The following is a 126,629-nucleotide window of genomic DNA, read 5'->3' as shown; positions in this document are numbered from 1 at the left end:
GATTGTAAAGTCAAGAAGGAGGGTGTCTTCAGATTTGTACCTGCTAAGTAGGAGGAGACAGGTGGAGCAGAGAGAAATGGAGGAGTTCATGGCTCAGCTGAAGTGTTTGCAGCTGCCTGCACCCGTTGTGATGGATCCTACCAAGGAGCTTTGTGCAGAACAGCCTGAGAACCAACCAACAGCAGCAGCTCAGACTGAGGAGGAAACAGTGGACCAGAGGGCATGAAAGACTTTGGCACATTTGTTCATGATGTAACTGGGTGCTTTGTGCAGATTAGATGTTTCCACACTCCTTATATTCCTCTAAACAGCTTGAGTAATGGCATAATACTGTACACAATGAAAGTTTTTCAGCATGGAGAGATGTCCCCCGTAAATCACCCCTTGGATGCTGCCAATAGAGCATGGCATGATGGGATTTATTTTGTTTGAATTTCTTTTGCTGTTATATATTTGTGTTGTCATTTAGCAGACACATCCCTCCAATATGTGGACACCTGCATAATTGTATTTGTTGCCCATTAACTCTCAGTGAATATGAAATTGTTATTTTTAGCAATCTTGTTAGGAGTTTCAGATTCAATTTTTGCATTTCGGAGTCAAAGGATAGCAGGTGTTGTATGTTGCACAGATTGTAAAGCCCTTTGAATCAAAGTTATGAATTGTGATTTTGGGTTACACCAATAAAATTGACATGGTTTGATTTGACTCCTTAGAAATGAATACAGTACTGTGTTTGTATCTGCACACTAAAAATCACTGGGTTCAAATTTTACCCAGTTTGGATCAATATAGCACTGACACAATACTGGTTTAATGCCTCCCATAAAGTCGCTGAAGACGAGGGGTTGTTTTCATACAGTTTTAGTGTTTCATTTGACTGTTGGGTTATTTACCCAAACTAAAACTTGTGAGAATCTACTTTACTCTTTTTAAACGTACTTGTCACTCTTTGTTATTGATTGTTAATAACTTGTGTGTCTTTTGAATGTCATATGCACATAATTTTGTACAAGAAACAATACAGCTAAAGCTTAAGCTTGTTGTGTGTACCACTGGATGAAAATAAAAGATTGCTACTCTCAATGTTTTATTGGTGCTATATTGACCTAAACTGGACAAATTTAAACTCAGTGAATTTTAGTGTGGTCAAAAAAATCATCAAGTACCTAGCGTACGTGATTCCTACCAATATGTAATTTAAAATAAAATGTAATGTAATCTCAGTGACAAACACACAGTTTTGACCCAGATATAAGTGGACAAAAAGCATGTGGTGATATAATCACCACCTCATCCCTCTGGTTCTTTCATTCACTCGCCTGGTGTGATAATTAACGTGTGTTGCTCACTAATTGGATTAGTACTATACGTTTTCTAATCCACAACAATGGGGTAAGCCTCTAGGACACGTGTGTGCATGTGCACATGCTCATTCTTGTGTATGTGTTTGTGAATGTTTGCTAGTGAGCTTAATATGCAAATGTGGGCGTGCACAGTCGTATGCTGAGGGTGTTAGTGGGCACAAGGGGGGGGAGATGCAGGCAGCGAGGCAATAGAGCTGTGAGCAAAGAGTTTCCTCTGTGTTGATTTATAATCAGTGACCTGAAACAAGAAAAGAGTGTATTCTCAGAAATGTGTTTCTGTTATTTGGAGGGCATCACAGCATTTTTTTAACAGGTAGGTGCAACTGTATATTCTTGTATTCTGTGAATTGCTCTGTGTTTGTTGAACTTATACAAATGTTGTGCACTCGTATAAATTAAATATCTAGTCCGGTAAATTCTTACTACAAGAGAAAACAACTGTGTTACAGAAATTATTCTAAACAGTCTTGCCTGTAGAGACTGCTTTTTCTGATACAACTTTTTTGCCACAGTGACTAAAGCATATCAAAGTAAGTGACTGTAAAATGTGCAAAGAACTATGTCAGCATCCATTATATAGCAGCAGAACTCATTCTAATTAGGGATGAAGTTGGCTGCATTTATTTAAATTCATTTGCATTTTTGTCAAATGCCCTCAGATCTCAAACTACCTTAGGACAGTGCCCACCCCAAAAAGGAGGGCAAATTTATTTGTAAGGCCCGTCGCAGATATATTTTTAATGATGATCATGATTTGGCTGTTCTTTTGATAAAGTGAGCCCCTTTGTAGATAATGAGCAAAACACGAGCGTGTTATGTAATGCAGTTTTAACCCGCAATCTCTTGCAACATTACTCACCCAACCAGAGAGTTGGAGAAACTTTGGTTAAATTCTGCCAGCTTTCTCTGAGCATGTTCGAAAATAAAAACATAATGGCCTGTCATATTAGATATATAATGCCATTAGTTTGTTGAGGCAAACTAATGGCATTAGGCCATGCCAGAGTTTACGATCAGAGTAGCCAGATTACATTACCACACTGCAATATAAATTAGGGTTTTGTTTCACTGTAGTGCTGTCGGATCATTGTACTAATTGATTTAAGCTTGTTTGTTTTCAGTAGGATTTCAACAGACTCAGCAGGTGTGGGTGAATAAAACTGTTTAAGCAGAGATTTGCAATAGATTTCTTGCCAGAGTTTAAACTGTTACAACAATCGCCTTCTCACTGTGACAAAATGCTGCTTTTCATGCCCTATTTCACACTGAAACTTCATGTTGAGAACTTGGTCAATGAGTGACATATTATTGCTATCATTATGAACTGCATGAGATCGACTGAGTCTGTCAAGATGTGGTCAGGTTTGACCTACTGTGCAGCAGGGCTGACGGCAGTTTAACCCTCTCCAGATGGTTTTTTTGCGTGTCTGGAATATATAAAGGTGCAGTATTAACAAACTCAAGTCAATGAGCCGAGCTTCATTTCAGTTTCATTCTGACACAGCGATGACATTCCCTCTCTCGCTCATTCTCTGTGAGAAAATGGCCAATCTGACAGCAGCCGCAGTACATTTCATAACAGGCACTGAATGGAGTCAGTGGCAATTTCTGAGTTCACTCTAAAAAGCTGTTTGCTGAACGGCTAAATGACAGAACATACAGTAAATACGTTCATCGTGTAGACATACAGCAGGACACAAGCTGTTTTATTTGAATATATATTTATGTTTTTAGAGAAGAAAACAACCTTGAAACACAGTAATGGGTATTTACTGCCACAGCAGCATGTGGAGTGCACAATTTTACCAATGACAGCCCAAATACAGTGATGGTATGCAGCCGATGAGTGGTTCCCCAAACCAGCTGTTGTTAATTGTAAACAGTGTCTGACATATCTCCCATGTTCCCTCACTGTTCTCATCCTCATTTACCCGCATTACACCACGTTGTTTTGCCATGGTGCCAACATGCTCCACCATTATTATTACCACAGTGTCCCCCCATTCTTCATGCCATGTCATACTGTCACTCCTCATTATATCTACATGACAACTATCTATTTATCTATTTATCTTTTTGACTGTCCATAATTCCATCCATCCCAATTCATCAGAGAACGGTCATCCCCGGTGCTGTGATCTACATCCCCCTTAATGATCAGTTACAGTGTTGGAGTCCAGCCTAGTCAGAGCAGCTTGGCAAGAATCACAGTGGATGGGAATGAGAGTTTGTCAGGGTGCAGGCTGAACACAAAGCTCAGAGAGGTTTGTGAGTATGTGTGTGTGTGTGTGTGTGTGTATCAGAGAGATGGAGAGGGCAACAATATTGATACCAGGCAAGTTTGAAATAGAGAAGTGTGTGTGTATTAAACAAAAAGAGATATTGATGGAGTTGGACTCTCCTTTTAGTCGGTATACCCTGCAGACAATCCTATTGTTATTTCAGATTATGTGTGCATGTGTGTGTGTGTGTGTGTGTTTGTAATACTGAGCTATTCCCCAGCCTGTAAGCTGATTAAAGAAAGGTGCGTTCAGCAGAAAACTTTATATGTTGCTCGGTGGAATAGAGTGGTGCCGGACAGTATGTGTGGCTACTAGCAAGCACAACCTTATAAACAACCTGCCTGTCATACAATAAGAAGGGAACTCACTATTTGGCTTTAAAAAGAGGACACAAATGCAGTGGTAATCATCACAGGCAACAACTGCATCTTTACTACTCCAATCCAGCTACTGTACACAGTTATTTGCATAAATACACAGGTGGGTGATAAATTAAAGTAAAACCCAACATTAAGTGTCTCTGTAAGGCCACCACAAGCCAGAACAGTTTCAATACCCCTTGGCACATATTCTCCATGTCTCCACTAGAGGGATGAACAGCATGTTTCCAAAAGATATTCTATCATTTGTTGTTTTGATGATAGTAGAGGAGATCAATATCCACCACGTTGCTGCAAAATCACCCTCAGGCGCTCAGTCTTGTTTGATATCTGGTGAAGGCGAGAGCATATGAGTCACATACATATCAATCCATAAATCGAGCCCTTTCTACACTCATTTGTTCAGATTTTTTCTTCAGTTTTTGGGCAATTCTAACAAGGCTTGTGTCCTTGCTGCAAAATATTTGCACATTAAAGGAAACTAAAGTTGACATTATAATTCTAAAAAGAAGTGCAATGCAGTTGAGGACTGTTGCACATGGCTGATGCCAGATGTCTGGACCAGACTGAATACAAATTATTTACTTTGTCTTTTTAAAGTGTGTTTTTTAAAACATGTTTTTTCTTTCTACTTGTAGTGGAATTGCAACACCAGCTGAAGGAGGTATGAAAACACAAACCAGAACATGTCAACAAAGCACACATTTCAAAACTATCGCACAGTAAATGTCATAATAAATACAGTATGTTGATTCACTCCCTTAGTGATGCTATAACTCATAATTTAATCTGTGCTGAAATAATGATGTTTGTTGTTGTACTCTGTTAATCACTCTGTTATTCCTCACTCCCCTCTGTGTCCCTCTGATTTCACTCAGACTGACTGACTGGCTGGAGGCCGAACATCCTGACTGCTCCGAACAGTTTTACATCAGCAGACTTGTCACCATGGCAACAAAGCCTGTGGCCTGGCAGGAACAGGGTCCTGCCAACTCTCTAAACGAGTGGGTCAGTGAGTCCAGGATGCAGGGTGAAGTGGGTGCAAGCCTTAATTCCCCTCTGCAAAATAAAAAGGCTCCCAGAGCAGAACCTGAAGAGGACATAGACATCCTGGAGCCTGGAGCTCAGGACAAAACTCAAGAAATGGTAACAGAATTAGTTCCCCAACTATCAGAAACAACACAGGCTCATGAGGAATCTGAAAAGTGCATGAATCTAATAGGTGAAGATGCTTCGCCATCTCCACCTCACCTTGGTGCCTTATCAACAGAGGAATGTTTTGAGAAAGAGAGCTTTTTCAGCCTAGAGGGGGAGGTTGCTGAGTGGATCAGTGATGTCGAGATAATATCAAACCCAGTAGAAGACTGTATGTTTCCACAGACATCTCAGCTCACTGAGCCGGTTGATAGAGAGGTAATTTCAACATCTGAGGAGATGACAGGAGATGAAATGACGACAGAGGAGAATCTTGCACAGCTAAAGTTATCACTAGATGTTTTCAACAATAGTGAACCTGAAAATCATACATCAGGTGCTGCTGCTGATGGAACAAATTCAACTGTTCACCATTTTCCCCCTGACAGGAACACGTCAGATGATGTATATACAGCTGGTTCTCCTCCTTTTGCTGATGAAAGTGAAGAGGAAGAGGAAATGAGCATGGATGTTACATCTTGCCAGCAGCAGCAGGGTGCAATAGATATCAGAAGCAAGCCTTTCCAATCTTCAAATTCTGCCAATGTCTCAATTGTCCCAACTTCAGCCCTGACTGCAGTAACCTCAACCGAACAGCAGGAGGAACTGTTGTCCCAAGGCCAATGTGAGCCTGCCCCCAAGGGAACAAACCAGGAAGCTGCACAACAGGTGTTCAGTCAGAGCTCTGCACCTTTGTCAACCGTTGCCATGGAGTCATCCAACCAGGGCGGGGCAGCTTCTCAAGGCTCTGGTTGTGTTGTCACTGTGAGAGAAAGGCACAGCGGGGCGGGGGAAAGGACAGAGGGAGATAGCGAAACAGGTGGAGAGGAAGGGCAGAAAGAGAGTGGACTTGAAGGGAACAAGACGGTTGAGCAACAACATGGTGGAGGACTGTTAAGATCTTCAAAAACAGACCAAATACAAGAGCAGAAGACAGAAAAATACAGCTGTGGTGTGTCTTCGAAACACATCAGTCACACCAGGATGGAGAGTGACTCGTGTGACGATAGCCAGAGTGACAGTGGAGTATCAGCGGACTTCTCCCCATGCAGCACTCTGGAGGGCAGCACCACCATCCCTACAGGCTCTCCTGCAACTGTGCCCAAAGAGACCCCCATTGAGAGGGAGATCAGACGGGCCATAGCACGTGAACAAAGCCTGAGAAGGTCGAGAGGGCTTCCAAATCCACCCACTTCCCCAGAGTATGTAGATGTGCCTTTAAGGAAAACCGTTCTCAGCCAGCCGCTACCTGCCAAGTCTGAGAAGTGTCAAGGCAAAGACAGAGAGTTTGCAGGCAAAAAGATGCAGCATGAGATCCACGAGGAGGCCCGGAGGGAGCAGGATCTGGTCAAGCTTGGGAAAGTTCCAGGTTTCTATGACAAAGGCACAGTTCGCCAACTAAAAGAGAGGCAACAGCTTTTTGAGGCCTTTCAGAAACCCAGTGACTCAACCTTGACTATCTCAAGCAGGAGTAAGCCCACATCCTGGTCCTCGGCCAGTGACATTTCAACCCTGGAGAACCAGGAAGATATCTCATCACAGGCATCCACAGTAGGAGGCTCAGATGTGGAGAGAAGACGAAGTTTAGATCTTCTGAGTCCCTCACAGAGCCCCAACTCTGCCAATAGCAGAGGTTCCACTTCTTCGACTCCCCGAGGACCAGGCTTCTCTGAGGGGACGAGCTGCCAGGTCGTCATCTTAGAGAATAACCTGAGTGTCCCAGCACAGAGGCTCTTCCATGCCAAACAAGAGGCAGAGGCGGTCACAGCTGTCGACTCTGGAGCTCCTTATGTCTCGCCTGGTGGGATTATAGAGAGAGAACAGGAGAAGGAGGAGGAGATGGCACCCAAAGAGAACCCCTTTTTCAAGCTGCGCTCCTCCACGAATTTAGTGGAATTGGATATCCGGGAGGCTCAAGAGAGAGAAAAGGAGCTTCGGAAGCAGAGGATCAGCCTGTATGGGGGCACAGAGGGTGCAAAAGAAGGGGTGGGAGAAGCAGGAGGTAGTGGGAGGTCATCAAGCATGGAGGGAAAGAGTCCCAAGTTGTCTTCTTCTTCATTGAATGGACTGGCTGTTCCTGACTTACCTGGCTCATCATCCAGGGGGGGCGGAGCTGGATCCCCAGCAGGTTAGTGTGGCGCTGGTGTTCGACCATGCTAAAAGTGTGTGTGTGTGTGGGTTGTAATTGATTCTGCTTGTGCCTATAAGCTCAAACAATGTGTTTGTGTGTATGGATGCTTGTGGGAGTGTTTGCAATTTTTATATCAGCAGTCAGATGATGAAAACCCCCTGAAACAGCAAGAGCATTATTTCATTTTTCTCATGGTCAGGAAAACCTCAAAACAGCTATCGAAACCAGTGTTAGCTGTTGGGGGCAATAATTTAGACCACAAGCTGGCCAATAAGAAAATACATTTCTGTAACTCCATAATAAATGTAGCATCTGGTCTGTGCTATTAATTGCAAAATCCAAGGTGAGGGAGAGTCCTATCTCGACGCTTTATTGTGTCAGCAAGAAAAGAGCACGATGGAGTCCAATTCTGAGATGAAATCCTAATCCGGCATTCAAAAACTGCATACAACTTGTTTTCAGTTTTATGATGATAAAGTGTTGGCCTGGAGACTCTTGACAACAAAAATTAAATGTGGCATACAGTGCTGCCTTTACAGCCTGCTGAGAGAAAGAGTTATTAAAGTGAATCTCTGTGTGATTTCAAGTATGCTTGAGTATAAGTTTGTGTTTTGTTGGCAGAGAGAGTTCTCCAGGTGTTTTTTCTGTGTGTACAAAGAAATTAAAGTGTCACCAGTCATTGTAGGCTTAACAGCTTGATAATAAACTGACCAGGGTGTGCCACTGCAGGACTCGAATGACTGTGAATGACTCATTGTCTTATAGACAATGAGTTGCATAATCTTTTTCATATGCCTTCTTTTTGCTTCTACTTCACCATGTTCATTTCCAATCAAACATATTTCTTGCCTTTAATTCCCTTTTCATTCCTCTCTGTCTCCTCTCATTTCACCCTGCTGCTTCACTACGTTCACTCTTAATTTGATTCAAGAGGTTTTATTGCTCGCAGTGTGGAGCACAAACAAAATCAGAGGAACAACTTCAATACGTCTTGCTCACTGCACTCATCCAATTTTATTCTCTCTCTCTCTCTCTCTCTCTCTCTCTCTCTATTCCAGCACGTCAGTCCATTGGCAAGTTCAGCGTGTGGCCCCCAGCCCAGGCTGAGGAAGAAAAGATTCACCGGCCAGAGGTCAGTCACTGTTGATATGTCAACATGACAGTTTGTTCTGCACGGCCACTTGCCACAAATTCTTGAATGTTTAACCATGAGGAGAAATACTAAACCTCACAATGACAATCTATTACGAATATTTCGCTCTATAAATGATCACACCAACCCTACCTATTACGTACACTTGATATAGGACATGGAAATGTAAGCAAATCATCTCCATGAGTCTCCCTCAATTGCACTTAAGAAGATATCAGGTTCCACCATCATCAAGAGTTTATATAAACTCCACTGTAGCTGGGAGGAGGGGGAGGAGGGGGGGGGTTCAATCAGTCTCACAGTGGCATGAATATGAATGCATGTTTAAAATTGCTCTGGATTGTAAAAGGTCCAATGAAGAAAGGCTCTTGGGAGGATGTTAGCATCTCTTTTGCTCCAAATATGGGCCACAAACATCTGATAACATACTGAACACACAGTAAGGAGCTTATCTTTATAGATAAGAGAAGGAGGCAAACAGCCCTGAGAGAGAGTGTGTGTGTGTGTGTGTACGTGTGTGTGCATATGTGTGTGTGTGAGAGAGAGAGAGAGAGAGAGAAAGAGAAAGAGAGAGAGAGAGAAAGTCAATTGACAGTCCCACTGATTTCCGTTACCTGCGTCGCATCTCTTTGAAACTGTGGTATCTCTGATTAGGGTTGAGTGCTGCACTCTGGCTTACGCTCTGTAATTCAGTTTGACATTGATATGCCGGGTTTTAGCTGAACAGCTCAGTTTGATGTTAGCATTAGCAACGTTTTAACCCCACCCCCCCCCTCTCTCTCTCAGCTGGTTGGTTATCTGCTTTCTGCACACGACCTGGTTCCTGATTACAGTTCAGGAATAAATGAAGGATTGCAGGAGAAACTGGCCTCAGTTGTTGACTTAGTCATACTTAACATGGCCTTGGATCACAGTCGCATTAACCTCTCTCTGACTTACAGAGCTAATGATGCTCATCTAAAGAGAAGTCCTCTGGAGGAAATAAATTCATCCTTCTCTTTTTATCTTTCGGCTTCTTCTTCCTGTGTTGGCTTATTGGTCCTGTCTCCTGCTCCCACACATCTGATGTTTCCACTCTTTTATTCTCTTTCTTTCCCTCTCTCCCTTGACATGCCTCCCTCCTCGTTCACTTTGCTACAATATCACCACTCACTCCTGCTGTCCCCTTATGCTTCCTCCAGAGTCCCCGGACCCCCAGACAGAAGACTCCTCTTGTGCAACGCTGGGAGTCAGGCCTAGTCAACAGACACAATGAGGAGGATGACGACTGACAGAGCTAAACTAAGGAAACTAAGGAAGGGAGGAAGGTTTACGAAGACCATAGTTGGAGGGCTGAAAGACTGTGACATAAAAAAGAGGGAGCACTGATGAAGAGGAGGAATGTGAAGTGAGAAAGAGGTCAGGGATTGAGGCTAGAAAAGGGGCCAGGTGGATTGGGAGGAAAAGGAAAAAGGATTGGTGGTGGACTGAAAACCCTGAAGAGTCCTTCAGTGAGGAAGAAAGAAAAAGGAGGAGGGGGGCCACCTATTAGTGGATAAGCACTTGGCCTGCTTCTGGTGCTGTTGGATAACACAGGAAAACTCTGAGCCTAATGAATGTAAAAAGGCAAATATAATAATAATAATACATTGCACTGGTGAAGAGAGAAATGCAAATTTAGTCGGATTGGGATTTTCAGACCCAAAAGAACTTCTCTACCATTGGATTTTTTTTTTTTTGAAATAATAATGAGTTATTATTTGTTGATGAGAATAGTTTCAGTTACACATATATATATTTATAATGTATCTCATAATGAAAAAAAAATAGTCACCACCCGTTTTATGTTTTTAAGGGCGTGTTAAACGGATATACTAGTTTATTACACCTTTACAATCTAATGCCATCCAATACAATAGCTATGCAATAAATCCTATCTTATTGTGGTCATACTATTCAGTTTTTATTGTGTCAGAGAGAATTTTAGAGGCTGCAGCTGGTGGTGGGGTTGTATTTGACTGCATCATAAACAACACATGACATTAACACTCACTATAGCCCTGAAAAGAGAATTTACTGCAGGCTTATTGTTTCGGATCACATTGTTGAGGTTTTCCTAATGAACTGGTAATTCAGTGTATGTAGGCCACTGAATTATAGCACCTGTCTTAATCCATGAATAGCTAGTTCCATTTGGTTTGTTCATTCATCACTACTAAAAGGTGGATTATAGTGCAATAAAGAACCTTCTTTAAATCTGGATTTCAGAACTGAATGACGGTTCATAATACACACCTAATACTTCGATAAAAGAAGACTTGTAATGTAAGACTTGTAATATTATTAATTGACGCAGCAGATGTCGTACTTTGGAATGAAACTTGATATGCATATTATCTCAATTATCCAACTGAATCAGACATAACATTAATATATTCAGTGTTGGGCTCATGTCCATATTGTCCTTATGATCTTAACCCACAGTGTTGTGTTGACATTGGCTTTATTTCATCAGTGTTTGGGGTCCCGCAGACCAAAAAACAAATAAATAAATACAAATTATTAGAGTAATAGAAAAATCAACAAAATTTTTACTTCTAATGTGTTTTCTTCTCTTTTTGTAATGAAGTTGTAATCATTTCCTTTGTCACAACTTGAGCATGTTCATATTTTCATTATAATATATATATACAAATACATATATATACATATATAAAATATTATAATTATGGGAAAGCATTGTTATTACTCAAATAATATATTCATATTTCATGTTCTATACATATATTGTATATGTGCTTAGATTGATTTGACTATTTTTGTCACAGGCTTCATATACTTTCTGTAATAAAACATCTAAAAGCAAAAATCTTATCAGATGGGAGTCTGTGGTCTAATCCGTGTCAGTTTAGGGGTCGTTGACGTGAAAAAGGTCGAGAACCACTGTTATATGCAAGTGCAACCCGAACAATAGTAATGCACAATTTTCTGTCATCAATGTAAAATCATGTTTATAAGCAATTCTATATAAGAGTCATGTGATGCAATGTTAAGTTTCTTTTTTTAAGCTGTTCAAGAGGGCCGAGGGGTCTCCAGGACCGTCTCCTTCACAGACTGACCTGTTAGCACTGAAACTATTTATGTTACATTATAAACTGTTTTATGTGCTGTCTCTCGCACTTTCAGTGGTCAAAGAGAAATGTGTCACCATGGATACAGCTTCAGAAGATGCTCTTTGCTAGAATTGAGCAGCATAAATGCTCTGATGGACCTTTGTGTGTGTGTGTGTGTGTGTGTGTGTGTGTGTATGTGTGTGTAGGTGAGATCAGCAGACCACGCTTTAGTGACCTCCCAATCTCCTGTGAATAATTTATCACCCCATTCTGACTGGACGCAGCCCAGTGACATCGCCAGTACAATATCATGGTGGAGCCCCGGCAATTTAGGTCCTCAAAATTATTAATAAGCTTTATTCTTCACCAGGCAACTTTCCTTGTATTGCCACGTTGCCATGTGTGATGGCACATCACCAAAAGGCCTCAATATAGAGCAAGTGATGCATCAGTTGTCACCATATTTGAAATGAACTACTGTACACTACATACTAACTACACTAAAGCTTGGCACTGATGAACTTTGTAGCCTTTGTTTTGTTAACCAGGAATAATGTCAGAGTCAAAGCTTATTTTTTCATGCTCACACTATCAAACATGGCAGCACGTCCCGGCTAACCAACCAAACTGTGCTTTATCTCTCACTCTGATATCTAATCTGGCTGCTTTTCAGATCTGGTGACCCAAACATACGCCTGTGCACCTGTCTATCACCTGCTCAGCTCCAGACTCATTTCCATGATATTTCATTATCACGGTCTTCTAAAGTCCAGCTGGCACGAAGTCATCGAAGCAGCATTGTGTGAGACAGTCAATGTGTTACCCGCTGCTCTTGTAATGCCTCTTTGTCAAGAGGACGGAAGTATAAGAGGATGTCTATGGGATGTAATTGTGTAGTTTTTAGATTTACTGTAATGTGTGTGTGTGATATGTGAGTGCGTGAAATATAATGTGTACTCAGAAGAGTGTGTTTGTGTGTGTATAAATGAACTCTTCCTGACTACAGCAGGTACATTCACTCTCAAGTACTGTATTTAAGCACAATATAATTTGAAGGTACTTCTGTATATTTGAGTTCTGCCATTTTATGCTACTTCAGCTTTTCATGGATAAATATCAGTTAAGCTTTATCTTACAGGCCTTTCATTTTTATATATTTAATAATATATTTTCCTGTAAAGAAATAATCAATTCTGTACTAATTAAGAGGAGGAAAATGAATTTCCTTCAAAGAAATCTCAAATTAGAATTATTATTATTCATTCATTCATTCATAATGCATTTATTATTGATAACTTTTCATGTATTTTGAATTGTATGCTTGTCCTGCATGTATTTACTAAAAGACTCTCTAAGTTTCACTTGGAATAATTGAAACTGATTAATTGTAAGTGTCTCAATTGAACACTGTCTCTGTTTTGCATACAATTAGTATCGAATTACACGGAAACTTTTCAGCAAATTACAGACCCTGTAAAATAAAACTGTACCAAAATATTTTACTTTTTATGTTGCAGAAATGTTTCCAAAAGCTTTTACAAAGAGAAAAGTTTTAAGAAGAGATTTAAAAGAAGCTAATGAGTGTGTCAGAGTTCAGCAGGCAGAGTTTGATAGAGTGGGAGCTCTAATAGCAAATGACTGATCACCCGTAGTAACCAACCATGACCCGAAAGTAACCAGCAGGGCTCCATCCGCGGATCTTAATGGCCGAGAGGGCACATACCAGGTCAATAAGTCAGGGATGTATTTAGGTGCCAGGCTGTTTAAAAGTGTTTACACGGGGGTAATGTGATCATGCCTCTTTGTTCCAGTAATAAGTTGAGCAGCAGCGTTTTGTACCAGTTGGAGACTGTGGACGGCGTCCTGGCTGATACTCCAGTAAAGTGTGTTGCAATGATCAAGCCAAGAATAGATAAAAGCACATGCAACTTTTTGTAAATCAGCAACTGAGTGTCTTGAACTGGCAGAAACATGACTTAACAACAGAGGTTAGCATCAAATATTACCCCTAGATTACCTGCAGTCTGCTTAATATTATTTGACAGAACGTAAGCAGCGAAAAGGCTGATGAAATTAGAATGACCTCAAACTTATCATCATTAAATTATTGAAGTTTTGCAACATCCAAGTTCTATGATTTGCTGCAAAGATCTGTGGGTTTTAACGGCAGATATAACAGTGTCATCAGCGTAAAAATGGTGAAGCTCATCATGCCCGTGAAGAACTTGGCCGAGAGGCAGCATGTATATAGAGAACAGAACGAGGCCGAGAACAGAAACTTGAGGGACACCACAACTCAAATGAGTCATCAAGGAAGTAGAGCAACAGAAAAAGCTCTGCTGGAGAGGTATGAATGTAACCGATGTAAGAGGATACCATGATTGACTGTACTTAAATCTAAAAGAACTCAAGTCATCTCTGTCAGCAGTAGGTCAATAACCTTAACGAGAACTGTCTCTGTACTATGACGTGTTCTAAAACCAGACTGGAAACAGTTAAAAACACTATTATTATTCTACCCCACCCAAAACTGTCTGGAGTTGAGATTGGCCCTGCCTCATAAAACTAACATTTTAAAACCAGGACTTCTGCTTGTACTGTCGTACTTTCTATCGTGGTATTGCTACACACCAGTAAAAGATTTGGATACTTATCCCACTGCACTCATGTTACTGAGGATGAGGTTGATAATAAGAATAAGGAAACAGCTGATTGTTTAAGTCCTTTTGTAGAAAGTCATGGAAAGTATACTCTTATAAGTATGTGCCAGTGGGCCAATTTCACATCTTGCTTCGCTGTAGTATATGTTTGATGCTATTCACACAGACCTCTATATGTGTCTGTAATGTCAGCAGACAATAAAAGATTTTTTCTTTTGATTTTCTCATATATGGGCCTTTTGCATATCATAATACTTGTGTGGGTGTGTGTTCTGTGGCTTTGATGTTCAAGAGAAGGGGGGAATAAAATGATGGCAGAGCTGAGTCACAGAGAATCAACATAAACCCATGACAGCAAATTTTATGCCATCTGTTATTTATTGTATGGAGAGGAAATATTTAACAGGTCTTGTACTGCAAGCACTCATCTCCATCTTAACATGAAATTGTGTCTGTTAATGAGTCATTCTGTCAATATGAGTCCTAAAATGGTATTTTGGAAAAGATGCGATGAAGACTGTACGGGGAGAATTTCTTTTTAATCTTTTCCAAATCAGCTCGCTTCAAGACTCCTGGAGATGAGTGTCAGTATATTTAAATACGACCATATTATACCTAAAATGAAAAGAAAAAATATGCTCAATTCCAAAAAAAATCATTGAATAAACCTATTTGTAAAGGAAAGTAGTGAAACCACTTGGCATTTTTTTGAATTGTCAAAATAATATTGTTGGACTCACTATCTGATGACATGACTATATCTACTATCTATAAAACAGAGCTTGTAGAATCCGTCATTGCTTCTGTTTAAAACATCAAGCAGTCAAACTGTCACTGGTTACAGTAGGAGATGATCTCCATACTGTTCTGTTTAAATTAATCTATGAGCCATCAGTTTATTAGACCATTTTAAAAAGTTGCTCTGAAAATACTTGATATACATGCAGCTGCTTCTCTGACGCTGACTACGAGCTGACCCCTGTACCTGTAACGTCGCCCTTGTTTTGTGTTGCTGTCAGACTGTTTTTCCATATACAGTACGTTAGTGCTGCTAGTGCTACTTAGTGCAGAGTGAAAAAAAACTTAGAAGTATTTTCAAAAAGTGTTCTCACATTTCATATCTTGATTATGTCACTGAAAATTATTACACTCAATAATTTACACTTGCTCTTGCCCTTGTAATATGAATTATTCTGCGAGGCTGTCTGATTTATATTACTGCGAGTTCCTGTGAAGCCACTGACAAAGAGGGCTGAACTGTCAGCAGACAAAGAGCCTTGAGCTATAATGTCTGAAGTGGTCAGGAAAATGGACACAGTGACAGGATTTTTCTTTGTCATAAACGACTGAAGAGAATCACCTGAGATGTATTGCTACCAGCCTAAATCCTCGCTTTAGTCATGCCACAGTGACTTTAATGAACTTACTAAATTCATAATGTGCATTGCATCAGATTAAATTAAATTGTGAACCCAAACCAGCTGCCAAAACTTCCAGTAGAGTGTAGATGAAATGCCAACACCTCCCACAGTCATAGATTCTAGCACACACCTTCATGTTCAGTCTCTGCGTACACTCCTTTAGCTAATACACAGGGCACACGGCATGAGGTGGCATTAAAAGAGCAATTATCACCAATATCAAGATTGCAAATGTCATTTAATATCAACCTGACTCATAATTCAGTGTGTCACAAATGTACGCAAAGATATACACAGGGTGAGGCTGCCACGATCCAGTGTGGCGTGGGTGCACGTCGGACTCACATTGCTCAGGCCTCTTATCATTATTCTCTTACTCAAACAGATCTGCCTAATGTCATTATCTACCGCTAAATATTATCAGTGTGTGCGTATGTATGCTTGCGTGTAACTACACACAAAGAGATGACTCAGACATGAATATGAGCAAAACAAATCAAGCACTTTAGCAACACTTATCTAAGTTTCCCTTCCCTCAAATATCTGTTTTTTTTCCTGTGTGTATGAAAGAGAAACGCATAAATACTGTGCATGTCTGCCACTGCACTGCTATGGAGGACTGTAAAATGTAATAAAAGTTCAGTAATTATATAGAGTTGGCTTTCTATTGCTTCCTGAAGTACAACGACGCCTATTATTGTCCACCATAAAAACCATATAAACACAAGAGAGGTGAATCTCCTTTTACTTTCTTACTTTCACACTTTCAGTACTGAAGTCTAAGCACACTCATCAGGGCTCACATGTAATTTCCTTATGGGTGACGCTCGTCTCATCATCACATGGTAAAAAATAAGCTACAGTACTTTTCAGTTGCTTTTGTATTACTGTGGACACACCAGGATCGCTTGGCTTCATGCGCGTCAGAGCGGCATTGTTAAACTGAACACAAAACCTGTTTTGTCATTATAAAGGAATTCAGCATAATAATGAAACTCTTTCTGTCGTCCTGTGCTGTGGGTGTTTTTGACATTCAAATAATATATAAACGGTGCCCTCTGCAGAATATTTAGCAAAACTGCAGCAGACCAATTTCAATATGTGTTGTGCCTTTTCTTTTTCTGTCACTATGCGCAGTATTATACGTGTGTACCAGCATAGAATGCTAAAATTTGTGAGACACGTCATTATGTCCTTGCCTGGCCCCAGATTATATCTGTGAATTACTCTTATCAGCCTGCACATTGTCCACAGTCCTCAGGTGAGAGCCTCATAGCTGGAGAGAGGACCAAGCTAATAAATTCAGATTTGTAAAATCACTACCTTCTTTTAATTCACCTCTGCAAATGTATTTTTTAGCAAAAGTTTTATAATTTTATTCAATCTGGGAAATTTGTGTGCATGTGCACATTCATGTACGTATGCAGGTTGTTATATTTACAGTATGTATGTAATAAATGCAGGTTTGGACACACCTACTCACTCAAGGGTTTTACTTTATTTTGACTATTTTCTACGTTGTAGAACAATAGTGTGTCAACAAAGGAAAAATATCTTTCATATTTTAGATTCCTTAAAGTAGTTACTGTTTTCCTTGATGCACACTAGTAGTCACCTGGAATGGTTTTCATTAACAGGTGTGCCTTATCAAAAGTTAATTGGTGGAATTTCTTGCCTTCTTTGAGACAGTCAGTTTTGTTGTGCTGAGGTAGTGTTGGTACACAGCAAACAGCCCTCTTTTACTGCTGTAGTAATCCATATTATGGCAAGAACTGCTCAACCAAGCAAAGAGAAACAACAGTCCGTCATTACTTTAAGGCATGAAGGTCAGTCAATCTGGAAAATTTCAAGAAGTTAAAGTGCAGTCGCAAAAGCCATCAAACACTATAATGAAACTGGCTCTCATGAGGACAGCCCCAGGAAAGGGAGGCTGAGATTTAATGATTAACGGCGCCTCAGATTAGAGCCCACGTCTTCGCTTCTCAGAGTTCAAATAGCAGACACATCTCGACATCAGCTGTTCAACTGAAACTGGATGAATCAGGCCTTCACAGTCGAACTGCTGCAAAGAAACCACTACTGAAGGAGACCAGTAAGAAAAAAATTTCTTGGGCCAAGAAACACGAGGAATGGACGTTAGACGAGTGGAAATCTGTACTCTGGTCTGATGACTGCAGTGACTTTGAGAGACGCAGAGAAGGTGACTGGATGGTATCTGCGTGTGTGGTGAAGCGTGGAGGGGGAAATGTGATGTTCAAGAGAAGAGAACGGAGAATCAACATAAACACAAAATGTTATGCCGTCTGTGTTTTATTGTCAATTTATTATTCCTAAAATGGTATTTTGGAAAACATGTGGTGAAGACTTTGTATGTGGAGAAGTTTTCTTTAAAATATTTTCCAAATCAGCTTGCTTTAAGACTTCTGGAAATGAGTGTCAGTATATTTAGCTTTGCTGGTGACACTGTAAGCAACTTAACCAGCATGGCTACCACAATATTCTGCAGAGAGACACCATCCCATCTAGTTTGTGCTTCATGGCATCATCATTAGTTTTTCAACAGGAAAATGACCCAAAACACACCTCTAGTCTATGTAAGGACTGTTTGACCAAGAAGGAGAGTGATGGAGTGCTGTATCAGATGACCTAAACCCTTTTTTTTTTTAAGATTTCTCTCTTTTTTTTAGCATTTTTCCCTTCGCTTGACAGTGGGCAGCAAAGAGGCAGGCAGAGTGAGAGAGAGAGAGAGATGGTGTGACATGCAACAAGTGTTCTTGGCTGGAATCAAACCGGGGACGTTGCAGTTATGTGGCTGTCGCTGATGCTCCAGAGCAGCTTCTCAAAGCATCCTGAGGTGAGATTGTTTTGTCAGCTGCTGTTTCTAAAGGTCAAGAATAAACTTAAAAGCTCAAGGTAAGTTATTCAAAAAATACATCTCCCACAACAAAAATTCATTAAAAAAACAATCTGTATTTAGATTTAGTGGCTCAGCAACATGTAAGATCAAACAAACATCATATCCTGCCATATTGTACAACCGCACTGCTACACATGAAATAGGAACTGAGGAAATAGCCTTTCCTGTCCTGCTGCGTAGCTCCGATCGATGCTACATCGCTACGCAAGAATAAAGTATGAACACACACTTACACACACTTAAACACACACGCACACAAACAGAGAGAGAGAGAGATAAACATTTCTAATGGACGGGATGGATCGGGGTTGTGAATGTGGAGAGAGAGTTCCATAAAGGGGATCTGGAGGTTGTCTCTGTAGTTGAGTCCCCACAGGCCCATTCCTACACACACAAACACACACAAACACAAGTACAAGCTGTTAAAGCTCTCAGCATGATATAATTTCCTGTGGCATGATTCATACTGTATCACCGCTTTCAAGTATAATGCTGCCGATTTTCTAGCCTCTATTTGTCTTACTGTTAACATACCTCGTATGCAGAGCCAAACCAACAATGAACTCATCCTACTTACAAGTATTGTGCGTGTATCTAAAGCCTGATATATCTTATTCCCCTGTGCACTGGAGCTCCATTGTTGTCCAAAAACGATTAAAAACACATCAGTGAAGCACACTGCAGCACTGGGTGACATGTTCCTTCAGCACGAAGATTAGAAACAGCTCCAAAGACTAATAACAGCGATCACCCACTGCAACAGCGTGGCTCATTGGCATGTTTTTAATCGTTTTTTGGACAACAATGGAAATCTACAGCACAGAGGGATTTGGATAAACATACACAATACTCGCAAGCGGGATCAATTCATTGTTGGTTTGGCTCTGCACATGAGATTAATTGAAAATAAAGAAAATCGCCAGCTTATCCTTAACCTGTTAGATAAGTTTGTCTGTGTCAGGGTACCTAAATCACATTTTCTGACATTCCCACACAACCTGCAGAATGCTTATTTGTAGATGAGAATATGCTTCCAGTCTCTGTAGCGATGAAGAATTATTTTGTTGGTAGATTATTTACAATCACCAAATTAAAAATGGAGAGAAAACAGCGTGTCTCTCATCGCCGTGCAGCTGAAGTACGGTGTGTACTTTGCAAAAACAAATTAAAAGTGTAAATGATTAAATTACTGCTCTTTAAGTAGAAGATGAGGACACTCCAGATCGCTGCTGAGACGGAGACACACATCTAATATTAAATGCACATCTGTTCTGAAGGCTCTCAGTTCCTGTCACGGCTGTGTTTCACGAGAGCTGGCTGGTCTTTGCATCAGCTGGTGACGGCAGCCTCTCCTGACTGTTGCCTGGAGAGAGCCTTCAGTCTAATGAGAGCCCTTCATGAAGGTAATTAATGAAAGTGATTACAGCTGATGAGAGGCGGGCCCTGTACGACGGCACTAATGAGGAATATGTGTGGGCTCGAGTTTGACAGCGTGTTTGTGATAGAGGCTGTTTGTTTGCTGATTGGCAGTTTGTACGTATGCGCGTGCGTGTGCGGTATGTATGTGTGTGTGTTTGTTTACAGCAAAGGGGATCAAGGAAGTTTACAAATATTTGTCATAGTGAGCCTACCGAAGAAACCCAAGAAGGCCGCAGAAATACCAGAAATACCAAAAGAAAGAGGGAAACTGACGTCAGACAGTTGCTCACTATTAGTCCTGTTTCTGTCAACTCACATTGAGGTTTGCTGTTGCTAAGGTGAAGATGCTAAAGTATAAGTCTGAGGATATTCTATGTTTTTCTTGTTGTCAACAAACACCTTGAAAAGAGCAAACTGATCTTATTATTCTTAAGTATTTTCGGTGTAGTCTGATCCCTCTGTGACATGGACCTTCATTGTTGTCCAAACACTATAAATAATAAAAGTGCATCAAGGAGAAGCCACACTGTTGCACTGGCTGACATTTTCCTTCATAATGATGAAGAAGGGCGCTGCTGCTGTAAATACTAAACCGGAATGATAGAGCTGTAACTAGTCCCCCGACATAATGAATTATTTACTCCTGTTTGAGTAATGTTGACAGCTTACTCGCTGTCCTCCAGCGTCCAGCTGTTTTAAAAAATTATTTAGGCTTTTTTTTTTTTAAATATAACTCTGTATTTGTGAAGATTTATGTGTTCAGTAGGAACCGATTGGCTTGGGGCTGACTGACGCAGACAATCTGGGGAAGTATTGAGAAAGGGATCAATTCATTGTTGGTTTTGATGTTTTTGTGGGAGGTGTCGACAATATCAAAACCAAAGATAAAAGTAAAAGGAAGCTTAATCTTAGTTGATAAATCACTTGAGAATTGAAATTATACATATTTATATTAGATTAAAATACAAAATGTGCAATAACATGTATACATATCATGCATTACTGTTAAATATATATTTAAGCAGGGTGTATATACTGTATATTAGCACCTAGTGTAAAGTAACTTATTTCACACACCTTTGCACTACTTGTATCCTGTTTGCAACTTGCAAAAACAGCTCTACCTGTATATAGACATTGTATATGGTTGTCCGTTTGTTATATATTTTTTCACCCACCTGATTGTACATAATGTTTAATGTTTAATTATCTTTGTTCAGCTTAGATTGCTCTGGCTGTATGTCCTTGTGATTCTGATATACAGAGGAACACAGGTGATGCATAATAATTACCTGAGAGGCGAAGTTTGAGAGCGGAAGGTCTGAAAAAAAAACAACAAGCAAACACATTTGTATGAGTATAAATCATTACATAGAATATTCCATTTAAAATTGCCTGGGAGAAATTTGAGAAATCTGAGTGAAAAGAGAATGAAGTCGCTATAAATCCAGAGGAGAAAAAGAAAAACTCACCAACAACATGGTCCTTAGCGTGAACTTGAGTCCAGAACTGTTCGTCCTGCCTGAAACAGTTCAACAAGATTTAACACCAGATACTGATGCTGCAATACATTTTATATATCAGATTATCTGGAAATTAACCTGATGATATTGTGAGACTATGGATCAATAAACTGCTCTTACTTCTCTCTACAGGCAATTATACATTTTAAACTCTCTACATATCATATTGGAGCAAATTTGCACACCCAACCATATGTTTTAATGACATATGTTTTAAACAGTTTATTACGCTGCCAACTTAAAGAAAACTACTTTGCAGTTAAAACTGCCTCTAAACGCTGCTCATGTATATTAGTCCCAGTGCTGCCCAGTAAATCACACTTACTGTATGATCATTTTAGGAGGACAAAATTATTCTAGATTAAAAAAAACACATTGATTATCTGCTGGTCTAAACTATGACCAATGAGCGAGAAAAAGAACAATACCTTTTCTTTTTTTCTTCGGCTGCTGCTTTTACTTCAAAGATAAGTGAAAAGAGAAGAGATAGAGAGGAAATGACCCAGGTGGTTTCACAAAGAAAGACAATCATGAAAACATAAACATTATCTGTGAAAAAGCAGAAATTCACGGTGCATTTGTGAAATACCTTTCCTGTGTGCCACCATAACCACAAGAGCCACTGAGCAGAGGAATAAGACCACAGCGGAGAAGCAGCCCAGTACAAGAGGCCAGTCCACACCTAAGAAATCTGCAGACATCACACTGGTGTTATTATCAGATAGAAAAGAGACTGTGAGACATAAAATTATAAGTAATGTTAGCTGCAGCTCAGACAGACGTGTTACATTTTAATTCAGCAGAAAATTATCTTTTTTATTTCATGTGTCTCAAGATTCACAATAGATAAAATCACATATTACATAATGGCATGCTACCTGTTGATGATGTGGGGGAAACTCCTGAAAGATGAAAAAAGAAGCAAACAATCACATTTTGGCTAAAATGACAATCTGAGCAAACCACATCCATACAGTTCAGACATATATCTCTACCTCCGGTTATAGCCAGCGGGAGGCTGAGTTCAGATTGGCTCCATTTCCCTCCCAGGAGGACACTGTACTGGCATCGGTACCAAGACACTGAACTGTCCTGGACAGGCATTGGGAACGCAACCTCATGGTGGATCACTTTAGCGTGGTGAGTGGCAACAGGGACGTCGTGATCCGCCAGGTAGAGAGAAAACACAGCGCCGGGGTACGCAGGAGACCCCATGCAGAGCAAACGCCAAACTGCTGTCTGCTGCTGGAGGACAAGGGTGGGCACCGGCAGCACACCTGACCACAGATAAAATCAGGTAGAAAACTGCTGACATCTATAACTTATTATATAAAAACATGTTTCTAGATTAGATAAATGAGGTGTTATGACTGAATCATTTGAAGTCATTTTAAGCAAAAGATCACTGGTTCTAAGCTTCTTAAATGTGACTGTTTAATGTTTTTCTTCGTCTTCTTGGTATTCAGATAATAAACTGAGTTGGATTGCTGGATTGGACAAAACAAGCCATTTAAATATGTCAACTTGGGCTTTAGGAAATGGTGATAATTGGACGTTTTTCTAAAATGTAATTAATGAAAATAATTGTTAGTTGTAGCTCTAGTTGCAACAAATGTTTAACCACTGTAACACTTGCCTTGAAAAACTGTTGAGAAATAATCTAAATATAGTAATACTAAGCTTTGATTTAAAAAAAAAAAAAAGTTAAAAGGTGCTTCACAGGAAAAAAACAAACATCCTAGAACTAAAAAATAGCAGTAATTATATGAACAATACAAAGAAACAGCGGTTTGATCCATAGAGATGTAACACCTTATTCAAATGAGTTTATAAAACGTAACAAGATGTAACGTTGGAGCACCTGACAGTCCTCACCTGTGATGGTGACTTGAACGATGTTACTGACAGTTGAATTGACCAATTGCCTTCTTCTGGTGGTCTGGTAGAGGCAGGTATACTCTCCGTCCTCTCCTCCCCTCACCGGTCCGACACTGAAGACCCCCGACTGCGGTTCAGGGTTTGATACCTTGCTGCCCCGAGGCTGGTGGATAACGGTTGTCTCTCCTGTTCCCTCAGCGGTCCTCAGCAAAAGGAAGGACACTGGTTTCTGCTTAGAGGTGGACTGGGATTGAGACTGAGGCATGAGAGCAGGGACGGAGCAGCTGAAGGTCAGCGTGTCTCCATGTTTTACCACACCAGCAGAGGGCTCCACAGACAGGACTGGAGGAGGGACAGAGGGTATGGAGCGAGGAGGGGCAGTAGCTGGAAAAGCACAGAGAGGGAGAGGAAATCATTATCTCTGTATGTTTGAGGCCTCATTGCTTTTACAGATATCATTCAGTCAAACCTCTCGCTGTACGCCTTGGTTCGCCACAGTTGCTTACCAAACCTCCTTTTGTAACTGTCGACATCTCAGGGCAGCACACATTGTGTTTGATGTTTAGTGTGTCTGGGTGTGTGGTTTCTGTATGAAGCAGGATGTAACTACCACCACGCACACACACACACCCACCCACAGAGCAGAAGACAATAACAGACCACAGAGAGCAGCTGCATGCATGCAGCGGATGGACGTGTTTATTATTTTATCGTTTTTTGGGGGCGGGGGGTTTCAGGACAGTAATAAAGTATGTGTAATAGTGTGAAACAAAAGTAGAGTCAAATCAGATCACTAATCAGATTTTAACTTTGTAACAGGCAAAATTCCCATTGAAAAATGCAATTTTAAAAAGACAGACTAACCTTCTAGTTGGTCTATCTGCAAATAGGGACTGAATGCACTGTAGAGGTTTTGCTGGTTCCTGTACAGACAGCAGAAAAGTTTGTGTTGGGCTGAGCCCCCCTCCTCTATCCTGACAGTGAAGAGAGCCTGCTCAGCACCGGGCTGCAGCTCCTGGGAGTCCACCTCAACGAACGAAGAGAAACACAGAAAAACTAGAATCAAAGGAGTCCGGTAGCAGCACAAGATTCTCCAGAAAACATACACACATTCTCACCCTCTCCCTCGATCGGTACAACATGAACACAACCCCGGTGTATCCCTTTGGGACCCCACAGATCAGGACCACTGAGTCCCTTGACCTCGAATGGATGTCAAGTTGAGGTGGCGGAAGATTGGGAGAGGAAGTGGAAGCTGAAAGTCTTCCTAGGAAGGAGAGAGAAAGGTAGGTAATCAGTCGACTTTCACAAATGACTTTTTTGGATGGAGCAACAGTGCAGCTGTGCAACAGTCGTGTATAAAAACACTGCTGTGATTGCTACATGTAGTGACGCTCACTTTGTACCAATCTGCTGATTGCAGCTGATGTGAAACTTGAAAAGTTTGTAACTTCTTTTTACATTTACAGCAGACAGAATTGTTTGTGTTCATTATTATACAATTCATAGCAATTTCACTAATGTTTACTTTGTCTTTATCCTCCAAAAAAATCAGTGAATGGGCTGAAAATATGTGTACAAACAATGTGAATATTCAGAAGAGCCTACATTAAAGTATGATGCTTACCCCAAAGTTGTAGAGAAGTAAACAGCAGAGTGTATATCCAAAGTGATCGCTCACCACTAACAACCTGCATCTTTGACTCAAGAAGAAGTCTGACTGGAGAAGCACCTCCAAGCATCGTCTGCTCCCCCCCTCCTCCTCCTCCTCCTCCTCCTCCTCTCTCTCTCTCTCTCTCTCTCCCCCTCTTCCTCTCTCTGTTTTCTTAATACATATGACATCCTCTTGAAGACAGAACGATAAGGGAAGTGGAACCTGTAAACACACTTCCTTTTTTGGTATGTGTAAATAGCAAGTCTCACTAATCTACATGTAAAAATATTTGTATCAGTGCATTACTGGAAAAATAGCAAAAGTCTTTAAATTCTCTTCAAACATGCTATCATCTACTAACCATCATCTTTACTAATTAAAATCTCCCAGCGAGTCAGATGTTAATCTTTCACATCTGTGTATGAATTTCTTTGTGTGGGAAAAAAAAAAAATCTGAAGTGCTGTGATATAAGCAGGCCCTCAAGACACAGATGTTCAGTATATCAACATCTGTGTCTTGTGTATAATAGAAATATTGTCATGATTAACTATTTTTTCATTACCTTTTGGTCTCTCTTTCGTTTCATTGCCCATAAAATATGAGAAAATTGTTTAGAAAATGCGAATCACAACTTCCCAGAGGTTGAGGTCATGTCATCAACTATCTTCTGACCAACAATCCAAAATCCAAAGATCTTTGGTTTCTGATAATATAAACCAGAGAAAAGCAGCAAATTCTCACATTGGAGAAGCTGGAAATCTCAAATGTTTGGTGTTGTGTTAAAGAATAGTCAACTATCAAAATAGTTTCTGATTAATTTTCTGTCAGTCGGCTTATTTGATTCAGCTTTTGATGCTTTTATAGTCCCCGTTTGTTACATCTGAAAATAAAGTTACAATTAATACAGCAGATTATCAAAGCAGAGTGCAACAATGTCAACTCACTATTGTGAATGATGGACACACAGAAGACTCCAGAAGGAATATGACAGGGATCTTATTCTTATTTTGCATTTTGGGAGATGGCCTGCAGTGTTTAAGTATGAACACTTAAAAATTTGAAAGTGGCCTGAAAACAACTTTGTTAGAGTCTAAAAGCAAAAGCTCATTTTTTTGTTATACAGAAAGACAAAACATGTGGGAAAGGTTTATAAAAACCACATCTGCAGTCAGATGATGGAAGTCAAGAGAAATTTGATAACAGTGACTAAGAGTTAGCTCATTGTCAAATAGAACATGTTTAGAAAGTGCATCAACAACTCCAAACTTGAGTGTTTGTTAAGTAGAGCTAGTTAAGTTTACGTAATAGATGGGAATAGAACTAGAAGTAGAGTGCACAGAACAAAGTGGTGTCAAAGTATCTGAGAGATACATGATATACTGTAGGTACAAGTTCAAATCACATTATCCCTGCTAACTTCTACTGGTGCAAAATGAAGAGTCATGTTTCATCATCAATTCATCCAAAGGAAGATTAGCTGCATGAGTATTTCATTGACAGTGAGGCCAGTTAAGAAGTAGCAGTAAATCTTCTCACAGGCGCCTGAGCAATGGTGCCAGTGGAGCCAATACATCCCCATGAGGTATCATTGCTACCCCACTTATTGTCTTTTTAAAAATTAAATTATACAGTCCCTGTAATCAGGTGATTACAGCTTTTATCAATGATAACTTTTTTTTCCAGCTACTGACAAAAACAAGCTACAGAAAGTTCCAAATGTCTGAATAAACAAACAGTCAAATGTTCTGCGGTGGAGAGTAGCTTACGTAGACTTCTGCAAAATACTCTGCTTAAGTTCCAGTTTCAGTCAGACTTTGGATGGAATTATCTTCAAATGTGATGACCCATCACTCTGTGTAATGATCGTTGTGCTTTTATTAGGTTTAGGGTTATGATTATTCACTCATTTTCTCATAGATGTGTTCACTCTAAGAGGAAGTCAGTTCTAGTCCTCAACTGAAATGACTCTTTTAACTCTCGAGGAGCAAAAATCACCCTCTGAGTTGAGCATTAAAATAGTCCTTGATTTGAGATAATGCAGGTTAAAATAATCTGTTTTTGAAGTTATGATTATTCATTCCTGTATAATATTACAGCTACATCATCTAGTGGTGCTAATAGCTCCCACTAGAACCTGTGTGTGTGAGGCCGTTTCATTCATCCAAACTGTTTGTAGTCTGTTGCAACTGTTAGACTTTGAAGACGCCTTGTAAGTATTGAGAATAGCAACCCTCAGGTTTAACATTGTTTAATCAGGTTTAATTAGACAAATATTTCATTTATATACATAGTTTGTCCTTGTTTAACCTTGACGATGGCCTAGTAGCCTGCAACCTGCTAACATTTTAGGCTACATAATATTTTTATGAATATAATTTCAAATATGAAACAACTGTTCTTCTTATAATCATTTCCTGTCCTGATCCACCCAATTATAATTATTGTTCTTGATGCGTTCCTGCTTTTCATAGCACCCTCAATCTAACTAATCTAGACTAGTGCAGGTGGCTGAGGTTAGCTAGTGTAGAAATGCAGGAAATGTGTTTTCTGAGGGAGGACCCCCAGAGCCCCCCCAAATTATGTATCTTTCAAAGTTTGCTCCCCCATTTTAATACATAACCAGGCGCCTCTGAATCTACTCATGAAAATATTCTCATGTATATATATATATATATATATATATATATATATCCCTGAGAGTGACTTTTCTTTTGAGAGTCTGCTTTTTATAGAGTTGCCACGGTGACTCACCATGACGCTGTTACCTGATATAATCCTAAAAATGTGGCGTGTCAACACAATATCTGCATGAAAGAGTTCATACTTAAGAAGAAAATTATTTTTACGAGAGACTTTTATCTTTTTCTTCTTAACATCTCTTAAAGTGTGTCATTCCCACCCAGTATACAAACAAATATGTAAAGGGAAGCAAACACTGGCATGCAGCTGTTATATTTTTGAGGAAGAAGTTGAGTCGCTACCTCTGAATCATTTTCTAACTAAAACCTAAAATTTCCCCATTTGAACCATGTGTGTGTTTGTGGGTTGGTGTCAGAGATGAGTTTCCCTCTGTTACGAAATAAAATAACAGTCTAAACACTGCCTCATCAATCTATAATAAACACGTTTCAAATGCAACTCTGGGATCCGTGCCATGAAATCACGACAACAATCGCACAGATATCAATCACTGCTTTTCAAATCAGGACAGGAAATCAGGGTTAAAACTCGAAAAACTACAATTGTTTATCTACAAAACAGAATAACATATCCTATTTTCAGCGGATATTACAAAAGAGGGAGAATTGTGTTTTTTTTTGCCAGCAGTCACACAACATCTCCTCATAAATCAATGGTTTTACATCTGGTCCTTGGTTTGTGCTCCGCCAGCTGATTAACAGTGTTTACTCTTCATCCTGGGAGGCTAGATGCATCCCTGATTAGATGCTGGGATGAAAGGATCTGAGTCACAAGGATCTAGATTGAAAAATAATGTTATTTATGCTCAGATAGCAAAAGTATACACAAAGAGGAGGAGGGACTTTAACCTTCAGCTCTGTAAAATGAATGCATGTGAAATGTTAACTGGTATTCACACATGAAAACCAGTCGCATGCAGCTGCTGTTTTACTTTCCTGACATCTCAACTTGATTCTCGGTTTGTTGACGTTTCAAATGTTGTGGTGCTGTCCGACAGTGACAGCAGAGGTGTGAAGATATTTTAAAGATAAAAGACGTTTTAATCAGTCTGGAACCCGTCACATGCCTCTAGAGTTCAACATCGGACAAACCGAACAGGCGGCAGTGAGTTCATGTAAGGACAAGGTTGACTTCCTCGTCTCCAACTAGAATCAGGTTTACTGCCAAGTAGGTTTGTAACAGCCAAAAAATATACCAAAATTAAGCAGTCCTAAATAATATATAAGAAAGAAAGAAAGAAATAATTTACAATACAAAAAAATATGTAAAATACATTCTAAGTGAGAAGAGCTGCTACAGGTTTAAATTCTGAATTGAAGAGTATGAGATGAGATGGGTGCTTGTCAACGGGGGTCTTGATGATGACGCATGCTGCAGACGGGAAGAGACTGTTTTTGTGGCGTGAGGTTTTAGTCTTGACAGACCGCAGCCTCTTGGCAGAGGAGAATGTTTGAAAAACTTTATGTCTAAGGTGGGAGGGGCAGCCATGATGTTTCCCGCTCGCCTCAGTGTCCTGGAGGGACAGCAGGTTGCAGCCAATCACCTTCTCAGCACAGCGGATGACACGCTGCAGTCTGCACTTGTCCTTGGCGGTTGCAGCAGTGTACCAGATGGTGATGGAGGAGGTGTAGAAGTGCACCATCAGTGACTCTGGCAGCTTGAACTTCAGCTGCCGCAGGAAGTACATCCTCCGCTGAGCTTTCTGGGTGAAGCTGCTGATGTTCTGCAATCTGAAACAGGGGTTCTTCATCAAGAGTTTTTATTGACACATCACTTTCTACAATCATGTAAATATGTTTATTTGTATATGATGGTAGCCATGTAAACAAGATAGTGTTGGTCCAATTCTTGACTTCTGTCTATCCTGAGTTCACTGAAGAAAGTTTTTGGAAACATTAGTTTTGGCTGCAATGCAGTGGTGGAAAGTACATTTATTCAAGTACTGTACTTGAGTACAATTTTGAGGTACTTGTACTTTACTTGAGTATTTCCATGTGATGCTACTTTCTACATTTCAGAGGGAAATATTGTACTTTCTACTCCACTACATTTATTTGACAGCTTTAGTTACTTTTCAGATGAAGATTTGACACAATGGATAATATAACAAGCTTTTAAAATACAACACATTGTTAAAGATGAAACCAGTGGTTTCCAACCTTTTTGGCTTTTGACGTCTTACAAAAAGCAGTGTGTAGTCGGGGTCACATTTCACATGTCTATGAGTTGTTAACAGCTCCACCAAATAGTGATTTTTTCCTCTAAACTTCTCACATGCTTTCATTTCAATAAATGTTCAAATGATCCAATATTTCAGCAAAAATCAAAGATTAGAGAAAAAGTCCAAAAACTGAAAACAGATTTGTGTATCAGAACTTTGTTTTTTCTTCTTTCCTCTCCCATTAATCATCTCACCACCCCTCAGATTTATCTGGTGACCCTTTGGAGGGGCCCGACCCCTAGGTTGGGAACCACTGGACTAAACTAGCTAACTGTATATAAAGTAGTGTAAACTAGCTCCACCTCCAGCAGCTACAACAGTAACATGCTGCTCTAACACTGATGCTTCACTATTAATAATCTAATGATGTCATATATAATAATATATCAGTCAGAGGGACCAAACCACTACTTTTACTGCAATACTTTAACTACATCAAGCGCATAATACTTATGTACTTTTACTGCAATACTTAAACTACATCAAGCTCATAATACTTATGTACTTTTACTGCAATACTTTAACTACATCAAGCTCATAATACTTATGTACTTTTACTGCAATACTTTAACTACATCAAGCTCATAATACTTATGTACTTTTACTGTGGTAGGATTTGCAGGCATTTTAATTGTAATGGAGTATTTTTACATTGCTGTATCAGTACTTTTACTTAAGTAAAATATCTGAATACTTCTTCCACTACTGCTATGAGGGCAATTAGCCATGATTGTGTCAGTTAACACTTCACTGTGAGCACAAACTGAGTGGGAGATGAAGGAAAAGTGAACTCCTGTGAAAGCACTACTTTTCCGCCCCTCGCTGTCGTGTTGGGATTTCTCCTCTGTCCATCAGCATCACTCCTCCTCCTCCTCCTCCTGTCGCGCGCAGCAGGAGCTGCATCCACGAGCTCTTGTGACGCACGCGCGTAAAGCCCGAGTGGTTTCCAAACAACATGTCGGGGTAAAAACATCCCGAAAGAAAATTAATAAAGCAATAAAGAGATGGACGAAGAGTCTCTGCCTGAGGCGGGAAATCTGCTGATATTTCTGAGGAAACTCAAAGAGGTGTTTGACGTGTGTGACGAGGACTCAGACGGTTTTATCCGCCCTGAACACTTGCTGCAGTTGGGTTCTCAGTTTGGACAAACAGAGCAGGTGAGAACATGTGTCCTGGACCTTTAAGTTGACTTAATTGTATGTTTTTTTCCTGCTAATATGCTTCGTCTATGTGAATAAAGTAGGCAACCGAACAACGCGCCCTCATTATTTTCTCAGGATTAGCCTAACAGGCTTCTGCATCTTGCCTAATGAAATATATAATTACGGCCTTTCTCGTTGCTATGAAGTTCCACTGTTATTTTTTGACACATGAGAGGCTAATTGGGTAGATCCCAGCTGGACCTGGGGTGCATACTGTTGCAATGGAAGTTCCTAATTAAAGTTTTCCAGACTGGAACCAAGCAGAATGAAATTTTTTGTCCCTTAGCAATGTGGAGACAGAGGGAATAGCTGCTGTACGACAGTCCAGCAAAACAGCCTGAAGCTCCTTTTCCTCTCTGACCTGAAAGCTGTGTGTCGAATGAGATAGTTAATTTCTACTGGAGCAGTGCATGAAAGTAACTTTAATGGTCACTGGGAACACTGTGTGGTTGATTAAAAGACACTTTAAGTAAATGAACCGACATAAACACCAGGGGAAAAAGATTTTTCAGTATTGAATAAATTGAGAAATTGGCCCAACAGAGGGCCAGTATCAAGCACAAGCCTACTATAAGGAGAATTAGACCGGAGGTGATAAATTTATTGCTGATATTAGCTTGTTGTAGCTATATTGCCAAAGAGTAACAAGAAATTGCAAAATATGTTTTTAAACTTTAAAATATTGCTATCAATATTGGCCTAAAAAAATCCAGTAGTGATTGAGCTATAAAGAAAATATCCAGCATTATGCATATGTGGTGTATTTAAGCCTAGACTGGTAACCTGTCCGAGGTCAGCGTACCATGCCAATAAGACAGCTCTAGCCTTCTGCAGATCTGAACAAGAGAAGAAACTTAGGAAATGGTGAGTGGATGGATGGACAGATATACGGGACAGATTCTGGTCTTTGTCAGTAACTGCTGCTGAGAGACTCTTTAGCAAGCTGCTGAAAATCAAGCAATCCAAATTACCATAGAGGCAAAACTGTGGGTGCATCGGGCCTTTAATATTTGGAACTAATTGAGTGTGAAGCTTAGAAATGCAGAGAACAGCTACAACCTGCATGTCATTATCGGGTTATGTAAGCTTAAAACCCCTTAAATTCACTTTAGTTTTTCGGATAAGCCTTGATTAAGATGCTCTTTCATTTTAGGATATATTCAAATCATAGTTCATTTAGAAAAAACATAATTTCAAAAAAAAACAAGAAGAAACTATGGCATCGAACTTCAAAGAGCTTAGTTTGAGTTAAATAATCAGTGTCAGCGGCTGCATTATAGATGTTTTTCACCAGCGCATGTGTCGCAGTGGACATCCCTCATGCCTCTGTGTCTCACTGCATGTCAAGCTAATTGAAGATTGTCGTTGATTGGCTCCCCAGTGTTGTGTTCCTCATCAGCAGGAACATTGTGGAGGCACTGATTAGCTCCAAGGGGACGCTTGTCACTGACCTGGGAGCTGGGTTCATACAATAGGATGACGTGTGTGTGTAATGTAAAACTCAAAGACCTGCATGTTGGTAGATGCTAGTACTGTATAGTATAATGCACAATTCCAGTTATATTCATTTTAATCTGTATTTAACATACTTGTGATGCACGTATAATACTGAGACTCTTGCATACAGAAAAACAAACACATACACTTTACATCTACTCTGTTGAGTTTGAGCTGGTGTTCCTTTAATAACTGATGTTCTGTGTTGAGCTGCTTCCTTGTTCCACCGCATGTGTTGACCTCTCGTGTCATTGTCCTATATGAGCAAATCCCACTTAGAGAGAAGCTGACCTACTATTGTGCACACTGGGTAGGTGACTCTCTCTCAGTTGTACAGTCACGTGCACATGTGCTCTCACTCACATTATCCTCTAGTTTCTCCCCTGCTCCCACATCTTTTTTTTACCCTTCGCTCTGACCTTAATAATCTGAGGATGAATCAGAAACAGCTACCTTGGCTGTCTTGAACAGGACCAGTCGACAGAATCTGAACAGATCTTCAATCTAAGTTGTCTTTAACACACTTTAAAATGCTTATACTGTGCTGTACAGTATTGACTTTGTGATCCAGTTTCCAGGGTGGTAACATAACATTTTCCTATTTCTCATGTAAACTCTTAACTCTATGGGGCACTTTGCTCTACCTCTCTAAGCAGAAGCATCAGAATCTGTGCTACGTTTTTTTTTTTAACCCGTTTCCGTTTCGGCCACAAACCTTTGCTAAAATTAGCATTGTTAAATTTGAAATGGCTGTGGGTAGCTTGCGAAGAGAATGATGCCTTATTCAGCTGCAGTGCAGAGCGCTCAAAGGAAGCAGCCCTCTTCACAGTGATGTTAATGTGGGAGGATCGTGAGTGAGAGTACACCTGCACTTGAGGTACTTTACAGCACATACGTGTGATAATGTAAATAAGGTTATTTTAGTAAATAATCCCACTCTGTTGGTTTGTAAGCAGGTCTAGATGTAGAATATATATCTAAAGATACCGGCCAAATGTTCATGTAAATTGTTATTTCTTATCATGGTTCTAAGAGAATATTTCCTTGTAATATTTGTGACCTCTTGAACTTTCATCTAGTGCCATTATTACAACAAAATTTCCACTCGTACTCAACAAAATATTGAAATGTAATTGGCACATTGCCTTTTACTGTGCACATTCACTCTCCCCAAAGGCTAATTCTTATCCGTTTTGGATATTTTTTGGATCTGTGCACCATCCTCAGGCCAAAATATCATCTTTGTACACTTGATATAACCCAATCTAATAGGCAGATTGCCATGAGTTGTCTGGGCTTGAACTCCCAGAGTGATAAATTGTGTTGATTTTAATGACTCCATGGCCTTTCCACCACTGTAAGAATACAAAAATCATATCATTACTGGTATGTTGTGGATTTTCAAACCAACACTTTAGCATTGTGCTCCCACGTACATTAATGTTAACATTACAGTGGACACCGGTTAGCCTATATTTTGTCTTGTTTACAATATGATAAAGGCAGTAATCTGTTGTCAGAGTTATAATAGATGCAGCGTGAAGAAATACAGTCAAACCACTGTTAAACTTCTGAAGGTATGAAAGCCTTGACATCACTTCACAAGAGCCTTGGTGTAATATTGAAAGTGAAGATGAGTAATATACTTATTCGATACCTCTCTGTCTGGGAAACTACGTGGTGCCAGAGCTGCACTGATACACAAACACGTGCACACGTGCAAATACATGTTGAAGAGGCTATTCAATGGTTTGACACCAGTAAGATACCAGAGTTTGTGCACTGATAACAGACACAGTTTGAGTTCTCATAGCAAGACAAGCACAGTGCCATTAAGTGCCATCATTGATGTTATTAATCACACTTGTGCTTTTCCTGCTATGAAATGTCAAAATGTATGTTAAAATAATCCAAATCTCCTAAATGCATGTATATAGCAGCTGTAACATAACCCCCCCTCCCCCCCCCTACCAACCCAACACAGAATATGTTTTTGTAATTTGACCGTGCAGTAACTTGTGAATTTGTCCTGTGTACTCTGAGAGATCTTCATGTTTTCTCTGTTCTTTCCCGCAGGTGAGGAAGTTGGCCAAATGTTTGGATCTCGACTCTCGTGGGAGGATTGACTTCAAAGACTTCTGCCGTGGTGTTCTCACCATGAAAGGTTAGAATGAGCATGAATATGGCACCTGATGGCATTCATTTTTTGTGTGTGTGTGTGTGTTTATTGATGCCTTTTCTGGTTGTGTGTGTTTGGTTTGTACATGCTATGTGTGCATATTTATTTAACATGTCACCATTACTAGCAGGTTATATCAGAAACTGATCAGCAGGGAGGAATCCAGCTGCAGTGTAGCAACTTAGCTTCGGGAATGATTTAGCATATACGCTTCTATTTAAGCTATTAACTCTAAGTGCTACAAGAAAGAGTTTTACCTTTGCTACACTAAGCAGAACATTTTCAGCACTGGCATCATTTTTTATTGTTGTATTAATACGTGCTTTTATCCAAAGTGGTTTACTGTGGAGTCACTTCTGCACGTTAATTGCTACACAGCCAAATTACTTATATGCCTACATGCATGCAGGGATGGTATGAAAATCAGCTTTTGTGAATAAAACACAACCAATGACAACAAATTGCACATCAAATTGAATTCATTGTCATTGTATTGTGGTTTTGTGGCTAAATACCACAAGGTGGTGAGAAAGCATCTAAATGGGTTGAACCAACCTTTAAATACGGTATCTGATAGCTGCCTGTTTGCATTTCTGGAGCACGCTAACTGAAGTTTATGTATATAGGTTAGTACTTTTTATGTTTTTAGCTACAACAATCAGATTACTGCAGCATAACTGTCACTGTAATATGATGAGTGCACACTGTATATTTTTTGTATGTGTGGCTGCAGTGAAGCCCTAAGGCTAGCATGCTTAACCACGTGGAATAAAGTAGTGTTTATGCCGACTCATCATATTTCCTGTGGCAGTCCTGTTCTCTTTGTATTCTGCCCAGACTGTGAGTCTCTGTAAAACCAGGTCAGCTTGCCCACTACAGTGGACCCAGGCCAACCAGAACACAGGAGGGGACTGAGCCTGTTATTAACCCTGAGTGGGACAAATCAGGTTTCTGGTTCTGCATTGTACAGTGACATGGACTTGACCTGGCAGTAATAAGATGCTTATTTAAAATTTTTTAGTGGCAGTTAATGATCTGTTTCTAAATATGTGGATGATGCAGCATGTGATTTCCATTCGCTTTGAAACTTATTGGAAGGTAAGCAAGAAATAAGTGGCAACATCATGTACACTGCAGCCAGAGTTATGGTTTTCAAGGCGGTTTGGACAGAAAAACTACTTTGACATCCAAATTACACAGGAGTAGCTGTGGATTTCGAGACGTTTTCAGTATGGTAAATGGACTGCAGTTATATAGCGCTTTTATCCAAAGTACTTTACAATGTGCCTCTCATGCATGTATTCAAAACACACACTCAGAGACCGATGGCAGCGAGTTACCATGCAAGTGTGCTGTTCACTGTCCTGCTCAAGGACACTTTGACATTTTTACTAGTAGCATTCATTTACAGTAATGTGTGGCATGTGTGCATATAACAGACCATAATACTTTTGAAACAGTCTAATAATATATGTGACAGTATATGACCAATCTTAACTGGTTATTGAATAAAAGTTGCATGCAAGCACTCACCAGGCACTTCAAAAACAGACAGAATATAAAATATGAGCATATTGTGGAACATTGGTTAGTGTTTACTGTAATAATTATCCTGTATTAGAATATTATGCAAATTATTATATCATAAGTGTAAGTATAATTTATGGAAAAACTTCTGCTCACCTGTAGCCAGTAAGTTTTTCTGAAGTCTCATCATGTCATCATGCATTAGGTTTTTACTGTTTTTTTTATTTTTATTTTGTCATTTAGGCGAAATTGAAGGTGAATTCAAATAATAAAATCCAGTTAAATAACCTAAAATGCATTCACATAATAAAAAATAACTTCATCATCACCATGAAAACAAGCATGCTAGTGTATTCCCCCTAACCAACACACAATCTACAAGTATTTACATTTTTATCTCCAATAGCAGCTGTGCTGTATGCTGCTTTTTTAGAGCACATGCAGTTGTTTCATCATGGATAGGAAACGATTTCTCTGCAGAACCTGAAACAGACAAAGATGAGTCATGCATGCTTTTTTTTCTCTGCAGGTTATGTAGGGATTCTTAAAAAGACAAGTGGAGCACAGTTTTTCTCAGGGCCATATGAGTCAGCAAAACGTTGCTCTCAGGTAAGTTTTTAATGTGCGTAGTGGGTGTGTGTGTGAGTGTCTGTCTGTGTGAGTGTGTGTGTGTGTGTGTGTGTGTGTGTGTGTATCCTTTATTAAGTGTCCCCAACTTTGCTGGCTCACTGATATGTATTGCTAACCATTTATTTTTCTCCACATGAGTCTTTGACGCTCACATTATCTCCCCCTTTTCCTAAATTACGATGATAATCTGGATTAATTGTACTTATCACTGCCAATGCTGGATCAATCTATATTCATATCAGCACTGCAGCACATGAGGTGAGTTCCAGATTAATTATGGGGTCCATCCAGTAACCACTGAACATACTTGGACGCCGACTTTTTCCAGATTCATTTTACAGTCCAGTTGTGCACACTGAGCAGTGGTAAAATAAATAAATAAATAACGGTTTGACATCAATCTAAAGTCCTACTGTACCAGAATTACAACTATATTTATTTTTTAGACATAAGTATGCTACACTTTTCAGTAAACAAAGTGGAAAATGTGCTATTTGTTAAATGTGGCACTCAATATAAGCTAGTTACATTGTCTTCAGACAGTTTTAATATTTTACAAAAATGTTACAGCCATATTTAGAGTCCTGACTTGTTAAACTACAAGACAGCAGCAAAAAATGCTGCAGTAAGGTGGCAGCTTGCACTAACATATACTGTCCACCTGGTGGCAGTGTTTATCTGCAGAAGTTCTCTCAGGCAGACACATGCAGCAACTTAGCAATGTCAACAAGGACAACATATTTCAAGACCACTAATGTTATCTGGAGACTTCTAGGATTAGGTACTTTAAACTGTTAGATTAGTGCTTCTAGATATATGATTTTGGCTTTGAATGCCTCCTGGTTAAATAAGAAAACAGCTCAACTTAAATGTTTTCCTAATTTTATTGTCTACTGTGAAACTTCAACAAGAGTTCAATCATTTTTTTAATGTTTATCTTTCAGTATTTTCAGATGGAAAGTTTTTCTTGATGTAATTTGTTCTTATTGACACACAGTATTGCCCAACATCTCCCGTTTGACGCAGTCTCCAACTGACGTCAAGGTACGCTGAGATAACTGGTTCATTACATCATAGTCTAAGGAGAGAGAGAGACACATGTGACACATATTTCATAAATTCCTGTAGTTATCTCTTGGGAAATTTGAAACTTTGTATAATACCACTCCCTCTAGCGTAACCTTGTCCTCTTGCATTAATAAGATGGGTACTTTGCATAGCAACAGAGTCAGAGAAATGGCAACTCAGCTTCATAGTTAGGGAATAATTGTTGCAGAGTATCCTGTGTAAGAGTTGGCATCAATATTTTTTGAGTCCTGAATGTTTAGAGGAATATAAGGGGTTTCTGTTTCATTTCTACCTTTGAAGTGTTGGTCTTTTAACTTGACAGGTAAAGGGAAGTCTTATCACTACCATTGGTACAGTATAACATTTCAGTGTACCAATGGAGAAGTGCTCTTGAAATATTCACACTGGGTGAAATGCAATACTAGTCCCTCCCTACTGCGCCTTTGATGGGCAACACGAAACACTTCTCTTTTTTGGAAATGCTGTCTCATTTGCACGCTTTCCTGTGAAACATGGCTTATGAATGATTTCCTGCTAGCAGTTACTCATCTTACATTCCTGAGAGAAGAGTTTGCCTTCATCTAACATTACTTTTGACTTTTATTATTTTCTCCACATAGTGAAAGGTAAGTGTGATTTGCAGTTGCAGGTATTGGTCAGTATGTGCTTGAAGTAAAATGCATTTTGTGTTTTGAACTTGAGATCGTCAAATCAACCAGTTGAATCATTGTGCAGGACAGAAATATGTATGCTGGTACAGTGAAGGGACAAAACTAAAAGCTGTTAAATAGATGTTTGTTCAAACAGGTTACAATCACACTGATGGTGGAAAGTAACTTGTAGTAACTGATGTGATGAAGATGACCAGGATGATGCTGTTGCTTGTGATTGTTCTAAAGGTAATGATGACTTACACTGAGCATCAAGTCGTTGTTTCAGGAGAAAAAACACTCGCCACTCGACACTTAACCTGGTTTCAGTGCTGTGATGGAAGCTCTGCTTACAGCTGTTGATATGAGTAGAACTTGCTCCATCTGTATACATAATTGATCTGTTAGGTGGTCTATAGAGGCTCATTTACACAGAGATGTGGTGAAAAGAGCAGTGATACAGCTATTGAAAGATTAAAAAATCTCTTCATGTTTCCATATTTTATTGAATGTTTCCCATGGGGGAAATAATCTAAATCTCTAAACTGCTGCACTGGAAAGCAGCCACTGCATTTGGACTTACTGGAAGTCGCAGCCATTCGATGTGTTTTGTTTTCCAGTACAGAAACAGATAGTATGATCTGCAGAGAGGTACATCTTCCTGTCGGAAGGAGTATTCCTTATGTAGTGGATAGAGATAACTTCTCATTGATAGCAACCACTTTATTAACATCTCCTCAGTCTACAGCGGGTCTCCTTATCTCATTTTCACTTTCTCTCTTTTGTTGGATGAAGATATGTTGCATATTTTACAAATTATGTTTATGATCCATAGAAGCCCAGTTATTCTTGGCCTCGGTGTCCAATTGTGGGAAAAGTGTTAAGTAGTAAAGTTCTGTTGCCATAGCAAGAGGAGGGAAGAATCCCAGAGCTCCCCAGGGTAGATCAGCAGAGGTATGTGTGCGTGTGTGTGTGTGTGTGTGTGTGTGTGTGTGTGTGTGTGTGTGTGTGTGTGTGTGTGTGTGTGTGTGAGAGAGAGAGAGAGGAAAGTGAGAGGGAGTGAAAGAAGAGAGGGAGGAAAAGTGAGAAGTGTCTCATTATTGCAGGGGGTGTCGTAGGAGAGGATTTATTAGCTTGCTAACTCCTGCTGCTTGGGTTCATACACTTGGACATGTACACACATACACACACACACACACACACACACACACACACACACACACACACTCACACACTCACACAAATATTGAGTAGCAGGGATAGACTCAGCATGGCCAAGGCAGGTGCTAAAATTAATTTTGGCATGTAGCAAAGGCAAATTAAACAGGTGCACCTGAGAGGATATGTGTGTGTGTGTGGGAATGTTTTGCTCAGCTACAAAGTAACAAAGAGAGAGAAAGCACATTTAACTCATTATTTAAAAAAACCTATTGATTAGTGCAGCTTTAAGTAGCTCAGCCTGTTTAATATCATGTTGTTACTCATAATGATCTGATCTGGAACTAAACGCTTGCCAGAAAGTTGTCACCATTAAAAAGGAATTACACACTTGATCATAGCGATAGTGCCAGTACTTAACCTGCTAATACTCATTTCTCTTCCATATTCAGGTCAATTAAACTTAATTAATTATGTTAGAAACAGTTAACAGGTAAACTCCCACAGAGAAAGAATCCTAGCATGAAATTGAAATGATATAAACAGCAACATTCAAGATTATACTAATCGCTTTCTAAAATGCTGATCGCAACAGCATGGTGCAACATTTTGGAAAATATATCTTTCCTATTTTTGTCTAATATCTCCTCACATTTACTGGGAGGTTAATTATAAGCCACACCAGTCCTCTTAACCGACAGGAAACCTCACAGAGCCTGACCCTGGAAATGTGTGGAAACTCTGTGGTGGCCCAGATTTGCTTCATCCACTGCAGAAAAATAATCAATAATTCACACCTCATTTGTCCTCGCGTGGAGAGATGTTAATTTTTTTTTTCTCCTCAGGGTTTCTAGCAGGTCAGAGGAATCATCTGAGCTCTCAACCTCTAATCTGCTTTCCTGTCAAAGCTTGTCTGTGTGTTTTCTTCATCTCCTGCTTGTTTCGTTTGATCTCTGTGCTCTCAGTCATCACACATCCTCCCTGGATTATCATCAGAGACTATTTTGTTTGTGTGTGTGTGTGTTACGGCTGCAGAATTGGAGGGTTTGCAGGTCAGACACAAGCACAAAAATTTGTTGACACTTCATCTTGTCACCTCGTTTCTATCTCTGTTCTATGCTCCCCTCTATTTTTAGCCCCCCATCCTCCGTTTGATACATGCTGTTGTTTTGAGCCTGTCTCCTGCTTTTATTTATTATCCATCACTCCCCAACTCTCTTCTGCGAACCCCTTTCTGTTTTGCCTTGACATTGTTCTCGTCTCATCTTCCTCTAGAATTCTCTTTCACTCGTTTCTTCGTTTCACTCGCCGCTATCCACTCATTTCCTCTCCCTCTCTCGCCCATGGCTCGTCTTCCTCTCCGTTCCTTTGATTTCTACCATCTCTTCCCACTTCCATCATCCCTTTTCTCCTCTCCTCCCTCCTTCCGCATTAGCACTTCAGATGAACAGCGAGGAGGAGATTGCTCTGCCAGTCTCTGCAGTCATTTCATGGTCTGATTAAACAACTGGGATGGGGGGGGAGTGAAGCAGTGAGGCGGGAATCGAGACAAACATCAGGAGAGAGTAATACAGGAGAAAGCTGAAACAAAGAAAAACAAAAAGAGTATTTAAAAAAAAAAGGAATCAGAATGAAACAGAGAGAGAGAGTGTAAAGGGGTTGTTTGCTGTTTACCATTGTTTGTGCAGGAGCACGATGCAAAAATTAGTGAGCCGAGCTGCATTGCAGACTGTGTAGCAGAACCAACCTCCCTCTCACTGTCTGCAGCATGAACACATCCCCACGATAGTTATCAACGGAGCTTCATCTGTGCTGCATGTTTGGTATTTGTTTGACTGTTTGTTTAGTCAGAGTTAGCAGAAGTTTATTTAAAGGTCAACATCAGTTTGTTTGCATCATGTTTCAGTTCATGCAGCGTGCATTGTTCTTTACAATCAGCAGTGCAATGATGCAAATGGCTCATGCTTCACTTCATACAGTTATTTGATGCAAGAATAATCTATCCCATAAAACACAATGAATAAAACCAACTGCATATCTTAGGACTGATGAACTGTATACAGGATCACTTCATGCAACATCAGACCAGTTTTCTACTTTAACCAAAAAAACAACAGTGATAGTCATTATTTCAAACACCTCTGTTTGTGTTTACTTGACAGGGACTTCCTGTGGCTGTGCAATTTATGACTGTTGTTTATCAGAAACAAAGGCGGATGTAGCACGATGGTGTTATAGCACCTCAGAACCTCCCAGGAAGGAGGTCATGCTTGGTGTTTGACAACAGAGATGGCTTTTTACATCTTGCTTGCTACCATCAGTCCACTTTGTTTTCTTTTAACCACGATCATTCCCCAACCTTAACCCTAATCAAACCTTAGTGGATGCAAAGCGGGAAACAGATGAACCATATTAGTAACTGTGGAGGACACTGACAATGTTGTCCTGGTGATACTTTATCATTGGGTTTGGAGGACTTTATATCAGTGGTAATATGTATTAGATAGATAAAAGGCATGTGGTTTGTATTTTGAAGGGTTTTCTAGCAGAAAGGGGGCAGATGTAGAACACCCTGGTGGGATTCAGTCTTCCTTCAGGCTGGGAAATCTTGGGCTTCTGGAGGACGTTGCTGCTCTGCTCATCTGCTGACCAGGAGAAGCAGCTCAAGATGGAAGCAGATGGATTGAAAATTACATCAGGGCTTATAAATCAACTTGTCTTACTGTGTATGCTACTGTTTCAAAGTTTTCCTACTAATACTATTCAGTAAATCAATGAAATGTTTGAGACTTTACTGGACCGAGAGTCCAGTTATGACAGATCTTTATTGCAGATAATAACGACAAAGACTGCCCATATCTTTTGTGGACGTTAACATGTTTGAGTTGTGCGTGTTTTGTGTATGTTTTATGTTTCTGACACACGTGTGGAGCAGCGTTCATGTGAGTGCCTTGCATCTGCGAATGCCTGCAGGCATGTGAGCCGTCGGACAATCCAAAACCAACACGGAAAAACTTTCTGACCACATTAAAAGCCTCTCAGTTGACTCATAACTCCGCTGACATCCATGGAAACCTTACGTGATGTGATGCCACATTGTGAACCATCTGGTGTGATGTGATGTGATGGCACTTTATAATAAGCTGTCTTTTAGATTTGCCATTTTTCTTGTGATCAGAGGATATTGTTGGCAGTGTGGGCCTTTTTTTATGCTTGCTAATGACCCAGACCTTTCTCAACTGCCATGGTTGAATTCATTTTGAAATTTAATTTAAGACAGCTGTCATCATCTGCCAGATAGAAGAATGGAGGGTAAAGTCAGCGTTACATCCTCTGTAGACTTTACTACATCTTAAATTACACTTCATTTGCAAAATGCGCAGTGTAATAGTCCAGCTTCCAAATATTTCTGGTGATTAAGAGAAAAGTGCCCACTTACAGAATCACAAATATGTGAGATTTGAAATGTTAAACATCATAGTGACCGAACAGAGTTTAATTTCCCATAATGTCATTAATTCCAGCTCTCACCTCCGAATAATATGATGGTTGCAACAAAACACGACCGTGTCAAAAGTAAATCTGTCATGAAATGTTTGCAACCCAGATAATGAAGTTTTTGTATGTTTCAGTTAGTTTAACCTTCAGCCAAACTTTGCAGTATTTTGGTGTCAAACTGTTCACATATTTGTGATTAATGTAGAAAATCATTATTTATTTGGATCATACAAACTTTAAAGGAACAGTATATTATGCAATTTGATTACAATATGTATTTTATGGTACCAGTGAGTTGCTGCACTGCACTTCCTTTACTGGTGACCGGACTGATTTCAACTTCACTTATCTGCTAGGAGGTTTTTTTCACATTTTCATTGTGACATGTACAGTAATATTATCCAGATGAAACTGGTTAGTATTTATCTGTAATATTATTCTGTGTGGGGACCCAGAACAGTATGGTATTTATAGCGTAGTGATACATAACATATCCCAAATATCTACTCATAGTAATCTGCATAGTGTTCATAATGCTGTATACTTTATTACAGTCATATTATTACTGTAGCATGTGGATGGTGTACTGTAGGAGGAGCAAGGCATGTGGATGAACTAGCTGTAGCACACATAGCCACAAGCAACAATCAATTGGTATTCATTGCATTTTGTTTGCTATATTGATAGAATATTGACTTTGAGCACTTCAAAAGGAGGTTATTGAAAGCGAGCGTGCATGTGAATACTAACTGTGTACGCTTGTCTGCCTCTGAGTGAGTGAGGAGAAAATGATGGAGTTATGGTGACAGCAGAAAGACAAAGAATGACACAGGGAGAAATTTAGCGAGAGAAAGACGAGGCCGTTAGAGGAGAGGAAATACAACCATGAAAAGAAAGAAAGAGAGATGGGATGTGGTTTGTCGAGTGTTGAGTGTGAATTGATGGATGGAAGGGAACGAGAGTTTGGAAAGAGATAAGAGCAGCAGATGGAATGCAGTCAGTCTGAAACGTGGAACAAAATGGGGGGGAAAAGAGAGAGAACAAAGAAAAGATAAGAGGTGGACAAAGAGAAAGAACAGAAGAACGACAGAGTCAGATAAACTAAACAGCACCTTTATCTAATTTATTAATGGATGAGCCATTTGGCCTGTGGTCGTGAGTGACAGAGCTCATTAGTACAGATGACACTCATGAAGTCTCACTTCCAAATCAGTCAACGACCTTTCTGTGTCCAGAAAAAGGAAAGGATGACATGGTCATCAAAACAAGCAACGATGATGAGGCGTCTGCACCGTGACTGCTGTACCGTCCTGAAAAAGTCTTGAATGCAGTCGAGTATTATATTTGAATTGTTTGTTTTATATTTACTTAAAAAGATTTAGTTTAAGTTGGCGTAAGTTTTATTTGTCACATACGCCTAATACAAGAAAATAGCAGGGAAACATTTCCTCACTGAGCAAAGTATACAACAAGAAAAAAAACAGATTATCTATCGATGTATAACTTATATTACCTATAAAAGAAGAATGTATAGAAAAACTGAAAGATGGAAATATAAACAACACAAAAAAATGAAGCAACACAAGTGAAAAAACATAAACTAAAAGATACAAAAAATCAGAAATAAAAGAACTATCGTGCAAACAATCAACAATCAGTTACTGAGGTTAGAAACCTGACATATATAGTTGTTGTTCGTCCCTGCAGTATTTTGCCATAAATGTTTTTTGGGTGATTCTACAACATTTTCACATTAATTTCATAAACTGGCTGTTATTACGTTCCACCTGATACTGAAACAGTGTGAAGTTTTAAATATTACTTTATGAAACAAGCAGACAGCCTGTTCGCTAAAGAACTGAAAACTCTTAGTGAGGCTTTCGCCGGAGTGATGATACAGTCCAGTTGTGGATTACTTAAATCTATCTGACGGAGATATAATCTGTGTTTCGCTACGCTGAATTGACTAGCAAAACAGATAATCCCTCTGCACTTTTAGGATTTGGAAAAACTTTAGAAAAAATGTTAATTATGATGCAGCTGTGTGGAAAATACAGGACGCTCAATTTTTCACCCATCGATTATAGTGCTGCACAAGTTTGGAAGATATCCTTGAGAAAATCAGCCAGTCAACCCGATATCGTGGAGTTGCAGAATCATTCTAACTCAGTTCAAGCAGAGAGCGATCAATGGATAGTATCAATAAGGAATGCAGCAGAGCATCCTGGTGAAAATGGGACAAGGGGGTATGTGTCTGCATCTGTTCAAGGACCAGATGCAGCTACATGCTGCACACTGCATCTGTTCAAGGATCACTGTTATGTTTCCTCCCTTTTCTATCCTCCTATTTCTTTGTGCGTCATGATGTCAGAGATTAAAAAAGGTAAAATGCCGGTAAGAAAATATTAACTGCAGAATTTGGCATTCACTGCTGTTACTATTGTCTCAGTTATACATCAAATTCTCACAGGACTGGAAATGCTTACACTGTAGGCTGACTGGAAAAGAAGGGGATTGTATTTTATTGATTTGGAAGAGCTAACACAATGCGGCCTCACAGTTTCTGGCATCAGTGTGTGTGGCTTAGTCAGTTAATTAAAGTTTTGAAAGACTCTCATATGCATACAAACACACACACACACACACACACACACACAGTCTGGAATAGAGACAAGGCCCAGCAGTCCCACCAATGATAGTCAAGGACACAGCCACCACCAAGCAGACATGATTATCCTGTTACTATCCGGCTATAAGGAAGGACTGCTAATGAACAGAAACATCACTCGTTCACCCCGAGACCCTCCCTCTCTCTCTCCTTCTCTGACTCTCTCCTGTACACACATGCACATACACAATTAGCTTTCTCCCATGATTTCACTGGCTAGAAAAGGCTATAAATATAACACATTATCACTCCCAACTTGTCACATGTAGAGGCTTGGTCACAGGGCCCCTTGGCATCACTTTTTAACACTCACGTTGTACCCCTTTAGAGTTTTATGGTGTGACAACACTGTGGTTAAGGTCTGCTTAGGTTTAGGGAAAGTTACTACCACCTTTTGCAATCTATCTGTCTAGCCATCCACAAATGCCACCTCCTCCTAATATGGATACTTGTCACCTTAAACATCATTGGTCTCACGGCATCAATTTCAGACATTGTGGGAGTTCCATAGAGGTCTATCGAACTACCCTACACGTTGAGAAATTAAGCTTAAGGGGTGTCCAGTGTGTTTAAAAAGTGACGCCAAGGGGTCCAGACCAAGCTTCAGTATGTGACGAGTTGAGGGTGAGAACGGAGGCTCTCACTCATTCCTCTTGTGCTGACCTATTCCCCAGTTTAATGTTTATGCATAGACAGTACATACTGTACATGTGCATTTACATATTCCTCATCAACCTTGTTTTTTTTTTGCATGAATACTCATATATTCTCATATATATATGGCTAACCACCCCATATTTTCTCATTCCCTCCCTTCACCCTCATCATCTCTGATAAGAGCAGAGCATCTGTAAACACCGAAAGTAATTTTCCCTCCATTTTCTGATAAATGATGCTTTTCACTGGCCTCAGCCAGTTCCACCATATTGATGATAGTGTGTGTGTCCAAATTCCACTAAAGGTGCTTAAAATCTTTTTATAGCAACATTCATAATGCTAATGTGAGAATATTACATTATGTTACATTTCGAGCTGGAGGCAGTGTTTTGAGATGAATTAGCATTTGGAAGAGAACTGCAATTGTTGTGATGAGGAAGGCTGGAGTCAGAGAGGAAGCTGAAAAAGGTGGTTTCACGGTGGTTTCATATCTCTGCCGTTACTCTTTAACCAGTTATTCTGGAAGTTTACATGACCTTATTGTGACTTTGAGCAGGCTTCGAGTGTCTCTTTCTCTCCCTGTGTGTGTGTATGAGTGTGTGTTTGTGTTGCCACAGGTCCAGACCGTCTGTTAGAGGACAGAGGTCACCTCCTGCCAGGAGCATCTGGGTGGATAGCATGAAGCACACATACAGACACACACTTGTAGGTCGAGTGTATACCTGCATACCTTCATTTATTTAGTCTGCTTGTATACAGGGAATATAGTGAATTCCGCATTGTAAATATAATGAAATATAACGTAAAAACTATAGATAGTAGAGATATTCAAAGTGAGTTTCACAGGCAGTCAGAGGACAATTCATTTTCACCTTTAACATGTCTTTTGAGGGCCATGCTCTTTGTGTTTTTAAGGCCATGCTCTTTGTGTTTTGCCCTTGACTTCTACAGGAAGTTTACATTTCTCTTTACTCTATTGTGTTTTACCAGATTGAGACAATGGAGTTCTCTCAAAAAAAAGTAGAGCGGAATTGTACTTTCTGTAATAAAGCTTACAGTAAAGTACCCTTTTTGTACCCCAGTCGTTTGTACCCTCAAAATTACTATTATGTATGCCAAGTGACCAAAATGCACCTTTTGATAAAACATTTTACATTAAGCAGCAGTGAGAATGTTGTTCTTATGATAGGGACAGTGTTGCACCGATTGTAAAGCCTTTTGAGGCAATTTGTGATTTTGGGATGTACAAATAAATTGACTTGACTTGCCTTGGTAGACCAACTAGAACAGCTTTGGGGCCCTGCTATGTATGTGCATTTGAAAGAGAGATGGAGAGTATACAGTATACTGTCCTCCCCGTCCATCTCAGTATGTGTGTGGGTGAGCTTGTAGCCCTTCTTTTTATGATGACAGCCCTCTCAACACTTTGCTTTGCCAACACTTTTAGCTGTTAATGTCCAAACAAACTCTCTTTCTGTCTGGGTGCTTCTTTCATCGTTCCACATGTCAACTCACACAGCTGATAAGTGTAATTTCTCCAGTGAAAGAAGACGGAAGAGTCACAGTACTTAGTAGAACACAGAAAAATGCTTGTGCATGCAAATGCACACAATGATGTGCACTGTTGCAGACCTAAACATAGATCTACAGGCACATTGGACATATTTCTTAATGCACATGTCTGTATAAAACACTAGCTCACATTCACACTGTGTGCCAATGCATATGCAGATTAATCCCATCGCCACAAGCACTCAAAACCACACACAAAGTTCCCACCATCAAAGCTGAAATGAGAGCTTATATGTAGCAAACTAAAGGCATGTATTAAGAAGCAATTCCACCACAAAATGACCCTTAATAACCCTCTCAGTCACAACAGTTTTGACCGTGTTATGTGCACAGACTGCTCTGTGCCGTTTGTCAAACAGAATCTAAACGATGCCTTAAATGAAAGTGTCAGATAGCTGAATCAGTGTGACCAACGGGATACGTTCTCATTTTGACAGGGTCATGGTGTCTGGCTTCGGTTTCCTGCAGTCTGTTTGTTTTTTAAACATTATTGGAATTTGTGTTTTAGTCATATTTCAAGCAACAATGTCAAACATTTGATGGTTTCTCAAATGTGACAATGTCCCGCCTTTCTTTATCTCACATTGTAGTTAACTCAATATCTTTGGGTTTTGGACTGTTGAAAGAAATTTGTAGATATCACTGTTGGCTCTGGAAACTTGCACTTTTCACTATTTTATTTTGTAATAGCCTCTTTTTACTATTTTGACCAAATGCATAATCAACAAAATGAATAAATAGAAAAATAATTGGCAGATTAATCACTATTGGAAACAATTGTTACTGTAAATATTATCTCTCCACGCCCCCAACTAATCCCTCAGTTACTGTGCAGGCACCCTGAATAGCTTAATGAAGCGACCCACCCGTGAACACGACCAACTGTGTTCGTTGGAGTGGACGACCAAGCTGCTGGTACAGCTACTGGAAATGTAAAAGTCTACAGTGGTGTCCAAGAACTTAGCCCCAGTGCCACCCGTGCGCCCTGAGTCTCATTAAATAAAATGGCTAACTTCCTACTTTCTGTCCTTCCCTCCCCCCTTCCCTCCCTCCCTCCTTTCATCTCTCTCCCCCTGTTATCTCCCCGGACCAGTGCTGGAGGTCTGGACTAAGCTCTGTTGTCTGTCTTTCTGTCTTGTTATCCATAATTAGTGTCCAGACCCTGTCCTCTTCTTCTCAAAGTGGATAAACTGAATTGCTTGCAACAGCACTGTTTCCCCGAGCTCGCTCTCTCTGCCGCCAAATCTGAGTCAGTGTTTCTTACGCTGCTCAAGGCCGGTGTGTAAAACCACTGCACCGCTCTTCACTAAACCCATCTCATCCCTCTTTCTATTTATTTTACTTTCTCCCTTTTTTTTTTTTTTTTACTCTGCAGCTCATTTTTTATTTGGGCCTTGCCTCATTTTATCATTGATTTTCTGCACCAGCTCTTCGGATCCCCTCATTCTCTCTCTCTGTTTGCAGTTTTTTTGTTTCTTCGGTCACCATTTCTACCTTGTTTTTCTCCCTTGCAATCAGTCCACTCATCCTTTATTTTTCTCCAGCATTACTTTCTTTTTCTTCCCCTCGTCTCTCTCTGTCTCTCTCTCTCTTTCTTCCTCTCTTTCTCCCTCATTCTCTTTCTGTTTGTTTAATTAGGTCGCTGATTGTGTCGACTGAATAGAAACGCTGTCACAGGAGCTCAGTTCTGGATCACTGCTCCCTCCTTTTCTCTCTCTCTCTCTCTCTCCCCCCCTCTCTCTCTCTCTCTCTTTCATACAAACACAGATACTCACATACACACATATAGTCAGAGTTATGGCAACGTATCACACTTGGGGGTTGTTTCATCAAACCCAGTGGAAATTACAATACGGGGGCCACAACAATATGAGTCACAGCATTGTTTTAAATGTAACATGTTCCCTGTTTCTAAACATGGAATATTGACTGAAGAAGATAAGATAAAAGACCAGATAAAACTTCAATGGCTACAGCTGTGAAGATGGCAGCAATAGAGAAAGCTTGTGATAAACAGAGTCTGTAGGAAGGCGTGTTGCCTCAACCCCACAGGTAGCTATAAAGGAAGTTCATGCTTGCTCAAACTGTTTCAACAGGTGTTTTAGCAATGTAGTGTCCTAACGAGGTGACACACAGATGCATTTAACGAGAAGTGTGTGACAGAATGTTTGAGGATTTCTCTTTGTGTGAGTGGAATAATACTGCAGTGGTTTAAGCTAATGTAACACTTGCATTATCACATTTTTAGCAGGGCACCTATGGATTACAAAAAATATCCCAATGTTCTGAGTTTCAGATGAATAAACTATGTATTGGTTGCAGTTGTGCACATTATATAGATATTTTGTTTGGTTTGTACAGTGCAAACTAATCTTACAGTGCATTGTGTCATTTGTGGCAAGTTACTTTACAGAAGCAGCTCTACAGCGGCTAACCACAAAGATGTGGAAGTGTTCGCTGTCTTCATGTGAGCCATCGATATAAGTTCACTTACTTAAGAATGCGTCTGTTTAGAGTAGAAGATTAAAATGTTTGTGAGCAGTTTGTGCCTCGCCCATTGCGTGTGGGTGTTTGTATATCTCTTTGCAATGTGCATTTATATTCCATGACCTTGGTTCATAACACCTTTCATGGTTCAGTGTTTTTTCCCTCCTCTATGTCAGGCTAATTAGCATCCATTGTCTGGTTGCACTGTTTCAGCTCAGCTCACACCAAGTGTGCTTCTACTCACTGTAACCTTTTAATAGAGAAAGTGAAAGCCTCCATTAAAGCCTGAACATCCTGCTGAAGCTTCTCTTCTTCAGCACTGAGCTGCAGTCTGGACAAACTTTGGCAAACTGACGATTGTTAGGACTCACAGACAACATATCATTATTTGTTGATGACTCATTTGAAGAAAGGGTGGCATCTTTACTTGGTAATATTTCAGACAGAATGGTGTCGGGCCTTATTAACCTCATCTACATCTTTTTATCTTTAAGTATTTGCTTTTGTCCTTCCTCAGACTTTTCGTTGTTTCTCCCATTTCTCTCTCTCTCTCTCTGTCTCCTCTCTTCTTATCTCAGCTGTTAATCAGACCTGTCTTTATCTTCCTCTTCCTCATTTCCTCATTGATCCCACTGTCACTTGCTGCCCCAGTGGTCTGATAGTGATTTGATAGATGGGTGGTCAGGTTGTGTATTGATCATCAGGCTTTGATCTGTTGTCAGTCAGCTTTTTGCCACAGCTGCTCAGCACGCTGACAGAGAGGAGTCTGTACGTTGCTTCTCTGTCTCATTTCACCGAGGATCACATTTCCACTATTCTAGGACAGAGAAGTTATGCACACATGACGTGACAATAAGAATAGTTTTTAAAAGGGATAATACCTACCTGCAAAAGTTTAACACTGATCTTATTGTGTCTTGTCTTACCAGCCATTTGTCAGGAATGAAATAGGCCTAAATGGACAAAACTATAATTGTGAATAGCTCATAACCTGTGTCAGTATCTATAACTTCATAACAGTTTAAAATAACACGAAACATTATTATGACATGTAGCCAATGCTCTTATCTTCAAGCACTGTATCAGTTACCCAACAGTTGGTATAAACCTGAATTTATAAGTAAAGAAAAGCAACTATGCAGGTGTTTGAGGATTGCTGTTGTAGTTTATTAACCTGCAATGATTAGTTGATAGATAGAATCAAATATTTTGATAATCAAATAATTGTTTTAGTAATTTATTAAGATGAAAAATGCCAAATATTTGCTGGTTGTAGCTTCTCAAATATGAGGATTTGAAACTTGTATATGTCATACATGATAGTAAACTGAAAAGATAAAACAAGACCTTTGAAGACATCACCTTTAAGGCATTTTTCTGACATTTTATAGACAAAGTGACTGATCGAGAAAATAATTGTTAGTTGCAGTCCTAGTAGTTTGCTATAGTTGCACTTTCAGTTGCAGTAAAAATGAGTTTTCAGTTGTTGAATTGCATTGTGACAGCAGGACCAATTTAGTAACCCCTGTCACAAAAAAAGCTTCTTGTTGGTCACAGATCATAAGGTGAAAATATGCGTTTCCACTGCAGAGGAGCTCTCAGTTACACAGTCATTTTCAGTATTTTTTTGCTATATATTGTATATTTTTTACAGTAAATGTGTGTGTGTGTGTGTGTGCATACCATCTGCTCTGAACAGAGTTGAAATCTTATTGTATACTTGATACTTGTCATTCATAACAGTGTCCTTTGACATATTTGAGTCCTTCCATAAACAATTGCATTCTGACTATGCAAACAGTAATCAATACCTCTGCAACTAGGTGTGAGTTTTCCCTGCAGGCAACAGTAACCCAGTAGCCTGGTTTCACTCATACTACAGCTGAATAGTCACCAACAGATAGATGTGTAATGCAATAGGAAGTGGTCCACTCTTTACATATTTGAGCTGCAAGTTCCCTTCAATATTCAAATATTCTCTATGAAACTGGATATGATACATGTTCTATGTCATTTTAATTCTATTCCTGTCAAGTTTGAAGCAGAGCAAACAATACTCAGTTATTCATGGTCTCACTTTTTCTATCAAGCCCGATAAACGCAAGATAGCATCAGAAATTATACTGCAGATTTGAGCCTTTTCAGTGTCTCTCTCACTCTATCTGATCCCTCCTCTCGCCGCCTCCACTGCCTACATTGTTATTATAGTGAATCTCACAAAGTTGTGCAGATGGTGTTTGCATGTTGTCAGATCTACTGCTCTGTACCAGATGTTAGCTGCAGATATACTCCTCCAAACCCTGATCCTTTAATAATACAGGACACTTAGGCTGCTTAATAAAAAGGAAAACTTTTCAAATTACATGTAGTTATCAATTTTACCAGAAATTATACACCATAAAAAATCCAATCTGTGAATGTGGTCCAGTAGCCTGATAATACATGGCTGGTAGAACTGAGAAATTAAAGGACACCAGGCAGAAGTGCTGATCTAATGGTCTGAAAATACGTTTACTTAATTACAACAATGTCACAAGAAAACTTTAAGCACACATATGATGCGTGTGACAGAATGTATGTGTACTCTTCTTCTCATATGTCCACAGCTTTGTGTGTATCTAGAACAAGTAGCAGCAGAGTTATCGGCATTCACAGCACTCGGCCCGAATAAACAGCCTACCAACCCACTGCCCCCCTAAAGAGTATCCCTGCCTCATTTATTTCTTGTAAGCCTGTGCTCTCCTTTCCCTCTCTTCTGCTGTGGGGCCTCTCCCTCCCTCTCCCGCTCTATCCATCTCTACCCCCACCCTCTTTCCTCTCTATCATTCGTCTTGCTGCAATGCGAATGCCAGCAGCCGGTGGAGAATCCCCACAGAGCTGCTTCAGCTGAACTCTGCAACACGCACAGTTGTTGGCTTTATTTTTTTTACAACTTAAAGCTTATATATGTGTGTGTGTGTGTGTGTGTTTGCTTTACCCCGTATGCATAGCCCCATGTGTCCATTCATCTATGAGGAGTATAATGCATCTCTTGCACTCAGAATAACTTTTTACAGCACCTCCCTTCAGTCCATTACACACCATCGCTGAAAGTGATGTCATAATGTTTTCCTCTGACTTCCCCTCTCTGAATAGTATTAACAAAACTGTTTTAACACTCTCTGAAAGCATGTAGTGAAATCCAGACCCTTGGTCCATAACTATGTGTTGCCATCTGAATGAGGCAGGTAGACATGAATAGAATTGTAAATGGTTTCTTTGAAAAGAGGGAAAGGGGCCAGCCCTCTAACAAATTGCACATAAACAAATAGCCACAGGCCATTGGTTGAGCCCTTGCCAACGTCTTTGAGGAGTGAAGGAGAAAGAGAGCAAAAGAGAGAGAGAAAGAAAGGAGACTTGTAGGAAGGCTGCATTCCTGTCCACATAATTAGGTTTTATTTGGCTCCCTCAGCTTGGATCATATCTCTTCCCTCCTTGTCATCCTTCTCACCACCTCTCCTTCTTTTTCTCATCCCTCCATCAGCTCAAGGACACTCGCACCAAGCGTCGGGACTCAAGCAGCCACAGCTCTCTGACACATATTCTATGAGATACAGAGATTTGGCCGGCATGCAGGCTATGAGTCACCTTTAATTAACACTGATATGGTGAAAATATGTCAACAGGTGGAAGATAGAAAGATAGCAAGAAGGTAATAAGTTCACTGACATTTCCTTGTAATTTTAGCAGGATTAGGGTTTTGGCTCCGCTGCCGTCAGCCCTCGCCAGCGGCTGCTGAGTCCAGTAACTGGAACAAGACATGAAGTGTTGAAACTTCAGCGAATAAAATACAAACAGAAGCATAGAAACACACATTAATATGAAATCATGAGATTTTATCATTATTAAATTAACAATATAATGAGTTTTCTTTGGGTCTGAATGAAACCCAGTGTGGAGGAGAGACAGCCAGGAGGTGATGGGATTTTAAAACAAAGGCACAGAAGCAATATAAGCCAAAGAAAAAAAATACAGAATCTATGTCTTTATTACAAACGGCACAGAAGCCGAAGGGGATGTGTTGAGATGGCGATAGAGTGTGTGATTTATGTTTCCACAGCAGAGGGAACAGGTCCTTCAAATGTACGTACAGTAAGTAGGACAGCAGCAGTACGGCAGACAGGGAAGTTCTCAGATGACAGTATTAACAGAGAGCTGATCATCGTAGTGGCTTGTTCAGTCACCTGTGAAATTATTGGCGGTGAAACATAATGTGAATAAAAAACTGAACCCGTCAGCCACTTGTAGACCAAATATAAAGAGCCCAGTATTTGAGGTGAGGTTTTAACTTGCGACTGGTACAATCCAATTCATTAAAAGCACAATGCATGGAGGCCCATGCGTGATGTAAAGTTATTAAATACAGTAATACATTTCATATGATTTCAAGTTTCTGTAAATCCTGAACAGTAAACTCAGGCAGACAAATAGAAGGTAAAGGCTAACAAGCTAATCTGTCTTTTAAAGGAAATAGAAGTTTAGTTTAATTTTTAATGTGAAAACGCTCCACTGTTGAGACTGATGCCACCAAACAAGAGCAACAAACATGATCATCTGGAAGTTGTTTTCTGTTTCCCTGACTCCGGTAAGAGAGTCTGGTCCGCATCCAGCCAGAAGAGGAGCAATTTAAAAGATACAATTGAGGAGTGAAGCATGGAGTGACAGCTGAAAGAAAGATTGAAGTGCTCTGTGGAGCTGAGATAAGAGCTGAGAGAGAAACAACGGTATATACACACATAGAATATTTCCGTTCATTTACTTCCACCGTCCTGGTAGAGGAATACATTTTATGCTTAACGGCAAATCTATAAGACCTAAAATTGTGTGAAGATATGTAGTAATGTAGCAGAGATGGAATAGCAGAAAAAAGTTAGTTATAAATTATGGAAGTGCTTTCACAAAAATAGTTTTGCCTTTTAGAAGCTGCAGTGGGAAGTTTGTCTATTCTGCCCATCAAATCATAAAACATGACATTTCTCTTAGTTTGACTAGTATTTAAAGTAATAATCAACCCTTTTATAACCTCCAAACCTCTTTTGAAAATCTTTGGAATTAAATTGTCCATCACTAATCACCGCACCTTGTATCTGGAAAATTTAAACTTTTCAAAAACCAGGAAAAACAGGTTTATTTACAGATTGACTGCTGTGCATTTCTGAAGGGATTTCATAAAGATTTAGAGGATTTTCTTTGGATCATATGATCCCACAAATGAAATGAAAACGTCTAAGTCACCTACACTGGATCAGTTTCAGCCAACAGCAACATTCTGTATGTTCACTTGTTTAGGAGTTGATAAGTTACCACAGTGAAATGAGTTTATGTGTCATACAGATTATATAATTATATGAGATTGGATTGTGGTTATTATAATGCTGATAAAGCTGCAACGAAAGATTATTTTAATTTTTGATGAATCATTTAATTATTTTCACAATTAATTAATTGTCCACAAAATGTTCAGACAATGTTAAAAAAAACACCCATCACCATTTACTCAAAGATATCAGTTTAATAACGTGGAAGACTTGATGTTCATCTGTTATTTCCCTCCAGTCTCTCTCATTTTCCCTGTTGTTTCCACACATTTATGAAGAATTTATGAATGATTCTTATTTTCAGGTCATTATACACTAATTAAAACATACTTATGAATATTATATTCCATTTCTGCTCTTCTGATAAGTCCATTTGGCCAGATGCCACAGGGACAGATTCAGGCACAAGTGATTTTCTGAACTCATTTTCAAGTTTTTATCTGGGTGAAAAAATAAACAACATATGATCTTTATTTGTTCCGCCACCTCTCTCCTTCTGGCTAACGCTTCCTCCGCTCTTTTCCCCCCCTTCCCATTGTGACTAACCAGTGCGTCTTTTCTTTTGGACCCATCTTGTGGAATCTGCTGCATCACTGAAGACAAACTGTTTTTCCTCCCTCCCCCTCTTCACAGCCCACACAGCCACTGGCCTCTTCTACAGCAGAGACAGACACAGGCAGGCAGGGCTTCACATGCAAATTTCGCCTGAGTAGGCGGCAGCCAAGAGCAGAGTGTGCAGCAATGTTAGGACTCTCACAAGCTCCGCCCACAGAAGCCAGTTGCTAAGCAACCACCTACAAGGGGGAGGGATGAGGAGGGAGGGGGGGGTGGGGGGGAGGAGGTGCCATGAATTCAACAACTGTTGCCTGATCTGAGCTCTCACTGTGTGAATGCGAGTCAGCCGGCGAACCAGCCAGTGAGGGAGGAAGTGTGAGGGGTGCGAGTTGCAGAGTCTGTGCTTGTGTTTTGTGTGTGAGCGTGTGTGAATGTGTGTGTGTGTGTTGCAGTTTCTGTCGGTGTAAGAAAAGGCAGGCAGCCAGTGCAGTGCTCCTCTGCCTCTCTTTGGACTATACCACTAACAGGGACTCACCCTTTGGACTATCCCGTCGCTTCCTCCCTCCTCTTGCCTTTGAAGGGAACACCTGTGTGTGTTGTGTGTGTGTGTGTGTGTGCGTGTGTGTGAGAGAGAGAGAGAGAGAGAGAGCGGAGACAGCGGACTTAGCCCTGGTGAACGGGGCGAGTGGATGACTTCAGTGGATGAGGGTTTGGCTGGTGGAAAGAGGGGGACTGCTGACCATGGACTCCCCTCACTAGTAAACGGGGTAAGCCATCAGACTGCACCCAGCTAGCTGGAATATGAGGTGATGAAAGGCAACTTGACAGAAAGAGAACAAAACAGAGAAAGGAGCCAATAGAGAGATGCAAGGTTTCATGAAAGAACAAGAAGAAAGCCTAGATAGTTGATATGTGGGGGGGAAGACTGGTGAGTTAAAGAGGGGGCAGCTCAACGGCAGTGCAGAGTCCATTGTTCCCCCCCTCCCAATCCGTTTGTGTGTGTGTGTGTGTGTGTGTTATATGGAGTTGACCCTGTCTCAAAGCTTGCCTGTCTGTCCCGCTCAGCTAGTGGTGTCTGTGTCCTGTTCGCTCTCTTGTCTTTCTTACATCCCTGTCTGCTTTCCAGCGTCGCTTTCTATCCCTCTCTCAGTCTCTCTCGTTCAGTTTCTGGCGTCTCTGTTCCGGTTCAACATGTGTCTCTGATGTTAATGGGATTAATTGGAAACCGGGGGTTGTTGGAAGGACAGAGAATGACAGTGAGAGTGATTAAAATAAGTGTGCAGGGAGGTGGACTGATGGATTGACCATGTGCAGATAGAAAAAGAAAGAAGACAGAGGAGTAGGTGACAGGTTTGCTGTTGAATGTGTTTGACGTGAACAATATTTATTTAAGACAGTTCAGACTGTTCTGATTTAGATATGGAAATCTTTGTCCATCATGGGTATTAAAAATGTTCTCTATATAAATACCAGTAACATCCCCGTCGTTTTATTCTAGTTCATTGAAAAAAGAGAAGTGTACCCTTCAACCATAACGCTGTGTTTTGAACAACCACACTCACAGTGCTGCAAGGGATTGTAGGTATTCTGTTATATAATTCATAATACCCAGACAAAATATTGTAGAACTTAATATTTATAAAGACAACTGATTTACTGTAAATTTATAGATCTGTAAATGTATCATGTTACAGTTAATTAACAAATAACTTTGACACCCAGCTAAAAGTCTTTGTGACTATTTCTATTATTTAGATCATACAGGGACGTTTAGTCGATGTTAAAAAGGTGACCGTGCACAAATTTTTAGTCATGTGCTGTTGACAGTACAACTGATGCTCGCTGAGCCTCTTGTACCTTTTTTTTTAATGTGCATTCATTACTCCAAAAATAGAAAGGCAAGGTGAGTTGTATTTGTACTGTAGGAATCTCAATAGCAACGTGACATCAGTCTCTGTAGTCGTTTTGAATACTCCTGGTCTGTCACTGGACATTACATAATGAGATTAACTCTTCTTCAGCCGAGCAGGACGTTCTCTGTTGTTTGTCTCTGGCTCAGTTTATTCCTGGAAGACATTTGTTTTTCCTTTTACACATTTTAGCTTGTGGGCATTTTTGTTGTAGCATTTTGAATTTTGCAGTAACTTGTTGTCTTGTTTCCTTAAACAAGACCGCCATTCATCCAGGCGTGTTAGACTCTGCACAAGTGTGTACACCAGGACTAGAATAACTAGATTAACATGCAGTACAGTACTGAGCTGGACTGGATGAATGGAAGCTAATCTGCAGCAGTTAAAACAGACACTCCTATTTCATGATCTCTTCTGTACTTTCTAACACAAGAGTGAGCAAACAATAATCTCAAGACAAAACAAAGAATCATTCTGAAACATTCACAAGTTCTTAGTCATTGATTTAATGTACTGTAGTTTTAAAGCTAAATATTGACATTAAACTTGTTGGTTGTTTCCTTGTTGGCAAATGTTTTAAAAAGGGTTTTTGCAGCACAAAATACAAAAATTTAAATGACAAAATTCACATGCAACAGCTGAAAAGATGCCGGGGCTCGACCACCTGCTGAGGGTCTGCCACTAATGACACTGAAATGCCCCCATTCAAGAGAGCAGCAGCAAGAGGGCTGACGCGTAAAGAAAGACAATGCACTTTGTTAAAGGAAAAACAGCTTCTTATTGAACATGCATTTGAGGACACAGAAAGGACAATCAGCACGCCAGACACAACAAACTTCACACACAACAGACTTGGAACAATGAAGGAGACAGAGAGTTGTCAAGTGTTTGTGCAGCTACTTATGAGTCAGGGTGTTGTGCTTCTCCTTCAAGGTAAATATAACTTCTCCTCTTGTAATCCGTAATTCAAGGGAACATGACTGAACCGCATCACAAATGCAAAATCAGAAGATTGAGGCACTGACATGATTTAATTAGTCGACTGACAAATTGAATTTACATGTAGTTGCAGGAAATCGTGAGGAGCATGTTTCACTATTATCTGATGTTTTATTAGGTTAAGTGATTAATTGGTTCATTTATTACACAGCTGTTATAGTGTTATAGGACTAAAAAACAAAACAGACTCATGGCTTTAGTTTGACTTTCGATGTTAATGTTGACTTCCTTGTTCCGTTCTATGAACAGTTGTCAAACATTTAAGAGTTTAAAACAGGTGGTTGCTTCCTGGAGGCGCGCACACACACGCACACACACACACGCACACACACACACCTGCTTACTTGGCATGAGCTTCTCTTAATTACTCTTCAATATGACACTAATACTGATCAACCCACACTTGGATTTTTGTGAGAAACACAGATATTAAGCTTCCTTGTGTATTTCTGCAGTAGACGCCACTCTCAAGGATTGTTAACATGCACAGATGCACAGATAAGACAGTAAAACACTTGGTTAAACATTTCAACTGAATTGTGCCTTTTCATTAATGTCACACATTCACACACTGATAGTCACACTTGCTCATGTAGAGCATTCACTGTTTGTTGTGCACCAGTAATTGTAATCTACAATTAATAAGCTAAATTGTACTGTCATGCTCTCAAGGATTGTGTCTTTGTAATTAAAGATACAGTCCACACACACAAACACAAACAAACAATGTAACAGAACACTTAAATAACTCTTAATCATAAGATGAATTTCAAGTTTTTCTTGTTTATAACGGGCCTGTACACACACCTACACACACTCATAACAACATCTGGATTGCCACACTGTTCCCTAACTGCTAAACTGAACTGTCACCTCTGCCTGTCTGGTTTTAACCCTTTACTCAGCTCATAAAACCTAATCTGAATGTTCATTTATTCTCTAAACTATCCCCAACATGATGTAGTTCTTTCCTCTCGTCTTTCTACTTTTTCAAGGACATTTGCTTCAGAAATACAAGAGTAAACACAAACACTGTCACACATCTTGAAGTTTCCTGTGTGTTTCATTGAGAATAGTCCAGTCCCTCCCTACACTGTCCTTTTGTCCAGAGCAACATTCCTGGTAATCCAAGCAGCTACCTGTTCTCATCGGGACTCAGGTGGAAACAAGTGTGTGCTGTGTTTGTGTGTGTGACCTGTGCAGATAGAGTTGTAGTGTTAAGAAAAACCTTCCCTGTGTCAATGTTTTGATGAAGACGAATGAGCAGGGAGGATTTCTCAGGTCTCAGGTGTTGTTTTTTTTTTTTTATGTCACTCGGGCATGTGTGTGTGTTTCTCATTTGCCGAAACTCAAGGTTCTCATAGTGCGAAGTCATGAGTCATAACTTCCCCTCGGTGTAATGAGTGAGTGTGTGAGTGCGTAGGAAGAGGCGGATACATACACACTAAATAATGACTGTTTATGTTCCCGTCATGGTATGTTGCGAAAGTGATACTGAAAATAATTTATATAGATGTGAATATAATCATTATTCACCAGATTAATTATGTTTAATAGTAATATATGTATATTAGAGCTGTGACTAATGATTTTCATCATCAATTAATCTGCTGGTTATTTTCATTTTGTGTATGAAATGTCAGAAAATAGTGAAAAATAACAAAACAGAAAGGACGTCTTCAACTGTTTCGTCCAAACAGTAACTCAAAAACATTCAGTTTAATATCATATAAGACAAATAAAAGCAGCAAATCTTCACATTTGTGAAGCTGGAACCAACAAATGTTTGGTTGACTACGATCAACTAGTTATTTCAGCTTTAGTGTAACATATCTGTGAATCTTTAAAGCCTTTTATACCCTCCTGTCCCGGAGCTTCTTGTACCAGCTGTGGGGATCTGACATGACAGAAGCCGCCTTTGCTGAGTGAAATTGCCGGATATCAAAGCAAAAAAAAAAGAAGCATTAAACGATTCATTTAATGAAGGTGAATATTTTTGTGGTGGCAGCTCTTGAGGAGCTCATGACTGAGAGGAATGGAGGGAAGAGGAGAGAGAGAGAGATGAACAAAGAGAAAGAGAGAGAGATGAAGAACAAGCCTCTGCAGAGAAATGCCTCTTATCTCCGTAGCTCAGTCTGACAAAGACGAGCAGAGAGATTCTGCTGCTCTCCGTCTGCTATTTCAGTGCCGCCCTCCTCTCTCTCTCTCTCTCTCTCTCCAGCTTTCCTTCCTCAATCCTCCTCTCCTTCTTTCTTTTTTCTCTCCATCGTCCATCCATCCCTTTTTCAACGTGTCTCTCGCTCCTCTGCTCATCCTCTCGTCCCTTTACTGCTGACTCACACTAAATCAAAGCTTCGTCAGTGTGGATCGATCCAGTCGATGTCAGTTCATGTGTCTGCTCATCCAATCCCACCCACACACTCTGCTGTAGCACTCTGTCTCTGTATTGTCTTCTCTAACATTTGTTTGGCTTTATTCTTTAGCAACAAGGTGATTACTGTCTAACTAGCTATATGACAGATATGCAACACTTTTTAAAAGCTTATAAGCTACATAATGCTTTTAATTTCTAATGACACACCACAAAAATGTTCCCTAAATATTGTTGGAGGGCCACTCCTCAAAAGAGATCATCTGAAAGCTTTTTAAGAGTGCTAAAGCTCTTTTAAATGGTGACGCTTAAAAATGTGATTTCTTACATTTCTAAGGCAGATCATCAGTTTGTCTGAAATCTCCTGCCTTCTATGAACAACTATTACATGATGAGATACTTTGATATGATTCAGTAAATATTCCAAAAAAACAAGTTGACGATAAATGAGTGAAAGTGAATTCGAACACACACGTGGACATCTCACCGTACTGGCTGGTGTCCAGTCATAGTCTGGCAAGTTCAAAGCCCTTTTCTCCCTCCTATTACATTCTGATCAATACGTCTTGAAATGCATGGTCATCCACATAATTCTCCGCTGTGCCAGGAGGGAAGATTAATGATTTGTTCAGCACTAAAATGGTATTGACCCTCAGCACTCAGCATAAACTAAGAGGCTGTGAGGAGAGGTGGATCGAGAGTCTATCTCTTTAATGGCGGCTCCAGAAATGTTGTTGTTCAACTTGATAGAGTTTGGGCCTTTGATAGCTCAGAGATTGAACACTAACCGTAAGTTAATTGGCCTTTTAGTAATTAGTTCCAATCACTCCGCTTGTCACTCTCTTGTGTATGCGTGTGTGTAAAACTTTTATTGTGTACAAGAGTATATGGTCTCAGCTCTGTGGGATAGATACTGACTCTGTGAAAATAGTGAAAAGGGGAAACTGTCAAACACAGAAGAGAAAGAAATGATTTTCTTTAACTTGTTGAACTAAAGATGATTAAGACAGACATTTTTGACTTTTCATTGATTGATTGATTTATTGACGGGGACAGTGTGCAGTTTGAAACATTGAAGATGTACTGCACCAGAGTTAGCTTGAAGCTAGTTTGCATCTATAGTCCCCAAAAAAACATACAACAGCACAACAACAAACAGTACAATGCAACATCAATGTCAGTTAGAACATGTCAAATTTAAACCAAGACCATAGATGGAGTTTAGACTCAATGGTCACACAGCTGAGAGCAATAAAAGCACAGTTGTTACCAATAACATGTGGCCATCATTAATGTTATTATTAGACCAGAATGATAAAGCTCTGTTAGTCCATCTACTCTCAGTTTCCTACCAATAACAAGTCAATTTGACTTCCTAAGAATACTGATTCACCTCTGTTATATTTATGTCCATGACGAATTTGCATCAAGAATTTGGATGGGTTCACGATTTGACTACAGGTCACATCAGAGGAAATAAAATAGCATTGTATTGAATCTGGGTAGGAGGACTGGAGATAAACTTTCGGTTTCTCTCCCACTCACCTGTTTTGCTCCAAGTTTCGGTTACACAAACACATACTTTATTATGCAATGTGAAAATACTGTCTGTTTGTCTCCTTAGCAACAAATATTGAAGCAGTAATATCAATACGGTAATGTTATTGACATTTTACAGTTTTTGTACTGTAACCTCAGGGCGTTGCTCAACAGCTGTAGAATGACAAATACATTACGCAACATTTTGAGTCCCAGAACTGTGTCAACACAGTGTTAACAGTAGTCATCTTTCCTTATGTACATTTTCATCTATGCACTGCTGAAAAGTTAATGTTGCTGCCGAGCTTGACATAATTATTATCTAATTACTTCAAAAAGTTGTATGTGGTATTAATTACCAATTAGGTATTGGAAGCATATTCCTTGGTTAGTGGTGCTTGTTGTTTTTTAAGTTGGTTTCAGTTGCCTCTCGTCTTTTTCACTTTCCAGATATTTCTCTCCAGTTGACGTGTGGTGGTCTTTCTTCTGCTAAACTGAGAGAAGTGACAAGTGTACCCACACCTTCTCTCTTTACTCCTCACTTCTTACGTTTCTGTCGCAGCTGCAATGGATGTAAATAATACATACGCCATTCATATTCACTCATCCACCTTCCCTGACAGCCTGCCTGTGTTTGTCTCATACATAACCATTCATGCTGAACAACTGTTTTTCTACCTCGCAAAATCTTGGCTGTCAATCTTCAAGTGTATGTGTCTGTGTGTATACTATAGGTGTCTGACCTGTATTTTTCCAGAGAAAGTTTGAAGAGAATCCATCTTGTCAGGCTTCAAGTTTGTTTGCGCTTGTGGGTGAACGAAAAGTGGTTCGGACCAATCAGCATCCTATGAGGAAGTTAAGGTTTGATGACAGCGAGAAGTTAGCCCGTAATAGACAGTGATAGACAGATGGTTTATCCAATCACCTGCCAACTCTCTTCCTGAAAGTGCGTGCCCTTTTCCAGTTTCCAAGGACGTCTTCTCAGATGGTTCTGTGCAACAAACCATCTGGTGCGTCAGGTTACAGCCACACATGATGTGTGATGGATGAGATGTTGTCATGTGTTGGTAATTAAGCAATCACTGATTGCTTGTCTAAGTGAGTCGGTGGACAGAAATCATTCATATACACAGTAGACTTGAATTGAGGGAGAATGATTCTTTCTCCTTGTCTTCTTCATCTTTCCATCTTTTCCCTCTCTGACATTAGTCTCACCTGGGAGAATGGGAAGAAGAGCAGGGTAGGGATGTCTGTATTTTAACTAGGTCAAACCCTGCAGCAACAGGCTCACGGAGAGATCAGAAAAAATCTTTTTGCTATTTTATTTCAACTGCAAGTAATGATATAAAGCTTTGTCGTTTTTTTTCATTTTTTACGTTTGAAAAAGGCAATCCATGAAGATGAACGTGGATCAATACACAAAACTGTACAGATGCTCTTTCATCACTATGTTCTGTTATGCATTTGGGCCCTTTGGCATGATGCAGCATACGTCATAAATGTTGACGTTTGGTATAAGTTATGGCTAAAAGCATCACAAGTATTGAACGGTGTTCTGGTTTTGGTGTTTTAAAGAAAAACTGGATCAAACATGATTTTATTGTATTTTTAAAAATGCTAATTAAAGACAGGAGCATGCAAAGCTAATACAGTATACTGTCGTAAATAACATGAAGAAAGGCTTCAGACTCCTGTTGATACTGTGAATCATCAAACAAAGAACCAAAAATGTAATGGCCATAGAAAAATCCTTTGGTCAAAGGGGATGTGAAGGCATGTCAGGCTTTAGGCTGCATGTACTATATGTTAGGGTTGATACTCCTGTCAGTGCCCCTGAACACTGGCAACGGCATAAAAAACAAAAAAAGGAACCGGATTTTGCCCACAGGCACTGCACTGCGGCTGCCCGCTGCTCCTTTTGTGTGTATAGGATGGGTCAAATACAGAGGATCAATTTCCCCACAGGGATCAATAAAGTGCTTCTTCTTCCTCTTCTTCATTTTCTTTGTCTTCTTCCTCTTCCTCTTAAAAGCACAGCAGATCTTGGCGTCGTCGGTTCAGAGCCATTGGCAGGTTGGATGCAGTTTGGCAGCTTAGCTGTGTTTCTGCTCTGGGGAATCTAGCAACTCAAAACACTCTGTAGACTCATGTTTTGGCAGTTACAGCCCCTGGGCTGTTCTGCTGGTACGGGAGGAGGCATACTGCACACACACACACACACACACACACACACACACACACACACACATCATCCCTTTTCTTACTATTCTCGTCAGAGCAAAATGAGAGTGGCTGTCAGAGTCCAAAGCACTTCTGGTTGAAAACACACACACACACAGTGAAATGTTAATGTCCGTCGGTGTCTTTGCCTGAAACAAGAACTGTCAGAGAGGCTTTAATTGGCAGCCTAAATGATGGCACATGTGCTTCTGTTCTCCTGAAAATGGTACTTGACTGACTGCTCAACATGTGTTGTTTCTATTTTTCTGCAAGGACGCCTGAGTGAATGAAAGGATCCTGACACACATTCACCTGAACAGAAGAAAATAAAGCAGTTTTAATGCTTTGAAATGAGCAGTCTACAGCCTTTAGTAGGCATATTGTATAAGTGTAGCATAGTCATAATATAGTATAGTTATTGAAAATGAAGGTATTAATAACTCAGGAAGTTTAACCTAAATGTTATAATGAGGGTATTTTGTGACGATGGCCCTATAGTTTGACAAGCTCTAAAAGTAATTGTCTGCATGATGTGAAGTAGCAGCACTACGTATGAAAACCTTCCTCTATCTTCCCTCCACATAACAAACTCAACAGGTGTCAAGCTTTCCCGTCATGTTAGCTTGTTCAGTTGTTTTTAACTGTGGGGGTGGAGTACAGAGGGGGGGGCTGCCTATTTCCTTGCCTCACACTGTGTTTCTTTCTCTGCTGCAGGGAAATAAGGAGACTGGTCTAAGGAATGCAAAAGAGACCTTTATCCTTTGTTTTGTTCTCTAGCCACAGACCTCATGTCGGCTCTTTGTAGCAGCACAGAGCCTCGGTGCCTGTGTCTAAAGGGTACTTTTTAATTTAGTCGTGTAGATTGTGTTGATCATGTGTGTTCATGTACACAAGTCTGTATGTCCATGTGTGTGCTGCAGCCACGAGCTGAAACAATCAATTTAACTATTTTGATAATCGATTAATCGTTTTAAGTCATTTTTAAAGCAAAAACTACAAACTTTCTCTGGTTCCAGCGTTTCCAGTGTGAGGATTTCTTGCTTTTCTTTGTCTCATGTGATAATAAATTGATAATCTTTGTTTTCTTTTTAGATTAATCAGACAAAATAATACCTAAAGACATCATCCTAAATTTATGGAAATTGTGATGGGCCTTCCTCACTGTTTTCTGACATGTTACAAACCAAACAATTAATCGATTCATTGTGAGAATAATCATAAGACTAATTGATAATGGAAATAATTGCTAGTTGCGGACCTATTGATGACATGTGTGCATGGTTGTTCAGGCACGGCATTGAATATTAGCTGTTGAAGCTGTCTACACCAGTGTAGCTTAGAAAGATGCTAAGTCAGAGTTGTGAGTGAGAGAGAGAGCAACAGAGGCTGACAGTCTGAATTTATATTAGTCTGTATTGTTGTGTAATATCAACCTGACTGTCCTCATGCTACCTTGTTATCTTTCTTCTTTCTGAACAGCTCTGACACTCTCCTCTAATCTCACCCTCATACACGCTATATTACTAATTCCTTTTCATTCGTTTCAGGCTTTGTTGCTGGTGCACTCTTTTCCCTTTTTTTCACTGGTTGTATTATTCTATTTTTTCCCTTTTTCCTCCTCTCCATCTGTACCCTCTTCCATTGCTACTGCTCTCTCCCTCTCCACTTGATTGTTTTACTCACTCATACCCAATATATCACTGCTCTCTCTCTCTCTCTCTCTCTCTCTCTCTTTCTCTCTCTCTCTCACCTGCCTCTCTCCTTCATACTGATGTGTGTTTCAGATGTTCAGTCATGCTAAGATAAGGCCTTGTTCTTGTACCACATTTGAGCCGTTGACGAGTGCAACTAGATGGAGTGGGACACGTGACCTTTGACCAGTTGCCCTTTCACCCTTATAACCCTCAGACCCCTTGTGTGTGAACTTTAGACCATTCCCACAATAATGGAATTTACTAAAGGAGTAATCCAATTTCTGGAAGATAATACGTTATATGGTATGAGAGAGTACTTTGTAGTTAGAGTGTTAACACTGAGTTTGGCGAAGAAGAAATGTTTCTTTTTTTATGGGTCAGTGTCTGTAATTTGTTTAACTCATCATATACTCTTTCTTTCTCTCCCTCCTCCTCCTCTCTTCTTTGCCTCTCATCCCATCATTGTCCAGGGTGGTGAGGAGGAGCGGGTTTGTCCGGTCATCATGTGCACGCGGGCCTATCCTGACCCCGTCCCTGAGTGCCAGCTGTTCCCCGAAGAGGTGGAGGAGCCTGAGGAGGAGGTGGCAGACGAGGGCAGGGAGAGGGAATCAGACAGAGACAGTGCTGTGGAGAGCACACAAGGGTCAGACACCTCAGAGGGACTGACCAGACCAGGGGACAAGGAAGACGCACTGGGGGATCTCTTCTTCCCCGGGGAGAAGTAAGAACTGCTGCCGTCTTTTGTTACTTCTGTTTTTTAAGTCTGTCTCACTGTCTTTAAATCTCCAGCGCACATTCTTTATTCCTGTGCTACGTACAGTAGAGACCTTCGTGTCTTGTCTGTTTCACAACCATTTATCTGTATAGTTTCTATTCAGCATCATTTGTCTTCACTTCTCTTTTCTCTGTTAGACTAAAAATAAAGATACATTACTTTGAAGTCAAGTCCTACAACCACTGTCAGCTGTCTTGTATCTATAAGTGATATTTTGGGGCGGATGTGTTCTCTAAAACCTAATAAAAGTATATAATGGGAAGCTACTTTTATAATCACGTCATCATTAAGTACTTGCGTTTTAATTCACCACTCAAAAATGAAGATGATGATCACAGAGTGACTGCTGCATAATAAGTATTAAACCAACATCTCCATATTTTTCCTGGTATGGACAGGTGTGGACAGACTAGCATCTCAGTGACCTCTGACCTATCCTCGGCTTCTCTCAACGAGGAGCAGTTTGAGGACTACGGAGAAGGGGAAGAACCAGACTACACTCCAAGCAGCCCCAGTCCAGACGACGAGACTCGTACCAACGGGTACTCCGACCTCGGCTCATCTGTTCCCTCTAGGTAAGAATTTTGGTACCAAACGTCAGTATTGTGTTGGCAACACTTTTGAACTATTTAAAATGACTCTCAGCTCTTGTTGCCCCTTTGAGCCTGTGATCATTTTTAAAAGAAACACTGTTATTCCAGGAGTTTCTACAGTGTATTTTAAGCCACCTCACCTGAAATAATGATGACATCAACATCATAAAAGAATCAATAATGTATGAAATAAAAGATAAGCCTTGACAGAAAGAAAAGAAAAATAGATATTTTTTACCCAATATAGTCTAGTCGGGCTTTTGTTTAGACTATCCTACATTTATGAGGGTCTGGGTGGCTCAGACTGATCAGAGCTGTAAAATCCTGCCATGAGGGAGTACAAAGACATTACTAGGAGGAGGAGAGGACATTTCTCATCATTTGATAACGTTAAAAGTAAAGTTAGACTTTGCTGTCGGCTTCCCGACTCATTTTAAAAAAGACGAGAGAAAAAGAGAGAGAGCAGCTGAGAGGACTAGCGAGAGAGAGAGAGAGCAGCTGTGGTCGAGTGAGCTAGAGAGTGAATGAAGAGAAGGAGCGCTGGTAGTGAGAAAGCTGATGAATCAGATCAATAAAACATTATTTTCTGATTGTTTCACTACAGTTATGTTCTAGAGCACAAATAAACACGCCCACACCCCGACACACCTCCACTCAACCCTGCAGAGGTGTGCTGCACCTCCTGATTTGGTCTAAATACAGCCGAATGTTTTTGCTTTTTACCTAAATTTACCTCAGCTTGTTTCAACAGTAATAGGAACACCGCACATGCTAATTGAGTAGCTGAGTGGGTGATGACGGACTGATTACCTTGTGTACTGATGACCTACTTTAAAATAAGTGTCCTGTTGTTTTGGATGTGACAGGGAGTGGAGTGGAAAAAGTATTAACAGACCACAAGGTCAATGCAATTACCTTCAATAACCTTCATTAGCCTATGAAGTTTTATATATATATATATAATTAAATATATGTAATTAACTGTCCTCCCAGATTAGTAGCAAATATTCCACAGTCCCAGAGTTGGGTACCATTGTGCTACTGGTGTTTGTAGGTGTCTGTGCTGTTTCTCAAAGGTAAAGTCATGATGAAGCAAAATATATGCAACACTGACCAGTTTCAGTAGCTTCAACTCTCTTTCATTTTATGCACTTAAGGCTCCACTCTGCAAGCTCCAGATTCATTACCTGACTCATATTATTCTGAGTCTTGACTGTAGAAGTGTAGCTTAGGAGCTTTTGCCCTTAAGGCCATATTAATATTCATCAAAGTCCTGTGTTTAATGGGATTAAGTCTCCCGGCTGATAGACTGGCAATACTGCTTCATGCTCCTTCCACGCATACCAAGCAGACAAAACTCAAATGGAGTTGGCATGGAGATTTAAATTCAAAATGAGGCCTGGATTTACAAGAAGTCTTAGACAAGTCAGCATGGGAGAGAAGTTTAAATAACTACAGTACAAAGTAGGTTGAAGGTACATTCACTAATTTTGGTGAAGCGCCTCCTAAACCAAGCAATTTACTGATTGTTGAGCCGAGAGGAAGGTTTTAAGGTTGAGGTTTGAAGTCTAAAACTCAACTGTGTTCACTTTCTAAGCTTCAACAGACATCCTGGAGAAAATAATAAGATTTGGGGGAGTTAATAGAAACTGATGCAAAATCAGGGAGGTCAAACCTTGAAAGTGATAACACAATATGGCTTTTCTTTATTTTGGAAACTGTTGTGGTATTGAGGCCATCGTTTTATTGCCGTGCATTAAATGTAGTGTCATAGATGGTCAGAAATGTTTCTCTTTCTCGCCCTCTCTCCTTCTCAATTCTCTAGAGGTCTTTTTCTTCTCTACGCACTCATGTTCACACATGCACGTGTAATCAAATCATATCAGATGCCAACTTCATTTCTGTACTTGATGTGTGTGTGTGTGTGTGTTTACAGTGCGGGCCAGACTCCTCGTAAGGTGCGTCAGCATTACACCGGTGAACTGATGGATGTCTACTGCTCTCAGTGCAGCAAAAAGGTCAACCTGCTGAATGACCTGGAGGCTCGCCTCAAAAACCTCAAGGCTAACAGGTAGGACACACATATGCATACAAACACAACACACACAACACAGTTACTAGTACAACTCCATCAGGCTCGCCTGGCACACAGCAACTTTACAAGCCAAGAAATACTTCAATTTTAAATAGGTTTCATTCCTTTCCTGCCCTCAAAACTTGTTCTGCTGACCACCATACACCTGTTTCTTACTGCTAGTTTTATTTAAATTGAACTTAATAGTAACTCTACTGTACATGTACAACTATTTCTGTGTTACTTATACTGACAGGTGATTTTAGACACAACCATGGTACATTGAAAGACAATAACATAATAATTATACATGACAAGAACTATACATCATGCTGTTGTGTGTTTAAGATACACATAAAAGGCTTTGAAGTGTATTGGTCTGCTCACATTGGACTAGTGAGGCTGACTCAGGGGCTGTTTTTTGATTATAATTCATCATCAAGATTGACGCAATATTGTTACAGAGGCGTGAAAAATGTTCCTCCCCCTGTTTCATGCATGAACAAGCACATCATCATTTACACGCACACACACTCACACACACACACAGAGCCACACATACACAAACACTAATTGATTCTTATATAAGGCTGGCACTCCTGCACTTACCTCATCAGGCATTGTAATAGGGAACCTATTATTGGAAACATAATCAAGGGTGACCATTAATAGCTGTTCAGTCTGCCTGCAAACACCCACACACATGCAGACACACAGTCATTTTGTTGAATAATGATCTTGAATGTTGTGTGGATTGTGGAGTCATCTTTTCTTCTTTTACCTGCTGACTCTGCAGGACTTCTCCCTATAGGGGAGTGGCTCTATAATCCAACATGGCTCTCTTAACTAGACCAATGCTTTCCCCTTATGAATAATGCAGAAAGAATGGGGCAGAAAGACATGATTATAGAGTGGAAAAGAGCAAGAATAATGAGTGAGGGTGATGAAAATAAATGAAAATAGATTGATGGGAGAAATGACTTTGAGGTGAGTGAGCACATACAGTAGGAAGTTTGAATAGGATGAGGGCGGGAATGGATTTTGATGAATAAGAAGGATCAACAGATTTAGCAGGTCATGTGGACAGAAAATGTCTAAAAAGTAAAACAAAGCACCATATAGATCCAAAAAGGGATTTTTGGCACAAAAAAATGGATAAAGAATGGACAGAGGAAGGAGCTTTTGCCACTAAGTAGCGTACAGTATTTAAAGGATTACATGTGCATGTCAGGCTATTTTACACACAATTAATTTAATTCAATTGGCCACATTGAAGCACGGGTGAAATTAGTGGGTGGAGTTTGGTTCATTTGAAAATAGGTCATATACATACATACATTCAGACAGTCAATGCGGTATGTGGTATTCATGCTAATTGGTCAAATATAATGTAAACAAAAGTCTTTTCAAGCAAAGAAAAAAACAACAAAAAAAACATGCGTCACAAATAAAAGATACAAAAAAACTCAGCCGATCTCAAAATGAAAAGATATACAAATGCTTAACATAACATAATGATGATAAATGTGTACTTTTACTTCTCCAAGGACTGAGTTGTCCTCTCTCTATTAATTCTAAAGGTTAAACTTTTCAATTAGTTTATTTAGGCACACTGGTAAATAAAACAAGAGCACATGCAATACATCCAATAATACATGTGTACGTGATCTATTTTATTCAGACAGAGGACAAGTCAAAAGTTCATAGATTAAAAGTTTATTCTGCTGGAATAAATTCTGCAGTACAGTTTGGCCCTCTGGACCTCTTCAAAGAGATAGATTCAGCTGCAGGGGAGTAGTTTTATCTCTCAGGATTAAACAGTATCTGTAAAACTTTGCTTTAACTGAGCGCTGAGAGGATCCTCCTTGAATATCAGCCCTTCAGACACCCCGTGTTTTCTTTGTGAAGTCTCTTGCTATCGTCCCACCCAGCCACTTAAAAAGTATTATCTCATTTTTTGGTTCTCTGACTGCTTCACTGTCTGCTCTGAATATAGTTAATCAATTTTGAGCTTCTTCACAGTTTGTACAACTATGTGATTGGTTACTGTTAATGAGAAAACTAAGGAAATCATTTTCAATGTTGGACTTTTTAAGAAGTGAAAATAGTGTTTGACATGATTGATTACAACTTCCAAATTCTTTAGGACAAGTTAGAACTGTGATCATTTTTGTATTTGAACAGAATAGATTGTACTGTACGGCCCTGATTTTGTATATTCTGCTATATTAATTTAGCCTTTTTATGTCTACATGAACTCTCATGTGCCTGACTCTACAGTATGCTTGCTCATTTTTGTTAATCCATTTGGAAGCCCGGCACAGACAGACACATGAGATTGAGAGAGTCTTTCGGCTTTTGTCCCCCTGAGACAGTTGCTGAGCTGACAGAAACCCCGCTCACTGAACCAGGACTGAAATTGTATTATCACTGACAGGTCCTTCAGCATTTCTTTCTCTTCCTCTTTCCAACATATCTGACATACTGAATAGCCCAAATCTTAATTGCCATCAGCAGTCCGTTGCATCGCGTTGTTCAGCTGCAAGTCTAGACGTATCCGTGGCAATTCACTCGTTAAATTGTCGTTTATCAAGTCATTTTGTCATTTTGTTTTTCCCTTTGCAGCCCCAACAGAAAAATCTCCAGCACCGCTTTTGGAAGGTAGGTCACTCACCTGTATATGTGTGTTCAAGTGTGCTTGTCTTTCTATCTTTATGAGGACGTTTTGGCTGGTTCTCACTACTTCAAAGGACTGTTTAAAGGTTAAACGTTGGTTTTAAAGTTAATATTATAATTATGTTTAGGTAAGGATTAGTGTAAGGGTTGGGGTTAAGCATTTAGTTGTGGTGGTAAAGGTTAGGAGCTAGAGGACGCATTATGTTAATTACAGTCCTCACAAGTATGGAAAGACAAATGTGTTTGCGTGTGTGTGTATGTGTTTGTTTCAGGGAAGGTCACTAACTTGTGCTCTGTGTGTTTATGCACTATACAGCTTTTACAGCACGTGTTTGCTCGATTTGTTGACAGAGGCACACACACACACACACACACACACAGTGAAATTAGCAGTTACTGCTTCCTTATCACTCAGCTGTCCTTTCATTGTACCCACCATAACAACCAGTTCATTACAAATAGGTCATTCAGAGAAAATACAGGATGTCCGTCACCAGGTGTGCTGTTTTTATTGTTCCAGACTTGAGAAAATGAGTTTGAGCGTCAGCTTTTTGAGTGGCAACCATATATCCATCTACATGGCCTGTTGGTCTGTACTGGGTGAACTGTTTTGTATCTAGGCCTTTGTCCTATTTTCACCCACAGTAACTGAGTTATAGTGACAGAGTGAAAATGGCCTGTCAGGCCTGATCTATGTATGCAATATAAGGTTTGGCTCTCTCTCCTTCTTCCCAGTACTGTCCTCTCTGTCTGCTTTGATTACTTCTTCCACTTTATTGCTCTCTTTATCTGTTTCTCCTTTCTGTTTCCTCTTGTTTTCATTTGTCTCCTCTCCTTTCTAAATTACTAATCTCAGTAATGGAGCAAAAGCTTGCTGTTGTCAAGTTATTCCATCAGTGAAAGAGGAGGCAGCTGTAGTCACATCATGGAATAAATGTCACACTTGAATGTGTGTCACATGTCACAGACATAAGCTCACCTGTGTAGGTGCCTTTGTGAGGCTGCTGTAAGAAAGTGTGTGTTCTAGTTTCAATGCAGTTGGCACCAGCTTCTCTGCTTGGCACTGTGGGGCTTATAGTCCTGTATCATCTGTCCTACCTTGCAGCAGCATCACTGCAGGACAGAGACACTTTGTTTCACATATGCAAACACTCAGAACCAGCTGGTTCCCACCTGGATCTATTCCCAGCAGATTCCTCCTCTTAAGCTTGTGCATCTCTGCTGTGTCTCTGTGTGTCTGAGCAGGCAGCTGCTCCACAACAGCAACTTGAGCAGCAGCAACGGCAGTACGGAGGACCTTTTCCGAGACAGCATCGACTCCTGTGATATCGACCTCAATGAGAAGGTAAGAATGTGTTTGTTTGTGTCATTGTGTGTTGTCCTGTTTGTTTGTCCATATGTTGATCTGTGTCAACAGACCTTTACTTAACTAAGCTCTTGTGACTACTGAAAATTTCAGATTAAATATTGCTCACCTTTAAGATTGTTTGCACTCTTAACAGTAAAAGAGTGAAGGGATGTTCCTGTTGGATGCAAAATTGAAGTTTATAGTGCTAATTCTTATGATGAGCCCTGTCAGCGTTCCTCTCACTGTATATGAATGTCATGATTTTATAGCCTTTGCATTGCATAACTAGTTTGCAGTCTAGTTTGCACACTAAGTGTGAAAAATGTTGTTATCTAGTGTCAATACAGACATTATGAATCTGGTCAAGTATAGTATTTTACATAATTGTCACATTCACAAGCGTTTTCTAACTAACATCATTTTAAACTCTTTATCTTCACATTGAATCAAGTTTACAGTGTTGAGTAAATTCTCTCTGTTTCAATCAGGTGAGTTTTCTGGAGAAGAAGGTGGCAGACCTCGAGAGTGAGATTTTGATGAATAGTGATCTCAAGTCCAAGCTGAAGCAGGACAACACACAACTAGTGCACAGGTACAGTCGGAAAACTGGGTTTCATTTTAGAACTAATAAATAAGCATCTCACTGGGCTAGCTCACTTATTATACTGTATCAAAAAGAAATTGTGTGATTTGTTGATCATGGCAGGGTTCATGAGCTGGAGGAGCAGCTGAAAGACCAGGAGACACGTGCAGAGCAAAATATGCAGGAGGAGATAAGACGACACCGAGAGGCCTACAGCAAGATGGAGAGAGACAAAAACACGCAGATTGAGCTTCTGACCAACCGGTGAGAAATACACACAAGACAAACAATTTGATTAGTTTGACATGTTTTTAATTTCTATCAAAATGAGATAAAGTTTAGGTGAAGGCTTTTTAATGTAAGAGAACCGGACGTACTGCGTTGCTCTTAAATACCTTGGTAATAGAATCTGCCTGTTAAGAGAAAATGCAGAATGTGAAATGCTTCCTGCGGAGGTTAGTCAGTTGTCTCTGGACCTGTATACATATACATACGGTGGATGCCTCATCTGACTGTGGGGCACACTCAGCTTATATATAAAAATATAGTGACATGCAACAATTTTATGTTTTTAGAGTGAAGCAGGTGGAGGATGACAACAGTCAGATGTCCATTAACATGAGCCGGCTGAAGTCACAAACAGAGAAACTGGATGAGGTAAACCATATTTACTTTTTGTTTTTCTGTATATATTTGCTTCCTTTTATCTTGTTTGCCTTTATTCTGTCTTTATTTTTACACTGAACTCACCTGGTGTTCTGTTCTGTTTCTCTTTTTAACATATAAGGCCTTTGTATTTTCCATATCACGGTTCATTTGTCAACACAGTCCTGCTGTCCCTTCCAAAATAGCCAAGTTACGATCAACATGTGTGCCCACGCAGATGAAAATAATGAGGAACTTTAGAGTCATGATGACGTGTTTCTTTTTCTTTTTTTGGAAACCTGTGTGTATGTAGATATAGTGTGTGTCTTTGTGGAGTTTCCTTATCCGATTTGACATTTGAAACAGAAATAAAACAAAACAAACTTCAATTTATAACTGTGTTTATATGTCTGATTATGCTCAGGAGAAGCAAAGGATGACAGACAAGCTGGAGGACACCAGTTTGCGCCTGAAGGATGAGATGGACCTCTACAGGAAGATGATGGACAAACTGAGACAGAACAGACACCAGTTCCAGAAAGAGAAGGAAGCCATGCAGGAGGTGGGAGGGATTCTTTTATGCAATCAGACACACACATCAGGGTTGTTTTTTGTTCTACTGCTCACTCTGTTACCTCTTTCTCTTTCACTCCTCTCTTCCTCACTTCAGTTATGTCAGCTGACATACTTACACCTACAAAATACTGCACTTACATTATATAACATTGCTCATCTGTCCTTTCTCTTGTCTAGCTGATAGAGGACTTGCGTCGAGAGCTGGAGCATTTACAGCTCTTCAAGCTGGAGACAGAGAGGCCTGGCCGCAGCCGCAGCTCTTCCTCTAGCCTGTCAGACTTCAACAGCAGGACCAGGGAGGTGGAGCTGGAGCACGAGGTCAAGAGGCTCAAGCAGGTACTGATAAAAGGCTCTCTTACTTAATACTTAATATTTACATGCATGGTCAGTTCAGTAAGTATTGTAGTCAGTGGTTTTCATGGATGCCTTTACACTGGGTGTGCTTTAAAATGTTATAGAAGAGATGACACAAGGTAAATTTCAGAGAATGGGATGCAATATGGCGCCTGTTGTTGTATATCTTTCTAAAATCTACTGGTGTTTGTACAACTGCTAGTCTCCACAGAGGCAGTAATAACACCAAATCAGATCTATTTGTGTTGTTGTGGTAAGATGATGCCCATTCAAGGAATGGCTCAGGTGCAGTGAAATGTTCGAGATGCACAGAGATGCAAAATCTCAAAATGAGCTCCATAATTACAGTTACAGAGTGAGTGCTGCATAAGATGTATGAACTTAATTCCTCACTATATTTATTATATTTATTACTCACCATGGATGATGCACTGAAAGCTGCTGTTTTTATTTATTTCAAACATGGAAGAAATTACTCTTCTTCTTTTTTTGTCTCAACTGGACTTTTTTTTGATTGATCCTACAGGTTGACTTTTCATATCATAATCTTTTTTAAATATATTTTTCACCATTTAAAAATCATGCTCATGTTTGACTGAGCATCATGCTACTTCCTGTAAGACTCTAACTCCCTTTCAGTCCCCCCAGGAACCTGCAATTTTGTTATCATCATAATAAATGCAAATTCAGTTAATCCCAGCATTATTAGTAAGAATTATCATTTCACACACAATGGCCAAATTACAGCCTTGTAGTTAAACAAGCAATTTAATGATTTTTCAGAACAATGGCACAGTGGCAGAACAAAAACACACTTGTTTTACACTTGTCTTTTTGATGTTATAACTAGGTCTGAAGCTCTTGCTTGCAGAATGATTCAGACGGGTTCATATGATACTAAATATAACTTGAGTAATGTTTATTCATGCAGAAGTCATTGACTTTACCCTGCTATTAAAAAAGTTGATCCTGAGGATTCGGTTTATGTATCGTTATGTACTGGAACATTAATTATGATACTTTCATAAATCGAGGCATTTGGTGCCACCACTGTCACCACTGAGTGCTGATACAGTGGTGGCTGCAGACACTCATTGAAACAGGGTGCATTTAGGCAGAATATATTACGATACATTATCAGTGGTAACAGTCATGGTCGATCACATTATCTCCTCTCATCCCCCATAAATTCTTTTTTAAAAGCAGTTCCTGACATGATGTACTGATAGTTTGGTGATGGAGTCCAGCGCAGCTAAACCCAGCTACATCATGATTTATGAGAGTACTAGCTGCAGCGTATATATCTTCTGTATAAACTCTGAAAATGGTGTTCTTTAGTTTGAATAACATTTGGCTCTGGCTATCTGGCCGCCAAAGTTAGAAACTAAAATGCCATGTTACTGTTTCCAATCAGACCTGGTGCAAAGTAAACATAGATAAAGGAGTGCATAGTGTGTTTCAGATGTCCTCTATGATAAGGCAAGTAAAAGTGTTAATGCTCTTCGAAATTGTATAGGAGGCTGTGTCTGACTCATGACTTGTAAGTGATATGCATCAGAAATTATACTTTCAGTGCAGGCAAACAAGGAGAGGAATCATAATTATGGTTTTATACCAGCTTCAATCTGCAGATATTTATATCTTTCTTTATATTAACTCAGCTACTTCCTGCAGTTTTAGATTTCAAACGATTCAATTTGATTGTCTGTGGTTTGGACGAATAATGTAGATTTGTGTAGGTGAAAGCTGTGACTGAGAGAATACTTCCCTGTGGCGTCCTTGACAAGGATGAACTCACTATCTCATGCCTGCCTGTGCACCTCTGTAAATGTCTGTATGTGTATGTGTGTCCAGCGATTTGTGTCCCAGGACTTTCTTCCCCCTGAAATCCAGCACCTGGTGTTGTCTGGGGCGCTGCTCCGTCCTGGTCTGATGGTAAAATTGCTTCTGTGACTTTGACCTCCTGATTAACCACTAATCTCAATGGAGTAGAGTGAACTTGCCCAAGCTGGGGTCAGGGCTGCAATTCCCTTACTAATGGTAAAGTATAGAACAAGGGAAGAGCAAACTCACCTCTTGTTGGCACGCAAGGGCAACTTCATCATGGAGCTTTCATAACCCACCAGACAATGCAGGGGAGCAGTTTGTTCTGTAACACTCATAACCCATGTTACGTCCTGTAGGTGTTGCCGAGAATAGATGTTGCATTGCTGTGTTTGATTCTGGATGAGACATCAAGTGCAGTGTTTTGTTGTATGGGTTGAGTGAGGCTTGAGTAGTGGCCATTTTTTCAAAAGCATTAACATTACTGATACACTTGTGTGGTCCAGATACTTATCTCTCTCTCCTCCCACTACTCTCCTCTACATCCCACCCTGATTCTGTATTTTAGGAGAACCAGCGGCTCAGGGAGCAGAACGATGAGCTGAACGGTCAGATCCTCAGCCTCAGCCTATATGAAGCCAAGAACCTGTTCGCCACACAGACCAAGGCCCAGTCTCTGGCTGCTGAGATAGATAATGCCTCTAGAGACCAGGTAAAGTCATGACAATGTGCACTGTATGTACACACAGAGAATGAAATGCTGTTCAGTTACTTATTGCTCTTCATCACAAAGAACATGGCCAGTATATTTTATTCTTGAGCCACGCTGTGACAACATTTGTTGATTTTCATCTGCAATCTAACAAGCTTTTTAAATGGATTTCATCTGGACAAGCTACATGGAATAGTTAGAGCATGACTGTATTTCTAGGGCGTATCACAGCATGACAGTGTTCTAGATATTACATTATTCTAGATTTGAATCTATTATGCATAATATTACATTAGCATGGAAACAAATTGTCCAAACTGAATAACTGTGAAACACCTATAGCAGCAGGCGTACCTATAGAAAGAGAACTATATGTAACTAATAGTTTGTACAGAGTATTGTAGCTCTAATTTAAGCTGTAAAGAAACTATTTCATAATAATCTTTTACAACTGGTAAGATGATAGTGTACCTCCTTGATAAGCTGAAATAAAAATATGTTTGACATACTACTATCTCCGCAGCTAATGGAAGCCCTGAAGGAGCAGGAGGAGATCAACTTACGCCTGCGACAATATATGGACAAAATCATCCTGTCCATCCTGGATCACAACCCCTCCATCCTGGAGATCAAGAACTAGCAGTGACTCAACTGGAATGAGAGTCGCTCTTGACCTCGGGAGACTGAGGATCATTCCAGTTGTTTTATTAGAACCTGCAACCCGAGTCAGGAACCTGTACAGGAAACCAGTGGCAGTCTTGAAAACTGGAACATTTTTAACTAGACACATGTCTCCCCCTGCTGTTCGTGGGGTGAAAAGAACTTCTTTTGCAGAGAGGGTAGAAAGGGGGTATGATGTACTAAAGGGAGTTTTCTCAGCCAGTGATTTCTCACTGACTGATGGTCATACTACTGTGGCTCTTCAACTGGTTCTACCTTGTTCTGTTTTTTAATCTCTGTCTATGCTGTGAACTGAAATACTGTCACAACTTTGATCTCACGAGACAAAACTGGTGACTTCTTCCTGGGATGCTTTGAGGAGTACACTGGACATTGGCATAAAAACTGGAACAATGTAACAAACTGGACATGGGTTTTTCTGTATCCTAGTGTAATATTAGCTGTATTATCCACAGACACACAGTTTGGTATGGTGTACATTTTTAGAAAAATACAGTGAGACAGACTTACAAGCTGGCAAGCAGACTGTAAACCTGAATCTCGGAGGCGTAAAGGCAGACCGGTCAAGTGTTGCCTGATCTGTAAACTGCCAGTCTTATCTGTCATGTAGGTGTTCTCTGAAGAACGCATGTTGATGACGCATTCGGACAGGCACATTTTAAGAGAAGATTGAGACAAGTGGCAAAAGTGGTCAGAGAAGGAAAACAAGAAGAAACCCTTTAAGATTGTAAGGTAGAAAGAGTAAAACACCTCTTCCCTAAAAAGGTTGAGGAGTCAGATAATGGACTGTGTATGCTGGTAAAGGAGGGTTTTAGTGAAGTCGGTGAGTGTTCATTGAAAGTGATGATTTTTGTTTTATCTTGAGAACATGTCTTCCAGGAACCTTGCAACAGCACATGCAGTCTCAATCAGTTCAACGGTGAATATTTCTCACCGAGAAAATGGCCCTTAGTTTGTTCAGATGAACAGTAGAGTGTCACTTTATGGAGCAGAAGCTGCAACCGAGGAGTGTCTTTAAACTGTAACTTCCTATTTGCTAGCATAGCATAAGCTTGGAAAGGTACACTGTTGCTAGCAATAGACCCAGTGATGTTGCACAGAAATGTAATGATATGATATGAATGTACAGGATGTGTTGTGGATTTACGTTGGTGTGACTGCACCGAGGTACTTCAGTAGCCAGTGTAACATGGGTTACTGAATCATCTCTTTATGTCTCTATGATATCGCCTCAGATACTGGATGTGAGCATGCACAGGAGACTCACTTTTTGGTACAAAAGTCTACATACATTAGCAATCTCATTGAAGCCTACAGGTTGCAGATTGTAATTAAAGCCCCAATGGCTCTCGGAAACTCTCTAATACTGTAAATATCATGAATGTACATCTTGATATTTTGCTCTGTGTGGCCAAAAAAAAAGGCTTTTTTTGAAGTTAAATCTGTAATTGGTTAAGATATGTTGTAACACATGTGTACGGTATTCAGTACTGTAATGAAGAGGGCATTGCTTTGAGATGGGAAAACAATTACAATCTGCTGTATTACGTAATAATTCTAAACTTGAGTTTTGCTTCCTTGCACACAAAAAAAAACAACAACTTTTTGTTTCCTTTTGCATGGTTCACATTTTCTTCTGTCTGTGCCTTTTGAGGACATTTTTCAAGATGATGTTGCTATAGATTTACAGTTTTTCAAGGTACATTCTATGTCTATGTCTGACATATTTTCTTGACTTGTAAATGTTGTAATTATATAGTGATAATTTGTATTCATGTGCCACTCACCAGTCTTTTTCAGATTGATACTAAGATATCTATTTTATACAGTTTTATCAGGAAAGAACTTGTGATTGTGTCCTATTAGTAAAACAGCATAGCACAAAGCATTATATGGTACGCAGGCAAGGTTAGCATTTTGGGAGCATTTTGTCAATCTAATAATTGTATGATGCTTTAGGGAATGCTTTGTTGCATTTCTTAATTTTTCAACAGAAAGTCCATTGCTTTTCAAGTTGCTTTAAACTGGCTTTTTTTATATGGTCGTAAGCTGTCTTCCTAACTTAAACTAAATGGTGAGCATTATGAGCAATATTAACTTATTTACCAATACCTGCTGATTTGTGTCTTGTTTTGCTTCACAAAACGTCTCACTCTACGGCTGCTCGTCCCATTCTAGATTTGAAAAAAATAAAAAGAGTACATTGAGCTATAAAATTTGTCACAAACTCATTTCTTGTAGCTCTTAAGTTATGAATTATTAGGGCTATCAAATATGTTGTAGTTACTATAAGCAGAACATGGCAATAAAAATGGCTTTGGCAGTGATGCTGTCTCGTGAAATTTCTATCATTTTGATTGACATTTATTTCTCCTCATTTCCATTTATACAGTATACAACATTAAACCACTTATTCTATGCTTACAGTGTACACTGCTGATGTCTTAGCTGTCATTGTAATGTGCATACTGTGCTGTGAATAAAAACATTTGTCCTGGCATGAAAATAACCCATTCCCATCTGGTTGCATGACTGATTTCAGATAGTGTATTCCACTGGCTTTCAGTGATTATGGCAAATGTAAAAGCACTCAGTGGTGGTATTCATGCTCATGCTCCAAGATTTAGACAGTATTCTTTTGAATTTTCCTTGTTGTTATGTCTCGGAGATAACAATCTAGACCCTTGGAAAAATATGATTCAAGCTAGGTCATTTTTTTTGGAGATACAATGTCACAAGAGAAAATACCAAGCACTGTTTTCCTTTGCTATATTTTGCCAGTTGCTGTGATGATGAAGGATAGCAGTATGGAGGCATATTGCTACAGTACCGAGATAATGTAAAACATCTGAAAATGTTGCAGGGTTGTATATAACTGGGGAGGGAGGCATAGATCTATCTAGTTATCCACAGCTACTAAAATATGTGGACACTAGAAAAATACACATTTCGTATCAAAAACATAAACATTAATATGCTGCATTGACAGCAGGATTTTGTTCCCATGCAATTCATCAATAGGTGTTGGATGGGGTTGAGGTCAGGGCCCTGTGCAGGCCAGGTAAGTTCCTTCAAGCCAGAAATCCATTGCTTTATGGACCTCACTTTGTGCACTGGGGTTTTGTTATGTAGGAAAGGGCCTTTCCCAAACCGTTGGCACAAAACTACAGGAAGTAGTAGTAGTAGCATACTATTTTTTTTTTTTTTTAAAAATCATTGTATGCTGCTGTAGCATTAAGATTTCCCCTAATTAGAAGTTAGAGGCCTAACCCAAACAGCCCCAGTCCAACAGTAAATAAAAGTGTATGCGCAGGACATGTGTGTGTATATCTATCATTATATCATTATTCTATCTATCTATCTATCTATCTATCTATCTATCTATCTATCTATCTATCTATCTATCTATCTATCTATCTATCTATCTATCTATCTTAAAAACATTAAATCCACATACATCAGTTAGGTGTGTTGTGGCGCCACCTGTCGTCTCCTCCTTCACCGTGAATAAACGCCAGTGCTCTACGGAGGAGGTGTGCTTCAGACCACAGCACAGGTGAGATGTAGTGAAATTAAACCGAAGGCCATTTAGAATTAAGTAATGAATTAAAATCAACTGGATCTGTTGTTTTCCCTCGGCTGTATCCGGCGTTTTGTTAGTTCGTCGTTGCTTTGTCCCCAAACCATCAACAACACAACCATGGCTGTCAATCACAACTAGCCAAGGATGCTAACTACAACAAGTAGCCTGACGTTAGCTAACCTAGCAGCTAACCTGGTACAGACTCTTTTCATCAGGGCATGTCCCACTGAAAGTCACTTACAACTGTGATCTTTGACTAATGTCAACTTTTGAAGAGGTAAAAATACTGTTGCGAGAATTCAGGTAACTCATTAAAGTAGCTAAATGTTAAAGGTCAACTACCTGTGTTACATTACTCCAACAAAATATTAGCGAGTGTATTCTTTAGGGAACATGGCCTACTTTTTCTATTGGACCGCACAATGGAGGAGAATATAAAATATAAAATACAGGAGAACAACAGTGTCAGTGCTTCACGTAGGTAAAGGTGGCACAATAAGAGCTAGTGGTGGAATAAAACCAAACTTTCAACAATTGCCCAAGATGACTTTCATTCAAAATCAATGTTGGATACTGTAAATTTATATTTCGAAGTATTTTTACCATCGTATAAGTCCCATTATAAAGTTGTTTTCAAAAGATTTCCTCCATATAAAACATGGGAGTCTAAAAGGATCATTTAATGATATCATAAGTTTATCTTATGGCCATTCATTTTAATTAAATCAGTCTAATTCATAAGAAATCATGTTTGGTTTAGCAAATGTTTTAAGTACAACAATACCCATGAACTTCAGCCACTGTTGCTATGGAGAAGCTTAACAGACGCATGGATCAGACTGCACCATTGTCCATCACAGATTGATTTAAACTGCTGCATGTATGAACATGTTTCACAAAGCCTACTCTTTACCTTCAGCTCATCATTCATGACACTCTTTGACTGGACCAAAATGGTCTTCCCTCCACATATTGACAGGTGGAGTTGCTCATCTTATAGTTTCATGCCCATCCAAACCCTGTAAGTGCTCTAGCTGCAAGTCATATAATATTCATTCATGTCTAAGTTCCTCTACTTCCCTACCTCTATCAACAACAGCTTTCCAAGTGCATCGAAAACATATTTTGGTAAATTGGACTGTATGTTATAATACATGGAAAGAAATTGAGGTTTTGCTTTTAGTAAAATTTGCAACATATTTTTAAAGGTATTCCAATGTGTATGTTAGATTTACTGGTTTTGATATGACTTGATATGTTTTATTAATGTCATCAATACAATCGGATTTTGTGAAGTACAAAGGGGGTCAAAGGTCAGGCCCTTTTGTACTTTTTATTAGGATTCATCTCCAGGGGACCATATCCAAATTTCATGATGATCCATCCAGTAGTTACCAAGATATTTCACCATTGATTTTCACATTGTTTTAAACTAATTAATCATAAAATACAATGCGAATGATAATTTATATTTTCACTATTATGTACAGATATTAATACATCCCTAATATAAATATATATGTTAATCATGCAAGATAAATGGAACAGGTTAAAGTTATTCTAAATTTGAAGTTGTTTTGTTTAATTTAACTATACATTATAGGTAACGCAATGCCCCAGAATGGTATGAACTTCGAGGGCAGAAGAAGACAAACGCGTCGCAACACCTGTGGAGCCAATGGTCTGATGAACAGTCAGGTCCCAGGCTCAGATTTGGTTAATGGAGCTGCTGTTCACAATGACTTCCCAGCTGCTGCCACTAGAACCAGTGAGAGCACGCCAGCTGGCACACCGAATGGTACCAAACCGCAATGCATGGTTAATGGTTACATTAATCATGGGTACAAGGGCAAGAGAACAAAAGCACCGCCCCAAAGGACTTTCTGGAAACAAAGAAGCACAATTTCGGCCGTTACGGATGCCTCAACAGCTGGCAGGGTCAGCAGTGGAGGCACTTCAGGTGCTATCTTGGTAAATGAGGCCACCAGTCTAGACACTTTGCCCAGATCTGACCAAATGGCACCAGAGCCCAGCCTGTCTGCAGCAGCGAAGAACCAGAGAAGGAGGAAATTCAGACATAAGAAGAGGTGTGCCGCCTACCTGACATCGCTTTGAGTGCAGAAAATGCAAATTAATTCACAAGTACTCACTCCTGTCAGTTGAATCTCCCCTATGTGACAGAAGTGTGAGCTGTTAGAAGGTAGACAGATGTAGTGGTTAAATTGACAGTCAGACAGATGGATGAAAGAATGTGTTGTGGAGTGAAGACAGGATATGACTTATAGAAGATGAAATACTGTCTCCTATGTTTTTGCTGGGCCTGTTTCAACTGACAAGATAATATTGAATGCCTCAATCATTTGGTCTAACTACCGTCTCAAGATGTGCAATTCAATTAGTGCTAAAGAAATAGTTTGACATTCGGAGAAATATTCTTATTGGCTTTCTTGCTGAGAGTTGGATGAAAAGTTTGAAACCACTTTCACACCTGTCTGTTAAATATAAGGCTACAGCCAGCAGCCGGTTAGTTTAGCATAAAGATTAGAAACATCTAGGCCAGAACATAGTCCCATACACCAAGTGTTGTTTTTTTACAGTTTGATTATTGTACAGATTAAATTAGTGAGCTTTAGAGGTGCTGGTAGGTGGATTTTGATACGTTTTTTGATACTTTCTGATTGGACAGAGCCAGGCCAGCCAGTTTTCAGTCTTTATGCTAATCTAAGCGAACTTGTTGCTGGCTGTGTACACATTTGAATATGGTATCAATCTTGTTATCTAACACATGGCACGAAATGTCTAACTATCCCTGTAATAGCTCCCACTGCTCCCTGACTAAATATTGAATAAGTATGTATTGCCAAAAAAAACAAGAACAGTGTCAGATAAACAGAAATAATGAACATTTGGCTAACTTCTCTTATCAAAAAGCAGTCCCTATGTAAAGGAAACATTTGCCTCATTATGTATTACTGAATATTTGTAATAATCTGACTACTTTCATAGAGACACTGATTTGGCCTGTCCTACACCCCCACTGGTGCCACCACAAGAGGAGGAGGACTGGGAAAAAGAGATCCAAGAGGTCACTGTTACCAACTGGGAAAAGATGTGTTTTGGGGTCCAATCCTATGGTAAATAAAATGCATTTATACAATTTAAAATCACAATTTCTCCATCCCCAGCACTTTACTGATACTTATATGCTGATGCTTGAAATGTACATACATTTATTAATATTTAGGTTGTATAAATGAACTTGAAGGATACAGTATTTTCATGTACGCTGGGGTTTCTGTGCTATTTTTGGAATTCAGGTCAGGCCAAGTACAGATGTTTTACTGGTTTTCTGTGCCTCTTCCAGGTCCAGAAGACGTGCTCCATTTTGCTTTGCGGGATTTGACCCTTCAGCAAAGGGACTCTGTCGACCCACTGGTGACAGCCAATTACAGCCCTTCCACTCGCCACCCGCGCCCCGTCAAGTGGTTCTGCTACAGCATTCCCACTGAGCCAGACCAGTTCGCAGACGCTGACTAGTAAGCCAGACAAATGCTGCCGTAGTTCTGCTATGGATCTAGTTAGTCGTTAATGGCGATCCTGGATCAATACATGTGTTTAGAATAATTGTTTAGTGAGAGATTTTCTTTTTTTCCTCATCTAAGCATTAGTGGAAGAAATGGAATTCAAAACTTGCTCTAGTTTAGCTTCAAATCCAAATCTGTTCATGCTGTCATAGGTCAAAGATTGGAGGTTGTTTTTTTATCCTAGGTTTTATTTTATATTTTAAATTCAGATTTTATATTTGTTTTATATTGTGCAACATAAATTTGTTAGTCTCTTCTGATCTTGAGGAATGATTTTAGTTAACCATGCTTTGCTGTTCTACTGCTTCACTTATCGTTGCTATTGGAAACGGTCATTTCTTGTCAACATCATTTTGCTCGTCTTTCAAGAACTGAAGTAATCGTTTTTATCTAAAAGTTTGTTTTAAAATGCCTGAAATGGGAATTCTGTTGTCAAAATAAGTTACTCTTTTGTGCTGTATGATCAATTTTATTGTTTGCAAATTGCACATGTTCACAGCAAGTATATGAAGTAACTATTTTAATTTGACTCTCATGAGACAGCAAGCCTAACCTAAGAAATTATGGTTTGATTATGTAACAACAACAAATCGTTATCTGCCTGTTCAGAGCCTCATTTTCATTTTTTTTACAATCGCAATAAATTTTCTTCTAACTTGAGGTCAGACCCTGCATGTTTATCTCCACCAGTCACTGTTCCAGTCAAAATTAGGTTCACATGTGAAGCAGGACGCTCTCACTGCAGTTTTAGCACATTAACCAACTGATTTTCTCATCTGTTGTTATTGGAGAGAGTTTTGAAGCAATGGCAACTTTTGGCCACTAGATGGTAGCGTCGGTGTAACATTTTGTTTTCATGGAGTTATTTCCACACACCTTTGGGAGTTCATTGGGTTCATTCCCAAGGACTTGGGAGACACAAGCATTTACTTGCGCACTGTTTAACCCCATTTCTCCCAGTACTTTCATTCAGAATGCAACTAAAGATTTAGTATTTGCAGGCAACTGTTACTGCACTGATTAATGTCATCTAGTAATATTAAATCATTCATGTCCACAGACACCATGTCAATAATACATTGAGGTTGTAATCTGTGGTGAAATCTACAGCTGTGCACTCTGATAGGCTTTGCAGTTGAATTTTAAGTCTGTTTTGTTTTTGTTTGTTTGTTTTTTTCAAGCAAAAGTATGCATCATCAAATCCATGACTAGCAAGGAGATGAAGTTGCTTTTGAGTTCCTCGACGTTTTGTGAGAGTTCCATTGTTAATGTTTTGGGCAAATGTGACTGGAGGAGTGGTGATGACACACACAGAGACGATATTGTTGTGCTTTTATGGTGCTGGCAGATACTTAAGATGGAGATGGACTCCTGCACTCCTTTTGGGTGTAAATTGTTTATAAGAGTTTCAGACAGTTAAGGATAAAGTGCCAAAAATGACAGAAACATGACATGAAGGTTTCTAACATATCATAGGGATGATTCTGTCAGGGTGGAGCATTGTCTCATTAGTTAACACCCTTACATCACAGCAGGAAGATTTGCGTGTCAGTGTGGGTTTCCTCGAGGTGCTGCTGTGGGTGCCCCTCGCAGTCTGAAGACATGCTCTAAAATACTGTGAGTGTGAATGTGGAACATTTCTCTGTGTAAACATGTGATGGCATTTTGACTGATGCACTGTCAAGGGTTTACCCAGCCTCTCAGTCAATGCATGCTGGGATAGCCTCTAGACTAAGTGGCTTATAAAACACATTTATGGATGGATGATTGTCTGAATGTTCATTTTACATTGTGTTGAAGCATTAGTTTCCAGGAAGCTGACCCATACCAAATGTCAGTGTTAATTTACTCTACTGATGATCATTCTTTGCAAACTTGGCTTTCCCTAAAGTGGAAATCCACTCCACTGCAGAATTCACATATGTTATTTGTTTGATCCTCGACAGTTTAATAAATATTTGTGAGCATGAAGAACTCTCCCAAAATCCAGACACCAGAAATTTGTCATGTCATCATGAAATCAAATCCTGTAGCTGCCTCTATGACAGGAAAGGGTTGTATTGTCACAGTTTTCAAATCCCTGTGACCCATGTCATTTAGAAATGACTGTAATTCACAAAAAAAATGTGCCCGTTTCCTCATTTCATGTCCCCCTCAACACCATCAATCTGCTCACAAAGCCCATCTGTTACTCATTGTCATTGGAGCAGCTCACATACTAGAGTTCTCTAAGTTTTAGCTTTGTGAGAGACCGCTTCACGTTCAAAAATCTTAACCAATCCAGCATCATTTAAAAAAAAAAAAAAAAAAAAAAAAAGTATGTTTGGTTTAGGGTGGATTTCCCCTTGAATTGCTGCAGTAGCTGTAATAGTCTTGCAGTGCCATTTTGTGGAGGTGGTATTAGAGTTACGTTGTTAAGAAATAGCATAAGTAACAGCGTGTCTCAGATATGTTGTAATACTGATGAATGATTAATGCCCCATATACGCATGTCCCAAGGGATCCTTTCACCACATCCTGTGTTTGGACATATGAAGAGATATTCTGGAGGTCTCTACTGACCAGCCTTGCTCTTTTCTGTGTTTGTTGTTCCTTTTTTAAGTAAGGTTGTGCAAATTGGAGTGACATTTGCACCTTTTGGACTGGTTGTACACTAATCCGCCCACGTAATAAAGGCCCATCAAGGGACGAGCGTTGCAAATGAGCTTAGGCTGTAAATGCTTGAGAAACTCTTAAAGCCATAAAGTCTTGAGATGACTTTGGGGAATCAGCTCCAGGCCTTTAGGGCCACATGTCTGAGATGTGAATCACCACCTTTTGGTTCATCTGGTTCCAGTGTGACCAGTAATTTACCATTCAGCATCTTTATTGATCTGCCAACATAATGGTTTGTTAGCCTGGCACAGGAAGAGACCCTGGAGGAGATGGGAAGGAGGATTGTGGTCAGCTCAACCTCCTGCAGCTAACCAAAGCAAACACATTGCAGTAGAGGATAGACATTTGTCACGAAAATGACGGTTATTCTCACTGTGCGGTCCTAAATCGTTAATCCCTCCTGTTGAGGCAGCAGCCAATTGCACAGCCCAGTTGTAAGTACAAGTCGTAACTTCAGGTCCACTTAAATGGTAACTCTGGTGATATTCTACTATTTTTCTTAATATAAACAAATCCCATGTAGAGACCAAAATCAACATTGAATTGATCCTTCTAACCTGTCCAAAAGTACTTTAAAAAAAACTGCAGCTGTAAATACTTTCTAGAGTGACAAATGTGTATTTATCTGCCATATAAAATAATCCCCAACAAATGCACTATTTACAACTATTACAGTAATGTTTCCTAAAAAAAAAACTGTGCAGCTGTTTTTAGGAAATTACTGGGTCAATAGGAAGCAGTGGGCATCGGGGCAACATGTTACAGACAGGTTGGTTTTAGTCTTTTATGGAATTTGTTGACGATAGAAAAATATAAAGGATATAGAGGATGAGTTGTAATTCCCTCACTTTCCATTAAGTGCCATCATCAGATCACATATTCAGTTTGTCCAATACTAGAGCTAATCCTCAAATGTTAGTGTGCCAACACACTAAACTATTATGGTAAACGCAATACCTTGTTAACTGCTTGTTAGCATTGCCATTGTTAGCATGCTGATGTTAGCATTTTACTCAAAGCATCGTCCAAAGCCACTAGCATAACTGTAGACTGGTAGTCTTGTTGTATTATATTACACAAATCATAATAGAAACCTTGTCCTGATCTGATCTGAAGTTTAACCCTAGCCTTACCAAACTGATTCAGCCTAAACTAAGAAACTCAACCAAAATGCACCCAAATACTGAAGATAATTTATAACAGAACATGAAAATAATGTTCCTTCTAATCCAAAAAGCTTTTTTTGATGCAGTCTGGTTACCGTTTGGCAGAATGACCGCCAGAGAAATTCCCCTCTTCTTTCTCATGTTTCCATACAAACGGCATATAATACGTGCTGCATCAATAGGATCCTGTCCCCCTTCCTCCTCCTTTAAATGACCTCCCGCAGTGCTTGATAAATTGTACACCCAGTTCAGACAGGCAGCTAGCTATCCATTTCTCCTCTGTGACTCACCTCCAGTCACTGCTTTTTCATCTCTCGTCAGTGTGTCCGGTCATTTTCTGAGCCTTGTCTTGATTGATCTTGTAATGGTATGCTGGCAAGTAGAGGAAGACGCCTGTGGTTAGCTAACCACAGCCAGAACTAACCAGTACAAAAACATAAATAAATTGGCTGTTTTGGAGAGAAGGGATTCCGGTAAATTAGAACCATTATCTGCAGTCCACTAGTGAAAATTGGTAAAAGATGGGAACTACAAGGCCCTTGGAAAAATTGCCTCACTCAGCCTAGATCCATGCCAGTGTTATTTAATTTGGGATTTTTTTTTTCACAGAATTTGGCAGCATTAAATTTAATGACTCCTTGGCACCTAAAATTCTCTAAACTTTATGGAAATGGTGGTTAGTATTTAATGGCTTGTTTTAGGCTGTGAGGATGTGAACCCTTCAGTTCCTCTTAGGTTCTATAATGCCATTTGTATCACTCCCAAGAAAAAGTGTACATGGTTTCCTGTCATTGTGACATGACCCAGTCGGAAGACAGCCAGGGTATAGAGATCTGGGTGACAGACCATCCTGTGGACATAGCTGGCCGGAGGCTACAGTAAAGGTTACAAGCCCTGATGACAATGCACACTGTTTCTTCACTCAGTAATAAATCAAAAACGTCTTGGTTCTGTAATACTCTGACAGTCCTTCCAACTAGGTTAGCTTGGTACACATCTAAATCCATACTTTAAACTTGGATATATGTTATATTAGTGCTTTGGGGTGGATTGTTCTGTAAGGAATGATTGCCACATCTGGTGAACAGGAAGGGCAACAGATTTTGCTGAGTCAGAGTGATTGGAATCAGGAGGCGTTTGCCTGGAGTGAAATCTTCACCATATGGTGAGACTGGAGCACTGTATCACTGCTACAAGTCTGGTGAATTCACTTCCTGAGAGTCACTGTAATGCTATTCTAGGACATTCTTGTTTGAACCTGATTAGCAACTCTCATTTTATTAGAGGGAATTAATACGTTTTAACAGACATTCCTCCTGCAACGTATCACAGCTTTGCTCATTGTCAGCCCAGTTTGTATTGGAAAACACAACTGTCTCTTAATATTACAAAATGCAACATAAGATATGAGATATAATGAGACTGGGCCATCCTCGAATCTTTAACATCACACACATTTCCACAGAGTGTTAATAGAAAAAAAGGGAAAGTGACTGACGGTGCCTGGATAATTTTCCCAGGGTTATGGGTTATTAACGTAATATTTAAGAATTTGTGTGGAAAGTTCTTCTCCTTTTACAAACACACTAGGATTGGTTTATACAGCTTGAGTTAGTTTTGCTCTGGTTTAGACTTGTTTATGTTCTTGTCATGGCCTCCTCTGCAACATATGAGTAATAATTTCTTTTGAATTTAGTGCAGCTGGTTATCAGAATCTTAGTTTTGGAAGCTACTGTGGCTGTGGTCAGTTCATATTCCATTCAGTCTATTCTCAATGGGATTTCTTTGTGAAGATAAACTACATTATTTTTAATGGGAAAGTTCATTGAATTATTTTATGTAATATTCATCTCACACTGAGCTGACTGCCAAGCCCAGATAGACCTTTATGTTTACTATGCTTCACTGAATTCCTCCCATATCCTGATTAAACCCATATTACATTTTCTAGATTCTTCTTTGAAGTCTTGGGCTGAACACACAGTAATTAAAGGGTTATTCTCCTCTATGCAGGCATCATTTAATGCCTGCAGTACTGTGCCAGGCCCAGACAGAGGCGGTGTTTATCAGCCATGCAGCTACTGACCCTCTGGCCTGTTGGGATGCTGAGCTCGTAACGCGACTGCCTGCTACGCGCTGGCCTGTGACGACCTGCTTGTCTGGCTGCTTTGCCTACCTGTCTACCTCTTACATAGCCACCTGTATCTTTCTCTCTACCTGTTCGATAGCCTCTAACTGACGGCCTTTCTCTCTTCTCGTCTGGCTGTCTCAGTGCTGCCTCTCTGAACGTCTGCTGTCCACTTACATTTTTTTTTGCCTTCCCTCCTCCCCATCAGTCTTGCCGCAGTAGCTGCCGGGCTGCTGTCACTCTTCCTTCCACTCTGATTGTTCTTTGTCTATCTGTCTGCCCGCTTGCTGCCAGTCTGGCTGTCTGGCTTCCCAGCCGAGGGATGTCTGGATAGGTGCTGGATAACGAGCAACCCGCAGACCCACCACTCGCATACAAGAACAGAGACAGGGAGGGAGGGTGAGAGAAAAAAGGGGCAGGAGGAGGCTGTGACAGATGAAAGGAGAGATAAATGGATAAAAAAAAAAGGAGTAAAGGAATAGGGAGGGAGAACATACAGTAAGGAGAAGAAGAGTGAGAGGTAGGGAAGGCGTGAACACATGGAGATAGACATGCGTTGGAGAGGAGCAGAGACAGATGAGATGAAGGGAGGATAAAGCAGATGGATAGGTGGGAAAGCGTAGCGGAGTGAGTGAAAGAAGTAGTGAGAGAAACGAGGTAAAATGCTTATTAAGAGCCTTACACTCGGCTGCTGTTCCTTTTATTGAATTAACACACAGACATACTGTTAGTCTGAGGTGCAAAACTGTAACTCTAGGGACTTTCTATGCACAAAAACACCACACACACTGTTTCTCTCACGCCTTCTCATATGCTCATATGCATACACACCAATACAGGCAGTCCTCTAGTGTATAACTCCTGGGTCTCTGCACACAGTCATTGTGATGAAAGCTGCATCTGAATTACAGATAAGACTGTCTCATTTTTAAAACACTATAGAAGCAGAGTTTCTGGCACAATATCACCTACTTCCAAGGTGCATGGAGAAGGGAAAAAAGTCTAAACAGGTCAAAACTCCAGCAACACTTGTAGTATATAGAATAACTTTATTGTTAGACCAACGCGTTTCAGCTTGTGGCCTTCATCAGGGTCATCATGAAACACATTACAAACAATATTTAAATAAGGTAGGTATGAAGCAGAAAAGGTAAAAAAAAAATAAAATAAAAATATATATATATATATACATATTTTATATATATATGTATGTGTGTATATATATGTGTGTGTGTGTGTGTGTGTGTGTGTGTATATATATATGTATATATGTGTATATGTATATATATGTATGTGTATATATAAAAGACAACCAATCATGTACATCCACACACATAGCAGCCAATGGGGCACCTACAAAGATTTGTTGGGTATATGGTCATGTGGCTTCAGGCCAGTTGTTGTCCCAGACTGGCAGAGAGGCAAGGGGAGTGTCCAATAAGGGACATGGGTGACACCATATTTGGTCCATAAACTGGAGAAGTGCAGCTAAGGGGTGGTACTTGAGTTTGTACAGAAGAGGCCTTAACCCAAAATGTTCCTATTTGATGTGGTATACTTTAAAAACATTTTAATTTAAAGAAACTTTTTATAAAGTGCTATATATAGATAAGAGTAGGAAGAGCAACAATACACATCATAAAACAATACATCATAAAAACCACTACAAAACCACTTAAATGAGAGATATTTAAGAACCACTATAAAAACACATTAGTTGAGTCCTTATTCATGCCTCCTGTAAATAAGCTTTTGAAATAGAAAATCCAAAATTCTTCTCTTTTTCCTGAGAAAATTGACATTACCAACTGTTTGGCTGGACTTCATTACTATAAAAAAATAGAGATGAAATGTGATGTTGCTTTTCATGGAAATGTCTGATTACATCATTCCTCTTAATGGAGCTCCTGTGTTCATAAGTTGTAAAATACAAAACTTTGAGTGTACAGTAGTTAAACTCATCATGCAACCTGGCCCTGTAGTCTCTCTGCATGCATGATACTGTTACCAAACACTCTGCTATGACTCCATTTAAAATGGAGGTGATAGAATATTTATTTTAGAATAATATTTTGTCCTTTATGGGCATGCGATAAAGCTACACATTTAAGTTATTAATTTATTCTGTGCAGTCCAATGTCCAGCATAGTGACTCTGCAATGTACAATAGACTCAAAAAACTAGGAGCACATACAAAAGCAGGTGCATTTCTTTATTAAAAATGAGATGTCCAGCTCATATATTCAGCTACACTCCCACTGTCCTTTCATTCAATGTTGAGTGATTGCTGATAGCATTAGCCTACATGCTATTTGCTGAGCTTGTAATTCTTTGTGTGTGTGTGTGTGTGTTTGTGTGTGTGCGCGCATGTGTGCATGTGCATGAAAGAGCTGGAAAGAAAGAGAGCTGTTTGCTGGGGGATTTCGTATCAGCCTTTCTGTGTCTTTGATCGGCAGGGCAGAACTTAGAATCCTCATTCTCCACATTGCTCTGTGGAGTGATAAGAGGAGTTGTAGCTAGCTAGCTTACACCTCCCACGCCCATTTCTACAATACACAAAAACACACACATACACACACTCTCTGCACACTATATATCACCCAGGAATCTGCCCTTTTAAAGATGAATTACATTCACTTTCCTGTCTCTGTCTGCCTCTCCCTCTTTCTCACACACACACACACACACACACACACATACATACGCACACAATCTACAAACTGAACAGACTGACACATGACCAAGTCCAAGCTTCTCCGGCCCTCCTGCCATCCATTCAGAAAAAAACGTAACCTTTTTTTCCGCCCTCCCTCGTCTGTCTCGGCCCATGTGTTGTCTTTCCATGCCTTTTGTAGCTGTGGTCAGCGGAGCCATCTTTGCAGCTGTATCCACAGTCATAACTAACTTTCCGTAGGGGAAGGCCCATCGGACAGCACATAACAAAGGAATGTGACCTTACTGTCACAGCTGATAGATATCTGTGGCCTAGTGTGTTAATTTGCACCCTAGCAGTAGCTGGTGGGGAGTTCAGCTGTTTCCTCCTTTATTATGGTATCGGGTCAAGCCTTGTAATATTACAGCAGTCCTTCAATCAGCCTCCCAGTGTTAGCTAAATTTCTTTATCTGCAATGGAAAACTAGTCTAGACACACAGTCCGAAGTTAAATCATGGGTGGCAGTTTGGGAAAGTGATGCTCCTAAAAGTTTTTGGAGATGAGAAGCTGCACCTTTCATTCTGACACGCAGAATGCTACATCGCAGGATGTCTTTGGCCATCTGCTGCGCTGGGATGCTGCCAGAATTTGGCGGTGGTGGCACTTTCCCCTTAAGTAAAGCTGTCATGTCATTCATAAAAGTCGAAATCAGTGGCTGTTGATACACCACATATGCTAGTTTTGCTAAGTTTGACTCTCTTTTTAGGAGTCACTTCTGTCAGGCTGACAAATGAAACAGTGTAATAAGGTAGAGCTGGAATGATTAGCCAATTAATTGATTTGTTGATCGACAGAAAATTAATCAGCAAATTTTATATTAAATGAATGGCTTTTTACCAAAAATGATAAACTATATCTTGCTCATCACTCACTGGTTACAGCCTCTAATGTGAGGATTGGCTGCTTTCAACATCAACTTCCACCTCAGTTTACCTAAAGTGCACTTTAGTCTCTGTACACTTTACAAGTCAATAAAAATGACAGCAGAAAAAAAGAAGCAAACAATATAACATGTAAAAGTACACACACATACACACAAATACACAGGCAGTAATGTTAATATTACATCAAGGTTTAGGTTAGTCATTTTAAAACAGACATCATAAAACCTTAACAGGGTTGGGGAAGCTGTATGTCAAGGAGGATAACAGTTAGTGATATGTGTTCCCAGCTGGTGAAAGTTCATAGTAAACAGGAAAAGTTGTGTTTTCAAAATGGATTTGAAAGTATCAACAGAGCTTGCCTCCCAAATGTGCAGTGGTAGATTATTCCAGAGAAACGGAGCTCTGTGGGCAAAGGCTCGACCACTAAAAGTGTTCTTATTGAAGAGGAATAATTAAATAACCGGTACCAAGGGAAAGTAAAGGACGTGATGGAGTATATGGAGCAAGAAGGCTGGAGATATATGAGCCAATCCATTTAAAGTCTTATAGTTAAGAAGGAGGAATTTGAAATCAGTTCATGCATGAACCGGTAGCCAATGCAGAGACATCAGTACTGGTGTTATATGATTCATCTTTTTAGACCTTGTGAGGACTCTAGCAGCAGTTGAAGACCTTTTGTCGTTGTGTTAGGTAAGCTAGAGAAAAGTGTATTACAGAATACTATTGTAGATGTTATGAAGGCATCTATGAGGATTTCAGCATCTGAATTTGATAAAAAATGGGGCGTATTTGGGCTATTTTACAAAGGTGGAAGAAGGCAGTTTGTGTTATATAGGCTACTTGATATTTGCCTCAAATGTAAGAGATGGATCGAATATTATTCTCAGATTCTTAATTGTGAAAAAAGTGATGTGAATCTAGCTGGACCAACATGCAGGATTTCGGTCTTGTGTTTATTCAAATGCAGGAAATGATTGCACATCCACTGATGGACTTCTGACAAACACGTTTCTAATTCAACCAGCTTGGAGGAGTCACTGACTATTTCAGGTAGATTTGTGTGTCATCAGCGTAGCAGTGATACATTATGTTGTGTTTTTTGAAAATGTGACCCAAGGGCAGCAAGTAGACACAAAACAAGTGAAGTGCACCAAGTACTGGTCCCTGTGGGACACCATATTTGACCTTGGAGCAAGAAGACATAGTATTACTGTATGTAACACTTTGTATTCTATTTCTCAGATATGAATGAAATCAAGAAAGCACCAGCCCCTTGAGACCAATAAGGATCTCAAGATGTTGTAGGAGGGTGTCGTGGTCCACAGTGTCAAAGGTGGCACTTAAATCAAGTAACAGCAAAACAGATGCAATTCATAGATCATTAGTTACCTTGGTTAGTGCAGTTTCGGTAGAGTGTTTGGGTCTGAAACCGGACTGAAACTCATCAAAGAGGTTATTACTGGATAGATGGGCAGTGAATTGAGAAGCAACCACCTTCTCTAACAGTTTGGACATGAACGGGAGATTTGAGATCAGTCTATAATTGTTTGTTGGTCAACGTTGGGTCTTTTAATAATGGTGTAACCACAGCTGTTTTATATCAGTTTTATATCAGTGTGAACTAAATATATTTGGAGTTTGTTGGTTGGACAAAACAAGACGTTCGAAAAAGTCACCTTGGGCTGTCAGAACTTATGATGAACTCTTTTTTTTTTTTTACTTTTCAAAATGATTGAAGATCTTCTCCAGACGTATATTAAGACATATAAAATACTCAGCTTGGAATAATAATGTGTGTCTGATATGGTCTTTCCACAAAAAAAAGTAACCACTTTAAAATCCTTCAAATGGCATCTGATCTTTCTACCTCATTAAAAATTCCAGAATCTGTGAATATGTAAATATATTTCATCTCAGAAGTTGAACTTCTGGACACAAGATGTCTCCTACTTCACTGTAAAGTCCATCCTCAGTTTATGTGCACTGGTGGCTTCAAGTTTCCACATCACACTCATGTAAGTTGAATACTGGACCAGGATAGGCTCCAAACTAGTTGTGATGTCACAGATCCTGTTGAGAGGCCCGCCTCTTCAAATCAGATTTTCAATTAGCTCAGAGAAACTTTCTACTTGAACCTTCAAGTGTCAAACTCTGCTCATACATCATCCTGCACCGTGAAGCTCAAACATCCAACTGAAGGAAGAAGAGTGAAAGGGGGGGGGGGGGGGGGGGGGGGGGGGGGGGGGGCTTTCATTGAAAAATAATCAACAGATTAATCAATATGACAATAATTGATGTGATTGAATAACGTGATACCTTTGATTTGTTTGTTTGGTTTCAGTAATATGATTCCCTGATGAGTCACAGCAGATTGTTGTTGCATGGCTTCTAATTGGTTATCAATTACCCAAAGTGATTAGACGTGTAATTGACAGGATTTCCTGAATGATGTCCTCAGGTAATACTTAATATGCAACTCTCTCAAGGATTGGCTCGAACTCATTCACCATATTTCACTTTACCAAAACTATTCATTCATAATGAATAAATCACTTTCCAGCAATACATCACCATTGCATATGAAAAGGAAAGATCTCCCACATACTAATTAACCTGGGCATGTTTTGTCATAATCCCTGTCAAAAGACCTCTCTTAATAATATACACTGACGTAAAACAGAGCCGTCTGCAATTGGATTTTGGCACAGCGCGGTCAGAAAAATGGGCATCTGGTGCAACAGTACCTCTGTGCTCGTGGCGGTGTAACCTGGCACCGGCTGCAGAGAGAGATGGCAGCAGGATGGCAGCGTAGCAGGCAGACAAACAGAGGGAGCGGGCACTGTATCCAGGACGAGCAAGGTCGCCGGCAGGTTGATTGAGTGCTTGTAGGTGTGGGTGACCTCCTTCGCTTCCCCTCGGTGGCAGAAGAGAGAGAGAGGAGAACGAGGGGAGGATGGAGGAAGAAGCGTGTATCGCTGCTGTCTGTCCCACTTTCTCTCTCTCTCTCTCTGTCTCTCTCTTCATCTCTGTCCCTGTGGTCACAGACACATTTGTATTCCCATACACTCACATATTTACACAGTGCAGCACAGTATACTTCCACACACACAGTTAAATTCACCCTACCTCTCATTACATTCTTACATAAAGTGTACTTGTTGAGTGTACTCTGGTGTGCCTGCGCACCACATATAAACACGTTTGACCTTGACTGTTATATAGCATCAAAGCAACAGCCTATGATTTAGAGCTTATGTGAAGTTAATCTGTGACTTTCTCTTTGTCTCAGCCACTTTAGTCATTACTACCAGCCTGTTTTGCACAGGCCATAATATTGTACATTAGCAGAGCCATGGTTGCTGCGCAGCGTTGATCACACTTAATCACGGTGACAGACGAGCAGGTTGGTGAGTCAGCAGGAGTGCACGTCCCTGTGTGTCAAGGGGGTCCACCACTGAAATGTAACAGACAGGTTTAAAACCTTGCCGTCATGTGCAAACAGTGGGGCTGATCTGTGAAGGGCAGAGAAGAAGAAGATGAGGAGGAGGAGGAGGAGGAAAGTACTTTATGACATGTTGTTCTCCTGGCTGTAGCTTCATAGTGAGCATACAGGTGTAAGAGTAGTGATAAAACAAATGTTTAACTTTTCTTTTTACAGTGCAGCCATTGTTTGAGATACTTTTGTTTGATTCCTTCTTCCTCTGTCCTTGTTTTTCAGCTTTTCTCTCCGTCTCTCTCCGCGTGAATATCTCTTATCCTTTCTCCAGTCTCTCTACCTTCAGGCCTTGGAACAAGTCTTTAAACTCCCACAGCTCAACATTTCAGCCTCCACTGCTGTGCAAGTTTATTTTGCTTTTTTTTTTTTTATCTTCGAACACACAACCTCACAGTGCCATTCAGTTTTCAAAGGAGTGTTCAGAGGAGTGCTCCATCGTCTACTGGGTTTGGACTATCACACATTCACTAACACCTACCTTCAGGCTGGGTTTTCAGTGCTACGATAGGGATACATACTTTGTCTGGAATCTAGCCTTCCGGATGTTTCTAACAGGTGCCTTTAGACACCCTGTATCTATGTCTGCTGAGATATGTGGCCGGGGTGATGTGTGTGTCCGTGTGGGTGGGTGTGTGTGTGTGTGTGTGTGTGTGTGTGTGCGTGTTGGCAGTGACTCCTGCATCCTCCGGGGGGTCATCAGGGGCACTCACTGTAAACAGATCTTCATGGGCATCAGCAATTCCCCTGGCTGGAGCATGTGCTCTTTACCATTCTATCATTTTCTCTCTCTCTCACTCACACACACAAACACACAGGCAGGCAAGGCAGGCAGGCACATAAACACTCACACTCATGCATTCACACATATTCCTTATCTGTCAACCAGAGGTTTCAGTCTCTCTCTGTTGCACACACTCAGTCACATAGTCTCTCTCTCTCTCTACCCCTTTCCCTGAGAGCGGGGCCTCCCGCTTGCTTTACCGTTTCCAGGAAGCGGGTAAAACCAGTCTTGAGTTTCCCTCCCCTCCGTTCCAAGCTTCCAGGTGGAGAAAATAGACTCCGCTGTCACCCTTGTCCAAATCTGTCCCCACGTTGGAGTGGAAAACAAACAGTGGAGCTGCCTGACAGGTCCAGAGGGGGGGACATGAGAACCTGCGGACAGTTTGAACTGAACCCAAAACAGCAGAAATGAAAAAGGTTTGACTTCAGAGCTGCACTGCTGCGTTTCTCCCCGGCTCCTTTTCTCCTGCCACGCCATTCATTTATCACTCCTATCACCTTCTACCTATCTCCAGACAAACGCAGCGATAACTCTGCCACCGTGAGTCAAAGCTCCCTCTTACATCACAACCTGTTATTATACATCATTTTGTGCCGGCCTTCATAAATAGTCCCTTACGCGCTCAGCTGGCGCGAATATGCCAAGCTGTCAGATGGTTCTGCTGCTTTCAAGGTGTCTACTTCATAATATTCAGCAGTAGCCTCTCATGTTGAAAATGATTCTAAATTAAGTTGTGTTGATTCCTAGAAGGAAAAGGTGTTCAGTCACTTCTTAGAAGCCTTCGTCAATCATGTCACAGCATTGTCTATTTTCTCTTGGAAGTAGTACCGACCGCTGCCGGGTTCTTCCTTTTTTCCACATCAGGCCTCTGTGTCAGCATTGCGTAGTAAAGCTGGGATGCTGCCAGGATGCACAGGCTGCATGTAAATTATATATTTTAGCATCATTATTATGCACTTTAATGGGACTAAAGTGGCATCACGTAACCACAGAGTCATTTAAAACGTGTCATTTGTCTACATATACGTATTTATGTTTGATTGATGATCTGGATTAGTGATTTTAGGTTGTCACACACACACAACTCTCACTGCTACACTGAGGCAAGACAAGTATAAGCAGAAACGCATGGATTCTTATAGGTTTCTCCTTTTGTTTTAGTCACAAATGATTCACGAGAGATTGCAGACCACACTTTCTCATGGAGCTGATTTTGTAAGATTGTACGGAAAGTATTTTTGTGAAGCAGCCAGGCAAAGAAAACAACAGATTCTACGAAAGTCCTCCTTAACTTCTCACACTACAGCTTTCTACCATTTTGGCAGGTCTCTGTGTAAGCAGTGTGTTGGCACGCCTCCCTCATGTGTGTGTGATAGTTGTTTGCTGAGTTTCAGGAAGGCTCACTTTGCCAGCGGGCCTGAAACAATAGAGTATGGTTTTCTCAGCTTGTTGCTGCTCAGCGTAGGCCTTCGCCTGCAAGAGCAAGAGGGAAACTCCGGACTTGCCACCTCCTGCTTCTCCTCCTCCCCCTCCTTCTTCTTCTTCTTCTTCTTTTCCACCTCCTCCTCTTCTTTCTCCTCCTCCTCCCTCCGCCCCCCCACTCTGATGACTCAGAGAAATGTGCTTGGCTCAGCTCCCGCTGCCAAAGCGCAAAGCGAAGTCTGATGAAAACAGAGTGAAATTGACAGAAGATTCCTTTATAAGAATTTTGGCTGAATTTAGGCCTTAAGCTTTTTCAGATGTACCGTATTCAATAAGTGCAATAAAAGAGAAAGATGTGTTGAAAATAGACCAAAAAGGTTCTTGTTTCTGAACTTATTCATACATGATTATGTGCTGCACTGTTGTTCTGGAGCCAGCTGAAGGCAGCCAGTTGCTGCCAAGCACAGTTTCAAGGCTACGAGTTCTTGCTGATTTATGTCGTCTCCTTTGGAAATAAAGGACGTATCAATGCTTGAAATGAATTTCTTTTTGACACGCTTATGTCAGTTTTCAAGTATCCATTCAAGTATTTTCTTTGACTTTCTGTAAAAAGAAGACATCTGACGTGAAAAACCATTAAAGGAATATCTTAAAATTACAGATTAATTATCTCACATTAATAAAAGACACGTCATGCCCTTTTAACTTCAGTGTTGCTTTCCTTCAACATCGATGCATCAAAAGGTCACTGTTACTTTTCTTTGATATTTTTCTCTACATACATGATCTCCAGATCCCCAAAAGCAACAAACTAATCCCATTTTTGTTATTATTATAAGTAATTCATTTAAAATAATTCCCCTTACTCTTTATTCTCATTGCATTGTAATAATTGCATGGACCCAGGAAATGACATAAAAAAGTCCAAAAGTCTGTTAAAAGCTCCAAAAAGTGTCATTTCAATTAAACATTTCAAATGGCTCACTAATAGAAATTTGCTAAATCATTTCTAAGCTTTAAAAAAAGATTCACATGTGAAAATTAATTTGAAAACAGAAATATACAATAAAAATCAGTATTACTTTAGAAAAATTAAAATTGTGTCCAGTTGGTAGGTTAGGTAGCCTGTTGTTAATGTACAGTTGAACACAGTATTCATTCATTTTCTCATCACAGCTAAAATGAATAATTTTCTTTTAACATGACTTACTATATATAACTTCTTTATTCTCTTAATAAAAGTAATAACCAAATTCACAAATTCTCCCCCATGTGAACCCACATTAGACAATCTTTTTTTTATATTTATTCATATAATTAATAAACTGTCTCTCCTTCATGTTACAGAGCAACATATTATGATTGTTACCATCAGTTCAAAATTTAAAACCATAAAGCTGGAAAATGATTTTCATTGTCAGTGTTTTTTCATATAAATTCATTTATAAATGTTCTTTCTATATAAGCAGGTTTTTCTGAGAGTATATAGATTAACAGTAGATATTAGAAGAGGAAAAACAACTATGGGAATTAAATATGTTATCATTTGTTAGAAGTTGATTGTTTTAGATTTTATAAAGGTTATAATTTGGTATTATAATGTATGTTCTTCTTAACCAAATAAATAATATTTCTGAAGGAATTTCAGTGTAACATGGTAAATATTACGTGGCCTCACTCTGTGCCAATAGGATGTAAAAAAATTAATTTAATTTGCGCAGTGACTCATCGACGGTTTTCCGGATGACTTATCATACTTGTTGTTTCAAGTCTGACCTCTTAGCTTTTCCATTCATTTTTTATGTGTCACCGTGGTTGATCTGTCGCTCCCTTAACATTGAAACGGTAGCTTTGGAATTTCATCCCGGTGGACCTTCCCAACTTCACTTCCCCTTTGTGAAGTAGCCTGAAGGAGCTCTGGCAGCTCTGGGAATGAAGATACAGTAATTAATTATGTTTTTACAGTCGTCGCTATTTAGCTGTAAAAGAAGAGGCCTTGACTCAACTTAATCAGCTTCCACCTCGCTCTTCTCCTCATTCATCAGTTTATATCCCTCTTCCTCCTGTTCTCTTATATCTACATATATATATATATATATATATATGTCTTAATCTCTTTCCATCCTTACTTTTCTAATAATCCCTTTTACCATCTCTCCAAACTCTTGCTTTAGTTAAAAACTCATCTTTATCTCTGTTTATCTTTTTAATTCTGCTCTACTTTATTACTCACTTTCTTTCTTTATGCATCACCCGCTTTTATATGTGGTTTGTGAATAAGAAATTTGGACAAAAATATCATATTAGAGAACACTGCACACAGATGGTTAAATGTGTCGATAGCGCAGCAGATTTTCTTGGCAGTGCTTTATAGTGTATTAGGTTTAACTGTTGGCTGTAATATATTTGGCCAACCACAATAGCTCCTCTAAAGCTAGCATTGTTGAGGGGTCCCCCAGGGCTTATATTTTGGCCCTGCACAGTTTTCTTCTCTGGAATAGCATCCGCTTTGTTCTAGGCTCTCAAGTATCATCCTTCAGATCACATATCCAACCACTGTACTGATCTTAATAGCTTGAGCCCACGGCCCTGTGATACTCACACACACACACACACACCCACAGAGACACGATCACAGAGGCTCAGTTGGTCACTCTCTCACAAAAGGGCGCGCACACACACACACACATACAGTCATGCACAGAACTAATCGAATGGCTTGTGCAATACTGGTGATAAATCTGTTTAAGGAAATGGCCCAGTGTAAAGGAAAGAGCATGATAACCCCGGCTGATCTGGGTGCTGTTTAAATGTGTGTACGTGAGGAATAGAATATACTCGCTTCTTTATCTATTTACTCAGCACTCTCGAGTGTATGTATGATTACACACAATTGTTCCATATGCATACTATAAGTGTGTGTGTTACAATAGTGTGTGTTTTTGTTACACAGTGAAGGAGTTTTATACAAACTGATGTTCTCGGTGAACCTGATTTGGCCTCTTTGTTATCTGTGTGTGTGTTAATGGACACGCTACAGTATAAACTAATGCAGTACATGTATGCACATGTGTTTGTGTGTGTGTGTGTGTGTGTGTGTGTGTGTGTGTGTGTGTGTGTGTGTGTGTGTGTGTGTGTGTGTGTGTGTGCGCACGTGCCTCAGACAGAAGCAGAGCGACAGCTTGTTTGAAGCCTGCCACTGAGACTAGCATCAAACACCACCTCAACTCTGTGCTTTTCAGCCTCTAAACACACACACACACACACACACACACACACACACACACACAGAGCACTAATACACACACAGTCACACATCCTTGATACATCTCAGACTCTCTCTTCCCCTGTGATGCACACAAAAACACACCAATCTATTCTGATCTCCTTTTTATAACAGTGTAAGTAAGACAGAGAGAAAAATATCAAACAGTCCAGCTGCAGGTATTTTATTATCTCCGCTCGCTCCATCACTGTCCGTTCATCTGTCAGACAAACAAGAAGACACACACACACACACACACACACAGGTTGACAATACTGGTTTGTTGAGAGTCACATGTCGGTTATATCTGGCCTCCTCTGTGGTTTCGGTGTATGTCGGGTCTGAGGAAAAAAGATAGAAGTAATGGAATGGAATAAGACGGTATGCTTATATTAATAATTGCTCTATAATCATACGAAAACAGATTTATACATATTTAGATGATTGCTAATGTTGGTTAAGGTGTGGTTTTGGTGCACATGACCTAGATTACACGATCATCTCCACTAGGAAGTTGAACGTAAGAAAGACCGTCTGTGGTTAAAAATGTGTCAGGGAAATTCCTTCGTGACTCACACTGCGTTGGTGTCATCTTGTTCCGAATCGGGGTAAAGTCCGCCACCCTCTGGTCTCCTCCTCCCACTCCTCCTCCTCCTCCTCCTCCTCCACCCTGTCTGATGTCTGAGGATGGACTGATGGTAGGAGATGGAGAGTGGGCGGTGGGTGACAGGTCTTCACCTCCACCCTTTTATAGTGAGATACAGCTTTGGGTGATGACACTGAGTCATCCTTGCATTTGAAGCTCTCCTCTTTCTTATTAATATTCTCCATCATGGCTCCCGTTCTTACCACACCCTATCCTGCCAGTGTTACACACACTGTATGGAGCGCTGTAGGTCCACACACACACGCACAAAATCTGGGTCAGGACCCAATTGTGTGTTAAGGGAAGATTAAAAAGCACCTCTCAAACATTCTGAGAAAATTGGCTTTTTAACAGAGACCCAGAGCCTTCCTGTTTCCCTACTATGTGAGGATGAAATACACTGGAGCCTTTAGATATGTCATTTTTCATGCTAAGGGAGAGACTTGCATCATACCTACAGTACAGTACTCCAGATGATGCAACTCATTGTGCAGATAAGCAAACACAATAGACTGAGAATACTGTACAATACGGGTTCACAAGGAAAACTGGGTTAAAAATATGCGCAGTGAAGCACACAGTCTCCCCAACTGTTTATGGATGTCCAGATTTATTCATACCATCTTCATACTACCTTTTATTTTAATTCATGTTCATTTATCAGTTGCTTCTGTTGTGTGTTGATGGTTTTTGATGTTTTCACAAATAAGAAATAGCTAAACACAAGTCTCCATCATGCTGAAAAGAAATACTGTAGTTTCTGTTAGCAAGTGGTTCCGGTGTCAGTTCCCATCTCAAGTGAATGCAGCATAAAATCACACATCTAATCAAAGTTTACAGTAACTGTAGAGTGAACTCAATAGTGAATGTTCATCATCATAAATGTAAAGAGACTCAGTCTGTCACAGGAAATGTGCTCTTCTATTATTTGTCTCCTCTGTCTCATGACAACAACGTATAAGGAATGATTCACACCTGCTCAGGTAGGTTTAAATCCTCTGTCTTCAAACTAAGCTACATACAGCTCACTGTAATCTCTCCTGCTGTTCATAGTGACCCTTCAAACACACTTACAGTGTAAGTGATGGGGGACTAAATCCACAAGCCCAGTTTTGAGCAAAAACATCTTAAAAAAAGTTTATTTGAAGATAATATAAGGCTTCAGCAGCCAGAGTTAGTCAAACAAAGTGTATATCTTACAGTGTTTTTAGTATTAAAAAAAAATTTCCTCTTTGTGTCTAGACAGTGTTTTCCTGTTCAGCTGCAGTGGAAGGATTGTAACAAAAAGAGAGAATTTGGCTCTAAAAAGATGGTAACCTTTAAAGATACCAAATTGATTTGGGTAATTTGGACGACTGAAGCCTCATGTTCGCTACAAATAAACTTTTAATTGCATTTTTGCACAGATGGAGGGCTGTGAATTTTGTAGCCCATCACTTCCACTGAGAGTGTTTTCTGAAGGGGATCTTTTTAATGGCCGGTGTGAACAGGATGAATGATTACAGCAAGAAAAACATGTGTCAGTGTTCTTTGGGCACCTGATTATTGTTTTAGGACAGACTTTAAAAAAAAAAAAAAAAAAAAAGTGAACTTATCCTTTAAACCAATATTTTTCTGACTAAGATGTCCTGCAAATAAACATTTCATTGTCAAGAATGCAAACAGTAGAAGTCAATAAACATGATGAGGTCAAATGTAAATATATGTTTTCATTGAGCTGAGAGAAATATCACAACTATATCACTAATGTATGTAATGGGAGTTTTGATTTGCTGCGTATTTAAACTTTTATGACTATTTTATGAAAATATGCAAATCAACTTTTTTTTAATGTATGTTTTGAAGACAGCAGGTAGCTAAGGGAACATGCAGAGACAGTTAACCTACTGGAATTGATGTCAGCAGTAAAGCTCTGTGTATGTGAATAATTGCCTAATATCTCACAAGTAGACAGTTTCCCTCAGGGATCACTCCTGCCCCCCCTCCACCCCCCTCATCCTGCCCTCATCCTCACAATATCAAAGCAAATGTGCTGAATAATTGACATGCTTTTTGACTGGGAACTTAACCACCACCACCCCCCCACCCCCCCCTACACGCCCAGAGAGAACAATCCTGGACAAAAGGCAGCTTTTCCAGGCAAATTAGCTCCAACGTTCAGATAAAACAGAAGGTATTGGAGAGGTCTCTTACCCTGACTCCATGTCTCATTTCATTTTGTTCTGGGCTCTTTCTCGGTCACTCACGGGAATCTTGGTTTTAAAGTTAGCAGCAAAGACTAAATTTACGGTTAGATTCAAAAGTAAAGTTAGTAAAAAATGACTAAAACCCACATCTGCCGGGCGAGCGCCCTTATGTGAAAATCTGCTCAGAAATCTCTGACTCACAGAAAAGGCCGAGAAACAGAAGATCATGAGATCACAAAGCGCTTTGAGCCTCTCTATGAACTTATTATCACAGTCTATACATGGCATTCACACCAGTATGTAAACTCCAACTCTGTGACCCACGCGCGCACAGACATTTCTCCTATGTGGACCGCTAGTGTGAATACTGGCACCACGCCAAGAGAAAAACATGTTTGACACTGTTGTCATGTGTTCCATGAGTGCAGGAGATCCTGAGAGTCTTCCTCCAGAGCAGAGCAGCACATCAGTGAGCCCGGCGCAGGCCCTTCCTTCAGAACAATGACTAAAATGATTATTTTAGTTGGTTCCTCGTTGGCGGTTTGAGTTGCCGTGTTGTCAACCAGAAGTGACTCACCATTAAAACTTCCTAGATCTTCACTTATGTTTTTAGTTAGCGTGTATATTAATCATTTCCTGAAAATAGATTGAATGAAATACTACACTTAAATATAGTTATTTCCGTTTCATGTTGACTCTTTATTTGATTCATTTCAGAGGAATTCTTTTTTTCAGCGCTACATTTATTTCAGAGCTCCACCTCGACCGTCCACAACATTAAAATGCATCTTAAAAGTTATTGATTCAATAACGTTAATATAATAATAATGTAATACTTAAAAATGTGCCTTTCATTGTATGATATGTACTTTTACTCCAGTAAAGGATGTGAGTGTGTGTTGACATTAATAGACATGCATGTGGAAACCTCCTGCCCGGTTTGTAATTTCAGTTAGTTGCACACAGAGGTCAGTTTAGGATAAAGATGAGAAGAAGAAACAAACCCAGACATCAGTGAATCACTTGGGGATTGCTAATCCAATGTTGCTAAAGAAAAACAAATAAGTAAAAAAAAAAAAAAACAACCTCTTCAGCTGACCAGCCCTTCGTTGGCTAATTCTGGCCACTTGCAGTTGCACTTACTGAATATTTCTCAACCTTGTGAAAAATAAGCCAATAAAATGAATAAATCACCCCTTAACCAGAGCGTAGTCCTGTGAAAAGGCCAGCGAGGGAGCGTGATGATGTGTCATGTGGGACAAAAAAGTAAGTGAGGCCTTGTTTGAGGAAGGAAGTCATAGTACTTCAAAATAGATTTGGTTTGCTCGTATGGTTTTTATCTTTTAATCCTGCTTTCTTTTCTCTGCCTCTCTCGCTCACACACACTCACTCACTCGCTCACACACACACACACACACGCTCATGTGCCGAGGCAGCAGGGTGTGTGATGTGGTGGGAAGACCCCGGGAGGTTTGGCTCCTGCTGGTTTCTGGGAGCAGCACCAGAATGGTGACTTGATCCACGCTCGGCAACTGGATTGGCTTAATCTGGTCTCACCGCAGCCATGGCGATCTGGTTCTGCCTGGAGATTGAGAGGGTGGGGGTGGGAGAGGGAGGGAGGGAGGGAGGGGAGGGAGGGGGGGAGAGAAGGTTGCAGAAGAAGAGGAGGAGTTTTTATTAAGAGTTAGGCTGGGTAGAGTTGATCAGGAGTTGTGTGTGTGTGTGTGTGTGTGTGTGTGTGTGTGTGTGTTTTGAATGGGGCTTTTTGTTCCAACGTGACTCACTGTGTTCTAGCCACGGTTGGTGCCTGGAGGGAGAGATGGAGGGGAGGGTGAACAGCACAGAAGAGAAAGAGTTGATGTGGTTAAGTCATTAGGAGACTGCATGTTCGCTTGCTATGTCGAGCTTCGGCCTACTTCTCTGATAAATCAATAAGCCGACTGCCTGCGAAAGAGACACGCAGAGTAAGAGTAAATCTATCTTCTGCTTCGCTCGGATCATTAAAACTTTAAGTCAACTCTACTACAGTAAAAGTACCTTCGATATGACATCAGTCAAACCAGATGTTTTTGCGATTACTTCCTCCTGCCTATAGATTTGTCAGCGAAATTCTATCGAGTTGACATTTACAATCACTTCCATCATGATTCAGATTATTCTGTGAAAACACACATGAAATCAACAAGAATGATTTCAGAGTCGTGTTTCTTAGAAACCGCTTCCTGTGTGTGTTTACAAATGTTGCAGCTTAAACAGAAAACAATATTTCCCACCTTATTTCCTTACATTTTTTTTAGGAATATCCATCATGAGTTCCTGCTCACCAGAAAGTCTGATCAAGAACTCTGACTGTGAAAAAAACCAACAAAATCCTGCACTCACGTGTACATACTCGTACTATACTAATATCTCTGCGTTAAAATGTTATGAATTAAATGAATGCCACCTGTCGCTTGCAAACACACACACACACACACACACACACACGCACGCACGCCCCACCTTTGTTCCTCACCACTCATTGTCACCCAAGTGTGAAAGAAACCACCACTTGAGGCCCACCCATGACCACCTTTCTGGAGCTCTCCAAGACGTGGTCACACACTCGTGCCCCCTCCACCCCTGCACTCCAGCACCGTTTGCCATGGATGTTTCAAAACCATCTGACCTGGCTGTGCTAACGGGGGGCTATTTTGGGAGAGGGATGGCAAAACCGTCTGCTACTCGCGACGGCCATCGGAAAAAAAAAAAAAAAAAAAGAGGGATTGCGAAGAGAGGGAGTGCTCTCCGGGTGAGTTGGTGAAAAGGGAGTCGAGGGGTCCTCCTGTGTATGTATGCGTGCAGACATGTCTCTATGTCTGTCTGTGTGTGTGTGTGTGTGTGTGTGCTCATAGCCAACCACCCCAGTGACCAAGTGCAGTGTCGGGGTCATGTGTCGCTGTAGGCCGGAGGGATTGCTGTTGAAATCGGAGATTTCATACGCTTGCAAAACCACAGACAGACGCTGAAGTTCATTCTCTGACAACTGCTCCTTTCACATCTCACATCTTTATCAACGTATCACTTTTAGAAAGGCTAAAGTAGAACTAGACCCTACACACTTTCTCGGGCGACGTCAGTATACGTGCTGATTCGCGCGAACTTGCACATGTAGTCTGTACATGTTTGATACTTACAATATACCCGGTTTATGGAAATTTTCAAATAAATAATTCATTTAGCTCAGGGGCTGTTGGCAGACAAAACCACCTGCGTTTGGTGCCGCTTTTAACAGAAAGAGCCTATAGTGAAATATGCATCCAGGCCCTTTGAGAAAGAGCCTGATCAACAGGTTGAGCAATGGAAAAAGCCATTAAGCTAACGTGGCATCTCTCTCTATTTCCATGTGAAACGTCGACTCCCTGTGTGGGATTTGACTAATGTGAGTAAGAAAATGTGTGAAGGTCAAAAGGACGACACTTTTGAAGTGAACTTAAGCAGCGAGTTAAAGCCCATACGGTGAATAAAGTGGCCTGATTCAGAGATAAGTGAACTTTGAGCAGAACTGAACAGCTCGGAGTAATAAGTAGTAAATAGTTTCTGAGAAGCTTTCAAGCTTTTGATTCATGTGTTTGAAAAGTAAACGTAAATCCAACATATTGGCTCCCACGTCTGTATTAGTTCATCTTATTCATCTTACACGTGTACTTTTTAAAGTTTGCGGACATGTTGCAATCCATGTGACTTGCAATAAGACATCCTACTCTAAAGATGAGGACATTTTACATTAAACGTACACGCGCACACGCACACACACATACACACACGCTGAGAACTGCTCTGTGGAGCGAGTGGGCCAGTTCCTCCTACTATTTCTCTTAATGTGTCCCTTGTGCTGGAGGTGTGGAGCTGCCAGCATTGTTCACTCGCTACACTGGACGCTAACAGCTGTGTGTATTTACTGATGATAAACACACAAGTTACTGCGGACATTTTAGCCTTGTAGCCACATTTAGTTATTGTTAACAGCGGGTGTTTTCAATGTAGGATGTGAAGAGCTGTATTCAAAGTTGGAAGGTGTGAGTTTATCTGGCTTTGAGCCTTTTTGCTGTTTTATCTGCGAGCGTCTGCGTGTATGTTCGGTATCTTGGAAGACATGCAGCGCAGATAAGGCGTGTCTGCATGTTTGCAAATCCTAGACGTGTCCCGCTGGACTATGTAAGCAGTTCCTCCGATGTTGCTCCGGGGTGTGGATCGCAGGCTGTATGACCAGGGCCTCCTGATGCAGCTCCTGGATCAGGCTTTGTAGGCATTTTGTGCATAGGCCTCAGGATGCAGCTCCAGGGCTGAGCTATCAGGCCTTATGAATGGGCCACATGATGCAGCTCCGGGGTGGGGCACACCACCAGCCTCTCACAGTTAAAGCTCTTCTCAGATCCACGGCGGAAACACAATTGTTCTTTTAAAAGCGGACAAGAAGTAAAAAGATCTTTGAATTCATCAGATGGGTGCTTTCCCACAGCTGCGTAACATTTCATGTAGTATACATCACTTACTCTGAAGTGATGGAGTAACTGATGTGGAGGCGGAGTAACACAAGGGGTGCTTCGCCCGGTTTAACCCAGAGTGCATGTAATGCGGAATACTTTGGCTCATGCAGTTAAAGTCTCTGAGTATTCATCTCATATATACCGAGTCCTCCGGTCATATGAAACCAGAACAATACAGAGCTTTAATAACAAATAAGCAGGAATCACTTAAAATAGCAGTTACAGCACTTAAAGCCATGAGTAAGAAGCAGGATATCAAAATTCTGCGAAATCAGGATAACACTTCTGAGATCCTGCTTGTGTCCATTGGCTCTTTATTTTATTCCAACTCTTTGCTTCATGGGACATTTCCTTGTGGTTACAATTTGCTTTGTTCAGAGCAGTTAATAATTTGGGGGGGATTTGAAGGAATTTTGTGGTTTGCCAAACTGTGCCTCAAGAACAAAACTCACACAAACACTCACCACAGATTCTTCAGACATGACTAACAGTGATATCAACATATACCAGATAAGGTACTGAAAACGGCGGCAATTAAAGAGGGTCTATTTTAAAACATCTTAAAGTCACAGTGATTCTGTCATTCCTCATTCTCAGAGCTAACTGTTTGTTTGTTGTTGTGTTTTTTTTTTTTTGAAAGTATGTGACATACCATAGACCCTCTAACATCTAGCTTATCAAACATTTGTGTGAGAGAGCAGAGAGGATTTTTACATGCGAGGAATGTCTGACTCATTATCCTGTGTGCGTGTGTGTGTGTGTTTGTGTGTGCGTGTGCGTGACAGTCACATCTTCAGAGAGGCTGAGCTAAGCAAGGTTAGTTAGATCATTTAAACATTTCTTCTCCCCACTGAGTCTTTAGCTGTCACTTTGCATAGAGAATGGAGCTCTAACTACTCCGTTTTACATAGCAGTTGAAGCCTGATAACATGTTTTTTTTTTTTTCTTTCTCCGAGAGCTGGATAAGCTTCCTAGTTTCACCTCAAATATGCTCGCATGATTCTTTAGTTGTTCCATCAGCATTTTCAACCATAGCAGATGTTGTGAATGAGATGAAGTGAAAATATTTTGTTGCTGTTCATTGTGAACTGATCACTAAAAGCTGCATGTCACCCACACTCCAGCAAAATAATGAATCACACTTCTTGTTGTCCTACTGTATTTATTAAGAGCAGGGTACAAACAGTTTGGCCTTTTCTAGGCTTTTATCAGAGCAGTTAGCAGAGATAAATAGCATTCACACACAGGTGATGTGGTTACATGACCTGTCAAGTATGCTTTTTTTGGATGCATACACTCACTAAATACCCTCTGAAAGGGTGGGTCTCAAAAACATTCTTAAAGGATAAGGCTAGCGACCAACAATGTGTTTGTCCGTCTCTCAGTACTGTCTGTGGCTCTTTGCCCGGAGTCTGTTCATTTCTGTTGATAATATGAGTCTTTAAACAGCTCATGAATATGTACTTTCATTTTTTAAGAAGTCTAAATCATTTCCTAAAAGAGCTGGACGCTGTAGTTTTAGCAAATGTTATTCAAGTAAACAGTATGTTTATGGGGGGGACTGTTTTCATCTGCATGTGTCGGGTGCACTGGTAAGTATTTACAGCAGCAGGACGGCGTTTTGTGGGACAAACTGAAAATAAACTCCAGTACCCCATGTTCATTGTAATCAAGGAACATGTCATAATTGCAACAGTGTGGTTCACTGATGGAATAAGCTATATCTTTGCTTTGGCTGCACCGAGCGTACCGGTCAGTCAAAACAATTCATCCTCAGTTTTGCTCTTTTCATGTAAATTGTTGACAATAATGAATCCCATCCAGACATGTTTTAAGATGTATATAAAACACTCCACTTTGAATAATTATTTGTGTCTGATATGGTTTTTTTTCTCCAAAATATCTGTAAAAAAAAAAAAAATTGCATCTACTCCTCACTGAAAACTCACATTTAACTGTGTGACTTCACTGTGTTTGTGCACTGGAGGAGCTTCAGGCTTCCACATCACACTTGTGTATGTTGAATATTTAACCAGGACTAATTGTGATGTCACTAATCATGCTTGTAGGCTCCACCGTCGGCAGATGAAAATGAGATGCAAACAAGCCTTCCGGCATCAAACTCTGCACATGCATCATCCTGTACGGTGAAGGTCAAACATTCAACAACGGCAACAAGAAGAACACACATGGCTGAGTGGAGCGGGACTTATATCACATAAATGTCACCAGATTTATCTTTTTGAGAATAAGAAGCACTGAAAACATTTATCTTATCTCCTTTTTATTTCTCAAAGTATAAAACACACAGAGCACAACACAGTTCATATTATTTTGACTCTTTATTGAACATATTACACATGATTAGAAAACATCATCCAGGAATCAAACATTTTACAAACTCCAGTCATTCATTTAACACCGCATACTCCACATTCATGAAGTTAATTCTTCAAGGCAGCCATTATTCAAAGGGACAGCTATCTATCTTTGCATCTGCCTACATATGCCTCCATCCATCCTTTTTGGTCCTTCGATTCACTCCGCAATTAGCCACGGTCACATATAGGCCTGCGATTCAAAGCTTTTTCACTTGATTTTCATGCAGCCATCAGCGCTCGGCGAGACAATTGGCCCTTTTCATATCTTGACTGCGGATGAACCCTGTAACCTTGTGTTAGTGAACACTACTCTAATTTAAAGTGCCCTGGGTGGACTGTGGCCAGCTGCCTGGGGGCATTGCCTCTCAATGACGATACCTTGTGATGGGATGGCCGGCTTTTACACACACACACACACACACACACACACACACATATCCTCACACATTTCTGCTCAGTTTGATTTCACCCTTTTTGGTTCCACTTTGCCAGCCTGTTCCAGCTATCAACCAAATCAAATATTCTGACAGGATGTTCAGTAGTAAACTTTTATAACCTTCATCTCCCTTTTCCTTTTCTTCTTGCTGGCCTTCGTTTCACTGATTTCTAAAAGATACCTTGCCCTGCTGGTGAAGCACTTTATTGCTTTATTAGCTGTTTTAACACCTGCAGAAGCATTTTAACTACCCGCCTATGAAACCTGCTGTGCAACATAAAAATATATGGTATTTTCATAAGTATTAGCCTTATTGGGCTCTAAAAGTGTTGCAGAAGTTTTAGTGAAAACATCAGTTCAGCTGTTAAGTTACTCCTGTCCTGAACCTGAGATATGATATACAAGCTATGAGACACATGACTCATCACTCCCAACACACAGATATCATCATCATCATGACAGTTAAATGATACAAGTTCATCAGCGAGACACTGAAATGAGATCAGACACTCAGATAAAACATTTACATTTAGCTCTGGTTGACTGCAGAAGCATGTCGAGGCTTTAGGGCAGTGGTCACCGACCCCTGCTCCTGCAGAGCTACTGCTCTGCATGTTTTAGGTATCTCCCCACTCTAGCACACCTGATTCTAATTATTGACTTGTTATCAAGCCCTTGACAAGCTTCAGCTGCTTGATAACGAGTTAATAATGATAATCATGTGTGTTAGAGTGGAGAGATACCTCTAACATTGCAGGGCAGTAGCTCTCCAGGAGCAGGGTTGGTGACTGCAGCTTTAGGGGTAATTGCATGAAATACAAACCAACTATTCTCAAAAAGAGACTCAACAAAAAAAAAAAGTCAAAGGCTTCTTTCTTGCCTTAAAAAGAAGTCTCGAACACTTCCTTCCCCCCGGTTAATGCCGCTCTCCTCGGGCTAAGCAGCTGATTTATTGACAACACGCCGCCATGGCTGGATGTTTTTAAAAGCGGGGGATTTTTAGCTCAAACATTTTATGGTGTTTGAACCACGAGACACAGTGTGGCGAACGGGATGGAGACCTCATGACTGCCGACAGACATGACAGGCGGGGAGGCACAGTCCCCCACCCCCCCTCCCCGCCTCCCTCCACCCCCATCAGCTCTCGCTCTGTGGGACGCTTTTGTCCGATAAGAGGTCATGCACCACACCCGATTTAAGTCATGTGCTCCTCATTGCATGACGAGCAACACAAGACAACAGGGATGTGTTTGGTTGTGTGCGTTTGCGGGCGAGCGAAGGCATCAGCATCCGTAGCAGCCGGGTACATTTTGTGCTCATCTTAATCTTAAGAAACGTATGTTTGTTGTTTAAGTTTGTATCTTTTTCTTTTCTTGTCTTTGCCTCATTGTCAAAGTATGAAAGCATGTGCTGGGTTGGAAGAGAGGTGCTCCATCCCTTCGAGTGGGTGTGTAGGGTCTGGGTCGGGGCTTTTTAGTACTTTAAGACCTTAACTCTGCCCCGGGGGACTCTTACTCGACGCCCACGCCTCGTTCTATTAAACTCTGGACCACATCAACATTCCTGAGATTAATTTAGACACAAGCTTTATAGCTACTCATGCACACACACAGTATATTACTGCTGTGAGATAAATTATTACAGCCAGTAGAAAGATGGTTGTCAGCCCTCATGTGAGTGATAAATATGGTTATGATCTAATCCAGTTCATAAAAGAGAATGACAACCACGTTTTCTAAGTGAAGTCACTACATTAAATAATTCAGGTACCCAATACCACATTTGAAAGTGAATCCCAGTTACACTTTCTGGCTGTCCAGTGTGTGTGTGTGTCGCAATGATAGAAATAAGAGAACTGTGTCAGTCAAACATTTTAAAAGTTTCCTCTTCTACTTTCGTTGTCCGATGCAGCCCAAACAGGCGTGGACGTGGACAGCAGGGTGGACCGGAAATGTAACACTATATTGGGTGTGTTTACAGATTTGTCCACACATGGAATTGATGCATTTGGTTCACATAAATTTTGGGCTGTACAACATATGTGCTGACATTCGCAGCTACGCTGATGCCAAAAAGTATAATTTGAGCTTATTAGTAACGGCTTTGCTGAAAAAATCTAGTGGTTGGTATAGTGAAGTCGGTTGTTTGCTATTATTTTAATAATCAATGAATCATTTTAAATAATCTTTCAAGAAAAAAAGGCTTTAATTCTCTGATTCCAGCTACTGAAAAGTGAATATTCTCTGGTTTTCTTGGTCTTCTGTGAAAATAAACTGAATATCTTTGGGTTTTGAACTGTTGGTTAAAGGAAACAAGATATCTGAAGATGTCATCTTGGGCATTGGGATAATTATGATGGACATCATTTCCTGACATTTTAGAGACCAGATCAGTAATCAATGAATTGGGGAAAAATAACGGACAGATTAATCAATAAGGAAAATAATTGTTAGTTGTAGCCCTGTTTGAAGGATAAATGACCTCAAACAACCAGATAGTTGGCGGAGATAGTCGCCGTCATCATTTAGTTGACCACACTTAACCGTATATTATTCATACTATTTGTCACTTGTGAATGTTGGACTAACTAATCAGTCCAACCGAGGATTTCAGCGATCAGAAACCAAACGGACATGCCTTTGGGGAGATGTTGAGGTCATTTCCTCACTCACAGCAGTGCTTATTTCTCTCTTTCCTGCAGTATTATGTACAATACAATTTATTCTCCTTCATAAATGAGGTCCCGAACACTGGCTGTACCTCCAAGATGTTAACTTTATGTGAGCTAAGAAAAACAGCCCTGTCATAAATTCATTTTTAAATTGAATTACTTTGCGTGGGTGTGACACCGTGGAATATTCCAAACTAATAGGAAACCATGTAAACATATAACTAAAGTGTCATATATGGAAATGGAAAATCATCATAGTTGGGTTTACAGGGTAAAAACATACACAATTACAGACATTTCATCATGAAGAGCATCACAGTTAACTGACCAGGAGCCAGTGGGATCGATTCCCTTCTGTAAACTATATGCTTCATTTCATCATGTTGAGATGGGATGTAGATGATCCTGTCTGAGCCCCCGAGGAAAAAGATAAATTTGAAAGCACATACTGACACACCTGTGCAGTTTGATATACATTGCTCTCTGCTGCAGGATATATATACAACCGCATATCGATGCTGTCGCTCTCCGTCTCTCACTAAATCTCTTTTTCTCGCTCTCACTCACACACACTCCTTTTGCTAAGCCCTTAATCATAAACATGCTCATTTCCACCCTACATGTTTACCCAGACAGATCAATCCAGCTCATCTAGCAACTTGCCTGACCTTGACCTTAAACTAACCCTGAGAGATAAAGCTGCTGGAGGAGGACTTGCTCACTTTAATACACAAATACTGCAGTGCTAACGTGAATAAAAAAGTTGGAGTGTAAGTAGCTGCGCATGCAGTGACCTTCCACGTTTCAGCTGTCCGCTGTGGCTACGCTCACTGTTAGTGAGGTGCTTGTGTGCATACATTTGCATGTGTCTCTATGCTTACATGCAAGTGTGTTTTTTTTTCTATCTGCATATATGTGTTGGTGTGTGGTGGTGCACATATGTGTGTGTTCCATCTATGCGCCTGCATGCCTGCGTACTGTACAAGTAGAATCTATCTGTATGTGTGTTTCTGTATTAGCCTGTGTGTCAGTAGCATGGGTTGTAACTCACTCTGACTGCGAGCCGAGGCCCCTGGCAGGGAAAGCTGTGGGTCTGGCAGGTCTCAGCAGGGCTCTAAAGCAGCTCTGCAGCTCAGCTCTGCTCAGCTCGGCTTCGCTGGTAGTTGCGGGCCCATCTCCATGTCACTCCGAAGAGGTATTCAAGAGAACTCCTTACTGGGAGACCTCCAGCGTGAAAACAGGACAATGTCATCATGTCTTATTGTTGGCAGCCATGTTCATAGTTCCACAATAGGTTCTGATTCACCGAGCTGAAAAGAAGCATGGACATTTTATGCCAGTGGATTTGCACAGCGTTTGCCATTTTACCATGATGAATAGTAGCACAAGCACTGCTTAAGTCATTGCAGGCCTGCCAGTGCTGCCTTAGAGAACAGGCAGCAGTGTGGCACCTCTTAAATCTTAAATCAAACTTTATCGCTGGCTATTTAACAGTTTCCAAGCAACAAGACATCAGATTTTTCCTAAAGACATATGCAGACTATCTGTACTACTTTGAGTGGGTAATTTACAATTTCATGGCTTAAAGAAATACTCATTTTAGTAAATAAACACTCGCTGTGTGTTTTAATACGCAGGAGGAACAGCTAGCCTAGCTCAGTCGTATTTATATATTGTATCCTGAGCACAGTTTAACAAGCAGTTAACTTGTGCTTCGGAGCTATTTACTGACCAACAACAGCTGGGAGCAGAGACTGTACAGTTAGAAGCCCCTCAGAAGTCCATACTCATTGTGAAGTTACCAGCTTTGCATAATTACATGATTCTGAAAGATGATGTATTATTAGCTTGCTTGTTAGCGAACAAGATACAACATGAAAGTAAAGAGCTTTTTCAGTGCTGTTGGAAGGTGTATTGTGTTCTCTGTTGACAGTGGCTAGCTGTTCTCCCAGGCCTCTAGTTTTTGTGCTTAACCAGGCTTAACACATCCTGGATCAGTCTCTCTACTGAAAGCACAGTCATTAAATTGATGTAGACTTTTCAGAGTATTTCTTTAAAATTTAGCTCACAACCCTAAACTCTGATATTTTTTTTTTTGTCTTGTTTACCATATAATGGAAGCCCTTGAAAATATTTTTCAGTCCTGTGTAAGTACTGCAGCAACAGCTGTCCCTGTTTTTTTTTTTTTCTTAAATGTTATAAAGTTGAACTGAATAGGCTTATTGTAACACTCATAACGCTCAGTCATCTGGCTGCCACTGGACCTGCATATGAATCATATGTCTGTTGCTTTACACCCGCCTCAAATGTTCATAATTCTCATGGGAGACAGTTAACAGTTAACAATTCATAAAGTTTAAAGTGACATTTTTACTGCTATTGTTACTGCATTTTTTTAAATGCAGTGTTCATCTTATTCATTTACAATTAAACTCATATGATGTTAATCTGAAGATGCTGCCTGTGAAAGTCAACGTCTATGCCTGTGTGGATGACTCAGGCAGCACACGCAGCATGCGGAGAGAAAGAAAGAAAGAAGGACGAGCAGAAGAGTGAAAGGCAGAGGAGAGGGAGCGAGTGAAATAAAGACCTGGATGAGGAGATAAAGCTGTGAGAGGGCGAAAAAACAAAGAGAGGGTAGTAGGACGAGATGAAGGAGAAATAGGTTTCAGGAGAGGGAGAGTAAAGCCAGAGTGAGAGAGTGAGAGAGGGAGGTTATGGCCTGGACTCTGACCCAAATTTTAAATATGGTCTCTGACAACCTGATCTGACCACGCCACTGTGTGGTCTTCCTTTCTTTCCATTCGTTATGGATGCATGACGACCACACGCCTCTCTCCTCTCAGCACTCACTGTGCAGTCACTTGACGAGTCGGAGCACGTTCATTTAATGCAACATTAAAATGACGACGAGCTGGAGGTCGCAGTGTCATGAGATTTCTTTTGTGGCGTTTCCAAAAACCACATTTCTCCTTTTCAGCACATGCATGCGCTCATCAAACACATACGACACCTCAGGCTTAAAGGAGGCTAGAGAATGTAGCTTGGTGTAATTATATTAAACAATACAGCTGCTTTATAACAGAGTTAGCCCTTCCTAAAGCGTTATGAATGAAAACATTTTTCATACAGGCAGATAAATTCTGTAATTCAAAGAGGTAGGCTGAAAATGTCTTTATGTACCAGAAAGAGAACACTGGGTGCAAGCTTAAGGCTTTGGCAGGGATTGTTGGCATTCGTCTTTCTGCTTTTGCTGGTTTGCTGGCGATGCCTTCGCCTGTTTGGTTACTTTATGGCCAAGCAGGAGCTATAACCAAGCCAATTCCTTTAGAAGAAAAAAAATCTAATTTTTTTAAATAGCTAGTTTTCATAATTCATTATAAAATCATATCATACCATATCACCATAATGTGCTATAAAGCTGCTGTAATTCTTATCATTAAAAAGAATGAGCATGTATTTTATTCTTACTAGTCTCGTCTTTTTAAGAAGTGTCGGTGTACAATTCTTGAATTTATATCCCGCCTGCCTGAATAAACATGAGCACACACACACACACACACACACACACACACACACACACACACACACACACAAATGCCTCCTGTTCTGTGTGTTAAGATCGTTGGGAGTTAGGTGACAGATACTGAGAATGCCTCGGCCTAAATTAAGCCCTCTGCTTCATCAAAAACATCCTGCCTTCCTGCTCAGGCTGAGATTGTGGTAACTTCTCATGGGCAGCGCAGGTAAACCAGTGAGAACAAACACACACAAATACACTCACACACACACATTTGTGAGGATTAAATAAGATTTTCTGTGACTGCTAAAAACCAAATAATGTATGTTTTGTTTCAGATTCTTTGAAAAAGATATTTTCATATTTGTTATATATCAGTGATTCAGTTTGTTGTGGCAAAGTTACAATTTTAGTAGTTTTCTGGTAAATAACAATATTTCTTTTTCCTTCCATTGTAAAATGTCCTGAAGGAAGGAAGTGCACCACGTGAGCAAACTCCTCAAATAAAGTGTCCTGTATGGCTTCTATATATTTGTATATATCTGTATATTATCACACGGTGATAAACATGCAGACAGATGACAGAGAGGAAGAGAAGAAAGTCAGAGGAAAAAATGTTACAAGCAAAACATAAAACATTTTTGACACTTCAGTCAACAGCTCGTTTTTAAAAAAGTTATTGAAGGTCCGTTATTCGATCATTTTGAACTCTGAAAGGCATCGACCTTCAGAATCACTTCTCTTGTAACATTCGCTGGAAGTAAGTAAAAGTTTAAATGCATGACCTTTTAGCTTTCAATGCAGCATTGTCCCACTCTGACTTTTATTTAAGTAAAGGTTTGAGCACTTCTTTCCATAAGCTCACTGGAAAAGAGAACATATTCACCTGCATGTACACACAATCGCAGTATGACCCATATACAGTAAGAGAGAGGAGAAATTGGGTGGGAGGGTTGCAGGGGAGGCAAAGAAAGGAGGGAAGGAGGAGAGCGCTGCACCACTCTGCTCCAGCTCCACTTCCACTGGTGACCCCACGGCTGTAAATCTGAAAGTAGAAGACCAGTTCCTTACTTCTTTGCTTTTTTTTTTTTTTTAAATGTTTTTTCTCCATTTTACTCTCCGGTGCTGCACATATCACTGACAAGAAGTGACTGTCAGTATTTAATATGGACTCATTATATCCGTCTGGCAAGTCTCAGTCAGAAGTTAATCTGTTTGACAAGTGAGTTCACATGGTAAAGTCTCCATCTTTGGTTGCAGATGTGCAGACTTAGTATGAAAGTATGAAATAAAACAGATACGAATTCGCTGACACAATAACAAATGTCAAATTATTTTTTTTTAAAAAAGCTGCTTTTGCCTCTTTGTGTTAACAGACAACTTAATTAAACAGTTCCTCTGTCTTGAGATTCAATCCTTGACAAGTGAGTAAACAGAGTGCCGATGCTAAAACAAGAGTTACCAGTAAGCTTCTTTTTTTTTTTCCTTTTTGACACCTGCTCATTAACTGTGTATCTCATTTTATTTACAGCCGTAGCTTCGTAGCTTTCTGTGTGACAGTTGCCAGTGAGAAAAAAAAAAAAAAATGGAAGAAGAGGTGAGAACATAACAGAAGAGATTCTCGCTAATACAGTCGACTTCCCAGAAAACTATACTGTGACGAATTAATTATCTTGATGTCTGCAATCCAACACAGCCTGAACCCGGCAGCTCACACAAAGAACAAGGCAGCCAACATGGTGCTTTACCGGCTAGCTAGAGAGTCAAATTTGGTTTTCATGCAGCCACCGCTGGCTCAGAAACGCAAGAATAGATCAAGTTGAGAGTGGAACGATTCCCAAAATGACATTAAATATATTAGAAAAAGATGTCTGCAGCGGTGTTACAGTATGTTGCCAAAGTCTACCCAAATAAGTCCTTGTAATGTAACATAGTCTGAATGAAATACTGTTGGCTTCTAGATTTGCTGCCAACTTACAAATTTGGTGTTTTTCTACCTAATTGCCTGGAACATGAGACTGAGAGGGAAAATCCGGCATAAAAGTGGCCCACATTTTCAAAAAATTTAATGATTTGCTGTTTTGGTTAGGAAAAGTTTTAGGCATGGTGGACAACATGTCAGAGTGAACTATATCATCTTTTCTGACATGTAAGGGCTTGTTTTGGTGGGTTGGTATAACAGGATTGAGTATTATTATCCCTGTGCAACAATCTATTATATATTCTGACATCAACAATCTTAGATTATCGCTCCGGCTTTGAGGAACATCGGTGAACGCCAGCATTATGGAAATGCTCTTATTTAGCTAACCAAGAACACGCCTAAAGCTGTATCACAAATCTAGGATGCAGTCAGAATGACAGTAAAAGCTCAGCAGGCAACTGAAAACAGCACCAGGTTTGAAATAAATCATCCAATTGTTCATTCTCCTCAGCACTTACTTCAGTTCCCGCCAAGATCTTGCAGAGATTATTTGTGAATTGGCCACCTCCCTATGCTAACAGCGTCTTTATATTAAATAACATCTTTTGCATCTTTTTCTTACTCACTTCCAATGAGAGTATAAATGGTCTTCAGATGTTTCAGTTAGAGTTTCTTACATGTATGCCAGGATCAGACTACGGGACATTAACCCGACCCGAAAGACGTGGAGCATGTGGAATAAAAATTAGCTTTAGCCGCAACGTTTACTCATTTTATCCCCGTGTAGTGGAAGACAATTGACACAGCGTCTGGGACTTCACAGTCACCCCAAAAATGTGAGTCAGAATTATTTTGTCTGTCGCCGAGGTCGACAACTTCTGTAATGTTAAGTATTTAAAATAAAGTGCATCAGCACCAAAATTAAATCAGAGCTTTAAATGTTATCATGGAAGAGCATCCCGCAAACCAAATCAAGTAGTTACCAGTACTTTCACGTTATATGAAGTTAGTGTTATAAGGTTACAAATGGTTTTCCATTTTAACTGATTAACATCTGCAATATTGAGGTTTGATTTGATTTTACCTGTGCTTGTAGCGCTGGTTGTGAATTGGATTATTGTATGTGAGTGAATGCAGTCAGTAATAAAATCTGCAAGCACTCTTCTTTTTCTTTTTTTCTTTTTTTCTTACAGAAAACGAGTTGGACAAAACTGCAAACACACAAATAATGTGAGGAATTGTTGAAATTGTGTCAATTATTCCCGGAGGGACCTGCTTTTTGTATAAAAGGGTGCTTATTCAAGCTTTTGACATTTTAACGACTTAAATGAAGTTGCAGGTGAAGATGCAGGATAGCTTTGCTTTGCACACAGTAGTAAAGCACGTTAATATGGACGGTGGAGAAGGGAGCATGAGACGGATGAGGGGAATTTGGGTGCGCTGACAAGGCAAAGTTAAGCTGAGTTTATCCTCCAAACTCCATCCCACTCTGACCCCTCCCCCGCACTCCCATACAGCCTTTGGAACAGGGGCGTGTGTAACCTATTATGTACTGTACATGTTCCTTTAGAACAAGCTGATTTATGAAACCACTGTAGCTATTGCTAAGGCTCTGCTGATAGGATAAGAACTCTGTGCTTGTTGCATAAATTTTTGCCTCCCAACTCCTTAGCTGCGGTTGTCTTGAGACATCTTTATCCTCCCCACATGCTTAATAAAGTCAGAGGCTGTTTGACAATTAAGCTTACAGAGCACTTGAAATGTCACCAGACGTGAGTAAACTGAGAGAATGTGAGATCAGATTGTGATAGAGGTGGTTATTCATGACCGCATTAATATTTCAGCATCTGGACAGACGAGGATTAGTAACATTGCGCAGTGCTGGAGTTCCACTTAAAGGTGTCAGTACGCTTCAAACAAAGTGCTTGTCTGATCAGCAGACAGTGTCTCCCACTCGCACCGTTCCAATGTTGGATTTTAGTAGACCAAGTTCGACAATTTCTGTAACTTTGCAAACAAGTACCGACGAGTACGCCCACTTCACCCAGCGAAGGTGAGAAAGCAGACGGGACTTGAACTCTCAACCCCTCTTCTTCAGTCTTCACGCAACTAATTACACCACTTTTTGTGTGTATACAGCTGAGTGTAACACCATGACTGATGTTGAAGAGATGGTCTGAAAATGTGTGCCATTATCCCCTTTCGCACAATTCATCACGGTTCACCCCTCTCTACGACGGCAGGCTTTTTGCACCACCTTCGAGTGTAACATTTGGAAAAGGCATAAACACTTTTGCCTTCAGACACGTTTAGACAGCTTGTTTGTTTTAAGCATAGTGATGAAACAAGATATAATGTGTTAATTAGTGAGAATTAGAGGTGACGGA

At 40.1% G+C, this 126,629-nt stretch overlaps 4 protein-coding genes across 12 annotated transcripts; 3 read left to right on the top strand and 1 right to left on the bottom strand.

The window, feature by feature from the left end:
- Window positions 1-5,926: 5,926 nt before the first annotated feature.
- misp3 (MISP family member 3) lies at window positions 5,927-11,139 on the top strand. Its single transcript, XM_042393062.1, has 3 exons — window positions 5,927-7,351; window positions 8,413-8,486; window positions 9,689-11,139. The coding sequence occupies exons 1-3, from the start codon at window positions 5,932-5,934 to the stop codon at window positions 9,776-9,778; spliced, it is 1,584 nt and encodes a 527-aa protein (XP_042248996.1). The 5' UTR covers window positions 5,927-5,931; the 3' UTR covers window positions 9,779-11,139.
- A 7,491-nt stretch (window positions 11,140-18,630) lies between these two features.
- LOC121881797 lies at window positions 18,631-25,120 on the bottom strand. Of its 2 annotated transcripts, XM_042389519.1 has the most exons (11): window positions 25,045-25,120; window positions 24,536-24,684; window positions 24,282-24,444; window positions 23,415-23,801; window positions 22,535-22,816; window positions 22,418-22,441; window positions 22,129-22,230; window positions 21,968-21,998; window positions 21,489-21,538; window positions 21,309-21,337; window positions 18,631-18,981 (listed from the first exon to the last, which is right to left on the bottom strand). In XM_042389519.1, the coding sequence occupies exons 1-11, from the start codon at window positions 25,112-25,114 to the stop codon at window positions 18,883-18,885; spliced, it is 1,386 nt and encodes a 461-aa protein (XP_042245453.1). In that variant the 5' UTR covers window positions 25,115-25,120; the 3' UTR covers window positions 18,631-18,882. The 2 variants fall into 2 exon arrangements, 1 of the variants encoding a protein (XP_042245453.1); XR_006091911.1 differs by lacking the exons at window positions 21,309-21,337; window positions 21,489-21,538; window positions 21,968-21,998; ... (5 more) ...; window positions 24,536-24,684; window positions 25,045-25,120 and adding an exon at window positions 19,788-20,452 and having other exon boundaries at window positions 18,893-18,981.
- A 5,721-nt stretch (window positions 25,121-30,841) lies between these two features.
- rab11fip4b (RAB11 family interacting protein 4 (class II) b) lies at window positions 30,842-82,781 on the top strand. 5 transcript variants are annotated; one of them, XM_042392241.1, is made up of 16 exons: window positions 30,843-31,150; window positions 34,769-34,856; window positions 36,928-37,007; window positions 67,902-68,152; window positions 68,605-68,781; window positions 70,736-70,870; window positions 73,499-73,534; window positions 74,795-74,894; window positions 75,386-75,489; window positions 75,604-75,744; window positions 76,056-76,137; window positions 76,550-76,687; window positions 76,879-77,037; window positions 78,910-78,990; window positions 79,448-79,591; window positions 80,115-82,781. In XM_042392241.1, exons 1-16 carry the CDS (start codon window positions 30,998-31,000, stop codon window positions 80,229-80,231), a joined length of 1,986 nt encoding a protein of 661 aa, XP_042248175.1. In that variant the 5' UTR covers window positions 30,843-30,997; the 3' UTR covers window positions 80,232-82,781. The 5 variants fall into 5 exon arrangements, with proteins under 5 accessions (XP_042248179.1, XP_042248175.1, XP_042248177.1 ...); XM_042392243.1 differs by lacking the exon at window positions 78,910-78,990 and having other exon boundaries at window positions 30,844-31,150; XM_042392245.1 differs by lacking the exon at window positions 80,115-82,781 and having other exon boundaries at window positions 30,842-31,150; window positions 78,910-79,539.
- A 959-nt stretch (window positions 82,782-83,740) lies between these two features.
- Window positions 83,741-88,099, top strand: LOC121912048. 4 transcript variants are annotated; one of them, XM_042434098.1, is made up of 4 exons: window positions 83,741-83,828; window positions 85,459-85,942; window positions 86,862-86,989; window positions 87,220-88,099. In XM_042434098.1, exons 2-4 carry the CDS (start codon window positions 85,467-85,469, stop codon window positions 87,390-87,392), a joined length of 777 nt encoding a protein of 258 aa, XP_042290032.1. In that variant the 5' UTR covers window positions 83,741-83,828; window positions 85,459-85,466; the 3' UTR covers window positions 87,393-88,099. The 4 variants fall into 4 exon arrangements, 3 of the variants coding, with proteins under 3 accessions (XP_042290032.1, XP_042290048.1, XP_042290040.1); XM_042434114.1 differs by lacking the exon at window positions 83,741-83,828 and adding an exon at window positions 83,880-84,132; XM_042434106.1 differs by lacking the exon at window positions 83,741-83,828 and adding an exon at window positions 83,881-84,158.
- Window positions 88,100-126,629: the final 38,530 nt, after the last annotated feature.

Source organism: Thunnus maccoyii, chromosome 2 (genome assembly GCF_910596095.1).
Source record: "Thunnus maccoyii chromosome 2, fThuMac1.1, whole genome shotgun sequence".
Lineage (NCBI taxonomy): Eukaryota > Metazoa > Chordata > Actinopteri > Scombriformes > Scombridae > Thunnus > Thunnus maccoyii.
The sequence above is the reverse complement of the archived record's forward strand: the minus strand, read 5'-3'. Positions and strand labels throughout refer to the sequence as shown.

Bases quoted from the DNA above. Each gene is read 5' to 3' on its own strand.
- LOC121912048 (XM_042434098.1), top strand. From the start codon at position 85,467: ATGCCCCAGAATGGTATGAACTTCGAGGGCAGAAGAAGACAAACGCGT. The intron at 85,943-86,861 runs GTGTGCCGCCTA...CTACTTTCATAG, and splicing joins AAATTCAGACATAAGAAGAG to AGACACTGATTTGGCCTGTC. The intron at 86,990-87,219 runs GTAAATAAAATG...TGCCTCTTCCAG, and splicing joins TTTTGGGGTCCAATCCTATG to GTCCAGAAGACGTGCTCCAT.
- rab11fip4b (XM_042392241.1), top strand. From the start codon at position 30,998: ATGGACGAAGAGTCTCTGCCTGAGGCGGGAAATCTGCTGATATTTCTG. The intron at 76,138-76,549 runs GTAAACCATATT...GATTATGCTCAG, and splicing joins AAACAGAGAAACTGGATGAG to GAGAAGCAAAGGATGACAGA. The intron at 76,688-76,878 runs GTGGGAGGGATT...TCTCTTGTCTAG, and splicing joins AGAAGGAAGCCATGCAGGAG to CTGATAGAGGACTTGCGTCG.
- LOC121881797 (XM_042389519.1), bottom strand. From the start codon at position 25,114: ATGCAGGTTGTTAGTGGTGAGCGATCACTTTGGATATACACTCTGCTG. The intron at 24,445-24,535 runs GTGAGAATGTGT...TCGTTCGTTGAG, and splicing joins TGTACCGATCGAGGGAGAGG to GTGGACTCCCAGGAGCTGCA. The intron at 23,802-24,281 runs GTTAGTCTGTCT...GTGCTTTTCCAG, and splicing joins GCAGATAGACCAACTAGAAG to CTACTGCCCCTCCTCGCTCC.
- misp3 (XM_042393062.1), top strand. From the start codon at position 5,932: ATGGAGTCATCCAACCAGGGCGGGGCAGCTTCTCAAGGCTCTGGTTGT. The intron at 7,352-8,412 runs GTTAGTGTGGCG...TCTCTATTCCAG, and splicing joins CGGAGCTGGATCCCCAGCAG to CACGTCAGTCCATTGGCAAG. The intron at 8,487-9,688 runs GTCAGTCACTGT...TGCTTCCTCCAG, and splicing joins AAAAGATTCACCGGCCAGAG to AGTCCCCGGACCCCCAGACA.